The 144,179-nt window shown below is 37.6% G+C and overlaps 8 protein-coding genes, 3 long non-coding RNA genes and 2 other non-coding genes across 19 annotated transcripts; 9 read left to right on the forward strand and 4 right to left on the reverse strand.

Annotated features, from left to right (window-relative positions):
• The first annotated feature begins 7,344 nt into the window (after positions 1–7,344).
• Positions 7,345–10,896, forward strand: LOC147486406 (uncharacterized). Its single transcript, XR_015201363.1, has 3 exons — positions 7,345–7,428; positions 8,581–8,667; positions 10,763–10,896. It is a non-coding gene; the product is annotated as an uncharacterized LOC147486406 (long non-coding RNA).
• A 10,952-nt stretch (positions 10,897–21,848) lies between these two features.
• Positions 21,849–22,974, forward strand: LOC147486407 (uncharacterized). The gene is made up of 5 exons (XM_086573725.1): positions 21,849–21,909; positions 22,019–22,501; positions 22,575–22,639; positions 22,750–22,824; positions 22,936–22,974. The coding sequence occupies exons 1-5, from the start codon at positions 21,849–21,851 to the stop codon at positions 22,972–22,974; spliced, it is 723 nt and encodes a 240-aa protein (XP_086429851.1).
• Positions 22,975–25,663: 2,689 nt separating this feature from the next.
• Positions 25,664–40,779, forward strand: LOC147486408 (uncharacterized). 7 transcript variants are annotated; one of them, XR_015200664.1, is made up of 9 exons: positions 25,664–25,784; positions 25,933–25,963; positions 26,039–26,249; positions 26,322–26,537; positions 26,626–30,348; positions 30,840–31,027; positions 31,151–31,294; positions 36,767–36,951; positions 37,476–40,779. XR_015200664.1 is itself a non-coding variant. In XM_086569693.1 (7 exons), exons 3-7 carry the CDS (start codon positions 26,043–26,045, stop codon positions 31,227–31,229), a joined length of 4,413 nt encoding a protein of 1,470 aa, XP_086425819.1. In that variant the 5' UTR covers positions 25,664–25,784; positions 25,933–25,963; positions 26,039–26,042; the 3' UTR covers positions 31,230–31,405. The 7 variants fall into 7 exon arrangements, 3 of the variants coding, with proteins under 3 accessions (XP_086425819.1, XP_086425820.1, XP_086425821.1); XR_015200665.1 differs by having other exon boundaries at positions 38,154–40,779; XR_015200663.1 differs by having other exon boundaries at positions 36,767–40,779.
• LOC147486409 (small nucleolar RNA snoR26) lies at positions 38,101–38,191 on the forward strand. Its single transcript, XR_015203434.1, has one exon. It is a non-coding gene; the product is annotated as a small nucleolar RNA snoR26 (small nucleolar RNA).
• On the forward strand, positions 38,305–38,396 carry LOC147486410 (small nucleolar RNA snoR26). The gene has a single exon (XR_015203435.1). It is a non-coding gene; the product is annotated as a small nucleolar RNA snoR26 (small nucleolar RNA).
• A 23,317-nt stretch (positions 40,780–64,096) lies between the features above and the next one.
• LOC147486411 (tubulin beta-2 chain-like) lies at positions 64,097–65,961 on the forward strand. Its single transcript, XM_086571063.1, has 3 exons — positions 64,097–64,685; positions 64,776–65,045; positions 65,131–65,961. Exons 1-3 carry the CDS (start codon positions 64,292–64,294, stop codon positions 65,805–65,807), a joined length of 1,341 nt encoding a protein of 446 aa, XP_086427189.1. The 5' UTR covers positions 64,097–64,291; the 3' UTR covers positions 65,808–65,961.
• Positions 65,962–68,453: 2,492 nt separating this feature from the next.
• LOC147486412 (lectin-like) lies at positions 68,454–70,009 on the reverse strand. Its single transcript, XM_086572406.1, has one exon. The coding sequence runs from the start codon at positions 69,764–69,766 to the stop codon at positions 68,684–68,686; it is 1,083 nt and encodes a 360-aa protein (XP_086428532.1). The 5' UTR covers positions 69,767–70,009; the 3' UTR covers positions 68,454–68,683.
• A 6,642-nt stretch (positions 70,010–76,651) lies between these two features.
• LOC147486413 (uncharacterized) lies at positions 76,652–89,804 on the forward strand. Its single transcript, XM_086571861.1, has 3 exons — positions 76,652–76,991; positions 77,078–77,120; positions 89,307–89,804. The coding sequence occupies exons 1-3, from the start codon at positions 76,731–76,733 to the stop codon at positions 89,423–89,425; spliced, it is 423 nt and encodes a 140-aa protein (XP_086427987.1). The 5' UTR covers positions 76,652–76,730; the 3' UTR covers positions 89,426–89,804.
• LOC147486414 (uncharacterized) lies at positions 83,351–86,216 on the forward strand. The gene is made up of 2 exons (XR_015201653.1): positions 83,351–83,977; positions 84,188–86,216. It is a non-coding gene; the product is annotated as an uncharacterized LOC147486414 (long non-coding RNA).
• A 7,437-nt stretch (positions 89,805–97,241) lies between the features above and the next one.
• Positions 97,242–101,202, forward strand: LOC147486415 (uncharacterized). Its single transcript, XR_015201791.1, has 3 exons — positions 97,242–97,501; positions 98,471–98,489; positions 99,145–101,202. It is a non-coding gene; the product is annotated as an uncharacterized LOC147486415 (long non-coding RNA).
• Positions 101,203–101,637: 435 nt separating this feature from the next.
• Positions 101,638–102,363, reverse strand: LOC147486416 (uncharacterized). Its single transcript, XM_086573726.1, has one exon. The coding sequence runs from the start codon at positions 102,361–102,363 to the stop codon at positions 101,638–101,640; it is 726 nt and encodes a 241-aa protein (XP_086429852.1).
• Positions 102,364–122,331: 19,968 nt separating this feature from the next.
• Positions 122,332–131,538, reverse strand: PTAC13 (plastid transcriptionally active 13). Its single transcript, XM_086572967.1, has 5 exons — positions 131,015–131,538; positions 125,104–125,282; positions 124,070–124,424; positions 123,777–123,888; positions 122,332–122,648 (listed from the first exon to the last, which is right to left on the reverse strand). Exons 1-4 carry the CDS (start codon positions 131,465–131,467, stop codon positions 123,811–123,813), a joined length of 1,065 nt encoding a protein of 354 aa, XP_086429093.1. The 5' UTR covers positions 131,468–131,538; the 3' UTR covers positions 122,332–122,648; positions 123,777–123,810.
• A 4,470-nt stretch (positions 131,539–136,008) lies between these two features.
• LOC147486418 (uncharacterized) lies at positions 136,009–140,363 on the reverse strand. The gene is made up of 2 exons (XM_086573727.1): positions 139,372–140,363; positions 136,009–136,109 (listed from the first exon to the last, which is right to left on the reverse strand). Exons 1-2 carry the CDS (start codon positions 140,330–140,332, stop codon positions 136,009–136,011), a joined length of 1,062 nt encoding a protein of 353 aa, XP_086429853.1. The 5' UTR covers positions 140,333–140,363.
• Between the last annotated feature and the right edge of the window lie 3,816 nt (positions 140,364–144,179).

Here is a 144,179-nt window from a genome sequence, read left to right on the forward strand (position 1 = left end):
CCAGCACCTCCACTCATTTTCATTCCAGAAACAGGTGCTTTCTTTTGGCTCTTCCTCTCCATGGCAGATTTCGAGCTAGAATCAGATAGTTCAACTACTACCTTGCGAGCCCCTTTTGCTCCAGCCTATTACAGTTGATTTTTTCCTCCACGCCTCTTAAAGTAATGTGCAACCTCCCCCAACAAAGCATGCTTATCTTCTAAATTCAAACAAGCAAACCTTTCAATAACACCGTTCTTCGTACGAAAATTGTAATCTCTGCAAAAACAAACCAAATAAATCAGAACGTCCAAATTAGTATTTACCATACACATTACGACCTACAACCAACGACCTACCAGGAAATTGGACAACACGTTTATCAATCTCCAAACCAGGCGGGCAATATCAACCTACAGCCAACAACGGCTTACGCCCCCATTCCTCCTTACTCACCCCCACAATAATAAGAGACTTCTCCTTATAAACATGAAAACTAAAGTTCATAACACCCGACCTCCTCACAACAAAGTGCTCTATCACATCATTTAAGCAAATGTTGTATCCCTGTCATTCAACAAATCCAACACATGGAGAATCCTCCAACTGTTCCCCACGAGTTCACAGGGGATTTTCCCCAAAAATTCAAAACCTCCACAGTAAGACAAGAAAAGGGCAGCATCATCCCAACCTTCAACTGCCCATAATAAATAACTACTCCTCCACCCCAAGGAACGTAGTCGTTAGTATACAAATTCTTCTCCCCAGTCAGATCGTACACAGACAGATCGGATTTCACCCAACCAAACTCCTTCCTCAAAGTGGCATAACAATTCACCGACTTAGGCTTCCTCTCATCCACCGTCTCCAACGAGGAAGACGACGAAGCCTCGTCACCACTACGAACCCTCTCCTCAACTTCTTCGTCACTTACCGTTCTCTCTCTCCATTTACTAACTTCAACCTCACCACTTACACTATCACTAGTCATAGACATTGCACAATCAAAGAAAGAAGAAAAGCTCAAATTTTTAAGTTGAAAACACAAACCTGATGGCAAGGGATGAGAAGTTTTTTCCTTGTTTTCTTTCCTTTCTCTTTCACTCTAGATATTTTCCCTTTTTTTTTCCTTTGGTTGAAAAGTGAACAAACAAAAAGCTTCTACAAATAAAAAACCCCTCAACTGCCCAAACACCTCGAGACAATCAAAACGTTTTGTGTTCCCAAAACCTAAATCATTACACGCCCACAAATCGCCGTAACTTCGGGCCCACGAATCCAGCCCAACAGTTCTCGCACATTCCCCGAAACCTAAATTCAAAACAAAACAGCTGTCAGACACATGCTTTCAAGCTTTACTTTTTAACCGTTTTCCTTCCACGCAACAGCTGTCCAATGAACGAATAAAAAATAAAGGGGGCTGTGTAAGTACCCTCCATTCTACACTACATAGCACGTGTTCACATGGCAAGACGTCTTACTTCAGCTAGTCCCACAACATCAGATCGTACCAACGACCCAGCACCCAGGTCGTCACCAGCAGTAGTTACAACCATTTATGGAAAGATGCCAACTAGCACAATCTTGGAGCCCAATCAACGCCACAATCAAGAAAACATTAACTTTGTAACAACACATTAATGGCGAATCACCAAGATAGCACACAAGATGGATCTGCAATCCATAACGGTTCAAACACATATCTATAAATAGAGAGAGATGAACTACGTAAGGGTTGATTCAAGTTTACCCCGAGAAACTTGATACGTAGGCAACTCTTATCCCAAGAAGAGTGCAGCCATTTCCTATCTAACAAATAATCAGGTCGTAGTCCCAAAGTAACCAACATCTACAGCAGGTGTCGAAGTCGATAAAACCTTTAGGTGATAATATCAGAGGTCTATGGCTCGAACCCCACCAACATCAAAGAGTTACTGATCTCACTTAAAACATACTTACCAATAAAAAATATTAAAAATAAATAAAAATAATTATGATATAGCACTTTGCAATGACCTATTTTTGGAAACTTTCCAAAACTAAAAGATGTTTGTGTGTGTGTGTGTTGTTGTTGTATTAGCATATATTACACATGTTTCCACTGCCTCAGTCCAATGACGTTCTCAACTTTTTAAGTCACACCTACTATATCTTGTAAGTTTATTCCTAAATTTTTATTTTTTAAAAATGCGTCTCAGAGAGATGCAAAATGCTACATATACATGTAGGATATCAATGGGTTTCGATAACCCGATAATCGACCCGAACCAAACCGATAAAAAATGGTTTGGGTTTTGATAATTTAGTTTGTCTTCCACCGATCTGAAACCGAACCGAACCGAACCGAACCAATAAGATATTGGTTTGGTTTTGGGTTTGCCTTCCACCGAACCGAACCAATAAGATATTGGTTTGGTTTTGGGTTTGCCCTCCACCGAACCGATATGAACCCGAACTGATATTATGACGTTTTAGAAATATTTATGATTAATTTTGTATATGTTTATCAATTGTGTGGTTGAAATTAATTGATTTAATTTAGGATTTAATTGATTTTATAGTTTTCGGATTTGTTCGGTTTCAGGTTCCTAATTTTCTTATCAGTTCGGGTTTGAATTTTTCAGAACCCAGCCCAAACCGATCCATTGACAGCCCTACATACATATATTCAAAAGTTAATCGCTGAGTTGTAATATACATTTGATGCAATTTACTTTAAAAATAGGGTGAGGGTAGTAAAAAGATGGGTACCTCTAGGGAAGTTCGTATTTCACCTCTTGAAAAAAAAAATGTCTGTTACCAAAAAAAAAAAAAAAAAAAAACAACAACAACAACAACAACAAAGATAAATGGAATAATTTCTAAAGTTTTTTTTAGTTATACATAGTTCTTGTGTTGTGCCACTTTAGAGGTCATGCACATCGATGGTTGAGTGGGAATCTAAAATGTCGAGCATTTAGTTGGAAATGATTTAATTAAGACACCAATAATGAGATTGTTCGAAATTATAGATCTAAGACTTTATTTATTTAATACGGTTAAGGAATGTTGCCACTATCACAGAGATGAGATCATTGAAATGGAACCAGGCCATGATACTACATCGAGAAAAGAAGTAGCTAATGATGGTGCATATGTTCCCCTAATGTTATTTCAATATTTTGAGGCCCATCAGATGCTATTTTGAAAATGCGTGGAAAGATCTAGTAAGTGGAGAGACTACAATCAGCGATATAAATGTGTCACATAATTTTGTCTCATTTTGTGATTGATCGAATTTTTTTGTCCAGGTGGAACTTGGAAGTTAGAATTTATGACTTTGCAACAAAGCTGGAGTCCTTTAATAAGTTGGGATGTGCATACTGCGAGTCTTTGTTTGATTGCAAGAGAGATCTTAATGACCATGCCGACTCTCGTGGAAATTACAGGTTTGAGTGTTTGGTTTGGTCCAACTTATTCATTTCTAATAAAGTGCTTACTAATTGTAGATGTACATTTTAGTTATGACCTTACAATCTCGGATAATAGGGTTTGTATAAGATGTTTGATTGAACTTAGGTCGGTATTCTGAGCTGCCTATGCATCCAGTTATCTGATGAACTAGAATCAAGTCAAACGTAGTTCATCTTGAGTGATTGAGTTGGAGATGGAGAGAATGTCAGCCTCTCTTAAGAATGGAGAAGACACCTCCTTTTATAGGCGTAGATCCCCCTTTTGCGTTGTCATGATGATTGCTTTTACTCTTTCCATTATGAAGTAATTATTTGTCATTAATGATGTTGTTGACTAGCTTGCAACGGTTACGTTTCCTAGGTCGTTTGGACGACCTGACCTTAGGTCGTATGCACCTAGCGGTTACGTTTCCTAGGTCGTTTGGACGACCTGACTTTAGGTCGTATGCACGACCTGCTTGTAGTCTGGACACGTGGTCTGCCATGAGTGGTTGAGAGTGGAGGGTACTGACACTAATCACACTCCACCGACAACAGGGAAAATGCGTTCAAGTAGTTTCTAGCAGATGTGGAAGAGGGAGCATTAGATACAACAATTTTTTTTTCCTTTGATTAAACACATGATATGTGGTAGTTAGTGGTGATGAAAAAGGATAACGCACGACTGCTAATGTATTTCACCGACAAAGGGAAAAAGGAAAAGTAATGTTACATGTGATTAGAGATCCAAACTGAAAACTTGTGCAAGGGACATCCCCTCAGTCATGTGGCGCGCATGCACAACGACTCCCCTAACCGACCGCGACCTCTAGACATGCGAACATCCACCGCACTCGTACGCTCAGTAACACTCGCACGCTCAACAACACTCACGCACTCAACGACATTCGCATACTCAACAGATCGGTGACTCGTCACTCGATTTCATCACATGACATCATCACCTGTTACTGTCATAATTACCAGCAGCTTATCTCTAATCCCCCTTTCCACCGTAATACGTGCACCATTACAACCCCACACCATCATTACGGAGAACACTACTATCGTTATATCTTATGCTAGATCAGATAGACCTACAACTATTATCTATACACCTCTCACAAGCACATATCATCTATCTCGACCGCACATCTGTACTATTCAGTACACGTGTCGCACCCGATGCTCATCCTCGATCAATGACTATAAAAGCCACCATTTAGAGCTACGTGTGGCTTGATTCCATACTCACTAACACCCCCCATTTGGGTTATGAGTTAAAATAAATAGTACACGATGGAGCTCGAGCAGAAAGGATAAATTTATTTCTCAGAGGTAAGGATCTAGGGTTAATGTCAATCAATAAGTTGGAACAACTTCGTAAGCATATCTTCGATATAGAAATTGAAAAGATTCAATTCCAACAAGATCTCCTTTTGGGTTTGAAACTTTTGTTGGAATTGGGAAACCTATTTCGATCAAAAGTGTATCACACGGGAATCAATCGTTCATATGATTCTTCGATAGTAAAGAAATAACAAAGGGTATGTTGCTGCCATTTTGAAATGATTAAGGATCACCGAAGTAATGTCTAAACCCAATGATTCAAAACAAAGATAAACGATCCCGGAACAAGAAAACGCCATTTTCAATTGTCTTAACAACATAATTTGAGCATAAAAAGGAATGGAATAAAAAATATGGATTCTAATTCTAAATGAGACAAAAAATTGGTTAGAGACAATTCAATAAATGAAATGCCAAGGACTCATAATTTTCCTTTGAATTCTTTGAGAATTATCCAACTTGAGTTATAAATAAAGTATGAATCTAATTATTATTATTTTTTCAGGAAGAGGAAGGAAGAAGAAAAAAAATAATAGTTTAATTGAATTGATCGTTTTATGGATCTATTTGCCACTATATATACTATAACATAGACATAAATTAGAATCATTCTTTCTCGAGCCGTACGAGGAGAAAGCCTCCAATACATTTCGAAGGGGGGGATTTTTCATCTATTTCTATCATAATGAGCCATCTATTGAATCGTTGCAATTGATGTTCGATCCCGAAGAGAAGGAAGAGATCTTCGGAAGGTGGGTTTTTACGATCCGATAAAGAATCAAACTTATTTAAATGTTCCCGCTATTCTATATTTCCTTGAAAAAGGCGCTCAACCTACCGGAACCGTTCATGATATTTCAAAGAAGGCAGAGGTATTTCATGAACTTCACGTTAATCACACGAAATTAATGAAATAAAAAATAAAAAATTGATATGCAATACGAGAGGCAATGTGAGAGGGGTAGAAAAAAATCGAGTAGGATACGTAGGCATCTTCTCATTCAGGAAGAGCAGGCATTAATACCACTCAAACCCATCCCTACGCAATTATCTACATACAAAAGCTAAGAATCAACCCCTAATCCTTGATGTAAATTTTAGAATTCTCACAAATGAATTATATCATCTCTGTTGTTATGCTATCTTTTTCCACTTTATAAGCAAAATATCAAATTTATATTTAAAAAACATAACATTTGGATGGATAAATAAATAAATATATATTTGATTAGAGCAAACCACTTATTTTTGAAAAAAAAAAATCACATTTTAAGTACGAATTCCCTAGACAATGCTTTATACATAATTAAATTTTTTTTATCCAACTATATTCCACCTGAAAATCATATAGAAAATGGCAACCACAATCTATTATAATAAAACAAAATGGCAAGATAAAAGGTGGTCGGGATTTCGTAGGGATCTGTGTTTAATGAGGGCAGATGTGCGGTGGGGATCGCTTTAGATGTTGGCTTGAATTCCTCAATTAATTTCCCATGAGTTACTCTTCATGTAATTAAAACACTAATTATACTTAATTACTTTAGTCATGAATTCATTCATAAAAATAACCATAACTTTCAAAAAAAAAAAATGAATGCCAATTAATTTATTTAATTTCTCTCCTAAAAATGTTAAAAAGGTGGGCTTCGAGCATGGGCTTTAGTGTAAAGTAAATGATAAATGGTGTAACATTAGGCCTCCTTAAACATTTGTCATAACCTTCGCTTTTTCAATTTTAATGCCATTAACGCCTACCCCTTTCTTCCTCCCCCTTTCCCATCCGTTACTCCCTCATTCTCTCCTATATGAAGTTTCACGTTCCCAATTAAAAAAATTTAATGAAAGATACTCCTTTATTTATTAATGAAAACAGTTCCCTTCACCCATCACCTTGATTCCATCTCTCTATCTCTCTCTCTCTCTCGTTGTATTTCACTTGGTGGAACCATGCAGAAAAATTCTTCACAAGGTATGAACTAACATGCCTCCTCTGGCCATACCTACATTTTTGTAAGGAATAATATGCAAATGCCCGCTATTTTGCTTCTTTATCTTCTAGATATGAAAATTAGTTTGTTTGCTTAGACGTATTTTTTTGGCTTTTGTTCAAGATTTCTGGCAAATTGCGTTGGCCACTTCAATCAAACATATTTTCTCCATTTCAAATCCAACAAATCTAAGGTAAATTTCTCAAGGAAATGAAACTTTGCTATGTTTCTTAATGTTTTTCTTCATGTTGTTAGTCAACACCATATACATTTCTTTCGTTTATTTTAAGCAGTACATACAGTCTATTGTTTATTAGCTTCCATCAAGAATTTTAACAAATTGAGAAGTGTAATGAATATCCTGAAGCCTACTTATCACTCAAGTTGTACTGTAGACCATCCATCATAAGCGCCATCAAGAAAGTGAGTCATGTATACCCGCTTTACAAATATTATGGTTGTGAATATTTCAAAAGTGATCGATTGGCTATGTTGCTTTTTACACCTAATTGGGCATAAAGTGATGGAGGTGAAGATGTTTTGTGTGTTACCTTGGATATTTCAAAAGCATTAACCTCTAGTTATCTAAAGCAGGTGATTGGGGAGTCCTGAACTTAATTCCCTGAAACATTAACCTCTACGTATCTAAAGCAGGTGAAGATTTCAGGTTCATTCAGGTATGCATTGAGTTTTCAAACTTATTAATCCTCAAGTCATGATGGGACCATGTGATTTCTGATATTTTAGTTTCGCTAATTTATATTTGGTAGGCTTTATTTCGACCTATTAGAACAACTAAATTAATTATTAATTTGACTTGAGGGGAGTACTCTTTATATGGATGAAAAAGTCATACTCGAAGTTATGGAAATCCAAAAATAGTATATCGATATGGTTGTATTCCTCCAAAGTTGGACTAAACTAATGAATTGAATGTAGTCTGAAATGCATATAGATATTGATCGATAAAGTGATTACATCATATAATTTGCATTCTTCATGGCTTATGATTGTCTGGGATATTTAGGGTATTAAGATTCAAATCTTAATTCATGGGTAGCTTTGTGTTTTGATCACTAATCCCTCACCTATTGGCTTCAACCAGCAAGCTTGCGCCTCCTTAACGATGCCCTTCCACTACTTATTGATTGTACATGTTATAGACGTGTATCAAAACAGTTGCTCCAAACCGTTATGTGCTTAATGGCAATTCCCAGCACATGCATGATGGAACTTGGTTGGTACACTCGCCAATTCTTTTATAAGTTATATTTTGTATTCTTTTAATTCTAATTGGGTGTTATGCTGTAAAGGGATTGTCTCAATTCTATTATTATTTTTCTTAAGTTATCCGCTCAGGTATTTCTAAATGACTGAGTTCTATGAGATCGAATCTACATTCATTTTGACCATGAAAACAGTTGCAAATAACAATTAAATCAATGACTTGATACAAACTCTTGCATCTTTGTAAATTTGTTATGTTACGAATTACAATGAAGGTGAGCGAGCGGGAGACATCAATTAGATATGTATTGCTCTAGATAATGCAACCATGTGTAGAACTGTGACCATGTAGATATGGCGAATGGAGGACGTGGGTTTTCTATTCCACAGAATTCATTGCAGAGTCCTTAACAATAAGAACTTCGCCAAATTTTTGATGATTCAATACCAAAATTTACTATTTTCAGTAGTTCCTAAGCGAGCAAAGCCACTGTTTGTTTATTTTCAGTAGTTCCAAAACGAGCAAAGCCAATGTCTGTATATTATGAGTATGTTCATCTTAACCAAGTTTTGTTTTTTGATCTTGGCACTTTAACTTGCAGGTTAAGCACAATATCAATTATGGGTTTTGGGGAATCGAGGGTTCAAATGCGAAATCAATTCCTTAGATATGATCTCTCTCATTTAAGGTTAGTAAACTTTCATATTAAAACAATTTCTTCCATTCACTATATCCATTTTGCCTTTTGTGGCGCTCCCTTTAATGTTTTCCCCATTTTTTACTCATGGAGAGTGTCAATGTTGAGCATTATTACAAATATGCAAAATGCATTGGATGACATTGAAAGTAGCTTCGAGGTATAACCAAAGTAGGAAAATTTAAAAGTTGTACTTTATTTATTTCTTCTTCTACATTATTTTCCAACCTCGAAAATTGAAAAGCCAATAAAAAATTTAATTGTATTTTTTGGAAGTGGTTATTTCATAAGTTTCATTCAAAGTTAGGGCAATTTATATAATATTGTTTTGGTGTGTAGTAACATTTGGATTATTTTTTCATTATTTTTTAGGACACATCGCGTAATTAGGATTAGTGCTTCATAGTTTACTTTTGATAATGAGTGTTGGTCTCATTTTGCATAGTGTATGATTTCAAAGACCAAATATGTTATTTATGTAATTGTAAAAGTTATGTTGGCAAGACCCCAACCAATGAGCGAGTTAGAAGCTTTGTTGATGCTGAAATTGTCATTGCCATTGCCACTATACGTACCTATAGGGGTAGACTGCAACCCTATTGAGCTATACACCTTACCGTAGGTTACCTCCAAGGTTTAGAATACACATTGAGGCCTAAGAGTTATATTAGTTTAGCGCCTTGAGGCTTATATATTTGTATATATTTTCTTACTTTTTATTTAATTTTTTTTTTTGTTACTAATTAACCACATATAACTTTTTAAAAAGATTAAAAGCTCCTTATAATGTCATGTTTTGTGCATCAAAACACCTCATTCTCTTAGAAACCAAAATATTCCATCAACAATCCCATTTTTTTCTTTAAGCTAGCCTCAAGCACCTTTGAGGTTCGACTCAAGCTTCACAGAGGCAGATAGCCTTGAGGCTTTCATGCGCTCCTAATGAAATGTTTCGAACTTAGGCCTTTACATATGTAGATGGTATTGCTTACTGTATATTCAAGGTACATACCCAACACACCAAAAACCTTATCTTCTTTTACCGATTTTGCGCTATTTTGAGTATTGTTAGTATTGTTGTTAATATATTAATTAATTCTATCTTTAACGTTTTTCTTATAGAGATGCAGTATAATAGTGTTATGATATATAGATATCCAGCAGGCCATGTGTCTATTACACCAAAGATTTAATTGCCTCCCTCTCACTTTAGTTTAAATATGTTTTTTTCCTTCTTCAAACAAATTGCCCTTGCTCTATTTTGTCGTCTTTCTTTCCTTCGAAAGCTACGGGTAGGACATCTTGGTTGAATTCTTCGATAAGTATTATATTCATTTTAGGATTTGGTTTTCGGTTGGAGACGAGTATGCTAGGTGTGGCGACACCATATGGCACATGCTAACTTTTTCATTTTGAATGTCAACTGAGGTATGCCTTATAATTAATGCACATTTCCTATCAAAAAGATGTTACATAAGTGATGGCATAGCATGTTAGGATTTGGATTGTCATATGTATCTATTTAGGATTCTATTTCAAAATTGTCAATTGGAAGCCCATATCAAGTCTATAACTGAGTATCCAGCTATCACATTAGATAGTCCCATTACTTGATCTTCCACAAAAGGATGTGCATGCATGATTCAGCGAAAGCATATTATAAGGGGTGTCAATGTAGCCTAAACCCTATATATATATATATATATATTTTAAAGTTTTATTGTCCTTACATTTTCAGAGAAAGGAAAATAGAAATACAGTTTCACTCAAGTACTTATTATGTAAATTAAATAATTTTATTTTTTATATGTGCATAATGTACTGAGGTATTATTGGTTTTTAGGGTCTAAATTTAGTTTTCAAATTGATATATAGTCGGAGAAATGAAACTGAAAAATACATTAGGTAGTGTAGTTGTAGTTACGACCAAGAAATATGTCTAGGATATGGAGCTAATATTCATATCTCAAATTAGCCAAAATAGACATGACCGTTACAAAAGGAAATGGATGAGGTAGTGGTGGAATCTTAATCTCACAAGTTGATGCCCAACTCATTATGGTGTATTTTTCATGATGAATGTTAGGAACAAATTTTTGATTCCCATGGAAGAACAAGACTTCATTTCCCATGCAGAAGTATGAAGGAGCTGCTATTTGTATACATTGAAATGTGCACAACACTTCTGATATGATCCTTGAGATGTTTCTTAAGCCATCACCATGGTTGGTAAGTTTGGTTTTTAGGTGAACTTAGAATTTCAGTTTATAGGAATGTATTACTGATTGCTTATTCTTTTTATATTTGCATGAACAACTTTCTCTCTGGCTTATTATCTTTGGTAAATTATTGGTGTTTATATCTTTAATATATGTCTACAAGGTATTGACATTTGATATACACTATTTAAGTATATTGTACTTAAGTGCTAAAGTACTGGATGGGAGTTTTCTAGATTTGACTTATGAAAGAAAATGGTCAATTCTATGTGTACAATGAGCAGAACGATGTTTCTTTGTCTGATGGTTTTATAACCTATTGTGTTCACACAATATTCACCAGAAACTTACTTGCATAAATGGAGGATTTACCTTCCAATACTACCCTTCCTTGGTTGAATATCCAAATGTCTTTCTCTGTCGTGTTCAACCTAACAAGTACACATTTTTTGTTGTATATTATGTTTTCTTTTTTGCAGTTGGTAGGGCACTCTGTGTATTCTATTTTTAACTTTAATTTGTTTTTGCTATAGGTAAATGAGTATTAGTATTGCAAAACTTCAAGATTCATGGTTCTCTTTTCGTATGTGCACGTGTAACTATACTTATATTTGGTTAATGGAAGCTGCTATTGAAGAGTAGTACTTATAGACAAATGATAAGGATGCAGCAGACATCATGGATATAAAGCTTAAGGAGTGGCAAAGAACAAGGAAATGGTTAGTCATTGCAACAACAAACTTTCCTTGAGAAAGACACAATGGAGAATACAATTGAATTGCCAAATTAGGCTGCTAGCCTGCACAACAAGGTGTCTGATGTTTATTTTCTCTTTCTAATGAGCTGGGAAAGATGGTATGTGGGTGCCTGGTGTTTGCAGTCATTCTTGATTGAAGGCGGATATGAAATGAAAGCAGCCGGATTCAAACACTTATTATTTACACATGTACAAAGGTTTGTACGTACTTATCCAATCGTTTAAGCGAAGAGAGGACTTTCATTACTCCTTTTTATTTACTGTCATTATTTTTATTTTTAAAATATTATCTCTTTTTCTTCATTAATTTTTGAATAAATTCTGTGATACAATAATTTTCTTGAGTGGAGAGTTGAAGACAATTAACACAATTTCATAAAATGCATGATGAGACAAAATTGTGAACAACAATGACTTGCTTACTAGGCACAAATTGGGTTATAAAAAAATCGGTAAGTACAACCGTGCTTTCGGCACGGGTAATACCTAGTCTATATAATAAAACATCTTGGTTTTTAAGCTCTTTGTGTGAAGCCTACATCGGATGGCTAATAGTTAATACAATCAGTACATCTGACGGTAAACCATAACAAATTAAAGAGTAAGTTGATTCCAATTAGGAAACAATCTTTATGAAAACGTACTCAAAGAAATTACCGCTAACTAAACTCATCTAAATAACTTATCTAACTTATTTAAATTCTAACTTATCTAAAATTATCTAGAGTTATCTAAATTCTAACGTACTAATGATATTAATTATCATAGTCTTCTTATCGACAAACTCTTCGGAGAGTATTTCCCTGGTGTTGTGAATCCTTTATATAATAAAACACAATCTTTATGAAAACATACTCAAAGAAATTACTACTAACTTATCTAGAATTTATTAAACTTATCTAAAGAACTTATCTAACTTATTTAAATTCTAATTTATCTATATTTATCTAAAGTTATATAAATTCTAACGTACTGATGATATTAATTCTCATAATGATGACTAATAGTTAAAACAATCAGTACATCTGATGGTAGACTGACACGATTAAAGAATAAGTTGATTCCAATTAGGAAACAATCTTTATGAAAACGTATTCAAAAAAATTACTACTAACTTATCTAGAATTTATGAAACTTATCTAAATAACTTATCTAACTTATTTAAATTATAATTTATCTAAAACTCATTTAAATTATAATTTATCTAAATTTGTCTAAAGTTATCTAAATTATAACGTACTTATGATATTAATCTTCATAGTGATGGCTAATAGTTAATACAATCAATACATTTGATGGTAGACCAACACGATTAAAGAGTAAGTTGATTCCAATTATGAAACAATCTTTATGAAAACGTACTCAAAGAAATTACTACTAACTTATATAGAATTTATGAAACTTATCTAACTTATTTAAAATATAACTTATCTAAATTTATCTAAAGTTATATAAATTATAACGTACTGATGATATTAATTCTCGTAGCCTTCTTATTGACATACTCTTCAGAGAATATTTCTATAACAACCCTATTTTTTTAATTAAATAAATAAATATTTATAGCATGTATTTTATTTTATTTTATCAGTATTATTTGGATATGGGCTTAAGTGGGCTTTAATTAGAAAAAAGAAAAGAAAAAGAGGATAAATAGTGAAAGAGAAAAACGTGATCGAGTAGATAGAAGGATAGGGGGTTATAACCACCAAACCTCTTTCCTTGTATAGGGGGATTTTTGATTTTAAAAGAGAAAAAAAAAATACACGAGAAAGAAGGGAGGAGAGGAAAAGTTCTAGGTTTAAAAACAAATAGACGAAAAAAAAAAAAAAGGAGGAACCAACCAATGATGAATCACAAATCTCTCCCTCTATCTCTCTGGTTTCCAATCTCAAGAGCAGTTGTAAATGTCGACTTTCAAATCATTCTTGAACAGTCTTGTATGTCCCAAAACAACTTTTTTTTTTTGGGACCTATTGCCAATTGGGAATTTGTTGTTGCTGGGTTGATGGACATGCAAAAGCCTCCTGAAATAATCTCTGGCAATATGACTGCAGTCATGTGTGTTTACTCGGGTTGGTTATGAGATGTTCATGGATGGTTTCAGCCACGTAACTATCTGCTTCTTATGCGTCCGCCTCAAATGAGGCAAAGGCAACTTTATCAGCTCTCTCATTGGGCAAGGGCTAAGGGGTAAGGAATGAATTACCATTATTTCATTATCTCGTTTTGCGTATATAGTATTATATATATTACCCGCAGATTGATATGAATTTTCTTGAGCCCATCTTACTAATAGTGTTAATGAAATATACCGATAAGTGTGACAACAGTTGATGTCTTTGAGAATTGGGATGGTGGAGTTGGGTCAAGTCTTGTGGTATCAAGTGTTTTCTCTCCTTGGTTTAATTATTTTTACCCACAACAGTTTGAGAAAAAAAAAAGGCTGCCAAGTATGTTGCCTATTTGGCCTTGAGTTTACGGAAATTTGTGTTGCGTATAAAATTGAATTTGATTCAATAGTATGTTGTGTAAATTGGCAGGACAAATAGGCCGGTCATTGTGATAATTTGGTCTTGCAAGTTATAATGAAGATCTCTGAGTAGTACAAAAATCCAAACTTCATAAAATGACAAAAGTATACTTATATGGTTTCCTGATGATGTGATCTTAAATTTAGACGTTATACTTGCTTAAGCCCAAAGCTAGATAGTGTTTTCTTTTGCTATTTTATTTAGCTTCTATCACTCAAGGTCTATCTTAACCTTTGTTTTTACATGAACTTCTACTGAGAACAGTGGACATAGATAAGAATGGAAATGGACTTAGCACGACACAAAAAAATAAAGTTTCGTTTAAAACTGGAACATTTAAATGTTCATTGCTCTCTTATCCAAGCAATCTCTGCTTTTGTCAAATTCTTTTTTTCACAACAACTAACTAGGTTAGATGCAAAAACAAGTTGTAGTTGATATTCTGTCAATGGGGCATCCAACCCAATCAGCATCTGAGAATGTTGTGATTTGACTTGAGCTCTTTTTGGTATATAAGACCTTCACTAACTGATCCTTTCAAATATATAAGCGACAGTTGGAACATTGCCACTATGATGGAATATCCATTTATGAGTTTTTGTATTTAAAAGTTCATAGTGTATCTCTGGATATGAAATTTTATGTATATAATTGTGGGAGTATTTGAAACTTATTGTATGTGATTATATATAGTAGAAATTGTTGTTTTCCTTAAAGATACATACAAAGATGTTGATATTTATTGGTTAAGAGCTACGTAAGGCTTGATTCTAATCTGGAAGGATTGGATACGTAGGCAGCCTTATGTAAAGGTGCAGCCGCCATATTATATATTATATATTAGTTTCGTGATAACTATATGTGTACAATGTTAGTATTAAATTATGTACATGATAGTGGTTATTTAAAAAGGTATTCATTGAATGTGTCATGAATAACATGTTGGTGTTACGATGGGTATTCCTTGAATGTGGCGGGAATGACCTAAGGTATTCATTGAATGTGTCATGAATGACCTGTTAGTGTTATGATAAGTGGTATTTCCCGAATATGAGGGACAAACTGTATTTTATCAATTAGACTTCAATGTCTTAAATAAGGTTTGATTATGAACGAAAATTTGACTGGCTGAGATAAATCTTGTTATTGTGATGTATAACTCTGTTTTGCAGCAGGGTAGAATTTGTTAATCTTGTATGCAGGGGACATAAATATCCTACCCTAAAACGACGTACTGGCTTAAAGGTAAGGTGTATCAAACTCATATTTAATTAAATTATCATATGTGTATTTAATAAGTAGAATGTAAGTGGTATTTATATTGTAAGTTAATTTGGAAAATGGGAATGATGAGCACTGTTATATGAGTTTCTTGGAAATGTATTTTTGGGATTTAAATCTTACTTGGGAATAAACTACATGCCGTTTTGAGAAAACGGGACTAATTTGTCTTCCAAGTTGAAATGATTGTAATAGTTTTTATTCGTGAATGAAGAGTTGTTCTTTCGGTTTTAATTTGATATCATTTTTTTTATATCGCGTTTAGAAATGGGTTATTAGGGTTTCGTTTCATCCTGAATTTTCAGAAGATGGAATAGGGTGAGGATAATTCTTTATTTTAATTTTCTGGAAATTTGGGGTGTGACAATTTCCCTGGTGTTGTGAATCCTCTATATAATAAAACACAATATTTATGAAAACGTACTTAAAGAAATTACTACTAACTTAGCTAGAATTTATGAAACTTATCTAAATAACTTATCTAAATTTATCTAAAGTTATCTGAATTCTATCGTATTGATGATATTAATCCTCATAGCGATGACTAATAGTTAATACAATCAGTTCATCTGACGGTAGACCAACACAATTAAAGAATAAGTTTATTCCAATTAGGAAACAATCTTTATGAAAACGTCCTCAACAAATTACTACTAACTTATCTATAATTTATGAAACTTATCTAAATAACTTATTTAACTTATTTTAATTCTAACTTATCTAAATTTATCTAAAGTTATCTAAATTCTAACGTACTTATGATATTAATTCTTATAGCATTCTTATCGACAAACTCTGCGGAGAGTATTTCCCTGGTGTTGTGAATCCTCTATATAATAAAGCACAATTTTTATGAAAACGTACTCAAAGAAATTACCACTAACTTATCTATAATTTATAAAACTTATCTAAATAACTTATCTAAATTATATAAATTATAATTTATCTAAATTATAATATATTGATGATATTAATCTTCATAGCGATGGCTAATAGTTAATATAAACAGTACATCTGACGGTAGACCGACACGATTAAAGAGTAAGTTGATTCAAATTAGGAAACAATCTTTATGAAAACGTACTCAAATAAATTACTACTAACTTATCTAGAATTTATGAAACTTATCTAAATAACTTATCTAACTTATATAAATTTATCTAAATTCTAACATACTGATGATATTAATTCTCATAGCCTTCTTATCGACAAACTCTTCGGAGAGTATTTCTTTGGTGTTGTGAATCATCTATATAACAAAGCAGTTTGATTTTTTTATGGATTTATATAAAGTGGTCAGGGAGAAAACAGTTTTAGAATGATCTAACGGTAATTATAAGTTTATAACACTAACTAATACCCACAAAATTAGGAAATAAGAATAAAAATCCTTCATCAGGCTAATCTCTATTTTTCCTTCAAACCACATTTAGTTTTGGGATGATATGACGGTAATTATAACACTTACTAATACCCACGAAATTAGAAAATAAGAATCCTGGGCCAATCTCTCTGTTTTTTTCAAATCACTTTTAGTTACCAATAAACAAATCACTTTTAGTTGCCAAAAAAAAAATCCCAACGTCTTTCACTTTTTCCTCTTCCTCACGAATATAAGTTACAACATTTTCTTCTTCCTAACCAGTAAGGTAACACCCTTCTTCTCACCCTGTCACGTTTGAATGCAAGGATCTTCCGATGCAATCCTCAGTTTAAGGTAAAAAAATCTCATTACTTCGTTGTCAATGAGTTTTGTTGCTTTTTCTACACTGTTTTTTCAGTAACCTTCTTCAATATTATCTTTTTCTCTTCAGTAATAATTCTTAACATGATTTATCTATCTCGGTTCTCTCCACTGCGTCATGCTCTCTCCACTACTCGTAGTCCCTTCTTGAACAGGTAATATTAATTTGTATTTAGTTTACACAATGGTTGTCTTTAACACTCAATTTGGATTTTGGCAAAATCCATTGATACGTGAATACATCTTTTCTATTGAATAAGATTCATCGGGATCAAAGGACAGTTGTAAAGGCAAGTACATTTTAATGTCATTTCCTTATAATTGTTAAAGTTTATTTCTATGCACATAACAACAAAGAATATACATTCATTTCGGTATGTACAAAGTGCAGAGACTTCAATGCTTATTTTGCAAGATTGAACTAATCAATGGAAGGTTTACGTGTTGTTGAATGGGAACGTTTTCAGTCAACATGACTGAGAACGTGTCTGAGTTACAAGAAAATGTATGAGTGAAGAATTAGCTATAATGGAAGCAAGTAAGTTAGTGGAAAAGTTATTTTTCACTATTTATATTTGAAAAACTATGTCTTATTCGTCTGTAGATGTATGATTTATTTTGTGCATTTTGTAGTTGTAAAGACGTGTTGAATGGGAAATTAAATGCAGAATAATGTATCGTTTCCCAATCCCAAATGTTTGTGTTGGACTCATTTCACATGTTTATTGTGTTGTATAAGTGCATAGTCAATCTAGGATGCAACAACAACCAAAATAGTATAAGTTAAGGCACAAGTAGAACTTCTACTTCTTATGATATCATCACTCGAGTATCGAGGATCAGTATCCTCTCTTCTTACCAGATTTTTGAATCCTCATAATTTATAATATGATATTTTAGTTTCGATAAATTTTTATATTAAGGTTGTAGTTTCTTGGATGTTTTCGGCCTCTCTGTATTGTGACTATGTGTGCACTTATTAGGACTTCATAACCGTACCTCACAATATATGAATTTAGTTATCATTTGACAGTTATTAATTATGTTAAATCCAGTCACAAAAGATTGTGGGTTGAATTGAAACCAACATTTTGAGAATGTGACACATGAAGACTACCTCACACTAAGATCGAAACAAGTAGATAAATGTAGGCAAGAAAGCACCCTCTTCATAAGATACAATTGAGTTACATATTTGGGTCAGAAGTTTGGAAGCTAATGGTTTATATCCTTGGATTGTATAACGAACGTAGCCAGATTGACAAAATATTATATTTTTATCATTGCATTGTGAAAGATTGGTTATGACTTTGTGATTAAGATTTAGTTGCAATAAATGGCTACAAAAGTTCAAATTTCATTGTCAATTGGGCTTACGTTTTAATAGCTAGCTACTAAACTGCCCCATGTTGTCTTTAGCATTGGTTGTGGGCCGTCTTTAGCTTCTTACGCAGTAGTGTTGGTTGCATATATGCTGGATTTAGCAAGGATCTATTTTGTTTTTACTTATTAATGGATCTATGACTTTTACTATTATTATATTTATGCAGGAACTATCCAACGAAGGAAATAAAGACAACAATATTTTGGTAACTGACAGATTCCCCACCCATTGAAGTTTGCAAATTGGGTATTAGAGGCATTAAGAGCAAATTTTGGAAGTTCATTTGAGTAGCAAACCTATTCCCAGTGGTATATATCTTTGAGTGGCAGATCGAACTATTCCCAGTATAGTAGTATCTTTGAGTAGCAGACTTATAAATTTGTTTACAATAGACATATTTTAATTGGGCCTATTTGAATCTCCATGGGCTCTATATTGGTCATTTGAAATATCTTTGTTTGTTTAATGTAATGACATAATTTGTAGTGCATCTTACATATGATCTCATATGCATTTTTGTAGTAACTGTATAATGGACGTGATTAATTAAATACATTGAATTCATTTAGCTACTGTCTTCGAACTTTTGATGTTGACAAAATAAATAAAACTTGATAACTTTTTGTTACTTCAGTAGTTCATATTAATTACTGCTTTTGTTGTTGGCTGTTGACACTTCGTTTGGCAGTCCATTGGATTGCAGACTTGCAGCCATGTCCTTCAGCAGAAAACATTTGACATCAATTTGGGATCTTAGTTGTTTGGTCCAAGCATATTCTACTGCAAGACTATCTGCAGAACTATTGATGATAATATTATGTGCTCATGATCGAATAAGCTAATCTCGCTATGTATTTAGCAAGATTAAAAGCAAGTAAGCCAAAAGACCCACAAAATTTATCTCAAGAAGATTGTCATTGAGGAAAATTGCATTTGCTTGCTTAACGACGCGGATGGTAGTATGCTTCAATGTTCAGTCTAAGTATACACATGTGCGACAAGTTCTCACTAAGAGCCTAATAGTGCTCCAACAATGTTTGTATAACTCTTGAGCTTTATGTTCTTATTGATAGCAATATATACCTAGGATTATAGGAGTTTGCTATTTAATTTTTATTTAATTTTCTAATTCTTATAAAGGGACTTAACAACTATTCAGGTTTTCTTGGCATAAGGCATATTGCCGTGTAAAATTGAGTATGTACGATGCACAAAAGTTCAATTTAAATGTAAAATAATAGTGGAAACACTCTTGATTTTTTCCCAATAAAATTGGGGTTAAAATAATAAATTGGCACGATTTTATTTTGTTAAATTCACCCATAATGACTCGGGTAGGCGTATGCACGGGTTAAATTCTAGTATATGACTAAAACTATATAGTATGCGGTATAACTGAAAGAGTCCGAATTTGTTCACCAGCAGCTACTGCTGGTGAAATCTACCAACACTGATTGAAGCCCACGTGTATTACTAAAACTCCCATTTTTTCTTTTTTCTTTTTTACAAAAACAATATATCTAAAAAACAAAAAAGAAATTAAACTATTTTCTCCATGATTCTCTCCCATAACATGGTCGTACTCTGTCCCACTTCCCTCCAACTTCTTTCTCTCCCGCCCATCCTCCTTCTTCTCCATTCTTCCCCTCCTTCCGGCCTCACCTAAAAACAAAAATAACAAAATACTTATTTTTTTCTTGTACAAATTCGGACTCCCCTCGTTTTATCTTCTTTCTTGTCATTTTGTTCAATAAAGATAGAACCAGTACTTGGAATGACAATCGAAAGTGTTAAACATGCTCATGATTATTATAATAGTTATGCAAGAGCAGTTGGGTTTAGCGTGAGGGTTAAAAGATCAAACAGTAGTCGCTCTGATTCTAAAAAAATATTAAAATGTTGTATTTGTTGTTCTTGCGAAGGAGTATACAAAAAGATCAAAACGCCGGAGAAAAAGAGAGATGAAAGGCGATTTAAGTGTTTGGCTGAGTTTGAGATTAGGTTGAAGAATGAGAAGTATGTTTTGACTAAGTTCACTAGTGAACATAGTCACGATCTTGTTTCTCTATTAGATTCTAATTTATTAAGGTCTTACATGTCAACAGATGAATCCATGGAAAGAATGATGAAGAAAATATATTCGGCAGGACTAAAACCAAGTCAAATTCACTCTTATGCTTGCGCAAAAACGGGAGGAGCCAAATATCTTGACTACACTCGAATTTACTGTAATAACCGGTTACAGAAAGAGTGAATAGAGTATCTCAAGAAAGGAGACGCCCAATGTCTTCTTGATTATTTTAGGGGAAAAAAGAGAGATAATAAATTCTTTTTTTATTCTATTCGATACAATGAAGACAATGAAATAACTGGAGTTTTCTTCTGTGATGCAAAGTCAAGACGAGACTACGGATTATTTGGTGATGCAATTGGTTTCGACACAACCTTCAAAACAAATAATTATAATCTGGCGTGTGCTCCAATTGTTAGTATTAACAATCATGGACAAACAATGCTTTTTGGTTGTGGCTTATTGAGTGATGAAACCACACAATCATTCATTTGGTTATTTAACACGTTCTTGGAAGCCATGGGGGCCGGGGGAAACAGCTAAAAACTATTTTCACTGATCAAGCTATGGCCATTTCTAATGCAATTGATGATGTATTCTCAGATAATAGTCATCAACTTTGTCTTTGGCACCTACGTATGAATGCTCTAAAGAATCTGGCAAAAAAGTTTAATCAGTTCGAAAAATTTTATACGATGTTCAAGAAATGCATATATGAACCAGAGACTGTGAGTGAATTTGAAGAGAATTGGAAAGCCATGCTTAAAGAATTTGGATTGGAATAAAATAATTGGTTGAGTACTTTGTACAAGTCACGTGAAAAGTGGGCCCAAGTTTATGCACGCGTTTTTTTTTTGTGCTGGGATGACAAGAACTCAAAGAAGCGAGAGCATCAATTCATTGCTGAAGCAATACTTTGGGAGTACTATCATTCTTCGACAATTTGTTGACTAGTACTCAAAGGCTGTGGACCATTTGTGCGAGAATGAAAGAGTAGCAGAGACCAAGTCTAAGCAAATTGCACCCAACTTAATCTCCACTTGGCGTGTTGAGAGAGAAGCGTAAAAAAAAAATACAAAAAAGATATTTAGCCTTTTCCAGCAAGAGTATACAAAACTTCTTAATCTTCGTTTATTGCAAGAATCGGGAGACAAGAATATTATTATTTACAAAGTTAAAGAGATGGGAACGGACAAAAAGGATCGTACACTGACATATGTTCAAGCGGAACAAACAGTGCAATGTTTGTGTAGAAAATTTGAATTCCAATGTACTTCATTTTTCGCTAATATTTTTGTTTTGCTTATCATTTGGATTTATTTTGAAAAACATTTATTGGTTTAAATTGTAAGGTATCCTTTGCTCTCATGTGTTAAAATTGTTCCATGAATTGGAGTTTACAAGTCTGCTTTCACATTATTATTTGAAGAGGTGGTCGAAGGAGTGTATAAATGAAGTTGTCTACGACGCATATGGTGATGCAATTCGTATTGATTTGGATCCACTGTCAACGACCCGTTACAGTGAGTTGTCACATAATTCACAAAATGTTATTGCTATTGGTGCAAAGTCAAATTCATTATTTGCCTATGCAAACTCAAAATTACTAGAACTCCACAAGGAATTGATAGCATTAGATGTTTTGGAGAAAGAACGAGCTGTGGGAAATTTAGAAAAAATCACATTAGATACTAATGATAATTCACCACAAGACTCCTATGATAATATGCAATTGAGAGCCCCAAAAGTAAAACCAAGTCGAGGCTCGTCAAAAAGAAAGAAGGGTGTTCTGGAAAGGATTGCACAAAAGAAGACAGTTCAATCCAAGCAAAAAGGTTTGTACTTGTATTTTTTTCTTTTGAATACATTGTTTTGTCACACGTACACTTACAATTTATGTGTATGTAGGTGTTGGTGCAACCATGATAGACAAACTATCAAATAACCCAATTGATATGGGTGATACTTTAAAAGTGAGTGGATGAGCTTCTTCTAAGATTTACAAACAAATTTGTTTATTTTCTTTATTATTTTGAAATAAGCTCAAACCTATACATGATTGTGCCTCTTTACTTTGCAACAGTCAGGTCCTTCGGCAAGTGAAAAAAGGAACCCGAACAATTTGGATGCTCATCCTAATACCTACAATGCTACTCAGGTGTGATACCAAAAAATTATATAACCCAAATTAAATAGGGTCGGGATTTCTTCTTGTATTATCATATCACAGTAGTTACATTTAGTTTTATTTTCATTCATTGTTGTGTAGGAGTTTTTTACATACCAACCACCACAGAACTCAAATTAGGTGCCGCTTATGCAACAAAACATCTATCCACCAACTTATATGACGGGATACCCGATGATGTACGACACTGATGGTGCTCCACAAGTGAATCATCAACAACAAAGTGATGAACCATTCTTTTTAACCAGTGACCAGGATAGGAATCAATCATTCGTTTCAAGCGAATGCCATGTACCTATGTTTTACATGCCAAGTTATCCAGGAGGTCCGGTCCGAAGGCGAAGGCGGCTACATTTTGAAGACTCATCAAGGGCTTAGTAACCTATGTTGCTGTAAATAAGAAAAAATTTCAACTCTAGAGAAGAACCATTAATAATGTCAAGGCTAGCAGGTTATGTTTGGCCGGTTTGGGATATAATCAATTGTTTTGTCTCGAACAATAGATTATATCTATAACTAATGTCAAGGCTAGCAGGTTACGTTTTACCTTAGCAAAGGTGTCTTTTCCTATTGTTCTATCTAACTTGTATTTTTCTACAGTGGTGGGAATGTCAATCCATGCTAAATAACTTTGTTGAGCATCACTTCATCTGAGTGTTCTTTTCTTTTATGTGTCGTGTATTTTGTTGAAATGAGCTATGCAGTCTTGTTTGTGTGTGAACTGATTGATGCAATCTTCACCTTATCTGATATTGTCCTCAAGTTCGTTTGCATTGCCTTCTAGGACTGCCATATTATGGTTCTCCGGAGATGCGTGCTTGTTGTGTGGTGATTCCTGGATCTAAATTATATTTTAGCATAGAAGGATGACTGTTAGTTTTTTTTTTTGGTAATTAAGGATGACTGTTAGTTGAACCGGGAAGCAGACAAACATGTTTTGAATGGAAGGTGCTAACTTTCTCACATGCTATATTGTCAATTAAAAAAGTCAATCCGTTGGTGTGAGCTACTTTGGTTCTTCAATTCAATACTGACCATTTATATATTAAGTCCACATCTGTTAATATTTGTTTTTTGCCTCATTTACCTATCACAAATTATATGGTGTTTTGGATTTCACAATGAAATTATATGGCTCGGAGTCTCGGACTACGTCCTATTATAGCATGGACACAAGATGAGACATGCTTCTTTGGGTACAAGCATTGCTCATAGCTTGTGGACATCTAATACTTTCTACAATACACTTGAACTGCTTGTTTGATGAGTGAAGCCAACTTTCTGTACGAGATGATAGACATCATTGTCAGTGCAACATGAGGAATGATAACCACATAAACTATTCACACGCTGGGAGTGCCTTTTGATTATATGCTACATATTGAAAAGAATGTATGCAAGGATACTAGGGGAAGAAAACTGAGAGCATAGAGTCAAATTATTGTAAAACATGTGGCTGAAAAAAAGAGCTGCCAAGCTAGGGCTCCTGTCGTAGTTCAGTTCAGAGTACCAAACATAGTATGACTCTGGCTCAACTAGTGCTATCATAAGCTATTTGGAGATGGAGGTATTGGCTACAAATAGCTCTAAGCTTGAGCACTAAGAATATTTAAAATGGGGACAAATGCAAGAGAGTTAAACTGATTGTGAAGAGAACTAACATGACTTGGGGAACGTATAAGGCACAAGAAGCCAAATACATGGAATCAATACCAATTTGCATCTGTTTCAACTCTAACGATCTTAGTGGATTCGAACCACCATCTCTTGGGATATAAATGTGACGCATTTTGATCCCAAGCGCTTTGCCTTTTAAGCTAAAGATCCATTTAGAAATCACTGTTTAAATCACATAACCAATTCCAAGAATTTAATATCAGGATGAATTATTGAAACATATGCATACAGGCTGCCATGAACAAGCTTTTCAAAGAATTTTAGAAGACCAAGCAACAACATTTTCCACTCATTTCTTGAAAGTTTAAAACAAACAAGCTTTTAAAATTATTCACTGTTAATAAAAAGGAAATTCAAAATAGCAGTAGCTTCACCAAAAACTATATGAGCAGTATTGTTAATAAATATAACAGTAAGAAATCAAACAGCCGCATCATTAAACTACACCAAGTTATAAACAGATAACTTAAAATCACTCATTGATAAGCATATTTTCCTTTTGAATATGAAACCGTCTAATTGGTGTCGCATTATTCCCGGAAACAAGCATTAGAAAAATTTATATCATAAATTCATTACAGGTATACCAAAACCCATCAATTATTAACAATTCCTAAATTCATAGACACTAACTTACAAATTCAAATTAATTCATACATTTACAAACTAGTTGTACTGAACTACTAACCAAAGATCAATGAGCAACAACAAGGGAGTAGGAAGTAGCACCATAGCATCAGCTATGTTGGTGACGGAGAGAGATCGAGAGCACAAAATTACTTAATAAAGAGATTTCTCTTTTCCGTAGCAAAATTGAGTTCTCTTTGTTGGAGAGAGGAGACGAATCGGAGAGAGAAAGAAGTTGGAGGGAAGGAGTAGGGAAGTGGAAGAGAGACCATGTTATGGGGAGAGAATCGTGGATAAAATAGTTTAATTTATTTTTTGTTTTTTAGATATATTATTTTTGTAAAAAAGAAAAAAGACAAAAGAAAAAACAGGAGTTTTAGTAATACACGTGGGCTTGAATCAGCGTTGGTAGATTTCACCAGCCGCTTGTGAACAAATTCGGACTATAACTGAAATCACACGTGTCAGTAAAAAAATAAAAATGTACTAAGAATAAATATTTACCATCATAGATGAATGGCCTAAATTAGTGAAGCACCAATTTTGTAGACATTAAAAATAATAAATCACTAACACCGCCCAATTAGGGCGAATCTCATAACGCCGTTTGAAGTATCATCAAACAGGTAAACCCATTCATTATAAAACTTATTTTTATTTGTTTCCTTCCAATCTCACTCACTCTCTTTTCCAGTCTCCACCAAAAAAAACTCATTATATTTATATTTCGAACAACCGATATTTAACTATTTTATCGATATGCGTTTTCTCTAGGGTTTATCATTTAGCAGCTACTTTATTTCAGGTATAAACCCTAATTTTGTTAATTTAATTTGTTATTATTTGTGTAGATCAATCGATAATTGGTTTATTGTTTCAGAAGAATGGGGTTTGACAATGAGTGCATATTAAACATACAATCTCTAGCTGGAGAATATTTTTGTCCTGTTTGTCGTCTGCTTGTATATCCAAATGAAGCATTACAATCACAATGTACTCATCTCTATTGCAAGCCTTGTTTAACTTACGTTGTCAGTACTACTCACGCTTGTCCTTATGATGGTTATCTCGTCACTGAGGCGGATTCCAAGGTTCGTTTTGTTTGTTTGTTTTTTTTTTTTTGGTCGAGATTTTGTAATTAATATGTATGTAACTTTTTGCAGCCTCTTGTCGAATTGAATAAAGCACTTGCTGAAACCATAGGGAAGATTGCTGTTCACTGTCTTTATCACAGGAGTGGGTGTACATGGCAGGGTGAATTGTCGGAGTGTATAACTCATTGCACTGGGTGTGCTTTTGGCAATTCACCAGTTGTATGCAACAGGTGCGGGACACAAATTGTGCATCGTCAAGTGCAGGAACACGCACAAAACTGCCCAGTGAGTGTTGAAGAGCAGTTAGATTGAATTTTATTGTTCTTTGTGTACTTTTTTTTGTTCTTGGACTTAACATATATTGGTTCTACAGGGTGTGCAGCCACAAGCACAGCAGGCAGAAGGTGGTCAGGATGCAACAACAGCTACTGGTGCAGCCACAACTTCTGAACAGAACCAAGCGTCTACTCAAGCTGGTGCATCAAATTCACAGGCCCAGGCTGCTCAGGGTGTGGTTGCGCCAACCTCAGGCCAAGGTCAGAGTCAAGTAAACACTAATATCCAGCCTCAAGCTGCAGTTCAGGCCGTTCCTACACCTGAACAGTGGTATCAGCAACAACAACAGTACCAGCAGTACTACCAGCAGTATCCTGGGTACAATCCTTACCAACAGCATTATCAGCAACAAGCCTATCAGCAGCAACAACTTACTGCACATGTGAGCCAAGGGCAGCAGCCTCAGATGTATATGCAGCCTCAGCCTCAGCCTCAACTGCAGGGCCAACCATTAGTTCATCCCCAGGCACAGCCCCAACCCCAAACCCAAACTCAACCACAAACCCAGCCCCAAGCTAATGCACATCCACAGGCTCAGGTTGGTGTACTATCTCAGGTGCAAGCACAGACAAGCGCCCCTCATCAACTTCAAACTGCTCAACCTCAAATGCCGTCACAAACTTTCCCACCAGTCCACGGCCAGCAACAGCCACAGTTGTATTTACAAACTCAACCCCATCAGCAGTTGCAAGTTCAGCCCCAATTTCAACAGCGTCCCCAGGTTCCCCAGCACCAACAGCCCCGTCCCCAGCATCCTCAAACTCAACAGCCGACCCATCCTTATCCTCAGCAGCAACACCACACTCTTACACAGATGCAGTCACAGTCACAAGTACGACCTCAGACACAGCCCCAGCCTCCATTATCTAATTCTGTAACAGGCCACCAATCCTATCCCCAACCTCAGCCTAGCCAACAAGTGCCATCAGGCCCTCCGCAACAGCATCCAATTAATATGCATCTGCAGCAGCAAGGTGCAACACACCCACTACCTCAACTTCCTGGTCAAATGCAGGCTCAGTTCCCTCAGCAGCAGGTGGTTCAGATGCGTCCGCCACATTCTCATGTGCCTCCTCAGGGACAACGCCCTAACATGCCTCCTGCACAACAGCTTGTGCATCCACAAGCTCAGCAATTAAATCAACCTGTCCTTCAGTACCCTGGTACGCAACCACCTCATCTAAATGTGGCTCAACAGGCTTACGGGCATTCACACCATCCTCAAGTGTTTGTGGGGCAAACAACAGGTTTGGTACAAAATACTCCCCAACAGCCGATTTCATTGATCCATCAGCAAGCAATGCAGTCTCAGCTACGTCCTCAGGTGCCTTCGTCTACCTTGCCTCAAGCCTCACAAGCTCAGAATGTTCCCTTATCCCGTGGATTACAGTCACATCAATCTCAGAATTATGCAGGACGCCCTTTGCTGGCAAATCATGGAGTGCCACATCAACCTTTTCAACCCTCTCAGGTTGGACACACTGGTGGAGTCCAACAGTACCCTGTGAGGCCAAACATCCGACCACAATCATCTGCTCCAGTGCATGGGGCAAAGACGCCTGTATCGTCTGTGGAACCTACCATGCAACCTGAACTACAAGCTGAAGTGTCTTTGAAGAAAAATGATGTGAAGGATGAAAATGTGTTGCCTACCCCATCTTCTCAAGGAGCTGGTCTGATTGAATCCCGGCTTGGAAAATCTGAAAATGAATTGAAAGCTATGGATGGTAATGACAAGTCTGTCAATGAAAGTGAAGCTAAGATTAGCCATCCGAATTCAGATGTGAAGGAGATCTCAGAATCTTCTCAGGCATTGGAAAAAGATCGAGTTTCATCTTCTCAAGATGGCTCTGATGAGCCCATTGTTAAGAATATGGTTAAGGAAGAGCCAACAGTAAAGTCGGAGTCTTCAGCTGGTGGAATGTCAGCCGAGACTGCAGTTAAGGATCAGAATAGCATTCCATATAATGCTCAAAACCGGGATGACAATTCTCAGCTGGAAGATAAGGAAATTCAGAATGATGTCCGGAAATCTATTTCATCAAATCAAGCGGAGATAGTTAATGAGAAGGGTGCAAAGTTACAAAATGATTCAGTGGAATCTCAAGTGAAGCTAGCCTCACAAGGTTATGAGAGGAACAACAAGCAAGCTCTTTCTTTAGATAGAGGTCCTTTGCAACAGCAGCCTCATCAACTTCATGGTCCAACTTATGAGAGAATAGCTCACTCCCGTCCTGGTCCTAGTCAGGTGCATGGCAGTAGCTTTTTACAACCTGGTCATGCGGTTTCAGTTTCTGATAAGCAACAATTGCCTATGATTCATGGTCCTCCACATATGCAAGATCGAGTACAATGGCCTCCGGTAGCTGACCAAATGTCACAACAAAACCTTCCTCCACATCAGATGCAATTGCCAGGGCCTCCACCTACACATATGAGGCCTCAAGGGCATAACATACTTGGAAATGTGCCTTTGCAAGGGCAGCCTTTAGGTCCTCCAGGGAGTTTTACGCACCCCCTTGCAAATCGACCTCTTAGTTCATTTCACCCTGAACTTCCACCTGGTGGCGGTATTGAACCAGGATCCTCATCTTCATTCATGCGAGGACCCGGGCCCTTTGGTCCTCAAGGGCATCTTAGCACAAATCTGCCTCCTCACCATGCTGGTGGCCTCCAAACTCAAGGTGATCCTATGGGAGGACCGGCTTTTCGTGGGGCTCCTCCTGGAGCATTTGATTCTCAAGGTAGCATAACGAGAATGGTACCTCCGCATGGTCAGCAGTTACCTGGTAATCCTATGGACTCCGAATTATTTGCTCAGAAGAGGAGTGGTTATTTTGACAGTAGACAACCAGATATGCATTTGCCTGGAGCTGCAGATCGTGTGTCATTTGGGCAGCCATCTAGTATGCAATCAGACATAATGAAAATGAACGGGGACTCAGCCAGGGTGTTGTCTGGCGGTGTATTTGGTTTGCAGGAGGACAGATTTAAGCGTTTCCCAGAGGAGAGATATAAGCAACTACCTGAAGACGGATTCATCCGCAGAGAGTTTTTTGATGACCTCAAACGCTTACCTAGGCCTGCTCATTTGGATCCTGAACATGTCTCTAGGGAAAGTTATTTTTCCTCTTCAAGGCCTCTTGATAGGGCACCCCATGGTTTCACTGGTGATGCTAGACTTATAATGGATGGCACTGTTAATGCTTCTGCTTCAAGATTGCTGCCTCCCCATCCAGATATCCATAGATCAGCATCTGAATCAGGTCGACTTCGTATAAATGGTTTGCTTCCTTCAAGAAGTCCAGGTAGAGAATACCCTGACATCCCTCCTAGTAGATTTGGTCGTATTGAAGATATCGATGGCAGGGAAACACGAGCATATGGTGAAAGATCTAGATTGTTTGATCTCCCTCCTGATGGAAATCCCTTTCTCGAAAGTAGATTTCCCATTCTACCAAGCCACTTGCGCAGAGGTGAACCTGATATTCCTGGAAATTTACGAGTTGGAGAGCGTTTCCATTTGAGGGGTGGGGACTTGGTTGGTCCTGATATGTTACCTAGTCATTTGAGGAATGGTGGTTATGGCAACTATCCAAACCCTTTAAGGTTAGGTGATGTGGGTGGACAGGGAAATTTACCTTCCCATTTACGCATTGGTGATTCAGTTGGGGGCCACTTACCCAATCATTCACGGCCTGGATTCAGCAGTAACATCCCCAATCGTGGAAATTCAAATGATGCAGGATTTTTCAATGCAGTGAGTATAAATTTAGCATGTGTACTTGCACGCAACTTATTATTGGGTTAACGAACATTACCCCCCCACTAGATGAGCCAATTAGGATCCCCACTAGATGGGAAATTAGGGTCTCCCCCCCCCAAATACACACAAAAAAAACCTGATCAACCCAAGTTGACTTTTTTTTTGTGTACTTAGGGGGGAGACCCTAATTTCCCCATCTAGTAAGGGGGAAATCCTAATTGGCTCATCTAGTGGGGGGGTAATACTAGTTAACCCCTTATTATTTACTTCTTGTATGTAATATAGATCACACTTTATGTGCAACTCATGGATGTAAGTGGTATATATACTCAGGAGCTACACTTTCATATAATTTATGTGTGCAAAGATATTTACTTCTTAATTATTTTATTTTATTTTGTTAGAAAGTCTAAATTTACTGGAAGTTGTCTTCTGAACTTATGGAGTTATCAAATTTTATTTGTGTTACGTAATGGTCATTTCAGGGTGAGGGAGAGTCTCTGGACCACTCAAGAAAGAGGAAACAGGGGAGCATGGGGTGGTGCCGCATTTGCAAAGTTGACTGTGAAACCGTGGAGGGTCTTGAGATGCATTCACAAACAAGAGAACACCAAAAGATGGCTATGGATATGGTCCTAAACATTAAGAAGGACAATGCTAAGAAACAGAAATTGTTAGTAATTTCTCTTTATTACTATATTACTATATTGTTATTTCCATTTTGAAATGCTCTTTTCTTCCCGAGTATTTTAGTCTATATCTGCATAGATCTCAGTGTTATTTTCTTTTTGTGCAGATCTTCGGAGGATCATATCTCACATGATGGTGACACAAACAAGGCCAGGAAGACCAATATTGAGAATCATGAAAATTGACATCAGGGAGTCATCGTTACTATTGGGTCTTGTTTTTTGTCTTCAATTATGTGCGGTGGAGACATGTAGGTGATCACTCTTCTATATATTATGCCTTTTTCGTATGGGATGGTTTATGCTACTTTAATTGTTTCAGCTTACTGGTTTGTTTAATGGAGATGGTTTTTGGAACTAAAGTTTCTGTTGCAAGTTTAGCGTATCTCATTTGCAGTAGTGATTTCTTTTCCTAAGCTTACAACTTGATATGTTTAGTCCAAAATTTGTTTTTATTTGCTTTAAGTTATTGAGCTGTTGGACCTCTTTGATCCCTTTATATGTTGTTATTCTAGAATGTTTGAATATCTGATCTTAAAAGTTACTTTTCTGAACATGAATGTGTAAAGTTACTTTTCTGAACATGGATGCCAACCTGAGTCTTGTGAGTAGCCAGATTCTTATTATGATATGTAGTTATTGACCGAAGAAACTATGCTGGGCCTTTTGTTTCCCTGTATTCTTCATCTTCTCTGTCTTAGGTTCATATTAGTACACTACCCTTAGTCTACGGCCTAATTTTGGTTTTGCCAGAGTTTATGTAGTTGTATGACCTCCAATTCCATTAGAATTTATCCATTCTTAAAAAAAATGAAAAAAGAAAATGGGATAAAAAAGTTCATTTAGGATGTCATTTTAAAGACACTAGTCATTAGAGCTTTCTTATTACCGATTATTTAGCAAGTAGAAATTATAAAATCTTGTAAGAACATTAACAAAACATATCTGGTAAGATTAGGAATTGTAGCTTTGAAGTGGAAAATGTAATTAGTACAACAAGATTTGGAATTTTGTCACTTCGGCACACCATAATTTAAAAATAATCCGTGTTGGATACATATGCGCGTGTCCTTGTTGGACATATATTGTATGTGATATACCTCAATTTTTTATATTTGCTGTGTTAGACACTTTGTATCTGTGTTGAATACGGGACACATGTTTCCGTATCATTGTAACTTAGGAATTTAGAGATAAATTATCAATTTGGTTGCCCGTATGCTATATGCATGTGCTTTGTGCCTCTTCTGCACATCCACATATCTCCAACATTTCTTATGTTTCATGGTGAAAAACTATAGTCTGGGAAAATTGGCTGTGATTGTGGGTGTCATTTAAAATATAAAACACATGCTTTATAAAAACTGAAATGCCATTGTGGATCGAAACTTGAAAGTATCGAAACTCATGCAGTTGAAAAGGTACATTAATTTCCGTACAGTGGTGTTACTTCATTTTTTTTACTATTGTTTTTCTATGTGATTCACATGCTTTTTATTTCCATTCATTGCTATTACCTGTAAATTTGATACTAGTTAGTCACAATACCCCTTTCTTTCTTCATCGATAAAAGATAGCTGATATAACATGAAAATATGAAATATTACATCACCACGCATAGGAAGTGCCAAAGCTATTAATAAAGGACCACCCTAAACCCAGTACACCCTACTACCCCCACAGAATACCCACATGTCGGTAATCTCTAGAAAAGCTCAAAACTGTGCCGTCTTCTATCAGAATAATGTGTCGAATGTAGTTATGGTTCAATGTTGATTTGACATGCCACAGAGCCTTTGATGTGAACTGGGAAGTGATGCCCATACAGGTAGCACCCAATCTTGGTTCTGTGGTACCATATATCGTCAAACAGTAACTTGGCTTCATTTAGATAAGCCCTAGGTTTTTCTTCATCAGATCTTTTAAGGTCTAACTTGCTTATCTATAATCAATTCATTTCTATGCATGTTGTAGGAGCATATCATAGGTCTCTTGACTTTTTGTTTTTTAAATTAGCGAAGTAATTTCGGTGAAGATGCATAAATGTAACCCTATCGTTTTTCTTTGTCTCCCTCTTTTAGTGGAGTCTATTATTATTTTGCAGAATCTAGCTGTCAATCCCATATGGATTATACGATGTGTTTTTGAACCATCACTTCATTCATTTTTAAATAAAAACTTCTTCAAAGGAATACCTAGGTTGATGTACTTCATACGTACGTGGTAGTGCAGACACATATATTAAGCATGTATCTGAAGTCCGACTGTCCGATTTAGATGTTTAAATTTGGCTTGGTGACCATTTGATCACACACCAAGGACTCTGGAAACGAAGAGCACTATTTATTAACAAGAAAAGTTTACTTAGACTAACAATGTAGGCCAATACATTTTAATAATTAATACTTGTATGGAAATTGAAAAGCTGATAAATATATTTTAGTGATGTTAGGGGCGCTGTGTTCCACGAAAATTGAGAAATCCATTAGCCTTAAGCTGTAAGGTGATAGTCCAGTAGCAAATAATAAATAATGAGAATTGGAAAGGCAAGTTACTGTGCACATTTGCCTGTCAGCTCATCACTAAATTCTTTAAAATGAGCGAAAAGTACAGCAGAGTCGTAGTTTATAGCAAGATCTTATGTTTCTAGGTGCCAGAACATTTGCAAGTACTGCAACATTCTTTAAATGATTTGTTGGTATTCCGTTTGTGAGCTGGGCAGAGGTTTTTTGTGGTTAAGGTGGATATTCTATCTAATCTTATGGGGCTCCATCCAGATAACGTTGTAAGTCCACTTTGTTTCAGAATCTTGGAGATGGATTTGATTCAACATCTCTGCAGGGAAGACTAAAGTACCTTATTTTAGAGTAATGTACTTATTATCCTCCACTCGCGCTGCCCATGACCATAAATCCCATTAGTGAAGCAGCATCTTGTGGGTCAGATAAAGCTTGCGTTCAGAGAAATGAAGTGTTGGAAATAGAAAATGACTTGAGTACTCTTCCTTGATGGTTGTAGAGGTTTGGGGTTGTTTTGCTAATATCACTTTTTTCCTTTTGGTGTTTATGGCTGTTTAGGGGCTTTAGTGCGGAATCTAGAGATGGTTCTGAAGTCCTAGGAGACTGATACCATTAGTATGTACAGAGTCTGGGAGATGAAATTGTTCATTTTGTTAAGTAGAATGTGTTTCATCTTGTTTTAGTTGTGTAAGAGTATGATATTTACTCTTCTTTGAAACTTGATGTGATGGGGGAGGTGGACTTTTACTTTAAATTTTGTGTTTATACTCTAGAGATACTTGAACGATTGGGAGTGGCCAACTGTTGGGACATGATAGCTTCTTGACGGCCTCTCGCCCTCTCTAATAGTGTGGACGACTGTGTTTGAATCATGTGAAAGAAATGCATCTTTTCTGTGAAATTCTGTCAACACATATTTTTAATGTATTTGAGGAACTCTTTGCTAGTTCACGACTTTTTCTTATATGACTCTAGGAGAATTGGACTTTCTTTTCCAACTTGGTAGTCCTACCACTTCCTCGCTATGATAATACATGGTACAAACTTCTTGTGAGTTACTGTCCTTTGTTCTTGGGTGTCGGTCAAATATATTCTTGGAATTGGCTATCCTCGTGTGTTGTTGGAGTACTTGTTGTGTTATAGTTATATTACAGATATTGTGTTATTGAGGTTATGTGGTATATGGATGGAGTCAAATTGGAGACATGTTGCTATTCTCGTGTGTGGTTGGAGTACTTTGGTGTTATGGTTTCAACTTATTTTTTCGTGGTATTGGGGATATGGATGGAGTGAAATTGGAGAAAATTTGACAAAGTCAAGACGGGTTCTGTGCTATTGACAACAAAGATTCTTGTAATGATAATTGGGAAGCTCCTCTTGAGTCAAGTTTTTTAATTTTAGATGGGGGCATTTTGTTTGAGGGGCAGTTGTTAGAGCTTCTTTTTTATTCTCTGTGAGGCGGTCAGCTGAACCCATTGAGTGTCGCTGTTTATCACTAGCGTACTTTGTCAATATTATATGGGGTAAAGAAAATTGGAGGGACCACATTTAAAATTATCGGGGGAGTGGTGTCCCAACATATGACTATTTGATCGAGCACTCAGTATTGTTGTAGATTTGGACGAGCATAGTCATAAAGTAGAGGTTTGTGGGTACAATTTTCATGTATAAATTATGTTATCTGAAAAAGAAATAGAAAGATATAGGTAAAAAGCGAGAAGAAACTGCATTGGAAAAGACAAGTTATAATTTTGGAATAAACTGAAGTATATATATATATATATATATATATATATATATATATATATATATATACTATTCTTAAGTTAATTTTAAAATTTTAAAATAAATACGTAAGTAAAATTTCACCTACAAAATGAATTCAAACCTATTTTTTTGTGGATATGATATACTCAATATTAAGATCATCTCTACAAAATTTCAGCTCATTTGGAAACATCTAACATTGGCAAAAAACGATTACAAAAACTTAACATTTCTGGATCGATAGATTTTTTTTTAAAGATGCAAACAATTTTTATCTATGTTAGAGGTTTCCAAATGAGCTGAAATTTTGGGAAGATAATCATTATGGTGAGTGCTTCATAACCACAAAAAATTAGATTTGAATTCATTTTGTAGGTGAAGTTTTACGTACATACTTATTTTACGTTAACTTAAGTAGCTACTCTTTAGAGAATTACTATATATATATTATATATATATATATTTATATATATAGTTTTTTTTTTGTTCGGTAAAGTTGAAATCTCATTAAAAATACATAAACCTAAATACCTAATACAAACAGGCAGCATATAGAATACTATTGGTAATTGTACACGGTCCATCTAAGCATGACCATGTGGTTGACTGGACGTCAAAACACATTACCTATTAATCCCATTAGTAAGGTTAAGACACTCTTTAGCCTAATTAGCGATTTAGCGATCTGTTTATATCTCATCTTTATTGATCACTGGTGGATACATCCCAGATAGATTTCATCTTAGTTTTTGAACTTACATAATGAAGTTAAATTTGTAACAAATCAGTTCACCAAAATTAATATACTCATCTAGATATTATTGCAATCATAAACCAACAAGGATAAAAGTTGGTCAATCTATTATATAGTTTCAGTAAAAACAACTGTTGAGATGTTTAGTCCCACATGGGATATGCTAATTGGATTTAAGGTGGATGCCCATCTTTAATATGGTATCAGAGTGGGCTATTGTGTTTGGCCCAAAGGGCCTGTTGTTTACTCAACGTAACCCAAGTATGTTTGTCTACGTGTTAGGCTCAAATAATGCCCACACGTGAGGGGGCATGTTGAGATGTTTAGAGCCACATGGGATATGTTAAGCCACACAAAAATATATGTCTTGGGGCCTCTTAACTTATCACCAATTGGTTTTAAGTTAGATGCCCATCTTCAATAACAACCTTTAAAACGAACTTCACAGACAGGTCATCGTGCCTGAGCACTAGCAAGCTGTTGAATTAGATAATAAATTTACATTCCGTGGCAACGAGTTTCCGCTAGACATTCTTGCATACTCTCTAATACTCGAAAAATTATTCTCTAAATTGAGTTGTTATTCTTTGTTCTTTCGTTGATTTTCAATTGGCTTCAGTATTTGGATGCTTTTTTTTAGTGGACAATTCATTTTTCCTCCCTTCATTGCTTTTTGTTCCCAGTATGAGGAAGCTTTCCATTGTAGGGGGTCTCAATGTGCTTGGAAAGAATCAGGTGCAAACTTTGTTAATTCAGGCTACCTTTCGAGGCATGTTTGGGCACCTCTCTGTCACTTAAGATCTAACCACTTTTCTTGGGGGCAACATTACTTTTTCCAGGCGGGTCTATTTTGTAGTATGCAGCAATTGTGAGTAGCTCTCTACATTAGTTGCACTTTTTGGGCCGTGATTTTTTATGAATGATATTCTTTTCCGTGTATGCGTGATTTTAAATTCTTTGTGCGTTCTTTATTTTGTTTCTTTACTTGAGAATGACAATTCATTCAATCAAGTTTGACTTCTTATGTTAGTCATCTAAACATACATTTATTACCATGAAGGTTTTTAGATCAGGTAAAGTTCATTTATTAAGATTATGACCCGTTTACCCATCGAATTGTTGCGAGAATTCATTGTTGTTGAACCTTTACATCCTCTAAGGACATGCCCCCCTTCCCTCTGATAGGAAAACACTTGTGCAAATATGTGCAATAGAAACTTAGTAGAGAAACATGCTTTAACATTACACACCCTTCTACTTACATCTTGCGAGTTTATTTTTTGGTTCCTGATGCTACTGATAGAGCTTTCATTTTGTACTAGAAATCAATATAGATACCAGATATGAACAAGTAATACCCAACCGTTAAAAAAAACACTATTTTCTTGTCAGGATCTGGAACTATGAAGATAAACATCTATGAAGACATGTGTCCTGACTAGTAACCATAGACGATTTTGCTTGTCCAAGTCCCATTGAGGTGTAAAATCTTTAATTATGACATTTGAGAGACAGTTATCTCCTTTTTCTCGTGAGGTAGCAAACTACTTGTAAACATCTATTGTGGATTTCATGTCCCGACGAGTGACCGTAGAGGATTTTCCTTGTCAAGTTCCACTGTCCAATCTATAATTAGTACATTTGAGAGACAAAGTTATCACCTTCTTCTCCTGAGGTAGCAAACTACCTGTGCGGTCAAAATAATTTGCTTGCAAACAATACTGCTATGAGAACAGCCACTTATACGACACATTTTTCGATAACTTTCTTCTATACTCATGGGTAACATGACAGCTTGTTGCAGCCAACTTAATCTTTCTATTAGGATCTACTGATAAGCTTAGATAGAATCACATAATATCAATTTGTATGTTTTCTATTTTGGAGCACTGAGGAAGAATTTATAATTCAAATTTTGATGACAACATGGTAATACCGTACTACTGTACTAGTATCATTTTAACTTTCTGGTTCCTTTGTGCTGTATTGATTATTGAAAAGTCATTTATATTGTATGGCTGCATCAATGATGTTTAAATCCTTATGTTATCCTTGCACTTTGATTGCCAGTGAAGAAACTTATGGGGAAAGTTAATTCTGAGATGCTGCTGCTGCTGCTTTTAGTTTATCATTTCTTTTATGTCTTAGTGTCTCCTCCTTAATTTTTCAACCTTTCTCTTGTGCCTTTGTGCTGTATTTAAATGTCATTTATATTTTTATGGCAGCATCAATGATGTTTTTAATCCTTCTGTTATCCTTGCACTTTGATTGCCAGTGAAGAAACTTATGGGGAAAGTTAAGCCTGAGATGCCGCTGTTTTAGTTTTACTGTCTCCTCACTTTTCCAACTGTAGTTTTTAAAAAAATTCCGTTGACTATTGAAGACGAATCTCATACTGTGACCTGACAACAATATCTTACTTTTTATTGACTTTTACTTCGATTTTATCTCTTTTCCCTAAATTTCTCTTGGAGGATTTTTTTTCTCTCCTTACTTTCCTCTGGTGTTTTCTTCAATATTGTTTCTTATGTAAATGAGCTATTTTTTTGCATTTACCCTCTCTTTTTATTGTTTACTTTGTTTTGATTTTATATCCTATTCATTCTTCATTTTTATTTTTTCGTGGGTAATGAGATATTCAGATCTCTTCTGGTTTCTATCAACACATTTTTTTGCTGAATTACTTAGGATCATGCACATTTCTGTGATTGATGAACTGAGTTTTTGTTGTGATATGGATTATTGTGTATACTGATAGTTTGATCAAGAAACTAGAACTTAACATCCAGTAACTTTATTGTGGTTGTTTATTTATTAGGTTGCTGTCATCCTCTTGTAATTATTTCGTAGTCTTCTCTGTCGGTAGGCTTAGCGCCCAGGCGGGAAAAGGGACACTCCCAGTGTAGATCTATCCTTTATGACTGAGCAAATTTTCTAACTTAGGCGACACTTTCAGTATCTTGTTCTTAGGCAGTATGCAATTATGCATAGTTTCTTGGTCAAGTTTTATGATCAACTTTGTAGCCAAATGTTTTTGACTAAACAGACCATTAAATGTAGACACAAACCTTACATGCTTGAGATCTAGGGGCACTTCGGTAGAATATTTACCTTTTAGGATAAACACCTTGAGCATAGACTAGTCTGTAGAGTTTTAGCGGCCCCTATAACTGTGGTCTTCTTCAAATTTTAGTGAAACTATTTTTTGGTAAAATGAAATGAGAATTGTTTTTTTTTCCTGATATTACTTGATTTGTGTATCTTTCTATGGAGATTTTATATATATACAAAAAGATTTATAGAGATCGTTTCTTTCTCAAAAGTCTTATATCCTTGAGGTAGACTTTATATTTAAATTTTCGTTATTTGAAATACTGGCCTTTCTGTCAAGTGTATGGGTTTCACTGTTGTTGAAGGCATCACCTTCATTCTAGGTCATTATTTTGGCGTTTGGATTTCTTGTCTGTATGATTTTTGGGTATATTTGTTTCGTTTACTCATAATAAATATTTTTTGGATCATGACTTACCATGTGAAGATGATAGTAACTCAATATGTAACACCTCTGGAGATGCTATGCTACAGCAAATAGCAATTAACATCTCAATTCTACTCATGGGTAACAGTCCTACTTCTATGTCCGTGCCTGGGATTGTGCCCCATTTCATGACCTTTCCTTCAGTGGAAAGATTTATCAGTAGTGTTGTTGTTTATTAGTATTACTTATTTTTTAAGGTAACACAATTTAACTTGCAATACTGGGTTGGGACACATTAATTCCCTGTGCTAGAAACATGTGTTAGTGGCTATGTTAGTTAATATAGGTGAAAATAAATTGCCCCGGAATGGTGTCTTTCAAGGAGACAATAATTTCTGATGGTCGACAATTCAGTGTTAAAAAACAGATCTTACCTAGAATTACATTTCATTAGGTCAGTTATGGTCAAATCTTCCAAAATTGACATTGTTTCCTTTAAACTAGATTTACATTCATAGAGGTCTATTTTCCAGTTACATGATGAGGCATTGTCGCAATCATGGTGTGTTTTTCATCTTTTTCATGCTTTGATTCTCATCATTTTGTTTATTTTTATCAATATATCAGCGTGAATGAAAGGTTTGGGTAGTGCATGGGTTTACTAATAATGAAGCTTCTCATGTATAATAAGTTCTTTTATTGTTTGTTGTTATGGACGTAACCTTTGCTTCTCTTTTGTCCCTTGTTCATCAACCAAAGGAGAAAAGGTCAAAAGCTTCTATATACCCATGAACCTTTTACCGTTTCTTTTCTCCATTTATTCATCTGTTTCTTATCCATTATTATTCTCCCTTCCGTTGCAATTCCTTATCAGTTGCTACGTTTATCTCATGCTCTTTGCAAGTGTTTTTAGTTATCTTATGCATTTGTGGCGAGTGGTCTGCGCACATTTTTCAAAAAGAAGGGATGTGAAAGACGGAGTTGTCCAAGACCTCAAGCATGACTTGGTTTCCAAAGCGGGCCATGTGAAGGTGGACAGTGGTGGACACCAGAGTTTTTTTTATCTGCATGGGTACCCAGATTCTTTTGTTTGTATTTAAGGAAGTGAGGAAGACTATGCATTAACTCTATGCATCTGCCTGTAATATTTTGATTTGTTTATGTGAGAAAATGAATCCTTTTGGTCTATCTGAAATGATACAGAACTCGCAAGTTCAATGGTTCTTGTCATCCAAATATAGCTAGCAACCGTATGAGTTTTACTCGTGACAAACATAACATCTCAAATACCATATGGTAAGGTACTTGACTACCATGGCCAACACTGAAATGAATCTGCAAAGAACGGTTTCACGGCAATAATTATTTTTTAAGTAGCTACAATAGCAAGCAATCCTCTCAACTCTTCAGCGGTGTCCATTGGAGCATTATTACGTTCTTGGAGAGTTGCAGCAGTGGGAGTATATAGGGGGATGTTTGGTACTATATATAACCCTAATAATATCTTCTAAGCTAGCTGCTGGAAGCCTAACCATCGAAAATCATGTTTGCGAGGTCATCAGCTTGCAAACATATGGTTCAATCATGTTTACGAGGTCATCAGCTCGTCGAACATTCTGTTTACATATTTTTCCTCCTGGTTTTACCTAGTTGATCCGTCGAAAGGACTACATAAATGATGGTGGACTACATGCTTATTTGAAGAAACAATAGGGAAGCGTCAAAATGTGAGGAAGAAAGCAGTGGACGCCCAAAATACAACTCGAGAAAACATTAGCAGCAAGAGCAGCAGCAGAAGCAGAAGCAGCACGAGCAAAAGCAGGGGAAAAAGATCAGAACAAGGAATACAGCATCCGTCCAAGGGGAGGATGTTTGGTGAATTATTAGTATTATCACTTAGCATCGTGCTTGCTTGCTTGTTTGCCTGCTTACTAGAATGGGTCTATCTGGTTGTTTAAGTTTTGAGTTAGTTTATGTTTACTTAGTGTCACAAGGTAACTAGCTTCCGAACCCGTCCTACGAACGGGTATCGTTATATTAAATTATTCTAAAAAATATTAGCAACTATACAGAGTTATGAGATAGGAAGTAGCTTTTGAACCCGTCCTACAAACGGGTGTCGTTATATTAAATTATTCAAAAATATATTAACATTGTGCAAAGTAATGAGAATGCCCACATAAAGCCAAAAAGATATTGAAGCTACTTGAATAGAAAGACATTCCCATTATACTAAAAGAGAGATGATAAACACCACTTTAATTGCAAAACTATATTTGTCGAGTTATTCTCACTACATATAATACAATTATGTTTTTGAGGCTAGTTCGACGCATTTGCATATAGTTTCAAATTTACTGTTAATTAATATTTGAGTTTAGTTCAATGCAGTTGCATCTAGCTTTCGATTTTCCGTTAATTATTCTTTGAGATTAGTTCAATGCATTTGCATTCAGTTTCCAATTTGCCATTAAATATTCTTTAATGAATTCCCGTGAAATATTATTTGAGGTTAGTTCAATGTATTTGCATACAGTTAGTTTCTGATTTCATATTAATTATCCAAAGTGATGTGTAATACCAACTTTTATTGATTATCATGTAATGTCCTTACAAACATGACATAAAAGTAATTATATATTATACATTATATAGGGTCATCAAATATTATCAAGTTTTTTATTTCCCGTTAGTTAATTATTCTTTAAGGATAGTTATTCAATATATTTACATTCAGTTTCTGATTTTCCGTTAATTATTCTTTGAAGTTAGTTCGATGCATTTGCATCTAGTTTCTGATTTCCCTGTTAATTATTCTTTGAGATTAGTTATAGTTTCCGATTTCCTGTTAATTATTCTTTGAGGTTAGTTCAATGCATTTTCATCCAGTTTCTAATTTTTAATTAATTATTTTATGAGGTTAGTTCAATGCAGTTGTATCCGGTTTCCGATTTCTCCCGTTAATTATTTTTTTAGGCTAGTTCAATGCAGTTGCATCCAGTTTCCCATTTATCGTTAATTATTCTTTGAGGCTTACGATTTCTCGTTAATTATTTTTTAAAGTTAGTTTGATGCAATTGCATTAAGTTTCCAATTTCATGTTAACTATTCGATGAGGTTATTTTTATACAGTTGCGTCCAGTTACCGATTTTCTGTTAACTATTTTTTAAGGTTACTTCAATGCATTTGCATCTAGTTTCAGATTTCCCATTAATTAGTCTTTGAGTTTAGTTCAATGCATTTGCATCCAGTTTTTGATTTCCCGATAATTAGTCTTTGAGGATAGCTTAATGTTGTTGCATCCAGTTTCCAATTTCTCGTTAATTATTCTTTGAGGTTAGTTTCATGCATTTGCATCTAGTGTCCTATTTTTCATTAATTATTTTTTTGAGCTTAGTTCAATGTAGTTGCATCTAGTTTCCGATTTTCCGATAATTATTCTCTGAGGCTAGTTCAACATTTTTGCATCCCGGTGCCGATTTCATTTTAATTATTCTTTTACATTAATTAATTTTCGATTTCCGTTAGTTCTTCTTTGAGGTCAGTTCAATGTAGTTGCATTTAGTTTTCAATTTCCCATTAATTATTCTTTGAGATTAGATCAATGCATGTATTTGCATCTAATTTCAAACTTCTCGTTAATTATTCTTTGAGGTTAGTTTAATGCATTTGTATAAAGTTCCGATTTTCCATTCATTATTCTTTGAGGTTAGTTCAATGCATTTGCATTTGCATCCCGTTTTCGATTTTCTGTTAATTATTATTTGAGATTAGTTAAATGCATTTGCCTCCAATTGCTAATTTTCTGTTAATTATTTTTTTAGGTTAGCTCGATGCATTTGCATCAAGTTTTCGATTCTTTGAGGTTAGTTCAACGCATTTGCATCTAATTTCTGATTTTTCATTAATTATTCTATGGGGTTACTTCAATGCAGTTGCATCCAATTTCCCGATAGTTTTTTTTTTTTTTTTTTTTTTTTTTTTTTTTTTTTTTAAGGTTTTAATTTTCCAATTAATAATTCTTTGAGGTTAGTTTGATACATTTGTATTTAGTTTTTTTTTATTTCTCGTTAATTATTCTTTGAGGTTAAGTTTCAGATTTCCCGATAATCATTTTTTGAAGTTAAATGCATCTAGTTTCCAATTTCTTGTTAATTATTCTTTGAGGTTACTTCCATGCAGTTGCGTCCATTTTTTTTTTTAAATTAATGTTAATTATTTTTTTAGGTTAGTTCAAAGCATTTGCATTCAATTTCGATTTTCCATTAAATATTTTTTTTAGGTTAGTTTAATGCATTAGCATCTAGTTTCCGATTTTTCGTTAATTATTCTTTGTGGTTGGTTCAATGTAGGGGTGCAAGTGGATATCCAAATATTCGAATTCGTATTTGAAAATTTTGATACTATCCAAAAATTTCGGATATCGGATTCAGATTAGGATAATTTTTTATGTCCGAACCGATTTCGGATACAGATTCGAATACTGCCATATCTGCATCTGAAAATATCTGATCCGATTTAAAAAATTAATAGTTATTATATATAACTTATTTATTTATTTATTATTGTATACAATATTATATAAAATCATAAACTAATAATATAAAACTATAATAACAAAATAATAATAATAAATGACAAATATATATATTTATAATAGTTTTTATAGTGGTAAATAAATGAATTATTCAAAGCAAATAAAATTTTAATTAATATTAATTTTTGGATCGGATATTATCCGATATCCGAAATCGGATTCGGATAATTTTTTTAATATCCGTCGGATTCGGATTCGGATTCGGATATCGATATAAATTTTCGGATTCGAATTCGGATACAGGCATATCCGAATCCGAACCTATTCGTTTGCACCCCTAGTTCAATGCATTTGCGTCCAAATTCTGATTTCCTGTTAATTATTCTTTAAGGTTAGTTCTATGTAGTTTCTGATTTCTCGTTAATTATTCTTTGAGGTTGGTTCAATGCATTTGCATCATGTTTTCGGTTTTCCATTAATTATTCTTTGAGGTTGGTTAATTACATTTGCATCCTATTTCCGATTTCTAGTTAATTATTCTTTGAGGTTAGTTCGATGCAGTTGCATCTGTCTAGTTTTCGATTTTCCATTAATTATTCTTTGAGGTTAGTTCATTGCAGTTTATTCAAGTTTCCGATTTTTTGCTAATTACTTTTTAGGTTAGTTTGATGTTACATCCAGTTTCTGATTTCCTGTTAATTATAATTTGAGGTTAGTTCAATGCAGCTGCATACAACTTCCGATTTCCTGTTAATTATTATTTCGGAATAGTTCAATAATGCAGTTGCAAACTGTTTTCGATTTCATGTTAATTATTCTTTAAAAGAATTGAGGCTAGTTCAATGCATTTGCATGTAATTGCATCTAGTTTCCGATTTTCTATTTATTATTCTTTTAGGCTAGTTTAATACATTTGCATCCAGTTTCTGATTTTTCGTTAATTATTCTTTGAGGTTAGTTCAATGTTGTTGTATCGAGTTTCTGATTTTCCATTAATTATTCTTTGAGGTTAGTTCAATGCTGTTGTATCGAGTTTCTGATTTTCCATTAATTATTCTTTGAAGTTAGTTTGATTCATTTGCATCCAGTTTTCAATTTCCAATTTTCTATTAATTATTATTTGTGGTTAGTTCAATGCAGTTGCATCCAGTTTTCGATTTCCCGTTAATTATTCTTTGAGGTTAGTTCAATTCATTTGCATCCAGTTTTTAATTTTCAATTTCCAGTTAATTATTCATTGTGGTTAGTTCGATGCATTTGCATCCAGTTTCTAATTTTCCGCTAATTATTCTTTTAGGTTAGTTTGATGCATTTGCATTCAGTTTTCGATTTTACGTTAATTATTCTTTGAGGTTTGCTATATATACATGATTCACTGTGTGGGATCATCAGAAAATTCTAACTACATTTGTTTTTAAAAAAAAATTGTAATTGATTCCTATGAATATAACTAAGAATTGATTGCATTATTAGATATTTTTTATTTAATGGTTAAAAGGGATAATTCTTACAATTTACATAGTTGAATCTTTTCCTCAAAGTAGATAATAAATCCATCAAATAGCAATGGTGAATTTTGAATGCTCTTGGTAAAATCTAGACCAATTGAGACAGAGTACATGGATTATGAGTTTACGTTAGAATGCAACTCAAATATTGGTACGGTAAAATAGTGGAGTCAACTCTAAAGTAAGGGAAATCCCAATTTCATTTTGGGTTTTGAATGCACAATAGTAACACAGTGCACGTTAGATAAAAATTGCTTCGTGTCCCTCCTTCTTAAGCAACTTTGCATTGAGATTTACTCTGTTGCCAGTCTTAGTAACCGTGACATCTTTCTTAATGAATCCCTTGTGAACGAAATAAGTAGTAATAACTTCTTCTTTGTGTTATCTTGATTTTGCTGGATTTTTCATTCACTTACATCATGTTTAAAAGTTTAATATAAGTATACAACATACATCTTACCCCATACTTAAAACTCGCCTCAAGTCAATTGATTTCCTTTTTCTTTTGCCTCCTTCCATTTCCTATTAAATTGAACTATATGGACTATACTCTAGATATAGTAGTGCATATGAAAATAGAAATTGAGAATTAGTCACCTGTTAGCGTCTAACAAACCTTACCTATACACTTATCCATAGCCTATATTTCTTTTGGTCTTACATCTCATTTGTGGTCTGCGTGTCCCTTGTAGACCAATTTCCTAAAACATAAACCTACATATATGTTTTGAGAGTATTTACTACCACAATGTTTTTTTCTCTAGTGATTATTTACTGTTACGTACTTTACAGATTCTACATAATTACCTAACTGGTCTATAATGCATCCAACTATCCATTTAATAAAAGAATTCAAGAATATGTAACGATCCAAATTGTGATTAAGCGTCAACTCTCTAAGCAAGTTGATTAAAAGTTGCTGGCAAAAAATGACATTGGATAAAAATTGAGCTTGATGTATAAACTATCAGCCAAAATCATCAAAACATGTTAAGAGTTAGCAACACATTTACAATTTCAGGTTCCACTACCTCTTTTAATAACTTATAACTTTAAAGCACGTAAGAAGCGGAAGTCACTCTACTGCATAAGCATAGTTTGATTTGAAGTGTCGCAACGTCGGAGAAGAAGGTAACCATCCAAAATTTGCAATTACAAACAATAATCATAGTCTCATAGACAATTTGATAATGGAAAGCTTCACCATCTATCAAGTTCTCCAAAGACACAAACACATGAAGAAGCTCGAGCTGTATACGATCTGATTTGATATCTGAACCAAACTTGCTAAATTTTGTTTATTTATTTTTTTTACTTTTTCGGTATTGAATAATGATGGAAGTATATTGACTCCTCTTGGTGAGGTTTAAGAGAACTTGGTAATAGGGAGAATAATGATGGAAGTATATTGACTTTTCTTGGTGAGGTTAAAGAGAACTTGGTAATAATGAGAAGCTTTCCTTTCTAGTTTGAGACAACGCAAGGTTTTTCCTAAATTTTGTAATTAATTTAAGTGTTGTGAAAATATTAGAGTCTCTATGAAGGCTCTAAAAAATAGAGCCAAGAGGGTATGGCTATAATATATATCTAAGGATTAAGTATTAAGTATAACCATCCACTAAGTGGTTGAATCCCCTCAAAGCTTGCATAATTTACATACATAGGTTTTATCACTTGGTTGTTTTGGGCTGACGGATTTTGTTATTGATTTCTCTCGATCTATATCAAGTTACCAACCAGTGTTTAAGTGTTATATTCATGTGCTTCATACTATGTTAGATGAAATCAAGCTTTATTTTGGTTTTTAGGCTTTTATCTCAAATTACATCCAAAACTGAAACTCAGGTGGATGGTTAAAACTTCTGTGTGATGGGTTGGATTTGGAGTCAACTCAATAGCAACCCATATATACATCTAGCTTGGGCCTAATATGAGCCTATAAAAGTTGTAAGGTAAATCTAACACAAAATACAAATTTCTTATACAACCCATATTGTAGCATTCATGGACATGTAATAAATTTAGTTGTTCTATCAATGTCTTGGTCATTCTGTTCTACACCAAGACCAAACAATGAGTCATAAACCTAAAAGTTAAATTGATCCAAGAAAAAGATAATAAATGTCCAACAAATAAGCTGTCAATCCCTTATTTGTCTGATTTTTTTTAATGTTAATTCCTTATTTGTCAGATTTTTTCTTAAATGTCATATATTTTTTTTCTTAAATGTCATTATATATACCTGTTTTTTTAGAATTAATTTAAGTTTTTAGAAACTTGAGAAATATTGGATTTTAACTACTTAAAATTGAAGTTTTGGAATTATAAAAATTAAAGGAAAACTTCCAAACACACCCTAAGTGTTTAGCAAATAGGGTGTGAAGTCTCAAAACTATAAATATATAACTATAATATATATCTAAAGAAATTATATTAATCACTCATTCAAATTTCTTGCTCCACTATCTATAAAAAGAAAGCACCAAATCTTAATAAAACTCATCGACTTATTTTTGTTGTTAGATTTAATAATAGAAGATTAATTGAAATTTTGTGAGAATGCCCAATGTGGCGAATATGATATTGAAGCTACTTGAATAGCAAGACATTCTCAATCATAATAAAAAAAAATTATAATAAACACTACTTAAAATGCAAAATTATATTTGTCAAGACATTATATTCTCCCTACATATAATACAACAATGGTTCGGGGTTAGTTCAATGCATTTGCATCAAGTTTTCGATTTTACGTTAATTATTATTTGAGGTTAGTTCAATATTTGTATCTAGTTTCCGATTTCCCATTAATTATTCTTTGAGGTTAATTCAATGTAGTTGTATCAAGTTTATGATTTCCCATTAATTATTCATTAAGGTTAATTCAGTGCAGTTGCATATAGTTTTCAATGTTTCGTTAATTACTCTTTGAGATTAGTTCATTGCATTTACATCTAGATTATAATTTCTTGTTAATTACTCTTTGAGGTTAGTTCAATAGATCTGTATCCAGTTTCTGATTTCCTGTTAATTATTTTTTGAGATTAGTTCGCATCTAGCTTCCAATTTCCGGTTATTTATGCTTTGAGGGTAGTTCGATGCAATTACATCTGGTTTCCGATTTTCAGTTAACTATTCTTTGAGGTTATTTCAATGCATTTGTATCCAATTTCCGATTTTCTGTTAAATATTCATCAAGGATATTGCATCCAATTTCTGGTTTCCCAGCCTATTAGTTAATCTATGATTTTAGTTTAATGCAGTTGCATCAAGTTTCCGATTTTTCGTTAATTATTATTTGAGGTTAGTTCAATGCAGTTGCATCCAATTTCTGATTTTCCGTTAATTGGTTAGTTCAATACATTTGCAGCAAGTTTTCGATTTCTCATTAATTATTTTTTGAGGTTTGTTCAATGCAGTTGTATCAAATTTATGATTTCTAGTTAATTATTCATTCATTGAGGTTATATTAGTTCAGTGCAATTGCATCCATTTTTCGATGTTTCGTTAATTAGTCTTTAGATTAGTTAATTGCATTTGCATCCAGTTTTCGATTTTTCATTAATAACTATTTGAGGTTAGTTAAATATATCTGCATCTAGTTTATGATTTATGATTATTTATGCTTTGAGGTTAGTTCGATGCAATTTCATTCGGTTTCTGATTTCTCGTTAACTATTCTTTGAAGTTATTTCAATGCATTTGCATCTAGTTTCTTATTTTCCGCCAATTATGCTATGAGGTTAGTTCAATAAAATTGCATTTGGTTTTTGATTTCCTGTTAATTATTTTTTTAGGTTAGTTCAATGCATTTGCATCCAATTTCCGATTCCCCATTAATTATTATGTAAGGTTTGTTTGATGCATTTTTGCATACCATTTCCGATTTCCCTTTAAATATTTTTCAAGGATTTGCATCATATCCAATTTCTAATTTTCTATTAGTTATTATCTGACATTAGTTTAATGCAGTTGTAGCAGTTTTCGATTTCTACTTAATTACTTTTTGAGTTTAGTTTATCGTATATGCATAAAGTTTCCGATTTCCCGTTAATTACTCTTTGAGCTCAGTTAAATGTATTTGAATCCAGTTTTTGATTTTCTTTTAATTACCCAATATGGTGTGTAATACCAACTTTCTACTAATCCATCTGTAGCGTCCTTAATTGCAAACATGACATAAAAATAAATTATGTTTGATTTACTTTATGAGATCATCAAAGATTATTCAGTTCCCGATTTCATGTTAATTATTATTTAAATTATACCTGACTCACTATGTGGGATCTTTGAAGATTATCTATGAACGGGTCCTGTCATATTAATTATTCTAAAAAATATATGCAACTATATATGCATAACTATTATATACAAATTGTTTCGACCCCCACCTACGTGGCAAACGTCCATTAGTAGGAGTCTCCACTTTATTCGTTTAATCGACAGGACTGAAGCCCAATTTGCAATACTATGAATCAATGTACATGCCCATTAACTCATGTGTCTAAGGCTGAACATTAGCCACATGGCTTGCTACTTACGTACATTAGTTTATGTCCAGATTCGTTTCTTATCAAAGAGATAATTATTAGTTGAGAGTTATATTCAATTACAATTACTTGAGCTACAAGAAATCTCTACTCTTATATAAATACCAAACTATTTCTCATAAAGAACTACGTTCTTGAGACTTGATCCCATTGATAATTTGGGTATGTAGGTAACTGCAAGGTACAGTCTCATCATTCTCCCAATCACCATCATTCTGATTTCCCGACAATTATTTTTTGGTGTTAGTTCGATGTATTTGCATCCAAGTTTTGATTTCCCGTTAATTATTCTTTGATGTTAGTTTAATGTAGTTGTATCCATATTCTGATTGTCCATTAATTACTTTTTAAGATTAGTTTAATGCTTGCATGTGCATCCAATTTCCGATTTCCCGTTAAATATTATTTGAAATTAGTTCAATGCATTTGAATCTAGTTTTCTGTTTCTCGTTAATTATTTTTTGACGTTAGTTTCTGTTGCAACCCATTTCACAATTTTTTTTATTTTTATAATTCTCGACTACTTGGTTAGATGCTGAAGGCGAACAATACACCTAATCGACTTCATCGGTGAACCCATTTGGGTTGCCCTCACGTACCCCTTATCGAGGGATCAAAGCGACCGTAGTTCTCTCCCTCTCTCCACTCTTTTCTATCTCACTCTTGGATTCTCCTCATCTCTAGATGTCATCTCCTCTAGTTGTCTCCCTATTCTCCTCTCGTTGTCTCCTCATTCTGGCTCCTCTTATCTAGGTTTCTCCTCCTCTTTCTCCTCCTCCCTGGATGTCGTCCCCCTACTCTTCTTCTCAAGATCTCTCCTCCTATTCCTCCTCCTCTCCGGCTGTCGTCTCATTTGGCGGCGTCTCTCCTCTCTAACCGTCGTCTCCTTTGGCGCCGTTCCTATGGCGTCGTCTCCTCCCTTCTCTCTCTAGATATCTCCTCCTCTCTTCCTCCTCATCTCGGGACATCATCTCCCTACTCCTCCTCTCGGCCGTCGTATCCTCCGCCGCGTCTTCTAGATTCTCCGCTATAGATATCTCCTCCTCTTCTCCTCATCTCGGGACATCATCTCACTACTCCCACTCCACTATGGCCGTCTTATCCTCTGGCCGTCGTCTCCTCTGACCTTCGTCTTTTTCCTTCTCGCTATAGATATCTCCTCCCTCTTCTTCTTCTTTCTCGGGACATCATCATCTTCTCCTCCTCCCCTCTCTGGTTTCCGTCTCCTTCTCCTCTTCTAGATCTCCCCTCCTATTCCTCATCCTCTCGTCGTGTCGTCTCATCTAGCGTCGTCTCCTTTGGCCGCCGTCTCCCGACCGTCGTCTCCTTTGGCCGCCATTCCTATGGCCGTCGTTTCCTCCCTTCTCTGCTCTAGATACCTCCTCCTCTCTTCCTCCTTATCTCGAGACATCATCTCCCTACTCCTCCTCTCTGGTCGTCGTATCCTCTGGCCGTCGTCTCCTCGGCCGTCGTCTTCTCCCTTCTCGCTATAGATATCTCCTCCTCTCTTCCTCCTTATCTCGGAGACATCATCTCCCTACTCCTCCTCTCTCTCCGCCGTTATCCTCGGGCCGCCGTCTCCTTTGGCCGTCGTCTCCTCTGGCTGTCGTCTTCTCCCTTCTCTGCTATAGATATCTCCTCATCTCTTCTTCCTTATCTCGAGACATCATCTCCCTACTCCTCCTCTGCGGTAGTGGTCTCCTTTGGCCGTCGTCTCTTTTTGCCGTCGTCTCCTCGGCCGTCGTCTTCTCCCCTTCTCTGCTATAGATATCTCCTCCTCTCTTCCTCCTTATCTCGAGACATCATCTCCTACTCCTCCTCTCCGGCCGTAGTATTCTTGGGCCGTCGTCTCCTTTGGCCGCCTCCTCCGGCCGTCGTCTTCTCCCCTTCTCTGCTAGAGATATCTCCTCTCTCTTCCTCCTTATCTCGACATCATCTCTCCCTCTCCTCCTCCTCGGCCATCCATCCCTTGGCCGTCGTCTCCCTCGGGCTATCGTCTCCTCGGCGTCGTCTTCTCCCTTCTCTGCTATAGATATCTCCTCCTCTTTTCCTCCTTATCTCGAGACATCATCTCCCCTCCTCCTCTCGGCCGTTGTATCTCGGGCCGTCGTCTCCTTTGGTTCGTCGTCTCCTCGGCCGTCGTCTTTCTCCCTTCTCTACTATAGATATCTCTTCCTCTCTTCTTCCTCATCTCGGGACATCATCTCACTACTCCTCTCCTCCTCTCGGCCGTCGTCTCCTCTCCTCTTCTCTAGATCTTCCCTCCTCTTCCTCCTCCTATCGGGCCGACGTCTCCATACTCCCTTCTCTAGATATCCCTCATCTTCCTCCTCTCTCTTGGCGTCTCTCTTCTCTTCTCTAGATCTCCCCTCTCTTTTTCCTCCTCTCCGGGTCGTCTCCATACTCCCCTTCTCTAGATTTCCCCTCATCTTCCTCCTCCTCTCTGGCCGACGTCTCCATACTCCCCTTCTCTAGATTTCCCCTCCTTTTCCTCCTCCTCTCTGGCCGACGTCTCCATACTCCCCCTTCTCTAGATTTTCCTCCTCTCCTCCTCCTCTCGACGTCTCTCCTCCGGGCCGTCGTCTCCACCTACTCTGGTTGTCTCCTCCCTCCTCCTCCCCTCAACCTTTCTCTTTTTCTCTCTCTGGTGCCTCTTTCCTCCATTTCTTCTTTTCTCCTTCCCTTCCTTTTTCCCCTCTTCTCAAGTCCTCCTCTCCTCACTTTTATATCTCCTCTTTAGGTTTACCTCATGGGGCCTAGTAGGGTCTTGGGCCTATTCTCTGGGCCCAATACCTACAAAGGCCCATCTTATGAAAATGGCTATTACAGTTTCATGCAGTATTATATATATTTTAAAATATTTGTCATTATTGTTTTTTTTTTTAATATCTTTTGTGATGTTGTTTTTTGTATAATTTAATTTTCCACATGTAATTTGTTTTGGTTTGGTATATAATTTATTTAAGCCCAACGTCCACTTTAACTAAATCAATAGTTATCTAATGGATTATTTAGGCTTTAGTCCTATTTTTTATGGGGTATTTAGGCTTTAGTCTTAAAATTATCGATAATTAGGTTTTAGTCCTACTTCCATCTTCAATTTTCTTAAATGACTAAAATACCCTTAGAGCATGTTTATCACGTGACTTGAAATTGCATAAAAGTAAGACCAAAACCTAATTTACCCAATTACAGGAGGGGTAAATCCTAAAAATGATATTCGGATATGCACTAAATTCTAACATTTTCTTAACTAACATTAAAAAAAAATGTATTTTGGGAAAAATCATTGCATTGTGTTTTTTGTGCATTTTCTCTCTCTATAAGTCTTAATTTTAAATTGTTCAACTACGCAACACAATATTGTGTTCATTGAGTCATTTGAATTGGAGTGCTACCTTCATAGGATAAAAATACAAATAGAAATATAAATATTGATGAGTCGCATGTTTAATACAAATATATAGTGAAGAATTTACCGCTCGAATTGAGGTTCTTCTCTAAAGAGAGTGTCACGTAGACAGAGAGACCTTCCAGCTCAGAAAAGCCCAAGCCCATAAATGGTTTTAGTGAGCCTAGAATCTACTACACAGAGTTGGTTTTACAAATATAGCCCCACTTTTAAAATGTTTATGATTAAAACTAAATGGACATTATTGTATTAAACTAATGTTCCAGTAAAGCTAAACAAATGGGAAAAAAAAAATCTCCGCCCACTCGTCTTCTCTCACGCACTCGTAATCTGAACGAAATGGGGGGGGGGGGAGTGAGAAGAATTTTTTCTCATTATCTCACCTAATTCATCAAGATGAAAACTATCAATGATCGAATGGCAGATGTAATTTATGTAAGAAACTTATTATAAAATTATATTTAATGTTAAGTAAACAAGAAAATCAAATTGATACCAGAGGTCTGGGGATCGAACCCCGCCAGCATCAAAGAGTTACTGATCTCATTTAAAACAGGCTTGCCAATCAAAAAAAAAAAAAAAGTCTATTTCTCTTTCATCAGTTATTTCATTACATTATTTTTTCGCACTTTCGTCTTACACGGCGGACAGCTTGCGCTTCTGAGCTTTGTAAGTGCCTTCTAGCTTAGTTGGTAAAACCTTTGGGTGATGATACCAGAGGTCTGGGTTCGAACCCCGCTACACACTATTGAGTTACTGTTCTCTTTAAAAACATGCTTGCCCACACATTTGTAAGTGCCTTCTAGCTTAGCTGGTAAAACCTTTGGGTGATGATACCAGAGGTCTGGGTTCGAACCCTGCTACACACTATTGAGTTACTAATATCTTTAAAAACAGGCTTGCCCACACATTTTGTAAGTGCCTTCTAGCTTAGTTGGTAAAACCTTTGGGTGATGATACCAGGAGGTGCGGGTTGAACCCCGCTACACACTATTGAGTTCTCGATCTCTTTAAAAACAGGCTTGCCCACACATTTAGTAAGTGCCTTCTAGCTTAGTTGGTAAAACTTTTGGGTGATGATACCAGAGGTTTGGGTTCGTACACACTATTGAGTTACTGGTCTCTTTAAAAACAGGCTTGCCCACACATTTTGTAAGTGCCTTCTAGCTTAGTTGGTAAAACCTTTGGGTGATGATACCAGAGGTCTGGGTTTGAACCCCGCTACACACTATTGAGTTACTGATCTCTTTAAAAACAGGCTTGCCCACACATTTGCAGGTGCCGACTAGCAAAGTCGGTAAAATCTTTGGGTGATGATACCAGAGGTCTGGGGCTCGAATCCGCCAGCAAGAGTTACTGATCTCATTTAAAACAGGCTTACCAAACAAAAAAAAAATCAAATTGATACAACAAATATGTCATGAACAAACCTTTAGTTCAACAAACTAACTTACCAATGATTAAATTCGATCCTAATTATAATCACTATGTTGTTATTAAGACAAATTTGCTCCCTCTCGGTGTCCAAGGTTGATGAACAATTCTCTCCCAAGACAGAATGGATTTCAATCTCATGAATGTAGCACTCTAATTCAAAGGACTCAATGAACGCAACATTGTGTTGCGTAGTCAAATCTCATTTTTAGGATTTACTCCTCCTGTAATTGGGTAAATTAGGTTTTGGTCCTACTTTTATGCAATTTCAAGTCACGTAATAAACATGCTCTAAAGGTATTTTGGTCATTTAAGAAAATCAAAGATGGACTTAGGACTAAAACCTAATAATCGATAATTTTAGAACTAAAGTCTAAATCCCCCATAAAAAATAGGACTAAAGCCTAAATAACCCTTATCTAATTTATTTAAGCCAACGTCCGCTTTAATTGAATCTCGTTATTCCGCTAAAATTGGAAATTATAAAATTCAGAATTATTGTGCTCGGAATTGTAGTTTTTGAAATCCTTAACTATGACTAAATATCTAAATCCCATAGTGGATGACACATCAAATTGATCCAACTTTATTTGTTAAGCCCATATATATAGTGCATACAATACAATTTTATTTGTTTTGGGTGTACACCCGTACTGTTACTTATTTTATGATTAGTTTTTTTTCTTTTTTCTTTTTTCCTAGTCACATGTGTGGTTAACAAATGCATAAAGTAAATGTTCAAGCAACTAAATTTATTTTTTTCCTTTGTTCTTTCATAGTTTCATTGTCAATTTCTAGAAAGAAACTTTGTTATGTTAAACTTCACCTGAGATTAGTGTAGAAACTATTTTTTGTCGCATAAGGGTTTTAGAAAAATCGTTTTTGGTTGAAACTATTGTTTTTAACAATTTAGTTTGTTGTATTTTTTTTTCCCATAATTAGCTATATTTTTTAGGAAAAGTTGGAGACTTTGTGAAACTCTAAATGAGATTGGTTTTTTTATTTATATCTTACTTTTTCGTAATTAGTAATAGAGTTTAGAAAAAACTAGAGTCTCGGTGAGTGTTAAAAAAAATAGATTGGTGGGGGTATAACTATAATATATATATCTAAGAATTTGGAATTCTTTTTTTTTCCTTAATTATAGAGTTTATGAAAAATTAGAAACTATGTAAAACCTTGAAAAATAGAACCAAGAGAGTAAAACTATAAATCTAAGGATACATTCAGGTGTCTCTGTTCCATAACAACTCTCTTTTCTCTTTTGTGGTACTCTTGAAGTCGTTTGCTGCTACTATTCTATGTATTGCTCTTCCTATCTTTTGGGATTTTTCATTTGTGATTGAATGTCGTCATTTAATGTAGTCGCTTTTATTACTATTTTAGAGTACTGTTCTTATTATTATCCAACATGACAATTAGATTTAGATTTTAATGGAGGCATTTCAAAGAGGGTAACAAAGGAACAAATCAAGAAAACACGTACAAAGGCAATAAAAAAAAACAGTCCCAACTTCCAAGTACAACAACTAGAAGGCCAGTTGGGTATAGAGCAGTCCAAACCCAAAGAATATACACTGAAATATCATCCTAAAGCTCGGACACACCTCTTGATAGTATATTTTTGTTTTGTCCAAAATATAACTTTCGCTACCATCAAAAGTCATTACACATTCTCCCCAAGGCCACCCCAAGCTATCACATCTCTTAGCTATCATTTTTTTTTTCTTTCCCCATGCACTAGATATGCAAAATATGGATAACATGACTGATGAAGTCTTTGAACATTTTAGCTCCACATTTTCCATTTCCAAAACTCCAACTATGAGATTCACCGATGATGAAAACCAAGAAGATGAAGCTCATTGGAAATATACACCGATTGGCCGTACTTTGGTCCCCATTTGGAAAACATCAACGTAACTCATCAACGCAGTAAGGAATCGATGGAGGTTGTTCAACACACCGATGATAGTCACCATCATCGAAGAAATTTTTCTCTTCAACTTCATCAGGAGAGAGGAATATGAAAGGATTTTACTAGAGGTCCCATGGGCTGTTTTTGGTCAGATTCTCCTTTTGAAACCTTTCCACCATGACTACCCACCTGAGCAAGCTCACTTTGGCTATTTTGATATCTGGTTTACACTCATCGATATGCCATACATTCAGAATCGGAAGGATCGCATCATTCACATACCGCATGACATTGTTCGGTGTGATTACCATCCTCCGAATCAACAGCTACCAACAACAACCGAAGGATTCCGCGATACGAGCAAGGTTGGGACTCAACTCAATACTACCACCAAGGGGTTAATGTAGCGGTGACGGTCGTGGGAGTCGAACAGTTTGTTCGTTTTGATTATCTAAGGATGCCGGCTATGTTTTGCAACGCCTGCATGGTTATGGGACATGATTTCTTTGGGATGTCCTATCGCATTCAAGAGCAAAATGACAATGTCAACCGACAACAAGCAAACAACGAGGGCACACATGATGGCTCGATATTGAAGGGGGACCTTCCACGGACAAGGGCAAATAGAGCAACAACCCGGGGAGGACAGGTGGCGTTGGTCGGAATCAGGCAAGAATCACAAGTGCTTCCAGAAAATGTGAGGGCCACATAAAATATTACACGTGGAGTTAGAGAGACTCATACCTCAACAACAGTTCTAGGGAGACGTGGAGGCTATTTCAACCGAGGGGCTGGTGCATATAGAGGACGTGGTCTCTCCCGCACCTCTTGGGCTATGCAACAAAGTCAGCAATAATTACAACATGGGCTTCACAGTGCACCCAACGCCCCACAAACTGGAGGTAGGACTCGGCCCAACTCAACAGCCCTTTTTGGGCCCACTGGACCTCCACATCTTGAGGGTTTCAATTCACACGCCTCTATTTGGCTCCCACCATCCGAAACTCCCTATCAACAGCAACAGCAACAGTTTTCGCTCCTCCAGGTTCATGCTGAGCAGGGAATACCAACCTTGAGTCAGAATTCACATCTAGAAGCTATCAGAAGAGGAAAAAGGGCAATAACCACACAACCAGACTATGGAGGAAGCTCAAAGCGCCCATGTGGTATACAAATCAGAGAAGTCGAAGAAAATTCTACACAAGTTATAGAAGTCGCAGAGGAAGTGAATGAAACTCTCATGGCTTGTCCCTTAGGACCGATTATAAATGATAATGGGGGCAGCACTCGGAGGAGGTATTCTGAAGATATCATGCTGAATGCAAATGATGGAAACAACGTCACTGGCTCTCAAATACCACTCTCTCGGGAATGGCGTGGAGGTCGAACCCGAAGTTCCGGCACTCGCAGTAGGGAGTTCCTCAGCCGCACATCCACCGGCCATGCAAGTTCGAACTCTAAATGATCTATTTGCCCAGGAGAACTTGCAAGGACCAATAGCCGAAATTCAGGTTCGAGAAGGTGCCACAGACGAATTCATAACCAATGAAGTGGAGTATGCCCACACTATGCCGGAACAAGAAATTGTCAATCACTCACCTGCTACTTCATCAACTGACCATGTGGTTCCTAGTCTAAGCCATCAATTAATGGGGGTCATGTCTACTGGGGTATCTCAAAGCAGAAATTATGGAGCCCATTTCGTAAGGAGGACTCTCCCCCAATCACAGTCTGGACCAATGGCAACAGTTGGAGCAACCCACTCGGTACAAGCTCTCAACCATCTCTTTCATATTTTGCACAACTCACAGCATACTAGTGTTTATTATGAAAGTAGATCGTAAATGTTAGATATGTTTATATACATGGACAAAGGGTGGAGGTGGTGGAGGCATAGCTGTAAACCCAAAATCAGCCCCTAAGGTCAAATTTTCAATAATAGTCCAATAAAACGCTTAATCGATATAATGTTTTAAACGGGTATAATCTTAATATATTTCTTTAAAATTCGCTATATATTTTACATTTAAAATTTTGATATATAAGTATATAACGTTTTTATTTTTATTTTTACAATTTTATTCATGAAAAATAATACCCGAATAATTCGCAATTATAAGCCATCCAACCAATTCGCTAATTAAACCAGATCATTCAAAAAATTACGAATTATTAGTTTTATTGCCAAACCTTATAATTCGGAAAAGAAAATGCCCCAAGGTCATCATCCTTTTTCAGTTAAGCCATCTACCATGCTCTCGATTGGAAAAGAAAATCCGACATCCTTTTTCTCTCGAGACAAAACTTTTCGCGCCAAGTATGGCTAGTATTAATCTACAATTAGGATTTCCAAATATTTTTCTGTTTCATCTTGTAATAAAGCGGGAGGTCTAGCCCTCCCGTGGAAAGACAACATAGACTTAAATATTTTTTACTCTTGTAAGCATATTATAAATGCTAGGATAAACACTTTGGACACGGAAATAAATCATGGGTGGTGTCGTTCTTTTATGGGAGCCCCTACGCCCCATTAAAAAAGCCGGTTGGAACAACATTGAGAATACCGGAAAGGACGGGAGGAGACCCCGGCTTATAATCGGAGACCTGAATATCATTTTTATCGAGCGAGAAGCAAGGTGGTGAGCTCTTCGAGCTTCTGGTGATCGAGAAGTTCTTTGCGGATTTTATTCAACAAGAAGGTCGATTGATCTCGGTTACTCGGGTAACTCGTTCACTTGGACTAATGGAAGGGAAGGTAGAGCAAACGTCAAGCAACGGCTTGATCGTGGGCTAGCCAATACCGACCGGGTTTATTTTATTTTCGAATTTAAGCTCTTCCACCTTCCCCGCATTGAATCGACCCACGACCCCATTATGCTTCATCTGAACCCCAACACCAATAAGGCCCCCAAACCTTTCCGTTTTCAGGCTATGTGGATTAACCATGAATCCTATCTCCCCCCGATTAATCAGGCATGGGTTAACTCAGAGTCTAGAAACAAAATCTTTGAGGTTAAAGATAAGTTACATAACACTAAGACTGTCTTAAAAGAGTGGAATAAAAATGTGTTTGGTGGCGTTAGAAAAAACATCGCTGATACTACCAAAGCCATTGATAACATCCAAGTTAAGAGCCCCAATGCCCAAAATGGTAGGGAGGAATCTTTTTTAAAAGAAAGATTGGATAATCTTTTAAAACATGAAGAGATGTTTTGGAAACAAAAGTCCAGGGACAAGTGGATCCCTGCCGGTACGGGGGATTTTAACACAAAGTTTTTTCATGCGACCACCATTTGCAGGAGAAAAAGAAATAGGATCGATTGGTTAAAACATGAGGGTCGTTGGTTATCCCACATGAGGGATATAAGTAGGTGTCTTGTCAACCACTTCTCATCCCTCATGGCTGATGACATTCCTGACAAGGTGGGTATCCCTCCGGATCTCATCAACACTATTATCAGTGGTTCAGATAACACTGGCTTGACTGCTATCCCTTCTCAAGACGAGATAAAAAATGCCCTCTTCGCTATTGGTCCGCTTAAAGCCCCTGGCCCTGACGGATTCCCGAGTCTTTTTTATCATAATGCCTGGAATACGGTTAGCTCGTCAGTCGTTAGGATGGTTTCTCTTTTCTTCGCTGAGGTTCATAGTCTCGAGCATATTAACCACACTAATATTGTGCTCATCCCTAAAGTCCCGAACCCCATCACCCCTCAAGATTTCCGCCCTATTAGCCTTTGCAATGTGTCGTACAAGATCATATCCAAGATTCTGGCCAATAGATTGAAACCTATGCTGGAAAAAATCATCTCGCCTATGCAGAGTGCCTTTGTTCAACAAAGACAAATCACCGACAACATTGTCATAGCTCATGAGATTCTCCACTCTATTCAGACCAAAAAACATAAGCATGGCTTAATGGCTATCAAGCTTGACATGTCTAAAGCTTTTGATAGAGTGAACTGGGGTACGGTCATTTCCATGCTTGGCCTTCTTGGGTTTAATGACCATTGGTGCACCATGATATACCAGTGTATCTCGTCTGTTAACTTTTCCATCCTCCTAAATGGTTCGCCTGAAGGATTCTTCAAATCCAAACGTGGTCTAAGGCAGGGAGATCCTTTATCACCCATGTTATTTATCATTTGTATGGAGATTTTATCTCGGCTTCTACAACATAAAGAAACAAATGGTAAAATACATGGGGTGAAGATCTCGAGGCAGGGCCCGATCATCAGCCACCTGCTTTTTGCGGATGATGTTTTCTTATTCTGTAGAGCCACGATTTCGGATGCTCTAGAGATTGTGGACACTCTAAAGCTTTTTTCTTCCATCACTGGACAGACTATCAACTATGATAAATCTGGAGTTCTGTTCAGTAAACATCTCCCTTACAAGTTCAAAAAGATCATTCGCAAAATTCTGAAGATCAAGGGCATTGGGATTAAAGACTCGTACCTAGGAGCACCCCTTTTTCTTGGCCAACCTAAAACTCAGCTATTTGATCATCTCATTAACCGTTTGACCTCGCGGGTTAACGGTTGGAAGAATAAACTCCTTAGCCAAGCAGGGCGCACTGTCCTCATTAAAATCGCGTCGCCGGCGATCCCAGTTTACCAGATGTCTTGTTTCAAACTGCCTAAAAAGATTACCAACAAGATGAATGAAATCCAACGCGATTTCTGGTGGGGGAAAAAAGATAATGGAAAGAAGATCCTTTATCTCAAATCTTGGGATTCTATCTGTTTACCTAAAAGAATGGGAGGACTAGGCATAAGAGATTTTAGTACTGCTAATGAGGCCTGCTTGGGTAAACTAGCTTGGAGACTGTTGAGTAATCCCCCTGAGCTGTGGGGACAAGTTCTTAAAAATAAGTATTTTCCTCACTCTAAAGGCTCACAACCACCACTCTTGAAAAAAGGCTCATCCTGGCTTTGGAAAAGTTGCCATGCTAGTATCTCTTCTATCATGAATAATGCCGTTTGGGATATCGGTGATGGGTCGAACATTAACATTTGGACGGAACCTTGGGTTCCTAAAGATGGGGGGGTAGTACACATTTTTGGCCCTAGGCCTAGGATGGCGCCTGAGAGTGTCTCTGAACTCTTTTTGCCGAACACAAAATCCTGGAACATCCATATGCTTGAAACTCTTTTTCCTGCCTTTATCGTCCAGTATATCATGAATGTCTATGTCAAAGACGATGCTACTAATGCATCTTTGTTTTGGGGGGGTACAAAAAATGGGTCTTTTAGTATTAAATCCTTCTACGAGCACCTCAGTCATGCCAAGCTGAGCAAACCCATTGTGGATATGCCAAGTTTTTTTCTCCAAATTTGGAAATCAAATGGGAATCGAGGACTGAGCTTTTCGCTTGGAAAAGCATCCATGATATTGTCCCGACTAGAGAGCGTCTCAATCGTATCTTTCCGATCAAAGATCAGCGATGTGTGTTCTGTAGAACTACGGTCGAAACCTTACACCATCTGCTCATGGATTGCCCATTCACTAGGGCGGTCTGGTTTGCGACTAGATGGCGTTTCAGGCTAGATTCTTACAAACGTTTAGCTGTTAAAGATTTTGTTGGCCTCTGGTTTAAACCACCCCCTGGTTGGCCTGTGGAGGTAGAGGAGTGGAAATTAACATGCCTGTATACCTACTGGACCATTTGGAAAGAAAGATGTGCCCACATTTTCACGGGAAAAACTATTTCTTTACCTATTGATATAGCCAAGACAGCAAACCACCTCACTTCTCAACACCTAGGGAAACATCATAAAAAGCTAACACAACCACCACAACCGTCCACCCATTTACCTATAACCAAAACTTGGCTTGCTCCACCATCATCCTTTGTCAAGATTAATATGGATATAGCTTTTTATTCGGAAATTAAACCTGTTGGTATTGGTTATGTTATGCGAGATGACAATGGAATTTTCTTAGCAGCAGGTACCAGCAGAGCATATGGAAGAAACGCCGAGGAGGGAGAGAGCCGAGGGCTCAAATGCGCCATCCAATGGGCGTATGTTTTAGGCTACAACAAGATTATCATTGAAACGGATTACAAAAAAAGCGATGTTCGACTTTTGGAATCACCCGGGCTACTAACATCGGGAGGATAGCCGCTAATATAATTATAGATGCACAGTACTACATCTCCTCTTTTGATTCCCTAAGTGTAACACATGTAGATAGATCATGTAATAAGGTCGCCCATCTGTTAGCGACTAGTGCTCATCATCTCAGAGACTGTTTTTGGGAGATGGAAGCACCCACTTGGTTACTAGGACTATTGCAGGAGGAACTTATAACATGTAATATTCAGGTGCTTGACGCACTTTAGTGCATATTTATATATATATATATAATGTGGTTTAACCAAAAAAAAAAATTAGATCAAGCACTTCGTATTGTTGCATTTCTCTTGTTTCAATTACATTTCAATATTTAATTGCCTTGTAGTCTTCGATATATGGAAATCGTTTTCTGTTACACTTCATATTCGTTTATCTAACCCCTTTTACAACAAAAATACATCATGTTTGAATTTGAAACAGTTACTATGCATAACATCCTATTTAGCTGTGGATCCACTCTCTGAAGACGAGGGATATGCTTGAAACAATGAAACATGATAATAATATATCGAGTGCTATACTGCTATTACTTGTATCGCATGCCGCGCGTTTGTTGCGTAGACTCTTATGGCTTTGTGGGCAAACCGTGAAAGTGCAACAATTTGAGGACTCACAGAAATGCTAACTTGCAATCCCAAATTTATTCATCTAGAGAAGAAAGTATGAAACGACCAATGATGATACGTACAGTACACTACACACCATTCGTCCACTCATATATAGTAGAACCTACTTGATTAGTCTGGGGGGAACCCGTGAACAGGAAGTCTGGGATTGAATGGGCTAAGCATAAAAGCCCGTAACAATATTGAATGGGCTAACCAACTCACATTCGGTTAACTCAAAATAAACTCACAGCTCATGTTACCCCATACATCCACGAGTCCAACTAAGCAAGAGAATTTTCCATCTATTTCAAATCGTTAATTTGGAATCTTTTGTTATCAATACAGCTAATACCTAAAAATTTCAAAATTCAAACATTCAAAAATCTGTAGTCCATCAATTTCAACCGTTCAAAATAATTCACAGCTCATTTTCATTTAACTAAATAAAATAATCCCGCTCTTCATTCAAGAAAGTTGCCGTTATAACGTAACTTCCTATATATATCCCCTTCTCTCCTCATCTCTTTCTCAACCTTTTTTCTTTTCCACCCCTCTCAAATCTCAAAACATTTTTTTTTCTCTCCAAATTTCTCAAACCGTCCAAAAAAAAAAAAAAAAAAAAATGCGAGAGATTCTTCATATTCAAGGAGGCCAATGTGGTAACCAAATAGGAGCAAAATTCTGGGAAGTGATATGTGCTGAACATGGTATAGATGCAACTGGAAGTTACCATGGTGAAACTGATATACAACTAGAGAGGTTAAATGTATATTATAATGAAGCTAGTTGTGGTAGATTTGTACCAAGGGCTGTTTTAATGGATCTTGAACCTGGTACTATGGATAGTCTTAGATCTGGTCCGTATGGTCAGATATTCAGACCTGATAACTTTGTTTTTGGTCAATCTGGTGCTGGTAATAACTGGGCTAAAGGTCATTATACTGAAGGTGCTGAATTAATTGACTCTGTTCTTGATGTTGTTAGAAAAGAAGCTGAAAACTGTGACTGCTTACAAGGTTTGAAATTTATTTATTTATTTATTTATTTATTTATGATATGGCTTGTTGATTCTGAATGTTGTTGTTTTGAATTGAATGGTGTTGTAGGATTTCAAGTTTGTCATTCATTGGGTGGAGGGACTGGATCTGGAATGGGGACATTATTGATATCGAAAATTCGAGAAGAGTATCCTGATAGAATGATGCTTACTTTTTCGGTGTTTCCTTCTCCGAAAGTGTCTGATACTGTCGTTGAACCTTATAACGCCACGTTGTCTGTTCATCAGTTGGTTGAGAATGCTGATGAGTGTATGGTTCTTGATAATGAGGCTCTTTATGATATCTGTTTCAGGACTTTGAAACTCACTACTCCTAGCTGTAAGCATTTTTTGTTTTGTTTTGTTTATTTAGTAGTGTTTTAAAGGTTGGAAATTTATTCTTGTTTTGATTTGTTTATTTACAGTTGGAGATTTGAATCATTTGATATCTGCTACTATGTCTGGTGTGACGTGTTGTTTGAGGTTCCCTGGGCAGTTGAACTCTGATTTAAGGAAGCTTGCTGTTAATCTGATCCCGTTTCCGCGTCTTCACTTTTTTATGGTTGGGTTTGCGCCGCTTACTTCTCGTGGTTCGCAGCAGTATAGGGCTTTGACTGTGCCGGAGCTTACTCAACAAATGTGGGATGCCAAGAACATGATGTGTGCTGCTGATCCACGACATGGGAGGTACTTGACCGCCTCTGCGATGTTCCGTGGAAAGATGAGTACTAAGGAAGTTGATGAACAGATGATTAATGTGCAGAACAAGAACTCATCTTACTTTGTTGAATGGATTCCGAATAATGTGAAGTCTACTGTTTGTGATATCCCACCAACTGGTCTGAAGATGGCGTCAACCTTTATTGGGAACTCAACATCAATTCAGGAGATGTTTAGGCGTGTGAGTGAGCAGTTTACTGCTATGTTCCGAAGAAAGGCTTTCTTGCATTGGTATACTGGTGAAGGCATGGATGAAATGGAGTTCACTGAGGCTGAGAGTAATATGAATGATCTGGTTTCTGAGTACCAACAGTACCAAGATGCTACAGCTGATGAAGAAGGCGAATATGAGGATGAAGAGATCCAGGAGTATGATCAATAGTAGTTGTATGGGGTTGTGTTTGGCTGTAAAATGCCGCAACTTCCAGTTGCTTTTAACTAATGCAGTATTAGGATGTTTTTCTTGCTTCATTCCTGTTATTTTTAGTTGCAGATAGTGTGATCAAACCAGTGAAAGTTATTAGTAGTTTTGATTATATCCTACTTGCTTTTTAATTTGAATGGTTTTTTTATTTCTTTATTGAAGCAACAATGGTTAAACTGGCGTCCAATACTGGATTGTGAACTATGATTTTGTGAAATGTGATAATTACGAGATGCGAAGACAGAAATGTGAACTTGTTTAGCAAAACTTGACTGTATGAAATCTTGCTTGTGATTTTGTGATATGTGAAAATTCTGTAGCAAAACTGGACTCTTAAGAATTCTTGTTTAGCCTGAAAAGTTTGGATTTGTCGTGGTTATTACACTTGGACAGAAAGAGGGGTTCCAACGTTTTGAAGTCTTTAATAATGCCATCATATTGTCGAGGACTTTGACGTAGTAAACGTTTGTGACTTCAGATTGTGTTAAAAATTGTGCCTCACTTGCCTCCCTTTGAAATGGGAGTCATAAAGGCTATCTTGGGGTTAACGTGTTTGGATTCTTTGAACTTCCGGCAAAGCTTGAAATGTTAACTGTTGAAAGTGTTTGCCACTGTTCCTGAAATGACATTGCAATTACAGAACGGATCTACTGAGTGACCTACTTGGTTTTCTATTTCAAATTGCTCACATCCTGATTTAGGGTTGTTTATCTCCTGGCCAGTGGCGAGGATGCAATGCAAGGGGCCCAAGGAAAGCCATGTTCATGTATGCATTGCAGATTACGCTAAAGATAGCCTTGTTTCTGCACCTGGACAGTAAGGAATAGCCCCTGCTACATCCAAATTGCGTTTGTCTGTTTAATTGGGGATATCTTGAGGGATAGTGTTGGCGACAGAGTGACCGACGAGCTTATCCAGATAGGTCATTAATTCATTATCATCACCATCTCAGACGAGAATAAAATTGCGTTTGTCTGTTTAATTGGGGATATCTTGAGGGATAGTGTTGGCGACAGAGTGACCGACGAGCTTATCCAGATAGGTCATTAATTCATTATCATCACCATCTCAGACGAGAATAAAATGAAGAGTTTAGGAGTGTATCTCACCAAGTCTTCTCACTAAGCTCCCGAAAGACTTATGAGTTACTTGGCTATAGCTCTTTATTTTTCACCGCAATTGATTCTTTGGATTCTTATTGTTGGTTGATTGGTTACTATACTCCCCCTAACCTTCCTTCTCCCAGTTACTGCGTGCTACTTCATGCTCTCTGTTTTGTCACCACACATTAAGCCTTGGAAGCACCATATGGAATACTGGTTTTAGGGAACATAGAATAGTGAGACTCAATCTAACTGAAACGTTGTACTACGAGATGTCCTCACTGTAAGAATCCAAATGTTGTTTATGCAACTCTGACCAAGAGAACTCACATTTTTTTTTTTATTGGCAAACCTGTTTTAAATGAGATCAGTAACTCTTTGATGCTAGCTGGGTTCGAGCCCCAGACCTATGGTATCATCACCCCAGACCCATGGCTTACTCAACACAGGTGTAGAGGTTAGCGAAAACTGAAAACACAACTGGGACTGGGTACATCCATACATATGAGCAACTCTCTACACCCGAACGGTTGTTGTCTTTAGAATCTGCAGTGGCGTTGGTCTGTGCAACAGTCTCAGCCATCTTGGTTGAGAAAAATAGAAGAAAAATGAGCAAGGAACAAACACCACAGCAGGTTGCTATGAGTATGACTAAAGATGTTAAGACTAATTTACAAGCTTGGTGGAGATTTCTGACAGCATCAGTCTCAGACTCAGAGTGTTGCTTGACAGACTGGGAGTAGAAGCAAAATCAAGCATGTTGAGTGTAAGCACATGGATAAGGTCAGGAGAGGGAGTAATTATACTAAAAACTGATGGAACAGTGACATGAAATGGTAGTGAATTTGGAATCATTTCTAGAACAAGCTCAGCTGAAGACCTGCAGTAATCAAGGTTTATGCATGGAGCTCCACACAAAAATCAGTCCTCAGGACATAGTAGAGCCGTACAAGAAGGATTCAGCCATGAACATCAAGAACATAAGAGTCTCTTCAGACTCTTCTAGAGCAGTAAATTTTCTGCTTGACAAAGAGGCAGCTCATTGGAAGTGCTTGAACCTTGTAGCCTCCATCAAACACCTAAACTGCTAAAGAGTGCCTATGAGGTTGGTGAGTTCAGTCACACTTGCAGGGAAGGAAATAAAAGAGCAGATTACCTATCAAAGCTATGGAGACTTCCTTTTGACTATGTAATGCACTTTGCACCTCTAGATAACTGTCTACTATAGTAGAAGAGGATGCAAGTGGGAAAACAGGTTAGGGTCAGCCTAAGTGCCTAACAACCTAACCCCTAAGACTTAAAAAAAAAAAACAGAAAAAGAAAAGTTTCCATGCAAAACATATACTGTTTAATACAGGTTGTTCACGGCTCTAAACAATCTGAGTTTTATCGCAGACAATTGTCACAAAGGTTGAGTCAAACTTGATTGTAATGGAAAGCAACTATTGCCCTACACTATTATATTGAAGATAGTGAAATAAAGGTAATATGAACACACAACTGGTGGCTCAAACAGCATTTGGAGATCTATTACTTAAAATATTAGAATTTGTAAGCAGCATTCATTCTCCTTAAACAAAAGCTTCATACAAATTCCCTCCCTTTGATAGAAACAAGCAAAAGAAACTACATTGCTTGTCAAAATACATCACAGAGCAGTACATCACAGACAAATTTACAACACAAGAACTCCTTCCGTCTTACACCACTGCAGTCCCTCATTTCCCTATTTTAAGTTTCAACTTTTTTGACATCATTGGAGCCTTTCTCCACGACTATTTTGATCTTTTCGTAACCATATTCCATAGGGTGAACAGGATACTCTGCCGGCACCACCACCACTGCATGTCTGTTGGCAAAAATAGCCCTCATGAACAGCACAATAAACGTTGTCAGCGCTCCACAAGCAATGCCAACCATTAAAGAAGTGAGGATTCTCGAAAGACAAGTACTTCTCTCCTGTACCAACACAACAGGCTGACTATGATGGGTGTACTTGGGATTCAAGGGTTCCGAATGCATCCAAGTTGGAACATGCCGTAACCTGAAACTCCATGAAAATATACTAGTAGTCTTGGTCGAATTTCCATTCGAAGAACTTAACCCCACGAAAATCTCCTCTTCCTTCCACATTTCAGCCAAATTAATCGGATACGATAACAACGGATCGTATGGCCTATCACCCGATTCACTCAACCTAACCTCCAACCTCTTGGAACTCGCATCATAATCAATCCAACAACGCAATTTCTTCCCACTATTAAGAACCAAATTAGTGGAAGATACATTACTGGCTTTCGACACAACTCCACCAACATCAATACCAACACGGTTCGCATTCGAATCACTTACCTTACTATCCAAATAAGTACCAAATCCAACTACCAAAACACCATCTCTTTTCTTCTCCAATCCAAGCCCGAACGAAGAATGCCCATCCAACATTTCCACTGGAAAACCACTAGGTAAAAACACAAAAGCAAGGCCATCTCCATCTCCACTAGAAATCGAGAACTCGAAAAACGTCGAAAATGACAATGGCTTTCTACCTTTCCCTTCAACAAATTTAAAGGGGTGCTTATAAACAACTCTCCCAACACTCCCAAGTTCAGATTGAGTAACATTAACAGCAGTACCAGCATTAACAACTTGTGCATCACCATATAAAGTAATCTCAGGATCAAAGTTAACATCTTTAGCAAACCTCTTTAACGAAAATGAAGAGATTGGTTTTGCAGCTAGATGAGTAACTAAGCAGAAAACAAATAACAACAGAACTGAAAATGAGTACCTGGGTACAGAAAATGCCGCCATCTTTTTTCCCCTAGGGTTATTGAAAGCTCATTTGAGTACTAGACTTTGGTTTATAAATCTGTGATGAGTTGGTGTGAAGGTTGAGAAGATGTGGTTTTTTTTTGTGTAGTAGTGGGGTTTGCTGACAAAGGGAATGGACTAAAAGAGATGCTAAAGCAGAAACCTTTTTTTTTTTTTTCACTTTATCCAAAGTAGCCACCCAGCTAGCCATATGCGCATTGGGGCTGTGTTTCAAAATCAGCAGCCTTGGTTTTTGTTACCACTACCCACTTGACTATGAAATGGACTTCACATTCAGCAGCCAGCAAGCCATATGGGATGTGCCTTGCCTGGGGGGTTACCCTATAAATTCCATTTGGTTTCTCATTTTTGTCGCACTACTGAGTACTGAGTTACTGACTACCTACCTACCTACCTACTGCCCATGAAATAGACTTCACTTCAGCAGTTCAGCTTCGCAGTTAAGGAGTTGAAGTGGTGCAAGTGTGCAACACAGGGCCAACGAGTCTGGTATGGTGGTGTATAACGTGAGTCAGAGAGAAATCAGACATTCTTTTGTAAATGGGAGCACCAATGGGAAGTATGGAGCAATGCATGGGACGCCATTAGTCATTAGAGACTGGACTCACTGGAGCATTCCAATTTCCAAGCATACTAAAGGCCCACCTTGGAGTATTGGTAATTGCTAATTCAATTTGGATAATCTAGGTAGTAGGTACCGATTCTAAACAAGAAAGAAAACCACATTACTAATTTACTACTATTGTAACATCTTTTTCTAATCTATCCCCTTGGTACTTAATGTCTTTATCCATTAAAATGTAAAACAATAAAAATAATTAGTCCTTACTCCTTACATGTATATTATATATTATATCTATACTCTCTTGGTTCTATTTTTCAAGGCTTCACAGAGTCTTTAACTTTTTCTAAATTTTAATACTAATTAAAAAAAAAAAAAATCCAAATCTTAATATCTATATCTTAATATTAAAACTCCTACAAGGGTATTTTTTCTTAAAATTCTTAAAATTAATCAACTCCTATTAAAAAACCATCTCTCCTCTTTATTGAAGTTAAAATTTTAAGACTTCTAAAGCTCCCACAAGGGTATTTTTCTAGCTCTCTACAAATTTCACCTCATCAACTCCTATTAAAACGGAAATTTCTCTTCTATTGAAAAGAGAAATTTTAGCACTTCTAATTAAAACGAGAATCTTTCTTCTATTATAATGGAAATTCCTCCTCTATAGAAAAAAAAAATCTAACACTTCTAATTAAAACGGAAATTATTCTCATATTAAAAACAGGAATCACACTTTTAAATTAAAACAAGATCCTTCCCCCAATTAAAAAAAGGGTTTTTAAAACTTAATTAAACCAATTTGTTAGGAAATTAAAATGGTTAGCAAAAAAACATGAATCACGATTTGGTAGAAAATTTATATATGTATAGTTATGATTATTGAGCAAAATTTTAAAAGAGCCGGTGCGTATGCGGTCTACTTTCTAGTATATATTATAGTTATATCCTCACCTATCTATTTTTTTTGGACCACTCCAGAGACTTCAATTTTTTCTAAACTCTATTACTAATTATGAAAAAGTATGATATAAATAAATAAACAATCTCATCTAGAGTTTCACATAATGTCCAACTTTTTCTAACTAATATAGCTAATTACGGAAAAAAAATTGCAAAAAACTAATATTTTCAACCAAAAACGATTTTTCTAAAACCCTTACGCTACAAAAAATAGTTTCCACACTAATCTCAGACGAAGATTAACATAACAAAGTTTTTCTCTAGAAAATGATAATGAAACTATGAAAGAACAAAGAAAAAAATAAATTGAGTTGTTTAAACATTTACTTTATGCATTTGTTAACCACACATGTGACTGGGAAAAAGGAAAAATAAAAAATAAACTAATCATAAAATAAATACTAGTGTATACCAAAAACAAATAAAATTGTATTGTATGCACTATATATATGGGCATAACAAATAAAGTTGAATCAATTTGAGGTGTAAAATTTAGTCATAGTTAAGAATTTTAAAAACCACATGCCACAATAATTACGATATATTCTAATTAAATTTATGAATTTTATAATTTCCAATTTTAGTGGAATAACGAGATCCAGTTAAAACGGACGTTGGCTTAAATAAATTATATAACTATTGATTTAGTTAAAATAGACGTTGGGCTTAAATAAATTATATACCAAACCAAACCAAAACAAATTACATGTGGTAAATTAAATTATACAAAAAATAACATCACAAAATATATAATAGCAAAAAAAAAAAAAACCAATAATAACAAATATTTTCAAATATATATAGTACTGTATGAAACCAACGTCAAAGAACAATTAACAAGAAACAGAAAACTAGATGCAAATGCATCGAACTAACCTCAAATAATATTTAACAGGAAATCGAAAATTGGATGTACATGCAAGCATTAAACTAATAAACTAATCTTAAAATTTAATTAATGGACAATAAGAATATTGATACAACTGCATTAAACTAACCTCAAAAAATAATTAACGGAAAATTAAAACTTGGATGCAAATACATCAAACTAACACCAACAAATAATTGTCGAGAAATCGGAAATCGAAAACTGGATGCAAATGCATTAAACTAACCCTCATAGATTAAATTACCGGAAAATCGGAAACATGATGCAACTGTATTGAACTAACCTAAAAAAAAATAACTAAATTACAAAAAACAATATTTTCAACCAAAAATGATTTTCCTAAACCCTTACGCCACAAATAATAGTTTCCACACTAATCTCAGGTGAAGTTTAACATAACAAAGTTTCTTTTTAGAAAATGATAATGAAACTACAAAACAACAAATGAAAAAATGAATTGAGTTACTTGAACATTTACTTTATGCATTTGTTAACCACACATGTGACCGAAAAAATAGGAAAAAAAAAGTAAATTAATCATAAAATAAGTAATAGTGTACACCAAAAACAAATAAAATTGTATTGTATGCTTATATATGGGCCTAACAAATAAAGTTGAATCAATTTGAGGTGTAAAATTTAGTCATAGTTAAGGATTTCAAAAACTACAGGCCACAATAATTACGACATATTCTAATTAAATTTATGAATTTTATAATTTCCAATTTTAGCAGAATAATAAGATTCAGTTAAAACGGACGTTGGCTTAAATAAATTATATAACTATTGATTTAGTTAAAGTAGATGTTGGGCTTAAATAAATTATATATCAAACCAAAACAAATTACATATGGAAAATTAAATTATACAAAAAATAACATCACAAAATATATAATAGCAACTAAAAAAAAAAAAACCCCCAATAATAACAAATATTTTCAAATATATATAATATTGCATGAAATTAACGTCAAATAACAATTAACAAGAAACAAAAAACTATATACAAATGCATCGAACTAACCTCAAATAATATTTAACGGGAAATCGGAAATTGGATGTACATGCAAGCATTAAACTAGTCTTAAAAATTAATTAATGGACAATTAGAATATTTATACAACTATATTAAACTAACCTCAAAGAATAATTAACGGAAAATCAAAACTTGAATGCAAATACATCAAACTAACACCAACAAATAATTGTCGGGAAATCGAAAACTGGATGCAAATGTATTGAACTAACCCTCAGAGATTAAATTACCTGAAAATCGGAAACTGGATGCAACTGTATTGAACTAACCTAAAAAAAATAACTATAAATTAGAAACAGGATGCAAATGCGTGAAACTAATCTTTACAAATAATTAACGGAAAATCGGAAACCGGATACAACTACACTTAACTAATTTCAAAAAATAAATTTGATGCAAATGCATTAAACTAACCTCAATAAATAATTAACGAAAAATCAGAAATTGGATGCAAATTCATTGAACTAACCTCAAACAATAATTAACGGGAAATCAGAAACTAGATGCAAATACAACCTCATCGAATAATAAACGACAAATCATAAACTGGCCGGATGCAAATGTATTAAACTAATCTCAAAAAATGATTAATGGAAAATCGGAACCGGATGCAAATACATTGAACTGAGCTCGAATAATGATTAGCATGAAATTGGAAATTGGATACAAATGTATTAAACTACAACAAATAATAATTAACAATAAATCGGAAACTGGATGCAACATTGAACTAACCTCAAAAAATAAATAACAGAAAATCAGAAACTGGATGCAAATGCATTGAACTAATCTCAAAATATAGTTGTGTTATATTTTGTGGGAATGTCTCGATAAGTATAATTTTGCATTTAAAACGGTGTTTATCTTATCTTTTTTCGTATAATTGGGAACACCTTGCTATTCAAGTAGCTTCAATATGAACTTCATCTTATTAGACAATTTCACAAAACTTCAATCAAACTTCTATTATTAAACAACAAATGAAGTTGAAGGGTTTTATCAATGGTGAGTTATTTTTTTTTAATAGAAAGTACGTGAGGTTTTCATGTTATAAGAAATTTGGATGAGTGAGCAATATAATATATGTATATAATAGTTATGCATATATAGTTGCATATATTTTTTTGAATAATTAATATGACAGGACCCGTTCGTAGATAATCTTTGAAGATCCCACATAGTGAGTCAGGTATATAATTTAAATAATAATTAATGGAAAATCGGGAACTGGATAATCTTTGATGATCCAATATAATAATTAAATCAAACATAATTTATTTTTATGTCATGTTTGCAAGGACACTACAAATGGATAAGTAGAAAGTTGGTATTACACACCACATTGGATAATTAAAAGGAAATCGAAAACTGAATTCAAATACATTCAAATGAGCTCAAAGAGTAATTAACGGGAAATCGAAAACTTTATGCAAATGCAATAAACTACACTAAAAAAGTAATTAACTATAAATCGGAAACTGGATACAACTATATTAAACTAACATCAGAGAATAACTAATGGGAAATTAGAAATTGGATGCAAATTCTTGAAAAATATTTAACGGTAAATCGAAAATGGTATGCAAAAATGCATCAAACAAACCTCAAATAATAATTAACTATGAATCAGAAACTAGATGCAAATGCATTGAACTAACCTCAAAATATAATTAACAAGAAATCAAAAACCAAATGCAACTGCATTGAATTAACCTCATATAATAATTGACGGAAAATCAGAAACTACATGCAAATGCATTAAAATAACCTTAAAGAATAGTTAATGGAAAATCAGAAACCGGATGAAATTGCATCGAACTAATTAAAACCTCAAAGCATAAATAATCATAAAAATCATAAACTAGATGCAGATGTATTGAACTAACCTCAAAGAGTTATTAATGAAAAATCGGAAACTGGATGCAAATGTAATGAACTAATCTAAAGACTAATTAATGAATATAGAAACATAAAAAATTAGATGCAAATGCACTGAACTAACCTTAATGAATAATTAACAGAAAATCATAAATTTGATGCAACTGCATTGAACAAACCTCGAAAAATAATTAACGGAAAATCGAAAACTTGCTGCAAATGCATTAAACTAACCTAAAAAATAATTAATGAAAAATCATAAATTGGATGCAACTATATTGAACTAACCTCAAATAATAATTAACGGAAAATCGAAAACTAGATGTAACTGTATTAAACTAAAATCATATATTAACTAACAAGCCGGGAAAAATTAGATGCAATATCCTTGATGAATATTTAACGGAAAATCATAAACTGGATGCAAATGCATTGAAATAACCTTAAAGAATAGTTAACTAGAAATCGAAAATCGGATGTAACTACATTGAACTACCCTCAAAGCATAAATAACCGGAAATTGATTGGAAGCTAGATGCGAACTAACTTCAAAAAATAATTAACGGAAAATCAGAAACTGGATGCAGATGTATTAAACTAACCTCAAAGAGTAATTAACGAAAAATTGGAACCTTGATGCAAATGCAATTAACTAATCTTAACGAAACATTGAAAACTATATGAAACTGTACTGAATTAACTTTAATGAATAACTAACGGAAAATCATAAACTTGGTGCAACTGCACTAAACTAACCTCAAATAATAATTAACGGAAATCAAAAACTTTATACAACTACATTGAATTAATCTCAAAGAATAATTAATGAGAAATCGGAAACTATATCCAACTACATACATTGAACTAGCCTCAAAGAATAATTAACGTAAAATTGGAAACTTAATGTAAATGCATTGAACTAACCTCGAAATATAGTTGTATTATATATAGGGAGAATATAATATCTCAACAAGTATAGTTTTGCATTTTAAGTAGTGTTTATTATAATTACTTTATTATAATTGGGAATGCCTTGCTATTTAAGTAGCTTCAATATCATCTTCGCCACATTGAACATTCTCACAAAATTTCAATCAAATTTATATTATTAAACATAACAACAAAAATAAATCGATGAGTTTTACCAAGATTTGGTGCTTTCTTTTAATAGAGAATGGTGCAATAAATTTAAACAAGTGATTAATATAATTTTTATATTTCATAGCTATGAATAGTTGCTAATATTTTTTAAAATAATTTAATATAACGACACCCGTTTGTAGGACGGGTTCGAAAGCTAGTCTACTATTAATAGTTTAATACTCTTTTAATTGGCAAAATTACTCCTTCCTCTTTAATCCGGATTTGTTGGCCAATACAGTAAATCAGACCTTAAGACCTAGGCCCAAAAAGCCTTGTTCAAAATAAGGCCCTCTCACTATCACGGGCCGGGCTCTTTTGTACTAAATGGGCCGCCTACTTGGGCTCTAACGAACTAAAACCCTTCTTTTCTCTCCCCACTGACCCTTCTTCAAAACAACCAGGGTTTAACCAATTTTTCATATGAAAAAAATAGACCCACCTCACATTCTCACTTAAACATTTCAACTTGGCCATGACAATTTTAGTCAATAGAAATGCAATGGAAAGAGCATTTGGTGTATTCAAACAATCATTTAGTCTCATTAGAAGAAATTTTAGTGCTTCTACAACAACAACTGAAGCGTCAACACCGTCGAAAAAGCCCAAGAGGAAGAAGAAGAAGAATTTATTTGAAGTTGCTCAGTTTCTTCCGAACTGGGGAGTTGGTTATCAAATGGCTAAGACTCATTGGATTGGTGTTTCTTATCAGATCACCAAAATCAATCTCTACAAGGTCTCTCTTTTTTTTTTTTTGTTCAAGTCTTGTACCCATTTTTGTAAATGTTATTGTTTTATGATTTATTTGGTGGTTTTTTGCAGGATGGGAAGCATGGGAAAGCGTGGGGCATTGTCCATAAAGAGGGTTTTTTTTTTTTTTTAATTATAAGATTACCATTTTATGTATGAAGATTTGTTGATAGTAGAAATAGTGATAGAGTTAGGGGTTTGAGTTGTCGAAAATTAACATCTAGTGTGTAGGGGGTTATTGGGGAAAGAAATTATATTGAGTGCCTCGTTTAGAAGAACAATGGTTTAAGAGCTTGGAAGGTCACTGCTTTTTCAGCCTTTCTTGTTTCTAGATTGTGTTCGAGATTTCATAATCTGTTCAAGGCTTCAAGCTTGAAATGCCACCTTGAGTAGGGACTTCAACGAATGAAGTAGGATGTTAATAAAATTGTTTATCAGTATCTTTGTCATCGTTAACTAAATGATAAATGATAAATGTAGTTTAATTCTTTTGTGGTCCTCATCGACTGTGGTTAAATGATAAATGTAGTTTCTGAAAAGTTACTCTTTCAAGTCAAATGGCTGTGTTTTTTGAATGGGATGTTTTTGTCGTGTGGTGTATGTTTCCATGGACACAAACATATAGTGGTTATAGCCAAGAGTTCACGGAGCCAGGTTACCGCATGTCTATGGGCCACACTCCAATCAATGCCTTCTTGTCCTTGAGTCCAGAAGTTCGCGTCATGCCCTGGGAATACCAGTCCTCCTAGGCAAGCTACTGTTTTAGATCAGGAGCTCATTATGCAGCTATCTTTGAGACAGACATGCTTGTCTCAGCATACATTGCTTAGCCTGAAATGAACACAAGGGTTCATTGATCACTCTACGCAATAAGCAATATGTGTTTACTTCCTGAAGAATTCTGGGTTTAAGATGAGCTTACAGTCTGCTTTAAGTTTCCTAATGCCTTTTCCTATCTTAATATCTTGTATGCACAGACATGAATTTTCCTATTCTGGAACTATGCATTAGCTCACATGCATTCTTTTACTTGCTCACTTGCTCACTTACTCAATGTCTTCCTCCCTTCACCTTTTTGGGGCTATGGGAGGAATACTTGGAGTCTGTTCACTCATTAGCGAGAATCGATGTGTCAATGCTCCCCGTTCGGTACCCTTTTTGAAGGGCACCTCTTTCGATAAGATGTCATGTCATTAGGGCAATCCGGAGAGAACTAGCTTATTTCCGGACAGGCAACTGAGTCTTGAGTTAAGAATTAAGATCTATGATTGAAAACTGTAAGGCTTTCTTCATCTTTCTTAATTATCCATACAAGTCTAGGGGGAGGGGAAACAGAGCAGGGATAGCCCTTGCCCTCGGGGTGGCTGTTTAAGGCCTATGAAATAAGAGTCCAAGTGTGTTAACCCTAGGAGTGTCCTTGAAATGAGTTTTCTAGGACTTCAAAAAGCCAATGTGTTAGTCTCACTAGTAAAACTAAAGATAAAGTACCCCATATTCATGCATTTACGATCCATGTGACGGTATTGATAGACTTGAGGATATGAAACCTGCGCCTCAGATAAAGATGACAACTGGAACAACCGGCCATGGCAAGCAGTGGTTCAAACTTCAAAGAAAAGAGGGCTATCAGGAAAGGAATATGGGCTTTGCTCTAACCGAAGTTATTGCATCGTTTGCCCCAATGATGGCCTTTCTGATGTCATCCGTATTCCGATCGAAGAAAGAAGGTTTTAGTCTCCTTTTTTCAACTATATTTTTGAAGCAGATAGTGAACAGTGCTCATTCTATAGATACTGGAAAGATAAACCGCCATCATGCCCATGTTTATTTATAAGAAGATAGGTAAGTGGTTCAAAAAAGAACCGCCCCGGCTACAAGCGAATCCAATGGATTCCGCGGATACATTGCGCGTAAAAGTTGCGACCCTTCTGGGGGCACGGCTCACAGACTGGGGTTCCCGTCCTCATGATCGATACGACTTGCTGGATGTAGCGCAAAAACTTGCTCAAAAGATGAGCCCCGGGGAGATTGTGACCTGAGATGATCTCCGCATGTTGGTAGACCAGTTGCAAGACTCGTCCAGTGAATTGTATCTTCAGGCCCTAAAGCTCTTAATGGAGAATTTTTTAAGGGGTGAAAGTGCTTAACTCAAAAGAGAAAGAGCACGGGCTAATCGATGAAATGATAGAGAATTACGCGCGACTTGATCCCTTAACAAAGGAAAGGGTACGTAGGTAGCTTGGAAAAAGACGCCAAGTCCAGCCATGTACTACTATCGGCCATACAATGATGGCATTGTGGATCTCATTAGTATTCCAGTTTTTGGACAGAGTTAGATGTGGCCTTTCATTTCTTAGGGAGTGAGAAAGCTAAGGGTAAAGGGTGGGTGGCCCCTTACGCTTTTAGGAGGTGTTCAGTGTAGCTGGATGGAACGGAAGCGCATATCGGAAACGAATCGGGCATTTATGGAAAGAAGAAACCTTCTGCTCTTTTGAAGTTTCTTTTTTGTGTTCAATCGGTTCCGAATCTTAGGAAGCATTTTGTTAATTTCATGGTAACGCCCTGGACCTTCGAGACTATCCTCTAAGTAGAATGAAGGCTGGGATAAGCTTACAGCCCTAGCAGAAAGAAAACCAGGAAGTTTTCCCTTCACTTGCTCGGTGGACCAGACTTCCCATTTTGTAGATAAAAGGGTAAAAGTCACCGACATTAGCCTACTTTCTATTTGAACCACCCCTTCATTGACATAGGAGACCTTTCGACCTCAGCATATTCAAATCCAGGGTCATAGGAGAGGGTGGTGTCTCATTGGTCCCATGTTGAGCACCCACACACAGATACTCTAAGGTTGGTTGAATTAGCTTGGAGCGTGGCCTGCTAAGCATCCGCCATGAGCTCAGTAGTGTAAGGATTCGTCCAAGACTCGGTCGTCTTCCTTTCCTCCTACTTATATGTATGCGAAGACGCAAGAGTGGAAGTCTTTCAAGACAGATCAGATCGACCAAAGAAAGAAAAAGATGGAATTCGTTCTAACGGCTACTTTTAGCTTTGTAACTCCGCCTTTAGACGCATAGGAGAATTTCATATAATGACTACTTTTAGCCTAGTAATAAACTCATTGTTTCTCTACGAAGAGCAGGCAATATTCTTTTCGGACTAAGTCCGCTAGTAAAGATATGCACAGGCCTGAAGCTGCTAAAGCAACTTCCAATTCCCAGAAGAAAGAAGCACCCAACATCTTTAGAAGGAGATTTTCGGACATGAAACTTCTTTCAACAGAATCTGATTATCGACCAGTAAAGGAAGTGACATATCTCAAAATCTGACTTTCAACCCTGAGAATAGTAGTTAGTATTCGGGAACCAATCCCGCAGAGAAGATGAGATCCCATCAAGGGGCATTACAAGAATGGCTTTTGTGCCAGAACGGATTGCCATAATAAGGCAAGGTTTAGAATCCTAATGAAGCGTACTCCCAGCACAGGCTGGTGAGAACAGGATTGAATGCACCTGTCTCCTATGCTATACCCACCGCCCTTACTCGCTTCATTTTTCTTTCTCTCGACAAGCTGATTTGAAGAAGAAATCCTTTTCAGTATCTAAGGCCCATACCACCCTGTCAGGCAAAGGTACTGGGGGAATTCCCAATGCCCTAATCGCTTGCCATATGTCCCCCAGAAAATAAATTTATGGCTGTAGGAAGAATGCACCGCTGATTACCAATAAGGTCCGAAAGGCGAGCAGCTTCTGAAATACGAAAGATAACCCAAAAACTGTAGTCGACTGGCCGGGATAAGGGGCCATTCGTAAGCCAAGGATGATGCCAAAAACTAACCGAGGGTTTGATAGCGAATTGCATCCATTACATCATCTCTTATTAGGATAATATACCAAGACCGAATCAGAGTCTTTAGGCCTGTCCACCTGCCAAAGAGAATTCCGGCGAAGAAATTTCCTCTTAACCCAAGACGATCAGAGAGGCTTATTCCGGGTATAAGATCGAGACTATGAAACTCTCTTTGTAGCAGTAGGAGAATGGAATCTTTGAGGAAAGCTTTAAGTTATCTTTCGATTTCCCCTGCCTTGTCTTTCTCTTTTGGGGAAAGTCCCCCAGGGCAGCTATAGCTCCTGTTAAAGAATAGCTAGCGGAATGTATAGAATCGGCTTCTTGAGGAGATAAGTCTTGTACTAAGCCAAGGAAGAGATTTAGCAATCTAGCAGTCATTGAGACAAAGACTTAGTGCAGGAGTAGGATCAGGAGGCTTAGGCACCTAAGGGGTGTAGCGTTCGTGGATAGAGGAAGCCTGTGTCTAATATCTAGTAAGGGAAGGAACTTCTTATGTAAGAACTGAGCGAGATTCATTTCTAACGGAAGTTGGAAAGTGGGTAAAGAATGCATAATTTCGTACTAGAAGCTCTTTGATTACCGAAGGTGGGGAGCCTTCCACTCTCAGGCCTTATCCAAACTAATCAAAGAGTGTAGGTGGCACCCTCGGTCGCCTTTACTTTGGAACTTCCTCACCTTTTCCATACAAAGGAGGCCGATCTTAACTCGCTCGGGGACTGATTCACTAAGTCGTTAGAATGAGGGTCTTAGTGCATAGGAAAGCAGGAGGATCGGGAGCTGGGAAACCCGGTATCGAGCAAAGGTGGCTGCCTCCTTTCGGAAGCGAAGGAGGGGCTAGGAGGTCTATCCAATCGAACTGGGAACTTGATTCTTTGAAATAGAAATAAGAACAAGTATCCGATCAAGTCAAGTACTAACCCACGCACAGAGAAGGAAAAAGGAGCTGCTATCGACAGAAAGAAGGCCATGGGACTAGTGAAATAGACTGTTTGAAAGAAGGACATTAAGCTGCTAGTGATAGAGATTGAATATCTACTGAAGAAGCGCTCTTAGGAAGAAAAACAGGGGCTGGTGCTATATAGAATATACATTGGATGACAGAGTGAAGGAGGAAAGGCAAAGGAAGGATTTGCCTCCTTCTTAGTTATATGGCCAGAACTTTCTTCCTCAGAACCCGATGCTAGGCTAAGTGCCTCAGCCTTCAGTTCCCGTTAGGAAGACTTGGCCAATCTAATTTTAAAAATGTATGGCCCTTGCAGGCTTAATAAAGCATTTCTTTCTCTCATCCAGCAAATAAGAAAGAAGACTAGTGACTAGTTTGATAGCGGAATTAAGCTTACCTTTTGAAGAGACTTCCTGCAACCAAGGCTTGAAGGTTTGAAAGGACCGGGAAAAAAGCTTTCTATTCATAGATCAAATCTTGCCGGCCCACTATGTCTATCAATTCCTTTTGAATAACTTGCTACGCACTTTGAAACTACCCAAGACACCCCTGACACTCGTGTTTTTTATCCTAAAGATACGCCTTCTGGAGCCCTTTTTGGGACAGAAAAAACTTTTGTAATTTCCTTTTCCGAGGAATAGCCCTAGTCTGATGGTGAGGGGACTCAGGCTTCTCGGACTTTGACTCCTACATCTGCTTTGTTATCTTAAGTTAGCTCTACTATAATAGAGAAAGTTCTGCTACACGCCTCTCGCCAAGACTAGTTTAGTTGCCTTTCAATCAAAGGCCGTATTCTCTGCATTCCTACTCTTGATTCAATTCCTTCGACACCTTCCACCAGCATTGGCTTCACGCTTCGCCCTATCCCAACAAACCCATCTAAGAGCCTATTGGTCTTACCAGCAGCCTATCCCTATCCTATTCCTATTCTCTGCTCCTGAAGAGCCTAGATCGCTAATGCCGTTGAATGAACGAAGACTTCATTTCGGAAATGCTGTTGAAAGATGAAGGGTTAACAAGTATTACCCACACACTAGATGATCCAATTAGGATTCCCCCCCACTAGATGGGAAATTAGGGTCTCCCCCCAAATACACACAAAAAAAACACGGTCACCCCAAGTTGAATTTTTTTGTGTGTACTTGGGGGGGAGACCCTAATTTCCCCATCTAGTGTTTTGGGGGGGTTAATACTAGTTAACCCAAAGATGAATCCTCTGTGCACATCCTGTTCTTCCTGAAAACAGAGCATTTTTTGCTTCTGATCTTTCTTGTCTTATCTTTTCTGCGCCTTGCTTGCATTTATATATTTTTTCTCTCTCCTTCGTCTCACTGAGCTAGCAATCATTCCCAATCTCCAGCCCACAAAAAGAGCCAAGACAGCTTTACCTAGCATAGTGAGATCAAAAGAAATATGAGCGAACTCAGTCCCCGGATTGAAGCAAAAAGAGAAGGAAGGCAGGGCATAATAGGTGAGTGCAATTTCTAGTAATAAATAAGACGTAAGGTATCGATTTAGAGGAGGGAGATTCAATCTGGTCCCGTGGCAGTTAGCCTCAGCGGTAGTTCAACGAAGAATATAGTGAGTGGTGTAATTTCCTTGAATCATAGGTCGTTGGCGGCTTGGTGCGCAGCCTTCTTTGAGCTATGGTCTATGAGGGGCGTTCAAAACTTGAATTAGTTATCTATAGATAGAAGGGTTTAAAGGGATAAATAAAAGATAGATGAATGGCCTTGTCAAGTCCTGTGAGAAAAGAGATATGTTCAAATAGGAGATCGATAGAGAAGTCCCCAGTGATATTGAATGTTGAGAAATCGACAAAAGAAGACGATATTGTCGCCAAATACAAAGGCAAAAACCATCAAGAACTAAGGGGCGACAAACTTTCCTCCTCCAGGCATGAATCTTAATGTCAGCGAATTTACTTCTTTCCGGAAAAAAATAAAAAAGGCATTTGGATCGGTGTGAATTCAACGAAAAAATAGTAGGAAAGCAGATGAGGAGATAACGGGCAAAAGATATTTTTATATTTTGTTTTTGTTTCTTTTTGACTGTGAAGTGCCATGCCGGTAGTGATTTCCTAATTCGGCTACGTCCCCCACTCACCAAGGCAAAACTAAAGAAACGAAACTATTGCCAAGGGAAACCGGGGCAGGCTAACCACCAGCAATCGGGGGGTGACAGTTCAAGTCGTACTACACTAGGCAGGCTTGCTTTACTTGCAATGGTTACCCCTTCCATTCTTGACTCCCCTACTGACTAAGAGGGTTCGTGCTCCTTCCTTGATGACTGAACGGAGTTCGGGGCAAAAGAGCTTTCACACCCTGTCAGGAACAGATGCCACTCAACAATCTCTATTCTCAAAGAAGGTACGGGGCTTAGCTCCGAATCAGTTCAAGTCGAGGCAAAAGCAGCCTTTGCTTGTTCAGTTCGCATCCGTGGTTAGCTAGGAGTCAGTCAGAGCGGGAAAGCCAGAGCTGGCTGGGGGTAAGTGGGCCACTGTTATCATTGCTAGCATAGGCTTCACCCATACAAATAGAGGCGTGTTAGCCCGGATAAGCTGTACCAGTTCCAGCATATCTGGACCCGGACAGGGAGCTACTTTCAGCCACTGTTGGAACAACCAGCCTAGTGGAATAGTGTAATGCTTAATAGAACATAACTGCTCAAGCATCTCAATGGTCAGCCCTTTCTTCTATAGCCTACCTAGGGTTGGTGTGGCCGAACTATTGAATTAAGTCAGCGAGCAGGCATGCAAATCCCCTTAGTCAATTAATCAGCCAGTAGACGAGGAATCTAATTCGATAGGGATTGAATACGGAGCTTGGCCGGAGATTTCTTGTTTCTTTTCTTCTGTCTGTTAGCCGTAGCTTGCAAGGGGCTTCCTGTGGGTTCAGTGGAGGCAACATCCGTACGGCCACTTGGTTCAGCCTAACTTCCTTCCGTGGTTAGGGCAGGGGAAGAGGAATATGTCGAGAGTGCAACCGCTCGTTCTGAGCGAAAGAAGGCATCAGCCGCTTAGGTACAGAAGGGCAAAAGCTTCTCTGTTAGCGCGGAGTCAAGGTTCAAACTTATGGTAGTAATCGTTGATTGCCTCTTTTCTCTCCAGTACCTGTTCCGCCTTAAGTATGATTCGATAGGTGGCTTTCTTTTAAAGTGAGAGATGGGATTGGTGAACCGGGCTAGGAGTTGTCCGCCCTTTACTCAATATTACTTGATCCGGCATTGAGGGCTGTTGACGCACTCCGCGAAAGGCTGGCCTGGCCTACTTATCTTATTCTTATTAAGCCTACTGCGCAAGGTTGGTCTTAGATCAGCGCAGGTAACACTAATTAGGCCGATTTCTCCGGTGCACTACGATTGGAGTGGAGGCAAGCCCTAAATAAAGATTCAGAGAGGCAATCGCTATAAGGCACTAAGTCCTATCAGCTCTTCCTTAATACAAACCTTCGGGCACTGCACCTTGCTTTCAAAGAGGAGATTCTGAATTGCATTCACCACTCTTGTACACAGACTACGACTGGAACTATAAGCGCTGAACTTTTTGCCCTCTCACTGTAAGCTACTTCAAACGACTACGACTTGTAGCTATCAATGCTTGATCTACGGCTGCTGTATCGGGTAAGGTCGGCTACTTTTATCTGGAATTATGGCATTGACTACCTGAGCTGGGCAGGTTCGGCCTGCTTGGCTGCATGATCCGGCGAATAAACCCCGCCTACTATAATCTCTACCACCCACTCACCTTCATCTAGTCCCAAAAGCGATCGGGAAGGAATGGAAGAAGGGCTTGCTGCTACCTCAGCGGGTTCGGGAATGACTGTTGTTGGCTGATCTTGACTTGGATCAGGAATTCAGCTTTTCGTTTTTTCCTGGGTTTGAAGAAAAAGTGACAGTTTCCAACCTGCGCTACAAGCGGAAATCACCAGGTGTCAAATTTCCCAGGGTGGAAGGAAATGGTGGCTGTTTGCCTGAAAAGAAGGTCCTTTCGGGAAAACCTGTTGCTAGCCATTTTGTGGTCAGCTCTCGAGGGAGCAAACAAAACGTAGGCTTGAAAGCCTTAGTGAGATAGTGACTGTACGTAATGGCAGGCTTAATAGGCAGGGTCCGGGGATAAACCAAGAACTAGTGGATTGGGAAAGACAAGAAGATTTCCCTTTAGGGTTGTGAATCCTAAGCGGTTAGTAAAATAACGCACGGGCTTCGGTCTCAAATGTCAGTTTAGGCGATGGTCCACCCCCGATCCTCCTTCTAAGGGGGCTAGCCTGGGTCCGTACCGACTTTCTATCAACAACAATTCGTAGACAGGGATGCCAATCCAAAGTCCATGACTACGTAGACAGCTCAGCGAAAGAAGCGAAGCGAAGTGAGCAGCAAGAGAAGCAAGGGATTTGCTTACTGGATCCTCAAATTGTGTATCATATGAGTCAATTGGGCCAGAAATGGATCCTGATTGAGTGGGCGGGTTCGCTCGTTGCTTCTATGTATGCCGTTCATTACTTCACCCCCTTGTGGGCCACTTCTTGGTTTTTCGGATTTGGCACTCGCCTTCGCATTGTTTTCTTTCCCCATGGGTTTGTCACTCCCCTCTATCCCTTTTTCTATCCTGTCGTGCGGTACCATTGGTCAACAGCACCCGACCTTTCTTCAAATTCTCCAGAAGGCGGCTAAGCGTTGTCAACACCAGCAGTGGATGGGGCAGAGTCTGCAACAGAGAAGAAACATCGTCTGCAAGATCTTATGATCGGGTACTTCTGTTTGTGATCTGAGATGACCAAACAAAAGCCTTAGTCGAGGAAGGATCCTGCCCTATTTCGCGTGTAAGGATTCGACCAATGTGATGAGCGAGCCTTTCCACTTATAGTTGTTACAAAGTATATGAATCTGTGTATTGGGTCATTGGTGATACCTGCATTGGACCATGATTCAGTACTTCTTCCTCTATGATGCTAAATTACTTGTAGTTGTTACGTTATATATACTGTTTTCTAGAGTAGATCTTTTTGGTTGTCTTATCAATGCCTTTCTCCAAAAAACTTGGTGAGTAAACCATCGCATTAGAGTGCAAATGGTTGTTTTATTTGCGTTAGCATGGCCTGGGGAAATGGTAGAGCAAGGTCTCATTAGAGGCAATGTCTCATCCAGGATGTTCACGAATGTGGTTTATGTTTCGGTTTCTCGGGATTCCATTTTGGATTGGATCATTCCAATAGGAGTTAGATTAGAAATACAACCGCTGAAAAAGCGATAGCTATTACAAGGTAACTAAGAGCGTACTACTTATTTAGTCTAGAAAGCACATCCACATTTCTTTCTGTCCAATTAACCTCAGATAGCTCACACACACTCACATTGTGGAAGTCATGATTCTTTGAAGAAATCCTAATCAGATATTAGAGAGAGAGAGGAGATGCATAAACTCATCCTCAAAGCTGTAATAGACTAATAGTTATTCCCTTTCTATAGGACGTCACAACGGAAATGAAGGCATGCTCATATCCGATTGCAGATACACCTTAAATATGTGACAGGCACATGGTAATATGGTATCACATAAGGTGCTCGTGCTGGTTGACATGGAAAAATATTGTTATGGTTTAGTCAGATGACTCCATAGTTCATTAGTTTTTTCACCCGGAAAACAATTTCTGCTTTATATTTCGTATAGAAATGTTTCATTGTGATTACAAATTTACAAGTTAGCAGCGAAGTGCTATGTGACCTGGTGTTGCACAAATCGTCTAATCAATGCAGGTTATAAGAGAGAAATGCTATCATAACAGAGAGCTGTTCCATAGTAGGATCTTGTTTCAACCATAAGTGATTCAACTGCTCAAAGACATGTTAGCAGATCTGACAATCATTTGTCACAAGAAACCTTTTACCTATTTGCACTTTCATCATTATTGTTGTTGAAGCTAAGGATTCATCACCTATTTGAAGCAGAGATTTGCCTCATCTTGGTTGACTGGTATAGTGGCTGCCATGCCATCTTACCCATTAGCATAAGTAGTCACTTTTGGCTACTGAGATCTCTTGAGGTGGGCATATAGTGCTACTTGCTTGAGTACCTACTACCTAGTTAGGCTGTAATGCTACAACATTTGGTCAGAGAATACTCCTCTTCGGAGATGTAGACTGTGATGAGATACTGATTTCTATAGTCGCCCCGTTGAGGGAACTGAAACTTGATGATGAAGAGAACTGAAACTTGATGATGAAGAGAATTAACTGTAAACATGTTTAAAAGTCTGCCGGTCAAAGTAAAAGAAACATTAAGGTGTTTTGAGGCTTTTAGTTGTCTTGGTATGGACAATGTGTGGTGGACCTACTGCCAAACCTATGTCAAAGTTGATGCAAAAACAATCGAAGCATTGCTTACATTTTAAAATTACAAAAGCTTTGCTCGAAGTGGAGCCAAAATCACATCCTTGTCAAATGAAGCATGGAAGACTTGATATGTGGGAGGGGTGGGGAATTGTTGAATCATGTACTTTTAGGGTGTTCTTTTTCGTGGAGAGTTTGGCTAGCTATCCTTCTAGAGTCTAGATTGTCTTGGGTGTTTCCCAGCCAGGTGGTGTGAGCTTGTTTAGTACTTGGTTTTTTGGCCCTTTCATTTCGTCTGGAAGTTTGATATGTACTCTTCACCTTTCGCGATTGTTTGGGGTATATGGCATGAGCAAAATAGGAGACATTCTGAAGGTATTGTAGCTACTATGAGAAAGATCATTATATCTATCAAAGGCCTCTTATGGTGGGCTAAGGTTTTCAAGGACTTCGGTAGTTATCCTCTTTAGCATTTTGTGGTTAGATGGAGACATTTGCTATGTGCGGATATGGTCTGATTGGTTTTTTTGCTGTTCAATTGTAATGCTTTTCTATTCTAATATAGGCTTTCTGACCCTTCTTTTTATTTACCAATGATAATAGTTATTTTTACCGAGCAAAATAAAATACCAAAAAAAAATGTTGGAAGACTTGATCTAGTCAAGCGTGGAAGACTGATGCGTGTAAAAGTGTAACATACTAACATGCTATCTTTGATATAAAGTTAATACAGAATAAAGCTTGGGAAGATGAAATACCTCCTATTTTGACCATATATATCTTTTCATTTAGAGTATACATTTTTGCTTCATCTGAAAAGAGAGACAGTTAATATACTCAGTTACTTGCTATTTGCAATGTATAAACTGCTCCGCTAGCTAGGTGGACAGTAATTCTGTACTCTGTTAAAAGATTATATGAAAATCTGATGTTGAATTAAAATCGTCGCCAGTTTGTTCAGTAGGTCTTAACTCTTAAGGAACCAAAGAATCATGGAACTTTTTAACACAATGGATGCCATTTCCATATATGTCATGTATTCTGCTGTTTGCAGAGGATGCAAAAATGGTCTTCTGTGCCATTAGCCCCAGCTTTAATGTATCATTTGGCTTACTTGATTGTTTTAGGTTGTGATTATTTTCTCTCCATTAGCTCCAATTTGACAGTTTATAAATTGTATTGCAGGCTTACCTGCTGCAGATGCTCCAAAGAAGATCAGTGGTGTTCACAAGCGAGGTTGGAAGTACATTCCAACGAAGAAAACAATAGAAGCGGCACCCAAACCCGAAATTCAAGCAGCTTGATTCTTTCCTTTTGGCTATAATGGTTGCACCTCTCAGCCTGCCGTTTTACAGTCTATCATATTTGGGCTGGAACACTTTTCTTGTTTGTCATTTTTGTGTTGAACCATGTTCTGTTTTAGACCGGTATAGAAACAATGCATACCGTTCTGTAACAAAGTAGGGGATAAAAGCCTAACCAGATATAAGCAGAGGAAGAAATGCTGCGAGGCTTTAGTAGAGAACACGAATTTAGGCAATTCCATCTCTCGTGCATGCTCTTTTAGATACTGGCTGTCAATGTTCCTCCGTTTATTTGCTTTTACTCGGGTTAATCTTAAAAGCTTTGTAATGACCTAATGGACGTGGAGGTTTTCTGAATGTATAGATGGAGAAAATTACCTATCGCCCTGAGAGGGGTTTAGTCTAAATAGTTCAAAAATACTTATCTTTGTTGTAGCGAAGTCACAGAAACTGAGATGCTAAATCAAAAAGCAATGAAAATTCATCTGCATAGATATTAAGTTGAAATGGCCTGAAGCACCACGAAACAAGGGTCCAAAAAGGCATGCCGCAACACTAGTCTCTCGACACTTGGTTTCAGAGATGTGAAACTTTGGAAAGATGTGGCCAACGAAAACAAAGTTGAAGAGCTTCAGCACAAAGCTTGTTTCTGATACATGTTCAATTGTGAAAGAAACAGTAGGTTTACTATCCCTAAAGTTTACTTAGTATTCAGTCTTCTAGGGAAAACAATAGCTACCTAAAGTTTACTTAGTATTCAGTCTTCTAGGGAAAACAATAGCTAGGTTAAAAGAGAACTCTTTTTGTTTGATATTTTCCATCCGCTTTCCAGAATTCTCATTTGAAGATACACCTCATTTTTTTCAAATTTAACAGGGAGATTCTTTGGAAGCTTGTTCAAGAGTGCAACACGAAAATTGCTTTCTTGGGTTCTCTAATGATTTCTAGTAACTGTTGCCATTTAATGGATTTATAGCAGTTTACAACGAAGTAGCTTTTACCAACAAAAGACATTCTAGATTACTTGTATCAAAAGTTCATTTAAAGACGTGTAATCTAAATTAATCTACATAAAAAATATTGAAAAATTCCATTTACAAGTTTCTTACCCTACATGCATGCTAGCTAAATTCTGAATATTAAGCCCTTCTTAACCTTCGGCATTCAGCAGCTAGCTGAAAAGAACAAAGAACACCAGTTTGAATTTAAGACGTGTTGCTTGAAATTTTGAATCACTCAGCGAACTGTGAACAAGCAAGTCAGGCGAAACTCTTGAAACAATCAAACTACATTCCTTCAAAACTTGAATGAAACTTTTCAATCCTTTCTGTTCTTTAAACATACCCTTGATTGGAAACCTGAAAGTTGAGTATCTTCCTAAAGGGAGTAATCTTCCCGGCAAAGTTTCCAATCTGTAGCCTCAGTGATATGAGGGAAATATGGAATTTTCCCAAGAAGGCAAAGCCCCAGAGCGTAAAGAAAGCAAGCCAAAATAACTACAAACAATGCGCTATGAGCAGTCTTCAGAAATTCAAGTCCTAATCCATCTCGTTGAGAAAAAATAAGATGAAGCAAAGATGGTATTAAGTTCATTAGTAATTCCAGTAAGAATGCTTGAAGGGCATTAAACCTTGCGAAGCGACCAAACTTCCGATCCCTCACAACACCAGCATATAAACCGAACAACGTTAAGAGTGCAACGCCAGGAATTGATTTATAGAAAGTCAACAATGGAACAAAGGGATCTAATATTAGTTCTAAAGTTGGAAACGTTCTTAATAAATGACGCCCATGAGCTACGCCACTTAAGAACGGAATGAAGTAAGCGATGATAGAGATTAACCTATCCGTAACTGGAACTATTTGATGTGATGATGCCATCCTAATGGGTTTTCTTGATGCTTGTGTATGAACCTTGATCTTACATTGAACTCGTTGTGATGTACGCGTAGTCCATAGCAAGGAGGTGTTAGGGTTAGCGGTGAAGAAGTGAGCTTATTTGTGATGGAAAGAGCCTTTGCATGCGGGCTTGTTCTGTAACTGAAACTAAGATTGTTTCGTTTGGAGGGAGGAAGCAGGAAGGGTGATGTACTTGTTGTGGAGATTGATGGAGTTAGCTTGAGGATAATAGATTGGGGGACGAATAAGAATGTAGGTTGCCATTGTGAAGCTGGGTTTTCGGTCAAGACTTTGTGATTATATATTACCAGCTCTAGGTACATTTCCTAAACTTCGAGGTTATATACATAGAACATTTCCTAATACGTTTTTGGTGTGTTTGATTTGTGCAAGTAGAGACTAGACTCACTAGAGTGTTGTCATTCTTGTTCACATGGGCCTAAAGTTATTTTTCAGTTGTTTTTTGTCCTACCTAATGGGCTTACCCTTGCAGGGACTCCGGGTCAATTTCACAGCTCTGAAATTGGATAGCAAAACATAGCAAATTAACCAGGTTTTGGGAAAAATATCTCTGATCCAATTTTCGGTCTATGAAACCTCCCTCTCAACGGACCAACCCACTAAAACTCCCTATTTTTGAAAACCCTACAATATGGACGAAAATGCCTCCGAAACTACTTTAATGGCAGAAAATAAACTCTTATTCTTCTCATCTTTCTCCACTACCCTCTTTCTTATTCCTTTCTCACTTTCTCTCATTCTTTCATTTTTTTTAAATACGAAATTCTTCTTTTCTTTCTCTCAATTAATTTCTCTTGAAATTTGTTGTTCTCCAACCAAACAAATTATATTTGAGAAACAATATCAAGACTTGGAAATTTTGTTTCTTCCACTCAAAACTGGATCTGAGAATTGTCTACTTTTTCAATTCAAAGATGAAATCTTTTTGAATATTTTGAATATGAAAGTCAAGTTTTTTTCAATTCAAAGATGAAATCTTTTTGGGCCGTTGTTCATTTCAAATAATTTTGCATAAATTATGATCGACCTGTTTTCTCTATGAAAATTTAATTTTTCATAGGTCAAGTTATTGTGTAAATTTAAATTTACATAGATCAAGTTACTATGTAAATATAAGTTTTCATAGCTCCAGTGACTATTGTAAATATAGTTTTACATAAATATGACTATGTAAAAATACATTTACATATATTTTGTCAGGTATTGGAAATTAAAATTTTCAATTCCAAAAGTTACTATGTAAATTTAAGTTTTCATAGCTCTAATGACTATATAAATATAGTTTTACATATATATGACTATGTAAAAATATATTTATATATATTATGTCAGGTGTCGGGAGAAATTTTCAATCCCAAAAATTACTATGTAAATTTAAGTTTTTATCTCTCAAATGACTATGCAAATATAGTTTTACATATATATATATATATATAACTATGTAAAAATACATTTATATATAATCCCAAAAGAGTAAAAAAGGAAATAAAATAAAATGGGAAATAAAAACAGACAAGATTTTATCTCTTTTTTGGAAAACAGGGAGATTATTTAACAAGACCTAAATAATAGGGAGGTTATGTGATATGGGTCGATGGGAGGGAGTTTATACTCAACCGAGTTAGAACCAAGGGGATGAGCATCATTTCTTGGCAAATTAACCACCTTAGAGCATCTTTAGGAGAGAAACCAAGAAAACACCAAATTTTTTAACCAAACCAAACACCAAACTAAAAAAACACCAACCAACTTCAGGAGAAACATTAAATGACGTGGTTTTGGATAAACCGCGCCATATAGCCTACACGGCTTTCTCAAAATCGTGCACTGAAACCCATCTTAAAAGTCCAAACCCATGCGGTTTTCCAGAAACCGCACGGTGTTTGCAACACCGCGTGCTATGTATATATAAACATGACCAAAACCGCGCGGTTCATTCATTTTTAACTTTTCTCTCAATTCATAAACCCTCTTCTTAAAAAAAAAAAAAAAAAAAAACTACCTAAACTCTTGAAATTTTATATGGATCCTTTTCAACCTTTCGACGATGAGTATTGGCAGTACACAAACGACATTGGCGATGATGTAGAGGTAGAAGAACTCGAGGAAGTATAAGACGGTGGGGGAGAAGAAGCCGAGGATGTCGCGCCGACTGATAGACATCCCTATGTACTTGAGTATCAATTGAACGACTTCGATTGACAATTTAATCCCAATGAAACACTTGTCGGTGTAGTGGCTAATTCTCAGGTAATTTAATTAGTTTTGATTAAATATTTTGAATATTATTATGCATTAATTAGTTGAGTTGGACCAATTAATTATTTATCTTATATGTATTATTTTTTTTCCATAATATCAGCAAGTTATTGACTATCGAGTTAGATCAACTTTACTTGGTGTTAGAGAGTGGTGGAAGGTTCTTAAGAGTTTGTACATATTATGTAGGAACCGTTATGGTTACACCGAATGATTACAAACCGTGAAAACCCACGCACAGCGGAATAAGGGGCTCTCACGATTTTGGATAGAAAATCATACCTTTAGATCGACTTTTTATCTCTGAGAATCCAAGCTCTTTACGAATCTGAATCAACCTCTTGATCTTCTGTTGTATTCCTATCAATGGAATGGACGTTGTGTGGGCAATGATCTACCACCCTCTTCTTTCTCTCTTAGCCTCTATCACTCTCAAGGTCAGAACCGAATTTGAACTAATCTTTCTTGAGTAAAACCATGAATAAATCGGCTAGAGAAAAAAGGTTTCCTTTATATAGGCTACAACAGGGACCATGAGGAGAAATTAGGGTTGGGCCTCCTGACTGGCTTGGGCTTCCCATGTTCGCCTATAACACACGACCCAAGTCCGTCAACAAATGGATTATTCCACTAAAGCCCATTGTTGCACTACCGCCCTAATCCTAAATTACGTGTTACATTTATGGACACCATATTATATGCTTGTTGATATCTCCGTATTTAAGATATCGAATGCCCGTTGATTAAGTCAAGTTACTGACAACTACATTAATCAACTTCTTATGTTCTTGAGTAGTACCACTCAACCTCATTGTCATGTCGGATTAAATCCACCTACAGGGTTTACATGACAATCCTTATGAGCTCTTCAAGGGGACATCATCAGCCCGACTTTCTGCGGGTCACAGATTCCTTCTATAATCAACAACACACCTTACATACAATATCATTACCCAATCAATCGAGTTTGTTGATTCACAAATGAATCTCACTCATTGATGAGTTAAAGCAATGTACAATGCACGTAAGTGCCCGTTATTATATCCGGATTAAGAGGACAAACATCCATAATAACAAAGGTGTTTGTTCTCTTATATAGTCAGTATAAAGAGAAACAATCTCACTTGGTCCTGTTTAATATACACAAAGTGTACTAGTGTAATCCTGTAGTCAAGATAGATTAATACCATATTATACTACAACCGTACCAATGGTTTGTCCAAATCCATCTAGGTTGTGAACGTTTACTTATACTTTATAAGATACTGCTGATATGATCTTCTGTGTGTCACCACACACCATATCATCTATAACATAAAGTATTAGACGCATGCATATAACTAATAACATATATAATATGCATAACATTTGCCTATATAATTCTCATTCAAAATATAAAGAATTAGAGTTAATACAAAACGCATGCATATAACTAATAACATATATAATATGCATAACATTTGCCCATATGATTCTCATTCAAAATATAAAGAATTAGAGTTAATACAAAAGTAATGTTTTTAGTATATAACCCTATCATATTAGAGATATTATTTTGTGTATACCTTTGGGTCTTTTGGTTGATGTAGATTATGAGAAGGCTGATTGGGCAGTGGTCATAGCTTTAGTAGAAAGATGGTGGAATACAACTCATACATTTTATTTTCCTTATGCAGAGTTAGGGTTCACACCACTATACTTCACCATGATATCTGGGTTGAGTATTGGTATAGGCCAACCGATACCGTTTAATACAAATTATGAGAACATTGGTAGTATGCTTATGATTTTTCCTCGCTTGGATGTGGATGCTTATGATTCTTCTGGTATTAAGCTATCTCATATTAAGATTGAATACATGGAACCTCTCTTGGATCCTAATACACGAGCGGAGTTAGCTTTGACTGTTCTACCTGGTAGTGAGGGTGCTGATGTGTATATTAGGGATTTTTTGATGTTTTTTATTGGGTATGTTTTGTTTCCAAATGGTCATTCTACGGTATGACTTGGATATTATGCTTATGTTTATGATTTGCCTAATATGAGAGATTATGACCTTGGTAGCTCAGTATATGCCACATTGATAGCGGCGTTAGACAAATTTTCATAGACATTTGGAAGTAAAAGTCCTCAAATTGCAGGATTCATAAGACTTTTGGAGATTTGGTTTTATGAGTACTTCCGTTGTCTTTGTCCTAATATAGACATGATTGCTGATAGTCGCCCTAGATTTGCAAGTTGGTTAGGGCCTCACTTGACTCATAACAGAGGGCAGATTAGAAATAATGTGTGTATGGCTCGTGCTTAGATTGATATTAGATCATTATCATCTATTGAGTGGAGACCTTGGCGTTTGTCTACTGCCTTTGACTATCCTGTTGTGCGGCATACTTGTGTTTTATCACGTCACATAGTTGTTTTTGCCGCACGTGACTGTAAGATTTGGTACTGTGGCGATAGATGTTGAAGACAGTTGACTGGACGTTATGGAGTTCCATGTGCTCCCATACCAGATGTTAGTGATGCTAAGTCGTGGAGTAGAACTCAAGTTCATGAAGTTCATGGTAGTGGTGGTCTTTGGCTAGATGCGTCTTCATTTGTTATTGAACAGACTGCTGATTAGTATTATAGATGGTGAAACTGTGTCTCTATGGGTCCGTTGTTGCCCCCTGTTGGTCGGGCTAGCAACTTCGAGTTTGTGGGCCTAGAAGGGATGAGACGTGAGCTACGTATTCCTCATCTGCCACAGCCTATTTACAACCCACAACCTGTGAATGCATATCATCCAGCTCCTGTGTCTCCCACTAATCCTCAGATGTTTGCCGTGTGTGGACTTGATGGGGAGGTTACTTACATTTCCATTCTTGAGGTGCCTCATGTTCGTTTCTATGAGTTAGAGCCGCAGATTGATCAGTATACCACGGTGAGTTTAGTTGTTTTTATTTATCTTCTTCATTATATATATAATATATACTTACATTGTATTTTCTTGGATTTTCAGGCTGAGGTTCGGGAAAGATATGAGAACCAGATTCTTATGTTTGATGGGATGAGGATTGTCGTATATCATTATAGCCAAGAAAGAGATGAGGCATATTCTCAAACATATCAGCAATCCCAACGTGCGTATGACGAGACTCGAAAATCGTATGAGGATATTTAGCAGGTGTACACGCAACAACATCGGGGATATGATGAACTTCAGGCAGAGGTAGTTAACCTTCGTGTAGACAGAGAAAATCTTGGTTCTCAGGTTAGGAACTTAGAGGAGCAGCTTCGGAACATCCAAATAGAAAAAGGAGAGTCATCGAGTGGTAAAGGGCGTAAGAAGAGAGCTAAATAAATTTTATGTAATATGATAAGTTTTGAATAATTTTGGATATATAATCATAATCATAGATTTTGGATCATTTTTATCATTTTGGATACATAATCATAATCATAGGTTATGGATCATTTTGGATCATTCTTATCATTTTGGATCATAGGTTTTGGATCATTTTTATCATTTTTAGATACAATTGCACAGTTTCTAATTTCTTCAATTGTACAATTCTTAATTTCTTCAATTGCACAGTTCCTAATTTTTAGATAAAATTTACGCGGTTTTGGATAAACCGCGCCATAAAAGCCCAAGCCTATGCGGTGTTAGAAAAACCGCGAGAGAGATTTGATACAACACCAAAAAATTTGGCCGATTTGGTGTTTGGTTTGATGTTTTCATCAACATATGTCTCTCCTGAAGATAAAAAAAACCAAATTGTTGGAAATTTGGTGTTTGATGCTAGGATAGTATCTCACCTAAAGATGCTCTTAGACAAACCACTACGAAGTTGTTGATGCAGAATTGCTTAGAGAGTGTCAGGATTCTTTCGAAGACACATCAGAGCATGCCAGGTAAGAAAATCTTACCAATTTCTTTTAGATTTCACCAATTTAGGCGATAGGTGATTAATGGATTCTTAATTTGCCTCAATCAATCAAGAAGACTTTTGATATGATGAATAAAAAATGAGAATCAAGAACAAAGATTTCTTACTTAACAATTACTATTAAATCGATTTAAACTAACTTAAAAAAGGCTATGAATTCAATCTAAATAAATTCAATTGAAAGTGATGAACAAGTACAATAAACTAACTTTCAATGGCTTCAACAACACTCTTGAAGTATTTTATTCTAACTCTTAAGTTTTACTTCTAAATTACAGAGAGCATGAATGAAAAACAATAGTTTGAAGAATGGTTGTAAGTGTGAATGGTGTCCTCCGCATTCTCCTGCATGTCTTCTTTTTATACTTGAAGGCTTGTAACTTCTTGTTGTATATAACTGCTTGTAACTTCCTGTATTTAGATATTAACTATTGTCTTCTCTTCCATGTGTCAGTAGTTCAAATGAGCACTTTTCTAGTCACATTTTATGAGTGTACATGCTACACATGTAGGATATGTATTTTCTGGAGTAAACATACCCCCTGCGCCAGCTGAATTTTTAGAAAAATTTGAGTTGTGAGAAAAATTTGAATTGGTGATAAAAGTTTATTCGATGCAATTTTCATGCACTTGGCGATTTTTCTCTACCTTCCACCATTTTTTTTTTCTGAGCTATTATACTATTTAAAACTCTTAACTCTTTCTTCATTTATATCTTCTAGTTCCATGGCCATTACTTTCAATAAAGCCAATCTAATGGCTTCATTCATTTTATTTTCTTGTGTATCAGCACTATTCATAATCCACTTTGTCTTCCTCACTTGGTCCAAGAAGACCAAAAGCTAATTCACTCCAATCATCGTCCTGAGTATCTTTTATTGCATCTGCATTCACAGGTCCAACATTGTCCTGATATAGTTGCGCTTCTATGCAGTTTGAACTAACGTGGAAAGGTTGAGGATCCGCCATCGCTTCTTCGATTTCTCCATCTCCCTTCATCATAAGTTCTTTTTGATGCATAGATGATGGAATACATTTGTTAGCATGAATCTAATCTCTACCTAATAAGGCATTAAAATTTGGATTCCCTTCTATTACAAAGAAAGCTGTCTTTGTTTCTATGGAACCTACAACAACATTTATTTGTATAATGCCCTTAGTATGTTTTTTTTATCACCTGTGAAACCTGATATAGTGATATGAGTGTGTACTAACTTGGAGTTGTGCATGTTTAACTTTTTCAAAGTAGAAAAAGGTAAGACATTGTCTAATAGGACATTTTTTTAGTAAAATACCATTTAAATATGCTTTAATGAATAAAGGTTTAATGCGTTTTATCATATCTTTAGTAGGTTCTTCAGACGAATATAAATAATCACAATAACTATAGATTAGCTCAGGGAAACTAACCTCGCTCTCATCTTCTTGGCTGAAATTATATTCATCCAATTCTTCTTCTTATTGATTTTCTTTTGCTTTGAAAGCTTTAGGTAGCATGTATGCTACATTCACTTTCATCTCCTCAGGCAATGAACCAAATTGGATATAAGTAGGTTCTATTTTCTTATGCTCCTGCTGATTTTGTTATGTTATCATTTCATCTAACAGCTCACCTTCCTCAACATATGGACCAAATGGCTTGACGACACTTTCAACAACCATTGATGGTTGGTTTTGGGTACATGATTCCTGTTCCATCGAGGTGACCCCGTTGCCTGAGTGATCATCTTCACCTCTTTCTCTGCAGAATCCGGGATTAGGCTTGGACTGGACTGGTTCGACTGTGATAAAGCTTGTGTCCTGTACTTGGAGGTGAGAAGCTTCTTGCCATGCTCAATATTTTCTCTGTATCCTCCCTCCTCTGTTGTGTCCTAGTAATAGATGGAATAATCTTTTGGTATCGTGACTTTGGGTCCTTTAAATTAATCCAACTTCCTTGTTCAACCAATGGTGGTCGTATCATCTTTGGTTTAATGTTACGTTGAGCATACTCATGCTGCTCAATGACCTTTGGATCTTGCATGACGTTTGGTTATGGACCAAAGTCATCGGTTCTCTAATAACTTGTTTATTCACGTTAGTCATCAAGTTAGACCCATAATGGTGAAAGTTTTTAGGATGTGGGACCAAAGTATTGGTTAGGCCTAGCATGATATCCTTGAAATTTCTTGTAGCTTGGTGCAGCCTTAAAACCTTTACCATGGTCTTTAGCCAAATTTGGCCTAGTCGCCAGATGTGATTGAGCCAAATTTGGCGTAGGTGGCGCATAAGTTTGTATAGGTGTGGCTGCAGTACTTTCATTTGTACGTCCAGCAGATAGAATTTCACACATTTTAGTGTACTCATCCCCGCACCTTAGGCAAAGATATTTCATTATATTTGGATCTGGGAGTACCTTAGAATTAGATGTATCATCTACTATAGCTTTACCCTTTGCACAAGCAATTTCCATCCTACCAGTAGTATATGGTAGTCCAACATTATTCATATTGATATTTGTTTGGGTAGAAACTCGCCCAAACACACCAATGATTTTGTTAGAGAGGTTGTTGTAATGAATTGTTGAGACTATACCACAAAGGCTGTCTACTTATCCAAATCGTTCTCCGGAATCAAGTCTCTTCAAATGAACGTAGTTTTTTGTCTAAATGGAATGGGGTATTTATAGGATATCAAGAAGAAATATCATTTCCTTAATTGCTAGAATATTTTCCTTAATTATGTAAAATCTTAATATGGAAACATATCTTGACAAATATGTTTTTTAAATATGAACCTGCTATATCTAGCTTATTGTGCCATAATAGTGGGCAGCGTTGGCATGCCATAATAGTGGGCAGCGCTGACTGCCATACTAGTGGGCAGTGCACGCATGCCATAATAGTGGGCAGTGTTGGCATGGCATAAAAGTGGGCAGTGTTGGCATGCCATGATAGTGGGTGGCGCTATAATGGCAGTGTAGTCAAGGCGCGCTTAAAGCGCAAGGCGCACTTTTAGTGCCTCGTCTTGACCAAGGTGCGAGAGGTAATATAAGGCGTGCTTTTTTGCCTTTTTGTCGAGGCGCGAGGCGCACAAGGCGCGCGCCTTATCAACTTTTACAGTTTTTTCATTTTTTTTTTACAATTTTTGCTATACGTGACACATTTACACTCGATCCAATTGTTGTATGATATAAGAAATTGTACAAATTTAGTAAGTTTCATTGTGGAGTACACTTTAAACTTAATTTTGACTAGTTTTTGTTAAGTTGTATGGATTGAGAGAAAACACAAAGATGGATTAAATTTTAAATGAAGTTTTACGGGATTCTAAAATTGAATCACGTGTTCTATTTTATGAAAAACTCATTTGACTCAATTCTATTGGTTCATTATTTTAGTTTATTGAAGTTGAGCTAAATTGTATTGAGAGATACGAGTTTTATTTTGCTCTTTACTTATTGCTTAAGATTTTTCTTTTAAATGACTACAATGGTTTTATGTTTACAATCACATAAAATTAATTTTAAAGTTTGGCTAAGCAAATCAGTAATAATTCATGTCATATTTAATATTTATTTTATTTTTTATTTGATATATCTATTTTTTTATTACTACACGCCTCACTTCGATCAGGCGCGCGCCACGCCTCGCGCCTTGCGCCTAAGGCACAAGAGGGTGTTACGCCTTAGGTGCGCTTTAACGCCTTTACTACACTGCATTGAAGTATGCCATCCAACCACCACCGTTCCTAAACTAGCTAGTAGAAAGATTTAGAAAAAAAACATTCCCTTCTTAATTGTTTGCAGAGTTTGGTTAAATCACAAAGGGATCCATTTAGAATTGAAAGGGGTGGTGTCAATAAGTACAATCTGGGCCATTAGGGTTATTCTTCATTTTGCCTAATACAGAATAATTTAAGGCTCCCTCATTAATTTTCCATGGAATAAAGAAGCCATAGTTTTGATGCGAAGATGGATATTTTGGTTCAAATTCCGTAAGAGATAATAATAGTTTCCGCAGCAACGTAAAAAAGAGGAGTTTATAGTTTATAGGTCCCTTTCTCCTACTACCCGTACTCATCTCATTTATAAAAAAAACTGCTTGTGATAAAACCAAGTAGTTAATTCGGATTAACAAATGACTTAGATAGCTTGTGTACGCAATTATAATGTTCAAGTACATTAAAATTTAGCAACACATAAAGGAGAAAACTCACATTATGAAAGAGCGGATAGTGATCACAAAAGAAATTGATCCTTTTAATATCTAAAGACATAGCAGCATTTAGACCTTCCATCAAAGCCGCAACTTCGACTTTCAACTGCAAGTCGTTTGGATCCCAGTCACCATTCCACTCATCAACTAGTGGTTTCTGTATGTCCAATATCAAGTTACCAGTAGGATCACAAACTGCAGCTCCAATCGCAGCGACGTATACAACCTGACCACCCTCGCCAACTTTCTCACTGCTAAATAAACCTTTGAAGTACAACTGGAAAGGCTCCCCATCATCATTAGCCGCCACTTCTTGGGAAGTGGAAGAAGAGCTACCGTCGCCAAAAGGCTTCTGCACATAAGCTCCGTCGTTTTGCCACTGTTTTTCAGGAATCTGTAGAAGTTCTTGAGCAAACTTGCGGTCATGAAGTCGAAGTTTGAGATCGTCGCGGACTTTACGCGTCTCAGTCTCCCAGATTTCTCTGTCTTTGAGTTCTTGTTCAAACATCAACAACAGCTCTGTTGTTTGAGGATCAAATTCTCCAGTTTGTGGTTCAAGGAGAGAATCTGTCATGGCATCTTGCATCTGCAGTTCAAATGCCATGTTAAAATCAGCCTCCGAGCTCTCCATGTTGCAGGCACTTCTCTCTGAAACCAAGCAGTTTTAGTCTTAGGCAATTTTCTTTGGCGCTCTGACTCGCTTGACTACGAAGTATTAAGTATTAACTAAGGAGTGATGTAACCATATGTAAAGGGGTGTTTTGGATTTTCTGTTGGGACCGAGTTCGCTTCTGAGCGAACTGCCTACGTATCCTCTTGTTGGTTTTTCTTTTTTCCTTTTTTGGGGGAGAGGAATCAGGCCCGACGTAGTTCAATCAGGTGGTATTTATAGGCTTAGGGAAATGTCAATCTAAAAGGCACGTGTGTCTATGGTACACGTGTAAGGTGGAGATCGCGAATGAGTGTTGAAGTTGGTTATATTATAAGTCGTGTGTTGATTGGGTGTTGGCGAGGTTACCCCTATTTCCCGGTGGTGGGAAATACAATCAAGATTTTGGTAATGATTACCCTTGGTGGTGATCATTACCCGAGGCGTTCTGCCTTTAGCCAAGTGCTTTCGATCGAGATATCTTCGTTCGTACCACCTACCGAAAGGAGCTATTAAGTAGGTCGTTCTTGGAGGTCGATGCATTGAAGTCGCGTATGCAATGTTTCTTAGAGAGCTGCTTCATAGATCGGTCCTGGAGGTCGTTGTATTGAGATCGTTTACGTTTCGTATGCAATGTTCCATAATGGGGATATTGCTCCCTACCATGACCCTCTCGATTGGATTGGTTGTGTTCGTGCAAAGCGATCCTGAGAGAAGAATCAACACTGGGTGAAGTATGAGCGAGCTATGGTGATCGTTCGACCGAGATGGCTGAAGTTCGAATCTTGTAGCATGATGGTTTTGGCGGAAAGAAAGATTAGGGCGTGGGTGGCACGTGTGAGAATCCTAGTAGTTGGAAAAAAGTCGTGTCGCCCGCGTTATTCGGAATCCGAGGAAAAAGCGAGGTCCTTAGATACGTGTGTGGGCTATATGATAGGCGTAATCATAACTTCTTGGGGAACTGAGCGGCGGTTGTGTAAAATCAAATTTGGGATAACCAAAAGGCATTTTCGGGCTTTTTAAAAAACGCATAAGCTAGGGCTCTGCAGTGTGAGTGCTTACATTCTTTGTTTGCTTTTCATTTACACTTTCTTTGTCTTCTCGTTCGGTAGGGTTTGTTAAGTGGGTAGGTCGGTGTTAGGTTGTAGGGTTTAAGGTTGGGTAATTTGAGAAAAAGGAAATACTACAATGTCGGATTCGGCGACACTTTCATTTCGTAAGAGGTTCGAGAGATTTCACCGAGTGCGCGGAGAATATGAAGAGGAGAATGAAGACTTCGTTGAGTGGTGGTGGTGGTGGTGGACCGAGGTGGATGAAGAAGTTAGGGTAGAGGAGGTTAATAGTCGATCCGGGTCGGGCGATGGCGTGGCTAGTATGTCGGGTCGAGGGAGATGAGCGCCCGGCCGGGTGAGTTACCCCTAAGAGGCGGTAGAGCATCGTCTTTGCTAGCTTCGTTTCCGAGCTGCGGCGGCTTATGGGATCAATGTGCTCGACACGGAAATATATCTGAACCGGCTGAAAGTGAAGATGTTAAGTAGTGAGAGGTACAATCCTCGAATGGTGGAATAATCATCTATGAAGGTCAGTTGAGAGCGTACATGCAGATACCGTTCTCGAAATTGGTTTGTGACTTCTTGAGTCACTGTGGGAAATCTCCATGCCAGTTCGTTGGTAACACCTGGCGATTATTTAACGTGTTCGACTTGTTGAATGCCAGTGGTGAATACCACATAGGGGTGTCTGATATAATAGAGCACTACGTAATGAGGCGGTCTGGTAATCTGAATTTTAGCTTGCAAACCATGACGACGCGTTCTGTTGTGCTCGATGGTGTAAGCAATGAGGCCTGGACGAAGAGGCGTTCTTTGCTAGTTGGCAACTTCGTGCTAGTGGATGTAGGTTCGCGAACTAGGATGTGTAGCCTAGCGATTGGGTAGGCTTGTCTTGCTTTTGACACTTTAATGGGTGAAATTTGTTGTTCTAACCTGGTTCATCTCTTTGTTTTGTTTGCAGAATTTCTGTGCGGACACGAACCCGTCGCGGGAGATAGAAAGGTTTGGCGCGGTTGAGTCGAGAAGAAAAGCGTCGCGAAGCTTCGAAATTTGCTCATTTCTTTGAGGAAAAAGGAGGTCTTTGTGATCGGGAGAAAAGAAAGGCTCAAAAAAAAGCAAGCAAGCTCTAGGTCGAGCGAAGCCGGGTGGTGATGGAGAAGCGTACAAGTGATCGATAACACGGGAAGACCGAGAGATCGGGCGCTGGTGCCCCGTCGAAGGCGTCCTCTGGCGGTGGTGCCGAGGGGCTGGTAGTTCGAGCTTTTCGTTACGGAAGGGTTAACAATTGGCGCTCTGTGGTGGAGATCTAGCCTTCATTGCTTTCGTCGAGGCGGATCGGAGAAGAGAAGAGTCAAGCGGCGGGAGCGCGAGGGGCTCGAATGGCTAAGGTTGTGCGACCGACATACAGGGGAGAGCTCTAGTGGGGGTCTTTGGCGGTGGGCCGGAGTCGGGCGAGGCTGGCGAGTCATGGACTTGGCGACCTTCGGTGTGGGATCTAGTCCGTCTCGACAAGGACGGGAACCCAGTCCGCTAGCAAAAGCGAAGGCTCCCCGCAAGGCGAGTGGGAAGGCTGTTGTGGGTGCTGATGACCTAGAGGCCCAGTTCGTGTATTTAGATGAACACGGAGGGCAACGAACGATAAAGCGTACTGACTGCAGTTTCAGGTTGAGTAAGGTAGCGGCCTACTTGCTGGAACATATCGCGTTAGATGGTAATCGCAAGGAACTGGATGAGAAGGGACTGGCGGATAACATACGTCGGATGGAAATCGCGCAATGTCTGGTATGTGGTTTTGTTGTCCTTTGAGATAGCGTGTTTTGTTATGTTCGTTGCTTTGATTTGTTTATATACATGGACTATGGCAGCTTGTCAGTGGTTTCCAAAAGTTGAAAGAGATTGCTTGATTCAATAAAGCGGATAGAGAGTCCGTGTTGAAAATTTGTCGAGGAGAAGAAGAATGCGCGGACGCTGCGAAGATGGAGCGTGAGGAGCTTGAGGACCTGCGGAAGGCTCATGAAAATCTGAATCTGGCGAAGATCTTTGAAAGAAGATCTTGAAAAATTTGAAGATCCGAGGCAAAAAGCTAGAAGGGTTTTGAAGGAACGTTCGTGCGCCACTTGTGGAAATTGGAAAATTTGAACAATTATGCCCTTCATCGCGCAAAAGGTTGCTTTCGGGGACGCTACTAAGGCCTATGATGATGACGGATGCGCGGACTTCGGAGATCCGGAAGCGGATTACAAGGCTTTGAAGGAGGAGGAACACGCCTTATTTGCTCGTTCGTCGTACCTTAGTGGAGCAGTGCGAGGAGGCGGTGGTAGGGCGATTGCCTCCTCCTTGATCATGCCGGAGGCCGTGGTGTCGAAATTCGAGCCATTGCGACACGATCTTGTTGATGAGTTTGGAACCGGGATGGCGTATCGATCGTAGTGGGCGGGGAGGGAGGCCGAGGTCGATGAAGCTTTTGAGGCTCTGAGAACTACTGTGGTGCCGGGGGGGCGAGTTGTAATTTGTTGATTGTCTCTTATCGGCTTATATCTTTGCGATACAATAGAACGGGTTTGGGGGTAAACTGGGCGATTCGCCTTTCTTGCATTTTTGTATTCTGTTTTGTTGAATGAGTTGGTATCCGTACTAGTTCGGGGTAACCATATGAAGTTAACTTTGCGTAGCGGGGTTGGATTTTACGAGTAGTCTCAAAGACTTCGGCTAAAGAACGAAACCGTATGAAAGTCTTTGTGTAAAGAAGGTCGTTATTTGCTTTCTGCGATGTTGCGCGACTTGTTTCTCTTTGTGCGTTTTACTGTATCGATGATAGCAGATCGCTTTGATGGGAATGCCCGCGTGTAAGGCAATGGCGGCTCGGGGCAATGATGGCGGACGGCTTAGGCGGCGTTTGGCGTCTCAAAGGTAATTATGGCGTGGTTTGGAAAAAGCGTTTACTTGATAAAAAACCGTTCGCGAGAATACCAAAGGTGTTTGAGCGTTTGTTCGGCTTCTCTTCTTCTTCGATTTGTGCATTTCACTACATTTGCGTTGAAAGGTAACGTTGTTCTCCTCTTTTGAATATGTGTTGCTGAGCATAATCCTGCCCTAGTCTTTAACTCCGACTGTGTGTTCTTTGTTTGTAGGTGCAATTATGGCAGAATGCAGCAAATGGAGTAAGGGAAAAGGGCGTTTGAGAGAAACTTCTCCACTGGTCATGGAGGAGATAGAGTTCTCCCCTCATGTGCATGGAGACCGTGGAAAGCGGAAGGCTGCTTTGGTGGGGGCCAGAAGCAACAAACGACCTAGGAGGGCTAGTCATCCGGCTGGTGGCGTTGGGATCAGTCGCCATTAGCGTCTTTGGTGAGAACTTCGTTCCCGACACGGGGATGTGGGGGCGCGAGTTCTACTATGGGGAAAAAGGGGGGAAGAAACGCGCGGTGAAACGTTCAGATTTGTAGTTTCCCTCCGCCCCCCGAAAGTAGTAACTTCTTTGAAGGGGCCGTCTTTGGATGGTGATAAAGGCGGAGGTGAAGGATGAAAGCATGGAAACGCTTCTAGGGCGATGGATATGGCGGCTTGTCCGGTAAACTTCGTGATGCGAAAGAGGTGCTTATGTTAGTTTGAATGTCTTTTTCGGTCGGTTGACTTTGGTTGTGCAGTTTCTTGCGAGGGGTATGATAGGATCAAGAATTGTTCAAAGGCGGTGAGGTTGATGATAACTCATGTCATGTGGGTTGTATGCGGGTTGCGTGGAAATTTGAGAAAAGGAAAATTTGGAAGTAATGACGACGAGATATCGAAGCATTGCGAGAGAACATTTGTCGGCCGATTCGCGGACTGACTGAGCTAGATAAGGAGGTGGCTGAAGTGACTGCTTATGCCAATCTTGCTTTCTTTGATTGTTTGCATCGATTCTCCTGCTTACTATGCGCGTGGTTTGTAGTTCAATGCTCAGCGCGCAGAAATGTTTTTCATGTAACTGTTACTATGCTTCGTTTGTCACCTTGTTTGTAAGAGAGAAGTGCTAGGAGCCTGCTTAGAGGATATGACTCGAGGTTGAAGAGTTCTTTGTTAGGTGTATTCTCTCTGAATTTATAAGTAATGCTGCCGGGAATGTCTTGCTTAGGCAGGGCGTGTTAGCGTATAGAAGCGTAATGCCCATTGGTATTGTACTCATGTGGTCGACCCTATAGCATAGGTGTTCGACGAGTGATAAGTGAAGAGACTGTGGAACCTATAAGCTCCAGAGAGCTGTATGGGAGCCGGAGAGGCGTTCGTGTGGTCGAAGTCTAGGAATATAGGTACTTTCGATGTAACAAGAGTTGAAGAGGTCGCAGAGCACTGTAAGCTCAGAGTCAGTATGCTTTCCTTGAGGCGCGTTCGTGTGGTCGATCCTAGAAATATAGGTCCTCGACGTAACAAGACTTGGAAAGGCTGTAGAGCCTGAAAGCTCCAGAGAGCTGTATGCTCACGGAGAGCATGCTCGTGTGGTCGATCCTAGAAATATAGGTCCTCGGCGTAACAAGACTTGGAAAGGCTGTAGAGCACTGTGAAGCTCCGAAGATTTGTATGCTTTCGCGGAGAGCGTTTCTCGTGTGGTCGATCCTAGAAATATAAGTCCTCGACTTAACAAGACTTGGAAAATTTGTAGAGCACAATAAGCTCGAGAAGTATGCTTTCATGCGGAGAGCGTTCTCGTGTGGTCGATCCTAGAAATATAGGTCCTCAACGTAACAAGACTTGGAAAGGCTGTAGAGCACTGTAAGCTCGGAAGAGATTTGTATGCTCGGAGAGCGTTCTCGTGTAGTCGATCCTAGAAATATAGGTCCTCGGCGTAACAAGACTTGGAAAGGCTGTAGAGCACTGTAAGCTCGAGATTTGTATGCTTCGCGGAGGCGTTCTCGTGTGGTCGATCCTAGAAAATATAGGTCCTCGGCGTAACAAGACTTGGAAAGGCTGTAGAGCACTGTAAGCTCCGAGAGAATGTATGCTTTCGCGAGAAGCGTTTCGTTAAATGGCGCGTCTTTCTTTGGCCGAGGATGGCGGACCCGAAGAAAGCGTGTTGATTATCTATCTTTGTGTAAAATTTGTTTAACTTGTCAATACAAGTAAATAAATTATATTGTATTAGTTAACACAAGAAACTTAAGTTTCATTAATGTGAACAAAAGGATATACAACATGAATAACGTTACTGGTAAATTTTTTTCAGTAGATAGGTATTCCAAGGTCGAGGCAACATCTTCCCCTCTTGGGTTTTTAGCCAGTATGCTCCATTGCCGACGACGCGTTCCACGATGTAGGGGCCTTCCCATGTGGGTGCTAACTTGGAATCGTCTTGTGTCTTTTTCAGCACTAGGTCGCCAGGTTGAAAAGACCTAGGATGCACTCGCTTATTGTAGGAGTTCTTCAGAGTTTGCTGATAAGATGCAACTCTGATGGCAGCTAAGTCCGTCTTTTTTCTTCAACAGTCGACTTCTTCGTGCTAACACGGAGTCGTTGTGTCTGACTTCGACAAGTTACGATCGAGTCATAGTAGTATTGTCATTTCGGTGGGAATTAAGACTTACGTGCCATAACATAAGGAAAATGGTGATTCGCCCGTCTTGGATCGAAACGTAGTGCGGTGAGCCCATAGAATATTCTCAATTGATTTGGCCATTGGCTCTTATTCTTTTAATCTTTTTTTCTTCAAGTTTTCCAAGATTGCTTTTTGTTTCGGCTTTCGCGACCATTACTCGGCGTCATTGTGGGTAGAAAATGTGTGAACGATCTTCCACTTGGCTAGAAACTCTTTAACCGTTACGCCTTTGAACGAGGCCCATTATCCATTACTAATGTATGTGGCAAACCAAATCTGGTGATGATGTGAGTCGGATGAAGTTTCGACATGTGACTCTTTGATGTGTGCTAAAGGAATAGCCTCGACCCACTTGGTGAAGTAGTCGGTTGCAGCTAAGACAAAGCGGAAGCCGTACTTTTACGTGGGATGAGCGGTCCCATGATGTCCATGCCCCACATGTGGAATGGCCATGGGCTTGCTATCTTGATCGGTTAGCGGCGAGGTTGGATGATATTGTGGCCAAATGTTTGACACTTGACACATTTGAGGACGTATGCTTTAGCATCGATCTGCATACGGGGGCCAAAAATATCCTTGTGAAATGGCCTTATGGGCTAAAAGCGACCACCGGCATGATTTCCACATTCTCCTTCATGGATCTCTGCGAAAACTAACTGACCCTGCTCTGGAGTGATGCAACGCAAGTGTGGGCCACCAGCGGATTTCTTGAACAATTTGTTATGGAACAAACAATAACGTCGTGCTTGATAGGGGATCTGCTTAGCCTTGGTACGCTCCTCAGGGAGCGCGCCGTGCTGGATATAGTCGATGATAGGTGCATCCATGTTTGACTCAACCGACCGGGCCGAGAGAGGAATAGGTCGCTTATTGTCGGGGTGTGCTTTCGACTTGGTGCACGCAGGGTCGATCGACTACTTCTATGAGTAGTTGTCTTGGGGTGCATTTCGAGTGCGGGTTGCTAGGTAAGCTAAAACCATCCGCATGACGGTTTTAGATCACATAAGAAATGATGTATGTGTACCTGCTTAAAAGAAGGCAATAATTTATGAACGACCTGAAGATATTTTGAAAGATGACCTTCATGGGTAATGTACTATTTTGCAACCTGGCGAACAACCAGCTGCGAGTCACTAAAGACTTGGAACTCTTTGATGCCGAGCTGCAGCGCCATACGAAGTCCCCTGATCAGCGCCTCGTACTCCGCCTCGTTATTAGAAGTTGCGAAGTCGATGCGAACTGACTTCTCCATCACCGTTCCATCGGGTGAAACTAATACAACCCCTATGCCGCTGCCGCCAGGGTTGCTAGAACCATCTACAAAGAGAGACCAGGTGGACTTGATGTGCTCTTTCGAATCTGGGAGGTCGGTTTCTTGTTCCCAATTGGGATCATCAACAGGGAAATCCGCTAGAAAATCGGCGACGACCTGTCCTTTCTGAGAAATCCGTGGTACGAACTCCAGGTGGTGTTCGCCTAGTTCTTCGCCCAAACAGCCATTCGCGAGTAGTCTTGTTTTCTTTGTGGAGGATTTTCTTCAATGGGAGGTCGGTAAGAACTTTGATTTGATCGCTGAAAGTAAAGGCTGAACTTTCGTGCGAATACAACAAAACAAGTACGGCTTTTTCGGGGAAGGAGTAATTCTTTTCATTTGTCGTGGCGTCTTGCTTGTGAAGTAGATCGGTTTTTGAATTGTTTTTTCTTTTTGAAGAGAACCCGAGCTGATGGCAAAATCGGACACTGCCGGATAGAGCCCCGAGTCTCTCCATCTACGGGCTTAGCTAAGGCGGGGTGGTGGTGAGGTACTCTTTGAGTGTGGCGAATCGCGATGATGGCTCGTCGCCTTTTAAGGAGTTGCGAGGAGCGGTTTACACTTATCGGATGCCCTTGATATGAATCGGTTGAGTGCGGCGACCATGCGACAATTTCTATATTTGTTTCTTCGTGCATGGATCGGGCATGTCTAAGAATTTCGGATCTGGTGCGGATTCGCCGATCCCTATTTGAGACACTTGATACCTTAAAAACTTGGGAGGATGCTCAAAAGGCATTTCTTTGGATTTAGCTTCATGCCCGTTCTGCGTAATCTAGAGAACGCTTGTTCAAGGTGGGCGAGGTGATCACCGGCTTTTTTGCTTTTGACGACCATATCGTCGGTGTAGACCTCCATGGTGTCGCCTAACATGTCTTGGAACATGTCGGTGACCGGCGTTGATACGTTGCCGGCGTTTTCGGGCGAATGGGAGAACGTTTATGAGCAATAGATCCCTTTGCTCTGTAATGAAAGAGGTCTTCTCTTGATCCTCCTCTGCGAGTGGGATTTGGTTGTACCCACTGTACGTGTCCATGAAGGAGAGAAGCTCATGACCACAGGTCTGGTCGACAAGTCGGTCGATGCGAGGTAGGGGAAAACTGTCTTTTGAGTGGCACGATTTACGTTAAGTAAAATCGACGATAAAAGGCTGTTCGTTCTTTTGGATGCGCCACAATGTTAGCGATCCATTCGGATAGTTTACTTTTACGATAAAACCGACTTGCTTTAGTTTGTCGACCTAAATGGATTGATGGCTTTTGAAAACGAGGCAGGGCGGGCGGGGTCGTTGTCGGACCGTCTCCAGCATTGGGATTAACATTTAATTTATGGCATGCATTGCGGGATCTATTAGGGCACATCGATATCACGACCAAGCAAAAACATCTTTATTCATAGATAAGAAATTTACAAGGTGGGGTCGATTATGGGGTCGAGGTTAGCCCCTACATATACAAACTTGGGGTCGTCTTGATTGCCTAGGTTCACTTTTTTCTCTTTATTGCATTTGGAGGTGATGCGATTGATGGCGTTGGCGCTTGGCGATTCGCTATCGGGGGAGGTCTGAACACTTTGTGGGACGACATGATGGTTGGTCATTTGGGGTAGAGCGACATGTCGCGGCAACGCACCGACAGGGTACCCGACACAGGAAGTGGGACCTGGCTGCATGCACATTGATGGTGTGGCTGCTGTTGTCATCTGTGGCGGCCTAACACGAGGTGAGACGACCTCTGATACTTTAACTGATGAAGTTACTGTCGGTGGATCAATCTTTGGAGATCTTTCTTTGGCGAAATAAGGACTTCGGGGCGAGTCGCGGGTATCTGCGTGGAGAGAAAATCTGCTTGCTAGAGCTCAGCGTTCTTCTTGGCGATTCGGGCTGAACCCGGCAACCAAGTCATGTGCCATTGTGTAATTGGTGGGTTCATGTGTGGCGGGGGTCGGTTCACGGGCAGTTTCACTTGTTGACATGATCTGGTGACAATGGTACGCTTCAAGTTGATTGCTTCTAAGTTCCATCATTCCTCGAGGTCACGGGAAGCGGAGAACTTGATGCAAAGTTGACGATACCGCATCGATCGATGGATCCGGCGTCGTCCGAGTATGGCATTGTATGGCGACTTCTTTGTCTAGAAGCAGGAAGAAGCGTGTGTATTGCGGGTGATCTTGTGCTCTCTAGATCCCATGATTAACCGGAAGTATAATATCACTAATGGGATCGGCCCGGGAACCATTAAACCCATAAAGGGGGGCGATCGGGTCTACGAGGACGGACTTGGGAAGATTCATCTCTTGCATGGTGTGGTAGAACAAGATGTCACAGGAACTGCCGGGGTCGATCAGGACGCGCTGTCCAGTCGCTAATTTTGACATGGACTACCAATGCATCATTATGAGGAAGGCAAACTTTGCTTAAGTCGGCCTCCGTGAAAGTGATATCGCCTGCGCTGCGACCTGAACCACGCGGGGCGTGAGCTACCTGTGAAGTGAAATGATAGACTTCCTGAAGAGCGCCGACATGAGGTCTTTTCTCTCTGGATGAGGTGACGGAGTCGTCCGGGAAAGTAAATCACGTGAATAGTTCTATCATTGTCATGATCGGATGAGTGCTGCCTTCGCTCGTGGCGCGAACGATCTCGTGGGCGTCCTCTGCTGCGAGGACGAGCTTGAACCTCTTGGTAGCGACGGGGAGGTGGAGATCGACTACGGACTCGGCGAGCCATCAGTTTGTGACGAAGTCGCCGTCGGGAATACTAGTGTCTTGTTTTATATGGCGGCTTCCACTAGATCCTGGAGATAATGTTTAAGCCCCCAGCATGCATCAGTTTCATGGCATTTTGCGTTGTGAAATCGCCAAAATGGCTTGTCAGTCGATTCTCTTGGTTGCCTCACATCGGTCGGAAGAATGGGGCTCGCTTAATCTTACGAGAATGTGGCGGGGGCGTGTCGGGATAGCGAACTCTCTCGCTGTTGTCCGACCGATGCGGCTTTTTGGTACAAAGCGACCTATGGAAACTTCTTGGCCCGATGGATGCGATCAAAACTACCGCCACCTCCCCGGTTCTCGTCTAAGCCGTGGAGTTTCAAAGATTCACGCAACTTGATGTACTTGTCTACGCGTAGAGTTAGAGAACGATGTGTCTGGCGTTCCTTCATCAACGACACGGAGAGGTCGATTATACGCTTTTCGGCAAGCATTGGAAAAAGGCGATTAATGGCGAAAGATTCTTTCAAGCCGCTTTCCATGCATAATGATTCGGCCTTGAACCGTCCTAGGAACTCACGAATAGTTTTCGTCTTCCTTGAATGATAATTGAAACAAAGAATCAAGATCGCCTTCTTCCGCTTTTGTGGGCATCTTGTTTGGCGAACAAATCGATAAAATTTGTTCGAAGGTTTTGATAGAATCGGATTCGATGAAAAGAACCAATCAAAGCGCCATCCTGAGAGGCGGGCGGGAAATAATCTGCAGTGGAGATGATCAAACTCGGGTGAGCTGTAAAGTGCCAAGCTCTGAATGTAGCGAGCCACATGCTGACCAGGGCACGTGCTGCCATCATACATGGGAAAGCGTGGTTGGATAAAGTCTTGTGGAGAGGGTTTATTGAGGGACCTGCTTACCGAAGCGGAGACGCGCGATATGTCTTAAGCATCTTGTGCACAATCTGTGTCGAATCCTTCTTTATGGCGTTCTGACCAATCCTTTGTGATAATTCATTAATCTGTTGATTAACGTCGTTGACGTCGTTCTCTGCTCCATTACCGACTTGTTGTTGCTGGTAACTATCCACTTGAGCTCGTAAAGTAGCATTTTCCTTCCTGAGCAAGGAAATGCTCTCGGTCGTTATTCCCAACTGGTGGGCAAGGTGCTGGACTTGAGCTTCGAGGCTGACCATGCTTCGTGGGCTTGAGAATTGGTGATGTATGAACTGATTTAAGGTGGTTCTCAAGTAATCGAAACCACAGATGGCGCCAATGTAAAGGGGTGTTTTGGATTTTCTGTTGGGACCGAGTTCGCTTCTGAGCGAACTGCCTACGTATCCTCTTGTTGGTTTTTCTTTTTTTCTTTTTTGGGGGAGATGAATCAGGCCCGATGTAGTTCAATCAGGTGGTATTTATAGGCTTAGGGAAATGTCAATCTAGAAGGCACGTGTGTCTATGGTACACGTGTAAGGTGGAGATCGCGAATGAGTGTTTTTGGTTATATTATAAGTCGTGTGTTGATTGGGTGTTGGCGAGGTTACCCCTATTTCCCGGTGGTGGGAAATACAATCAAGATTTTGGTAATGATTACCCTTGGTGGTGATCATTACCCGAGGCGTTCTGCCTTTAGCCAAGTGCTCGTACCGAGATATCTTCGTTCGTACCACCTACCAGAAATGAGCTATTCGTAGGTCGTTCTTGGAGGTCGATGCATTGAAGTCGCATATGCAATGTTTCTTAGAGAGCTGCTTCATAGATCGGTCCTGGAGGTCGTTGTATTGAGATCGTTTATGTTTCGTATGCAATGTTCCTTAATGGGGATATTGCTCCCCTACACCATACATGTAGGACTCATAATGAAAATCTAAGGGTAAATCTTCACTGTGTGATTGATGTGAATAGGTGATGCGCTTAAATGACTATCACCGCTAAGGAGAGATATAGCCAAACAGCCGTTAGATAGGAAACTACCATATCCCTAAAAGAGTATGTCTCACTAAGTTGGCAACTGTTTCGTGGTCCACATACAAGACAAAAAGCAAAATAAACTCGTCTTCTTTCTCATTCTTTCTTTTAACATTTTCTTTAGTAAAAATCTAATGCTGAATTGGTTATTATTCATCTAGCAATCAAAACCTAAAACATAAATTAATGGGGAGTTCGCAAAAAACTCGAATTGAAAAGCTTATTTATTTCTATGAGAATTTGTGGGGGTGGGGGGGATTGCTTATTTATTTCTATCTACTTAATTTTTTTGGACGGATAGTTGAAGCATTCTTAAAAGCTTCACACGAAAGAACTTGAGAAGTGCAAATTTCAAAAGTAATTAGTAAGGTGGAGTTAATTAAACATTTTTATTATGGTATATATGTAACAAGAAACATAGAGGGAAGTGGGAATGAAAAATGAAATATAGAGGGAAGAGTGGAGTAAGACTGTAAGACAGTGAAAAAAGAGAGAAAAAAATGACCAAATTTTTTGTTGATTTTTTTTTTTGGTGTGTGTGTTTTATTTTCCTGCTTTTGCTGACTCAGCATTCTTGAGATGTGTACACTCTATCTCACGACCCTTACTAAAGTGCGCTCCATTCGGAAGAGAGATTGATCTCTCCTTGTCACTTGCCTTTTAACTTATCAAGTCTGTGCTATATTTTAGGTTCTATACTCTACTTAGTAGGTACTACTTAGGGGCCATTTGTTTTTGCCTCTTATAAGACCTTGAGGTCTTATAACCTCTTATAAGATGTGGCCCAGTGATTTTGGACATTTTTTTTGTTTGTTTTTTGCCTCTTATAAGAGGCATTCTACTAGAAATGTCTTATAAGAGGCTCCAATTTTATAAGTACCAAAATTAGATCTACTTCAATTCTATAAGTCTTATAACTTGAAAAATGACTCAAAACACCCGATCCATATATACCCTAGCCTCATTTATCTCTTCTTCCATTTTCATTATTTTATTTTCCAAATAACTCCATTACCCTAACCACCACCGACTACCACCACCACCACCACCACTGCCGCCACTGCCACCACCACCATCACCATCACCACCATCACCACCACCATTGTGTTATTAAAACCACCACCACCATTGATAAGCACCCAAAACTGTAATATTAAACCCCGAGAGACATAACATTTTGGTCGATTATGTGTTTAATAATCATGTAATAACTATATTTTCGTACTTTTGCAGGTTTCCGCAATTAAAATGAATATAGGGATAAAACATGCATCAAAGTACAGGAATACGGGAATATTTGGAGTTTCCCACTCGACCCCGTGAAGCCGAAGTTTCCAAAAGAACAAGAACCCGTTGCGGAACGGGCCCACATATGAAGAAGCAGCAAATTTCCGATGCTCAAATCGGATAAATCTAGGTGCCGACGTTGGCTAGTGAAGCTGCCAAGTACAAGAATACGGGAATATTTGGAATTCACACTCAATCCCCGTGAAGCTCAACAAAGCCTGACTAGAGCCGAAGTTCCCAAAAGAATAGAACCAGTGCAGAACGGGCCCACATATAAAGAAACAGGAAATTTCTGATGCTCAAATCGGATAAATCTAGCTGCCGACGTTGGCTAGTGAAGGCGCCAAGTACAAGAATCTGAGGAATATTGGAATTCCCGCTCAATCCCCGTAAAGCCCAAACAAAGCCTGACTAGAGCCGAAGTTTCCAAAAAACGAAACCGGTCGCGAAGCGGGCCTACATATAAAGAGGCGAGGAAACTTCCGAAGCTCAAATCGGATAAATCTAGGTGCCGGCGTTGGCTAGTGAAGCTGCCATAGCGACGAGGCGACGAACTTCTGCGTAAGGACAAAAGTAATTAAAAGCGCCAATTTTGGCGCCGCCATGGACACACTAAGTGGACACACTATCGCGGGCCCGAAGACATGATGAGTCGGCATAGGCGGTGGCGAAGAATGGTTTCAAATTGATGCCACCTTGCAATGAGAGAAGACACGTGCTGTTCAAGATGGAAATGAAATTAAGCAAAGGGACAAATATAAGGCCTGCGGACGAAACTTTAAATAAGTTTTGTTTCATAAACAAAACTTAGTCACGTGAAAACAAAACCTCGATATTCAAAGTTTTGAATGTCTCAAATGGAGTAAAATGACCCAAAACCGAATTAAATGATCCTCCGGACATCCGCCTATATATATGAGGGGTTAAGCGCTTCATTATAAGGTCTTCAACATATTAATGCTTTAGCTACGTTTAGTTTTCTTTCTTGATACTTACCTTCCGCCATTTTTATTTCAGCTTTTAATCTGATAAGTTATTTTACCCTTAATAACGGTCATTTCTTTTCTTGTTTAATTTACGTTCCTGCATTTATTTACTTAATGTATCTGACAAGTTTTATTATTCCTACTATGATGATGAGCTAACCCCTCGAGGGAGGGTTATCTTTGCTTCGATGTGAAAATCGGATTGACTCGTTAATATTCTAGAATCACTACTTAGGAATTAGGCATAGAATTAACATCCGGTCCCAAAAATGAGACCGCATACAAAGTTAGATGCGATGCTCGAGAGCAGTCTACGTAGCGACAAAATGTCTGTAGCGACTCTCTGGTGTCGGCGACTCTCCAATTCGTCCGGTGATGTGAACTTGTGCAGAGCTGAAATAATATACCAGAGATGAGGTATTATCGAAACTCCTTATGCTAGTGAAATACGACCTAGAGATGTGGGCATGCACTAGGGATTAATACTCGACGTCGTCTCCGAAACGAGACGAATTGAATTAGAGATGTAGTGATTTAGTAATAAAAACTGTTGAAAAATGATTCTTGCATGAGCATGATTAACTCTCTCCCTGTTTCTCTAATTTTGTTTACCTATATATAATCACCGTAGTAATTTATTTTATTTGCATTACCGTTATTTTGATTAAAAACCAACTAAAAAAGAAACCTAAAAATCCTACTCACTTAAAGTTGTAATTTCCAGTTGTGAACCTATCCGAGCCCTAAGGTTTGGACGATCCCTTACTCGACCTATCCTACCAAACCCACGTGAGTAAGGTAACTTGACTAAAACGCGTCACGACTATCACGGACGTTGGAATTTGGACTTTGGACTGTGGACTTCGGACTTTGGACTGTGGACCTCGGACTTAAGGAAATAAGTAACTGAAAACCAATAAACGTGTGTAAATATGTGTTTTTATCAACCATCACTACCACCGTACTATTAAGACCAATATCATCACCTCCACTACCACCACTACCGTACTATTAAAACTATCACCACCACTACCACCACCACCGTGCTATTAAGACATCCACCACTTCTACTACCACCACCGTCACCATACTATTAAAACCAATATCATCACCTCCACTACTACCACCACCGTGCTATTAAGACCACTACCACTACCACCGCCAATTAAGGTAGTTTCCTAAAATTGATATTCTAATTATCAAAATTGATTTGAAACCGAAAATCAAACTATCGTTTATTTCAAATTAATATATTCAAGTTAAATGTGATGTAAAGTAGGGTTATATTTGTCAAATAACCATCTATAAGATGTCATGTATTTGTTTTTTCTATTTTTAAAAGTGCTTATAAGAGGAACTTAAAATTAAAAACAAACCACTTTATAACACATGGTCTTATAAGACCCTCTTATAACACATGGTCTTATAAGACCCTCTTATAACTTAACTTAAAAAAACAAATAGCCCCTTAGTAGGCTTCTTACTTAATAGGAGTCCATCCGTGCCACAGTATTGCAACTTCACTTACTATTTACACTATTGCTTTTGTAGGCTATCCGCTGCTCGGTGCTTCGGTAAATTTATGTTGTATATTGCATCGGGATTGGTCCTTCTTAGAAAACTAAGTCAGATATACGCCAGTATTACAAATTACTAGTCTCTTTGTGTGTCTCCGCCACGTTAACAATTTCTGATTTTATTTTATTTTTCATTAATTTTTGGACGTGAAACTACTATTTTACCCCTGCAAAAGACAAAATAAAAAAATAAAACAAACAAATGGCATGAACTGTAATATTCGTGTTTGGAAAAAGGCAAAATTGGAAAAAAAATTAATGGCGTGATGAATTCACTGTTGATGCCCTCGTTTTCTTTAAAGAAAAAGATTATATCAAATTATCAACAAACTAAATGCCTCAATTTCAGCTTCCTGCACAGTTTATCAATTACGTTAGAAAATGTAAAAATGATGACAACAAACAAGTTTATTACCCAGATCTGCATTCGAGATCCAATAGAGAATTCTATAGTTCATAGCAAGGACCAAAATATCGCCGATATATCCGATATATCACCGATATATATGGGTATTTTGGTATACCGATATCGATATTTTCGATATATATCTACCGAATATAGAATCATTTTTTTTTCGATATATATTGGAATTTTCGATATAAAATTTTATATCGCCGATATCGGTTGACTTTTTGGGCCTTGGTTCATAGTAGGGCAGGGAATCGGGTCGGGTTTGATCCGAATCCGAGTAGTTCGGGTTTGGGTTGATTTTTATATCTGTTTATTTATTCGGGTTGGGTTCGGATATATTTTTTTGATTTTTTTTGAATTTTTAGTATTATCCGATCGGGTTAGTCGGGTTTGAGTTGGATTCGGATAATTAAATTTCGGATATAATCGAGGTTAGATATTATGAAACTATTCGGATTCAGATTTGGATATAGCCATATCCGACCCAATCCCTGCCCTAGTTCATAGGCATCAGCAGCTTAAATGGGCTGTTGGCTTTAATTTTCTTGGTTCTACGCTATAAGAACGGTTGCACACAAAAGACAATGCTTCCTATGATTTACATCTCACCCACACTAATTAAAATCTAATTATGAGGAACCATCCTATCAAATATCAATACACAACTTGGACGGGTTTTGAGCTTGTGATTTGGAGTTAAAACTTGTGGATGATGATTGAAGGAGTAGGGTTATTTAGACTTGGGTACCACTTTTTACACCAATATTAGGAAATAGTACCAGATTTCAAAAAAATTAGGAAATAGTACCACTTCTGTCAGTTGACCAAAGTCAAACTGTTTCCATCTGTTCAGATTTTCATAATGTCCACAATACCCTCAGGGTTTTTTAAACTTTAGTACCACTTTTTTGACCGATATTAGGAAATATTATCAAATTTCAAAAAAATTAGGAAATAGTACCACTTCTGTCAGTTGACCGAAGTCGCACTGTTCACAAAACATGCATGCCCGAATTAAATAATTTCACCTTCGGTATTTCGTCCTTTATACTTTCGATATTTACCATGCTAACACTGCCAAATGTTCATTCCGAATCTACTGTTGCCATCTTCACAAAAAGATTTAGGCCAGAACATCGAGAGATAAGGTAGTCATGTAAATGTATAATTGACATGCCATATTATCGTTTTGGGCCGGGCCTAAACCTTGATGCAACCGGAACACGGGCTTTTTGAACTATTTATTTATTTTTCCCAAAAGAATTGAATTTTTAAATCAAGAAGAAACCTTTTAGTTACAAAAGGAGACGAGATGTTTAGATTAGGAACAAAACTTGGGATGTTGAGAATAGGATCAAAGTTTATGAAGCAGAGAAAATTGAATATAAATAGTGAAACCAAGAAACGTCGTCCTCGCGTAGTTAACTGCTCAACTGGCAACGTAGCGGAGGAGGAGATGACCGTGTGCTTTGTTGTGTTTATGAAAGGTAATTACCGCTTGTACGAGTTAAATTTGACCTTTGATACTGGTAGTAATAAAAGTAAAATTAAATATGTCCCTTGTTTATTATGGGAGCTTCCTTCTTTATGGATTTAGATGTGTTTCAGTAGACTCTAAAATTTATATTATTGGAGGTCTTGACTGTGATTCTCAGCTGCCTGAATATCATCATATTCCTTCATCGACTGTCCAGGTCATTGACACTCCCTCTTTTGGCAAGATTGCTAGTATGAGTGTGGGTACTGCAATGTACGGTGGCAAGTCTTCGGCTTTAACGACTGTTTTGGATGGGAAAATTTATGTATTCGGTTCTACCGGGGAGCTGTGGGCAGAGGTTTTGATCCGTCTACAAATAGGTGGGAAGGTTTACCTTATCCTTCTGAAAAGGTTATTAACCTTTTAAAGAGTAGGGTTGGTATGCCCGTAGTTTATGAAAAACAGAAGAAGATTCTTGTGTTCTACAATGGCGTTTGTGAGTATTATTTTGATGTATCTACTCATTTATGGAAATATGATCTAACCTAGCTTGCCTATAAGAAAGGACTGCTATATGAACCGAGGTGGAAGTGTTATTGTAGATGACCGTCTATACATGTTCTGTTTGCCTAAAAAGGAATTGTATGCCTATGATCTAGTCCAAGGAGGGCAAGACTTCATTCCGGTGCATGGTATAGAAAAGGCCGTCGAGTCAATAAATCTTCACGATCGTCGAGCAGGATACACACGTATGTTTCATTTGGGAAACGGAGTGATATGCATGGTCTGGCTTGTATGGATTTTCTCTTCGTATGATGTGAATTATGTTGTATGATGTGAATTGTGTTGAATATTATCATATTCACTGTTTGAAGTTTCATGTCAACGACAGAGATGGTTGCTTGCATGCTGTTGTTGACCACTACGATTACTATTTCCTCAAAGGTTTTGTCGATATCTTTGATTGCTTTGCAATGTAAGTATTCATGTCTTTGTCTTTCAATTTTAATTTTTCAAATTTTTCCTGGCGAGTCATAGTTGGTGGTCTTGAGGGAGCTGGAAACACCTTCAGAGGATTTGCATGCTTCAATGATGCAGGAGAACTTCCATAGTCCATCAGTACCGCTTGATGTTGATCTCTCTCGGAATGAACATTTGGCAGTGTTGGCATGGTAAATATCGAAAGTATAAAGGACAAAATACTAGAGGAGAAATTATTTAACTCGGCCATGCATGTTTTGTGAACAGTGCGACTTCGGTCAACTGACAGAAGTGGTACTATTTTCTAATTTTTTTGAAATTTGGTATTATTCCCTAATATCGGTCTAAAAAGTGGTACCAAAGTCTAAAAAACCTTGAGGGTATTGTGCACATTATGTAAATCAAAACAGATTGAAACAGTTTGACTTTGGTCAACTCGATCAACTGACAGAAGCGTTACTATTTCCTAATTTTTTTGAAATCTAGTACTATTTCCTAATATCGGTGTAAAAAGTACTACCAAAGTCTAAATAACCCGAAGAAGTATGTGTAAGGCTATTGGGAAAAGGCGTGCCACATCGAAATAAGCTTTTAGACAAGACTAATCAAGTGGTGGGCAGCAGATGTTACTATGAAATGACGATTTGTGTGTACAGCACATATCATCACAGTTTTATGAAAATCTGTTGAAGGATCAAGAGTTTCTCTTTTTCTAAGCAGATGCTGAATCTTTACAGGAGCATGTGAGGAAAAAATAATACATGAATGACGTGTGCAGCATCGCCTCATTAGATTGTTAGAAACTCAAGCTCAAGCTCAAGCAGGCATTCCACAAACAGCCTTGCACTAGTCAAGGAAGTGAAAACTTGCAACAAGTTGCAAGGGATGTCTCGCACTTTACGCACATTTGCTCCTATATCCAGTTCGTATACCTTCCCTTCACCTGTCCAAAAGTACCAAAATATAGTCAAAAGTACAAACTGGCAATTGCCTACTGGCGACGAGCATAACAAAATAGTTATTGAACAAAGAAAGAGCTGTTCTAAATCCAACTACTTGAGCACCATTGACTCCAAAAGGTACTTGAAATGTGTGTTTTTGATGGTTTGACATGTGGGTTCATGATATAGCTCCAATATTGACGCCTTGTCGGTTATCAAAATCAAATGCAGACTACAAACTACAAACTACGCTGCAGAAACAAGGCAAAGGCCATGACAAAAACCTCTTACTATGATTCTTTAGATGAATACATCCAAGATTGCATCACAGTATTTGTTGACTCCCGCTGTTTTACAGCTCAAAATACTATGAAATCGAACTAATTTCCAACTCCTAAGTATTGATTAAATGCACTTTCGTCAGGAATCTATTTTGCTGTTTATTTTTTATGTGACTTATCATAAGAACCTATGCAACAAAGACATTGGATACAACTATCAGCATTCAATATGAGTATCAAGTGTCTGGCATACTAAAGCCCTACCAATTACAAACATACATGAAGTCAACATTCGACTCATTGCATTTTAAAAAGGGTAAATTTCTGATTCAGCAGTGATAATGTCAATGTGTTTCCAATTCGGCCACAAATTGCAACTCAGCGCACTTTGTCAGTAACTAGTGGAGTAATGTCAGCAACTTTTTGCACTGAGTTGCTGACAATGGCCGGATTAAGAACAAAATGATATTATCATGGCCGAATCAGGAATTTACCCTTTTAAAAATGGAATGTTCTTGAACTTTCAAGCTTCTCCCTCATATTTAGAGCACCAAGTGGCTCCAAATTTGGAGTAGGATTTTATGATCCATAATATCATTTCCCAAGGTAAATCACCTAACACCTAACAACCTATGTGGCTGTGAAATCATATTTTGGACGGATGATAGATGAAACAACCATAACAAATTTCCATGTTGAGTCTGTCTAAGATGTGGGAATCCCCCTCCCCCCAACACACACACACACCAGTTCTCTTTATTATAATTATTAATTACACGTGTGCCTAATTCTATGACAAATATTGAAGAAAAGAGTATGAATGGGAATTTCCTGGAATGGGGAACATACCGTCATATATTGGATTTGCTGAAATTTGTTTCCCTCACGTCTCTGCAACAATTTGATTCATATCTAGGTCTACAAAGCTCTCTTTCCCAAATAACGTAAACCCCACCGTTGCCTGTAAAAGACGGTCTTTCAGATTACTCAATAATTTCATATTTCAGAAAATATATCTTGGAGGCAATTAACAGAATATCTGACATCCGTATGCAGACAATGTCACTATAATTTTTACAAATTTCAAGCACTACTACAGAAGTACTGTTTAACATGACATTAGCATGCAACAAAAGATATACCTTTCCACTCGCGGGATCAAGCTTCTTAAGGCTGCCTTTGAACTCTGAAAAAGACCCAGACACAACTCTAACACTGGAACCTTGGACGAGGAGCTTGTCATCTGCCCCTGTCAATAAGCTACTTGCAAGCTTCTTTGAAGCTTTTCTCGTCTTCCTTTTCGGCTTAGGATTGCCAACAGCATTTACAACAGTTTCGATAGCATCACTATTTATTTCTTCGTTTTTTAATATTCCCTCGCTTCTTTGCTCTTCATCAAATGCTTGGTCTGCTTTCTCTTGTTCTTCTTTTGCTTGGTGGAAAATTGCTTCTATGTCCTCTGTGGAAACAGGCTTGGGTCTGTTAATTTGCTTTTTTCTGGAAATTTGCAGGAAATAAATTCATATAAGTGACAGATACTGGAGAACCTAATAAGATATTTAGACTGTGCCATACTTCGTCATGATTTTATGATATATAACTTCACTAAGCTCCCTTGGATAGATCAAAATTCAGGCTGCTTCAAGAATTCCATTTTGAGGGGGTGTGTTTGAATAGATAGAAAAATAAGTACAAGAAAGGAGAATATTATTCCTTTAAAATGTTATAGTGAAGCTATTCAATAAGAGAAGAAGAATAAAGACTGAAGAAGAATAGAAAAAAGACAATAATCTATTCGGCCTTAATTAGATTCTGCCTTCTCTCGCACATCTATAATTAAGAAAAATGGGATTACATAATGGAAGCATTCCTTAGCGAGACCCATAGATGCCCTTGGCAAATGTCCCTTAGAACTCTAGCATTCATTATCTAGAAAACTTACTTTCCAGCAGTATCACCGATTATAAGACCAACAGATTTAGTTGGTATATAAGTAAAGGGATCAGATACTTTAATTGTATAAGTTAAGAAGGGGCAAACTGGATCTCTTTATCAAGATTCCAGTATCTTTGTTCTTTAGTCTTTACAGACTGTATACGGCGTCGGATTAAAAAATTTCAGAGCATAAAAATTTCTAACAAAAGTGTCAAGTAGTAAAATAATAATTCCCACTTACGTATTTCCAACTTTGGATCCAATAAAGCCGCCTATCCCATCACACTCTCTTATGATGTCATGTAACTCCTTGTTCAGTACACAGCTCAAAAAGATACATCCAGGAAAGACAGGTTTGGGCTTAACTGAGATTGTGCCATTCTTCAACTTCCTCTTTACATGGACAGCAGGAGCATAGACCTATATACAAGCAAGAAGGACTGTTATAACAACTTTTTTGTGCATATAGAATAGAGATTAGCTTAGTAATTCATCCAGTTATTGTATTCAGACCATTAAAATAGAAAAGCACACTCTTTGGACAATCGACTCGACAAATGGCTACAACTTTCAGTCCCACCCTTAAGTGAGAGTAAGAAAAACTCAGCAACATGATCCAAAGTTTATTACCAAGCAAACTTTAAAAGTTGAGACAAATGTATTGTAATAAAACTTTAAGGAATCTACAAAGCATAAACATTGTCGGGACAGAGAAGAAACAAGATGCAAATAGTCTTCAATATTTAATAAATACCAAAACAACAACAACATATTCTTAGCATTTGTCATCATGAACTTTATATGGGGGTCCTTTGCCAATACATAAAAGACCTATAAACATGGTTCTCAGGCAGTTCTTATTGGAATGAGTCAATAGAAGATCATATCTCAGCCAAGTGAAGATACTCCAGCCAAACAGACTCCTGGAAATCCTGATTGTAATCTGTAGTATGTACTTATCTAGAGCCTATCAGTAACAAACTAGTTGAAATTATAAATAGAGATGGACTCATGCAAGTGAGTCATTGAGAATTCAAAACCAAATAACAAATCTGTACATGGTATCAGGCCAACCTCGATCCTACACCAATTCTATTCCTTTGTGTCTCTAACAAACTTAAATGGCACCTTCCACTGAAAATAACACTCCCATTATCCCACCCACTCCATCGCCTACTCTCCAAACTACTTCAATCCATCATCTTGTCTCTGTTAAACTGGACATAAACAACTACCTATTATGGCTTACACAATTCAAACCATTATTAAATGGATATGACCTTAAAGGCTATGTTGATGGAACAAATGCATGTCCACCAATTTTTTTTTCTCCCACTGATTCAACTATTAACCCAGCCTATTTACAATGGCAGAATCAAGACCAAATTCTTCTAGGACGGCTGTTATCATCTCTCTCCAAAAATGCTCTTGCTCAAGTTGTGGGATTGTACACCTGTTGGTATACAACTTTGATCAACCCGCTACACTTACTTCCACACTGGAGAATAATATTCAGATGATTTTCAGGCTCTTCTTCATTTGAACAAAGGATTGAAGCCAACAAGCATATGTTGCTGCACCAGGCTCTCTTGTTGACAATAACTGAATACCGGATAGTGGAGCTACACATCACCTCACATCTGACTTGAACAATCTTCGTCTCCGAAGTGAATATGAGGCCCTGATCAAATCCGAGTTGGTAACAGTACTAACCTTCCAATTGCAAATATTGGTACTGCCTCCTTTACTCATAACTCAAGAAAATTTCATTTACAAAACCTATATCATGTGCCTAATATATCTGCAAACTTGCTTTCAGTTTCTCAATTTTCAAAAGATAACGTCTTCTTTGAATTCCATCCAAATGTTTTTAAGAAAGACTGCCACATGGGGAAAATACTTCTACAAGGCAAGAATAAGGGAGGTCTCTACAGTTTCAACAGTGTCCATGAGCTGCAAAACCCGGTTCCATGTTCTTCAGCACTTCTTTCACCATCTACTGCAATATGGCATCAAGGTTTGGGTCATCCAATGATTCGAACAGTCAATAAAGTTATCGAGTCTCATTTATTACCAGTGTTGAACAAGTCGTTTTCATTTTGTCATTCATGTCATGGTAGTAAGAATTGCAAACTTCCTTTTCCTTCAAGTGTCACGTCCTATGCACCTCTAGGTTTAATTGTTTCTGATTTATGGGGTCCCTCACCAGTATTATCAAGAGATGGATTTCAATATTATTTGTTGCAAATGGATGTTTACACTCATTACACTTGGGTTTTTCTACTTTCTCAAAAATCTGGTGCTCTTTCCGTGTTTATAATGTTCAAAAATAAAATTGAAAATCTCCTTGATCACAAAATAATTCAATCTAATCATGGTGGGGAGTACAAGAAATTTACTCCATACATTGATAGCCAAGGAATTTTTCACCGTTTTTCCTGTCCTCACACGTCTGAACAAAACAGACTTGCTGAACGTCGCCATAGACACATTGTCGAGTCTGGTCTCTCGCTCTTAAACCATGCATCTATTCCTTTGAGTTTCAGGGTTCACTACTGCATGCTATCTTATCAATCAATTACCATCCAAACACAATGCACAAAAATCTCCTATTGAACTTTTATTTGGTACAAAACCAGATTACAAAAGTCTGCGTGTGTTTGGATGCCTTTGTTACCCGTACTTATGTCCATATAGTCCTCACAAATTGGCATACCGTTCTCTTTCATGTGTGTTCATTGGTTATTGTACATCCCACAAAGGCTACTTATGTTACCATCATCCCACGAACCAGGTTTGCACCTCAAGACACGTTCATTTTGAAGAAATTGTCTTCCGTTTTTCAGCAGAAGCACAAAACCCGTGTGTGCAGCATATAGGTCAGCCACAGTCACCATTCCTGAGACCTATTCCACCCCAACCAAACCATTACATATTCACACAAACTCCTTTATATCACCACCAGTTCAACTCAGGCACCTAACCCAACAATTGCTAACATTCCACCGGATTCTCATTCACATCCTTCACAACACACTAATATACCAACTGAAGCACCTTCTGTCCTTATACCAAACACTGAAACACTACCCGAGCCATCACCCAATTTGGCCTCCACAACAGTTCCTCAACCTGTCCAACAACATACCAATACCAACTCGGTGCTGCAGCATCATATGACGACTCGAGGTAAAGATGGAATCCATCAACCTATTCAAAAGTTATGTCTAACAGCAACAAAGTATCCCTTGCAGGTTGATGATGTAACTGAGCCTACTTGCTTCACACAAGCTTCCACCAATCCTAAATGGAGAAGTGCAATGGATGATGAATTCAATGCTCTCCTTAGAAATAGAACCTGGACTCTAGTACCACTCCAAGAAGGAATGAATGTGATAAGAAACAAATGGGTTTTCAGACTTATACGCAAAGCTGATGGTTCCATCGACAAACACAAAGCCCGTTTAGTTGCCAAAGGATTCAATCAAAAAGGGCTTAACTACGATGAAACATTCAGTCCGGTAATTAAGCCTTGTACTATTCGTATAATTTTATCAATTGCACTTATGCATCACTGGCCTATTCGGCAATTGGATGTTCAAAATGCATTCCTACATGGCATACTAAATGAGGAAGTGTACATGTAGCAGCCTCCTGGATACATTGATCAGTGTTATCCTACTCATGTGTGCCGCCTTAACAAATCATTATATGTGCCTAAAACAGGCCCCTCACACATGGTATTCTCATCTGAGTTCCTTTCTTATTGGCTTGGGATTTAAAGTATCAAAATCAGACTCATCACTTCTATTTCGACAAGAGAACAATGTGGTTATTTATATTCTCATCTATGTAGATGATATTATTGTCACAGGGTCCGGCTCGATTGTCATTGATACTTTAATCACTCAACTCCATTTGGCATTTGCTATTAAAGATCTGGGCACCATTCATTACTTCTTGGGCATTTGTTATTCCCCACAGTGAAGGACTTTTCCTCTCCCAACGCAAGTACATTATAGATGTCTTATGTCGTACAATATTTGATGGTGTGAAACCAATTCACACTCCTTTAGCTGCTAACACCTATGCTATCAATATCGGTTATATCGGCCGATTAATCGCGTATCAATTGTAACCCGATTAGTTTTTACCGATTTTTAAAATTTTCTCACTGAACCAATTTAATCACCGAATTGACAGATTAATTGGCCGAGATGACCGATTTCTCACTAAACAGAGAAAAAACTTTATTGAAAATATTTTCTCACTATACAGAGAAAAAACTTTATTGAAAATATCGGTTCCCCACCCAAAAAAATACGTAAACTCTCTCTCTCTCTCTCTCTTCTTTTAAATATTTAACATAATTGTTGTGCTTGGCATCTCTGTAGTACTCTAAAATTGAGTTGGTCAGATATGATTATGAGAATTTGATATTTTTTGTTGGATCTCGAATAACTATTTAGAAATATCTTGTATAATTATATTATTTTGAAAGTGTCAAATATATACATCCGATATAACCGATTAAATCGCCGATTAATCGCATATCGCTCCTCGACCGATTAGTTCCAAAAACCGATTTTAACTGCTTAGGCTAACACCCAGCTAACAAAAGAAGGCAGCCACAAATTTTCAGATCTCACACAATACTGAAGTGTGGTTGGAGCTCGCCAGTGTCTCACATTTACAAGGCTAGATATCTTGGTGGCTGTCAACAAGGTTTGTCAATTTATGCATGACCCCACAGAGGAACATTGGGTTGTCATTAAATGGATTCTACGATATCTCAAGCACACAGTTGATTATGGTTTACTTCTTCGTAGACTATCTACTCTCCAAATTCATGCATACTCGGATGCCAATTGTGCTGGCTGCCCCGATTATCGGCGATCAACAAGTGGATACCGTATGTTTCTAGGTGGTAACCTGATCTCATGGAGTGCACACAAGCAAAAAACAGTTTCTCGTTCAAATACTGAAGCCGAATATCGTGGTGTAGCTATTGCAACAGTGGAGGCGATATGGATTCAATCACTCTTGCGTGAACTATGCATTCCTTCTTCCCCTCCAACTCTATGGTGCAACAACTTAGGCGCCACATATCTCACTGTCAATCCCATTTTTCATGGGCGTACCAAGCACATTGAGATTGACTATCACTTTGTCAAAGAGAGAGTTGCTCAGAAACAACTTGATGTTCGGTTTATCTCAACAAAGGATCAACTTGCCAATATCTTTACCAAGGGGCTTTGTTCTCACACCTTTACATATTTTTGTCTGGTCTACCAAGCAAGCCCTTACTGCCCTACTTCCGAACTGAAGTTGAGCATGAGCAGGACTGTCTAGCAATTTTAGTGCGAAACTTAGGTAAATTCATGGACTCAGTACTGACATTTGATGTGATTGATAAATCAGAATAATGAGGCCACAAGGAACTCCTATCACATATAGACATAAGTATAATTTCTTCTAAGCCCCACTACGGGGAGATCCTTACGCCACTCATTTATATATTCCAAATGCACCACGTTCTCAAAATCATACAACTTCCTTGCTGTTCCCTTTGTCCAATTGTGAACTCTTTATTTATCAGAAGTCTTCATCCCCAGGCGGAGCCACATGGGGCACGTGCCCCAGGTGAACTTGAGAGAAAATGTCAAGTATACTTACCTGGTTACCAATATTTACTATGTAGGACCATGAACAACTCCCATATATGAAGGTGACCACCACTAAATAATTAACATTCAGTTCATACCACAGTTACTAAAGGACCAAAGTTAAATGGTCAGTTATCTTGTATTCTCATCAGCCAATCAGCCAATGTGTTGAAACTATTATTTATTGATAGTTAATATTACTTATTTACATAACTGACTATGCACATATATTGATTATGGAAAAAAAAGACTGCACATTTATAGACTTACAAAGTGATATGGAGTATTTCGACAAACATATAAAGATAGTTTTGATAATTTAAGTCTCACAAGTCAAGTCTAAATTCGTATGAAAACTTGATATGGAAATTTCGGGCCGGGGATTATGTGATGTGTAGTTGTATACCATGTTGAATTTCTGAACGTTGGAAAAAATTTCATCGAACTAAAGCAACAATCAAAATCACAAAATTAACAAACCATTACCTTGAACTCGACAATGGGGTGGTTTCTGGCAAGAAAACGAGCAAGTCTATCAGCAGTTTCATGACCATTAACTCTAGAAACACGAACACACCACCACTGAGTACCTAAGTCAGCAAGATTATCAAGATTAAGCTCGTCTTTCCAATTGGCAAATCTCTTTGTTGGTTTCTTTAAAAGCTTTTCTTCAACTTCTTCTTTCCAGTTATAAGCTTTACTCTCTCTTCTTTCATTCCTTAACTGTCTTCTCTCTCTTGCAGTTAACTCTCCTCCTACAGTAACTTTAGTACTGGAAGATGTTTCTAGAGTTGCTGAGGTGGTGAGTTTGTTGGGGTTTTGGGTTTTAGTTGTAGTTGTGAAGAGAAGAAATGAAGAGAAGGGGAGAGGAAGAAGCGAAGGTGGTGAGGGTGTGGAAGAAGGGAGTGTAGATGTTGTTAGTAGAAGTTTTTGGTTCATCTTCAAAATTTTGTGATAATGTTTTGGGAGGAAAGAAAGAGTGGACGTTATTGTCACTTAACAGACTCATTGTTGGTGTACTGAATTAGAATATGGTCATCCAAAAATAAAATTGTACCTAATTGTGATTATTTAGGGGTGATCTTGAACACACCCATAAAAGTACCGTTACAAGTCACCGTTGATTTAGATCCGAGATCCGTAACCGAGACAATCCAACGACAACTTGTAATGGTTGCTGGGATTTGATCCCAGTAACCGGTTACTGTGTAGCCGGACTCCCCATAAAAACACTCCCGTACCCTATACTAATTTAAGTTTTTGTCATACCCTGATAACCCCTCAATCCAATAATATCTCCCAAATTAATTTGGGGTATTTTCAATAAGAGCAAAATGATTATAAAAAAAATAACAACACATTTTTTGGTTGCTCGTTCTTTTGATCGAAAGAATAAATCAATAACACTTTTTTCTTTTGATTAACACGAAGAAGAATATGATGAACATGTTCTTTTCAGTTATAAGTGAAGAACGTAGAGTATCTAGGGTTTAGTACATATGGAGCCCCACGACGTATATTAAATAAATAACTTGTTTTGTCTTGGGTACACCTAATAAAAAAAATGGTAATTTAGGAACATAAATGTATATAAAATTATTTTATTTATTTATTTTAAAGTTGGGGTATGAGATTGTTTTTATGAGTGTGTCTAAGATCACCCTTATTTAGAGATCAGTATAATTTTAGGCTTAGCCTATGTTGCTGTTAGGAATATACAACTTAATTGTATTTACTCTTTACCAATTACCAAACTATATAAATCTTTTGTCTTGTACGTGTCTTGTACTTCTTAGTTAAATCCGAGCCTAGTGTAGATACACTATGTCCTTAAGACAGATTTCCCCCCTCACGATGCTTAAAGGTTGATGAGAAACTGTCTCCCAAGATAGAACGGATCTCCTTCTATAGAAAACTAGTACTTCAATTCTATAGAATCAGCGAACACAACATAGTATTTGACTAAGAATAGGGGGAGAAGAGAAAGATCAGAACTCTGTGTAATCTGGTGTGTCTTTCTCTCCAAATTCATCCACTATTTATAGGTGAGTGGTGCCTCTTCAAAACAACACAATGACTCTTGGGAAAAAGTAAGCAACTCTTTGAAAAGTCACATGTTTCGAATAGACACACTATTTCGGCATAAAACACTGTTTCGAACCAGTGCATATTTCAAAAGGTCACACTTTTTCGACATGATGCACTGTTTCGAACCAGTGCACATTTCAAAAGGTCGCACCTTTTCTGCATAATGCACTGTTTCGAACTAGTGCATCATTTTGAAAAGATTTTTCTCATTTTACGTACTGTTTCAAAAGAAACCCATTTTCATCTCAATGTGGGATAACTTGGGAGACAAATTACTTATTCATATCTCAATGGATTTGTGCAAATCCATTTTTCTAACAATCTCCCACATGAATGAAAATTTGGCTTCTTCTATCATAAACACCGGATTTATGTTCTTTTACAAATGAAAAGATACCGCATCAGGTCAAGTAGCATGGGAGGCCTTGAACTTGCCTTAGTGAAAGACGATCGGATTTAATTGGACGATCAGTAGACTCAATTAATGTCCCTGAACTGTCAGCCGTTTGTATAAACCTAGACAATCATTTTCACGCAGTATCTTCTCGAATACTGTTGGTTTTCACGTTTGTGTTCATTTTGGCCTTGAACACTTCTTGGTTTCAGATAGTGCTTTTAAGACATTGGTCTTTAAAATTCTCATAGAAGTGGCCCCACTTCGCACTAACATAGGTGATTTCTATAAAGAGTATCCTGCAATACTCCACTTGGATAACATAACTTTCCAAGATATAGTAAATCATTAAAAGCTTGACTTATTCTGGTTCTCGCGGTAGATATGCACTATTTTATATAGGAATGGGTTAGAGTATAATATTACTCTCCAGTGCTAACTGAGTCACAAACATAATTCAGTTGGCCCATTGAACCTAGATCTTGGGATATTCAGTCAACTAGGTTGGTTTTTCCATTATGAGGACTCTTAGTTGATTATTTCAAAAGCTTTAAGCCCATTCCCCTTGATAATCTTTCCACTTGCTCTCTTGTTAAACCTTTTGTAGGCAGATTCGCAATGTTATCTTTTGACCTTACATAGTCGATTGAGATAACTCCATTTGAGAGCAATTGTCTAACGGTGTTATGTCTACGACGTATGTGTCGAGACTTCCCATTATACATGCTACTCTGTGCTCTACCAATAGCAGATTAGGTCATCACGGTTGTATATTTGTTAGTATGTGTTTAGCCCAATTTGGAATATCCTCTAAGAAATTTCGAAGCCACTCTGCTTCTTATCCAGCCTTGTCTAATGCAATGAATTCTGATTCCATAGTGGACCTCGCTATGCATGTTTGTTTTGAGGATTTCCAAGAAACAGCTGCACCTCCAAGTGTAAAGACATATCCTGTCACAACCCGAATTTCTAAACAATTACAAAGTGAATATTTGAAATATAAATATCTCAAACATCACTATGTTCAATTGTCTAAAAACCCAGGCTATGACGGGGTGGATACAACACATGCCAAAAACCGAAAACCCATATCATAAAAGAATCAACTTAAATTAAATAAACTCAAGAATTTTCCACCATCACTTTATTAAGCTATCTTCCGTCCAAACAAAGCATCAAACAAACTCTAAGAATAAAAGTCCTCACTACCATGTTCTCATGTTATACTGAAAATGTAAACTACGTTATTACATCCTTCCAATAAGAATCGGACCTAATAAAAGAATTAACAGACTGCTTCAGGCAAGAATCCAAATCACACGCTATGGTTCCACTGCCTTTCACCTTTGTTCCCAAGAACACACCCACGTTGCCAAAACAAAGCAAATATGGGTCAACAAAATGGAATTTGCTGGTATGAGTAGACTAACAACATAAATCATTTCCAAACTTTAATCATCCAACAAACACTTTATATGTACCCATATCTTAATCATTCTCAGCTTGGAAGACAGGTAGTTCCGTCATTTCAACCGGCATAGTTTCTTCCCAAGCAAAACTTCCATTCTATTAACTCATTATAATAACTCAATTTAATAACTAAGTAATTAAATTAAAACTTACAGATATCTACTTCTGTATAAGGGTAGAACCGCGTCCCTGCACAAAATATTATTAAGTCCTACCCTCCTGCAAACGAAAGTTAGAAATTTTATATATCATATGTAGATATCCTATAGGTATTCAAATATAAGCCCAAACACACTTGCATAATCAAATCAATTTCTCTTATCAATTAATCAATTACTTTTTTTATACACCCACCCTTTAGTACCTACTCCACGATTTGCACTCCACACATTTGCCAAATCACACATTCCTGTGTGCCTCTCTTCCACTGAATACCATAATATCATAGCCATCTCTGGGCTTTCATACACATATTTCACAGCCTCTTTGGGCATAAAACTCAGGTCATTCATGGCACATTCAATGAATACCTTAGGTCATTCCCGCCACATTCAAGGAATACCCAACCCTACATCCTCGTACACTCAAGGAATACAACTAACCCGCAAGGCGAATACCTTAGTTCCTCTCTAGGGTAGTCCAAATAATCTGGTCATTCATGGCACAGTCAATGAATCCCCCTTTATAACGCTAACGGGCTATTTATGGCACATTCAATAAATGCCCACCTAGCATATGACATCATCAGTCATAAAAACTCATTTCCAAAACTTGGGGCGTGTAGAGTTCTAAAAGGGTGTAATAAATTTGTTTACACATTATTGACCTTTATTGCATTGCATATCTCATTTCAGAAAACGGATGAGTATCTTGTTTCTTGTATTATTGTTTACGCGTTATTAATTATATCGATGTCTAAGTGTCATAGCATCGTATATCATAACAGAATTATAATAAGAATGAAATTTCACATAGTAGTTAATACACGTACACACGTATAAACATAAAGTCTTAGCCTAACGCCAAGCACGCTAATAACCCTAACCTATCATAATAGACCTAATCTTTAGCCAAATCAAAGGTCAAATTGGGTCAATTGGTCAAAGTCAACCCTGGTCAACAGTCAAAGTCAACTTGCCACTGGTCAACAGTAGTCAACCAGCCAAGGGTCAATTTAACCAAAAACCTAAAGACTAAGGCCCAAAGGGTTTAGCCTTTTCCAGGCCCAATCTAAAATAACTTAAGCCCACAATTTAAATAGAAAAAGAAAACACTCAAGCTCACATAACTAATATTGGCCCAAGCCCAACAGCAAAAAAAAGAATTTCGCTGTCATCTTCTTCCTCACTTCACCAACGCCTCCACTACCACAGCACCCAAGTTCCGACCACCACTCCTCATCTCCTAAACCCCACGGTTTCATTCCTAGTCAAAACCCTACCTTTCTATACAATAAAATTCCAATTCCCTCGCCCTTCAAAAATCGCAATATTGACGCCATTAATGGTTGTTCAAAGCTTCACAACGCTCATACAACAATTCCACCACTCCCAATCATTCCCCAGCAACCCACACAACCCATATAGATCATCTCCTTAACACAAAACACTTCCAACCACCAACAAAATCCTAAAGACCAACAGTAGCAGTAAAACAAAACCCTAGAAATAGAATTTCTATTCGAATCAAATCAAACACTGATTTGGTATTTACTAATACCACATGCTCATTATCAACACAGCATAACAATCACAAAAAATATAAGATTTGGCGTACTTGCAGTACTTCAAAATTTCTGTGGAAGCCGGCCACCATTTACAGAGTTACAATATATCAAATAAGGAAATCACTATAACAGACATGATTAGCAGTCAACAAAATTTTAAAAGAACATCTTTAGACTACTCATTGTTTGTAAACCAAACAGCTAGATTTCTGAAAGCGGAAAAACCTTGAAAGACCGAAGTTGACTGTCGCACGAAAAAGATGATCTTCCTCATTCGAAACCTTTTCGTTTTACTCTCAAACAGCAACCACTCACTGTTGTTACTCTCCCTTCCATCTCTTATTTTTTTCTGTGTATAACTCTCTCTGTTTTCCAAAAACTCTACATGAGAATCTCACTTTTTATTTTTAAAAACCCCCACCGAAAAACAAGGATGAAAGTTATCTATTTACTTACGGGGCTTTTATCCTTAACTAATAGTTATCATATATTTTGTTTACCTATTATTATTATTATTATTATTATTATTATTATTATTATTATTATTATTATTATTATTATTATTATTATTATTATACTAGGAAAATAAAAGAAAAAGACGGGGTGTTATATATCCACTTGTGGACTTTGAGTTTTTAGTGTCAGATATCCAATTACCATCGCAGTACCCTTATGGAACGGCTGGATATCTTGTATAGTACATACCAAAATTTTGAGTATACTTTAAGTATCCCAAAACTCACAGTATGGCAGTCCAATGATCTATGCCAGGATTACTCGTATATCGACTTAGCTTGCTCACAGAGTATGCTATGTCAGGCTTTGTACAGTTCATGACATACATTAAACTACCAAGTATATGAGAGTACTCTAGTTGAGATATGCTATCTCTAGTATTTTTGGCTAAATGAAGATTTACGTCAACTGGTGACCTTTTTGGTGTGATGTTATATTTCTTGAACTTTTCAAGAATCGTCTCAATGTAATGAGATTGTGATTAAACAAGTCCATCATCTGTTCTAGAAATCTTAATTCCTAGGATAACATCAGCGACACCTAAATCTTTCATGTCCAACTTACTAGACAACATTTGTTTGGTAGATTTTATGACATCCATATTACTACCCAAAATTAGTATATCGTCTACATATAGACAAACAATGACACATCCCTTTTGAATGCTTTTGAAATAGACACACTTGTCACACTCGTTTATTTTGAAACCGTTTGACAACATTGCATTGTCAAATTTCTCATGCCATTGCTTAGGTGCTTGCTTTAATCCATATAAAGATTTAACAAGCTTGCAAACTTTCCTTTCTTGTCCAGGAGCAATAAACCTTTCGGGTTGTTCCATCTATATTTCTTCATCTAACTCACCATTCAAGAATGCCGTCTTTACATCCATTTGATGTATCTCAAATCTATGTATTGATGCTATTGTTATTAGCATCCTTATGGAAGTTATTCTTGTAACTGGAGAATAAGTGTCAAAATAATCCATACCTTCCTTTTGTCTAAAGCCTTTGACCACAAGTCTAGCTTTTATACTTGTCGATTGATCCATCAGTTTTAAATTTCTTTGTGAAAATCCACTTATATCCCAAAGTCTTGGAACCTGGTGGTAAATCCACCAATTCCCATGTATGATTTTACATTATAGATTCAATCTCGCTATTTATTGCGTCTTTCCAATAAGTAGCTTCTAGAGATATCATTGCCTCCTTGAACGTTTGAGGATTATTTTCCAACAAGTATGTTAGAAAATCAGGTCCAAAAGATGTTGACGTCTTTGACCTTTTGCTACGTCTAGGTTCCTCCTCAATTTTGCTTTGTGTAGGATGGTTACTAGTTGTAGCGTTTAAAGTTCTCTTTGTTGAACTTGGCTCTATACACATGTTATTCGAAAACATATTTTCAAAGAATGAAGCATTCCTTGACTTAATAATCGTATTAACATGTATATCTTGAATCTCTGATTTATGAACCAGAAAACGATATGCACTACTATCGTTTGCATATCCAATGAACACATAATCAATAGTCTTGGGGTCCTATCTTCACCTTCTGAGGTTTAGGGACTTCCACTTTAGCAAGACACCCCCATACTTTTAAGAATTTATAGGAAGTCTGATGACCTTTCCACAATTCGTATGGTGTTTTAAGCATCTTCTTGTTAGGAATCTTGTTGAGAATGTAATTGGCGGAAAGCAAAGCTTCCCCCCCATAAATTCTGGGTGGAACTTAACAACATAGCATTCATCATCTCTTTTAGAGTTCGGTTTTTGCGTTCCGCAATACCGTTTGATTGAGGTGAATAAGGAGCCGTAGTTTGATGAATGATTCCATATTCAGAATAGAAACCTTCAAAAGGTGATTCATATTCATCTCCTCTATCACTCCTTATAGCCTTAATCTTTTTGCTTAGTTGATTTTTAACTTCATTTTTCTAGTGTCTGAACACTTCAATTGCCTCATCTTTACTTCTCAACAAGTAAACATAACTATATCTAGTGCTATCGTCAATAAAAGTAATGAAATACTTTTTACCACCTCTAGATTGCATGTACTTAAGATCACATATATTTGTGTGTATTAAGTCTAGAGGTTCAGTACTTCTTTCAATGGAATGAAAATATGATTTGGTCAACTTGGATTCTACACAGGATTCACATTTATGGTGTGGGTCTATTTTTATCTTTGGTATATAGTCCAAATTAATTAATCTACGCAAAGTATCATAATTAACATGTCCTAATCTACCATGCCATACATGTGAAGACTCAATCAAGTAAACAGAAGATTCAATTTTATTGGTGCTCTTTGGCGCAATAGTAAAACAAGACATCCTAAAGAGCCCATCCTGAAGATAGCCCTTATCCACAAATACATAATTCTTAGTTAGTACAAATTTATCAGAAACAAAGACTAACTTAAAGCCATTCTTGCTCAGCAGCGACCCATAAATCAAGTTCTTGCGAATGTTAGGCATATAGAGCACCTCATTCAGAGTTAGTTCCTTCCCAGAAGTCAACCTCATCACCACCTTTCCTTTACCTTCAACCTTGGATGTAGAAGAATTTCCCATAAAGAGTTGTTCTTCCTTTTCCACAGCACGATAAGTGGTGAACATCGACTTGTTGGAGCATATGTGGCGAGTATCACCAGTATACACCCACCATTCTCTTTCATTTCCAATCATGAGACATTTAGAAACCACAACAGATAGGTTCATGTCATTAACATTGTCAGAAAGCGTGTCCATTATCATATTTGCTTCAGTCTTTTGCTTCTTGTACTTCTTTGGCTTGCGACATTCACTTGCCTTATGTCTAGCCTTCCTACAGTTGTAGCACTTACCCTTGAACTTAGTAGACGCACTACTCACTTCGCTTTGAGTTTTGTCTTGGCGCTTCCTTTTTCCCTTAGCACTTGATCTTTCCATAACATTGGCCTTTGCCACCATGGGATCCTTGCATTTCTTCTCAGATAGACGGTTATCTTCCTCTATCCTTAGACGGACAATCAGTTCTTCAAGATTCATATCTTTGCGTTTATGCTTAAGATAGTTCTTAAAATCCTTCCAAGATGGTGGTAATTTCTCAATCATAGCAGCCACTTGGAAATATTCTCCTAGGGTCATTCCTTCAGCAATGACATCATGGAGGATTACTTGAAGTTCTTGAACTTGGCTTATGACGGTCTTACTATCCGTCATTTTGAAATCAAGAAATCTGCCAACTATGAATTTCTTCATGCCAGCATCTTCACTCTTGTATTTCTTGTCCAACGAATCCCAAAGTTCCTTAGCAGTCTTGAACATACTATACACATTGTATAATGAGTCAGCCAACCCGCTAAGGACATAATTTCTACACAAGAAATCAACATGAAACCAAGCATCCTTGGCTAAAACCTTCTTCTTGTCGGTTTCATCAGGGCTTACATCAGGAGTCTTATCCCACAGAAACCTTGCCAAGTTAAGGGTGGTCAGATAGAAGAGCATCTTCTGTTGCCAGCGCTTGAAATCAGTTTCATTGAACTTTTCTGGCTTCTCCCCATGAGGAACAGAATGGGGAACAGCAGTAGGAACAGTAACAGCAGGTGTAACTGGTGGTGTTGCCATATTCTGAAATACAATAACACTTTGTTATTTCTTTAAACCAAAAAAGAAAAGAAAACATAAACAAATTCTGTTCGGTAAAGAATAAGAAGAAAAAGAAATATGTCTTAAGTTGTTAGGAATATACAACTTAATTGTACTTACTCTTTACCAATTACCAAACTATACAAACCTTTTGTCTTGTACGTGTCTTGTACTTCTTAGTTAAATCCGAGCCTAGTGTAGATACACTATGTCCTTAAGACAAATTTTCCCCCCTCACAATGCTTGAAGGTTGATGGGAACCTGTCTCCCAAGATAGAACGGATTTACTTCTATAGAAAGCTAGCACTTCAATTCTATAGAATCAGCGAACACAACATAGTATTTGACTAAGAACAGGGGGATCGGAGAAGAGAAAGATCAGAACTCTGTGTGATCCGATGTGTCTTTCTCTCCAAATTCATCCACTATTTATAGGTGAGTGGTGCCTCTTCGAAACAACACAGTGACTCTTGGGAAAAAGTTAGCAACTCTTTGAAAAGTCACATGTTTCGAAAAGACACACCATTTCGGCATAAAGCACTGTTTCAAACCAGTGCCTATTTCGAAAGGTCACACCTTTTCGGCATGATGCACTGTTTCGAACCAGTGCACATTTCGAAAGGTCGCACCTTTTCGGCATAATGCACTATTTCAAACTAGTGCATCCTTTTGAAAAGGTTTTTTTTCACTTTACGTATTGTTTCAAGAGAAACCCATTTCATCTCAATGTGGGATAACTTGGGAGACAAATTACTCATTCATATCTCAATAGATTTGTGCAAATCCATTTTTCTAACAGTTGCTAAACTTGCTACTAAATACTAACCAACTGATTAACTAATCATTGTTGTTTTGTATACGGGATTCCGGATACACTCATACACATTGCGTACAAATCAACATTATTAAGTAGGGTCTGAATAGTCCCGAACAAAGTCTTGAGGTCTAGGCCTAGGGAAGTCAAAATCCACTTGTCTGTTTGTTTGCTTACATCACGGCTAGAGCACCCTTTCTCTCTCTCCAAACACCACCACTAATTATGTATTTCCCTTCCCTCTTTTTGTCGTTCATCTCCCACCATTTTTGCGGTAGACTAGTATACACATTGTAATATAAGTTTTTAAAAAACTTTTGAAACCAACAACTTTTACATCCAGGATCAGACGTTGCCTCCCCAAATTTCTACAACTCTTCCAACCTTGTCTCACTCTCAAAACCATATTAGGTTGATAATAGTATCCAAAATAAATGTATCTCTTTAGAGATATAATTGGGAATCATCTCAAGTGAAGAAATTGGATGCTATTATAGACCATTATTTATTTATTCTTACTTGATTTGAGTTTCAAATATTAGCCTCTGTTAAAAACTTAAAACCAAATTTTATGAGGCGGACATAGTGTATCTTGGGATTAAAAGTGCAATTTCGCATGCTTTCAAACTTGTGTGGGCAACTTTTACACTAAAACATTGTAGAATATTCAATACTTTATTTCTTATCAAACTAAAAATCATGGATTTTGTGAGGGAGTAATATTCACATCTAATGAATATCAAGCACGTGTCCAGCACAGACATGAAGACAGATCGACCTCGATCCTCGTCCTCTCAGCTCGCTTTATAGCGACTCAACTATGGCAATCGATCTGACTAATCAGTAGTCAACCGACCTGAAGTCTTCGTCACACGAGCTCGCTTCATAGTGACTAACTACACACAAATGACCTCACCCCAACAGCGATCTCCCAGATTCTTGCTCGCACCAACGGACAATAACATAAGTCTTAAATACCATCATCAAGACCGGAGCTTCAGGCACGCTTCACCATAAATGTTTTTAACTTGTCTTCATGGCCTGAAGACCTGGATCTGACCAGATGTGAGAGAGCCGGAGGCGCGAACCCCTTGCCTATATAAAGAGGATGAGGAACTACATCTGACCTGATTCAAGTCTCCCCCCAGCAGAGAGAACTTGATACGTAGGCAATTAGTCCATACGAACTCGATCAACCCTATCCAATCATCCCAATCTCCTCACCAAACCTGTATTTGTAAGGATTACCAAAAGCATCATTTACATTGGCGCCGTCTGTGGATTGAATTTCTTGGAAATTCATCTATTCTACTCTCAATCTTTCTAAATATTTCAATTTCCAAGCTCACGAAGCGTGTAATTGAAGTGGAAATCTACCGGAGCTCATAAGATTGCAGCGTCAATCAATCAAAAGCGGGAATTGGAGGAAAATAATCTGTCAAATCGATGAATGGCGACTAGGTCGTTGCTGACTAATCAGATAAGTCTATTTGCGTTTAGTACTTAAATAAGTCTATTTGAGTCCAATTAGATAAATCTGTTTGCGTTTACTATTGTGTGAAGCACTTTACGATTTCATACCTTGAATTCGATATACTTTGATCTATTTCAAGTCTATTTGAATTCAATACAACAACTCTACAAACCTTGATCGAACTGAGTAGGCCGGTCAAATTTTTTCTTGTGGCTTCCATTCTAAGAATGTTAAGAGTAAATATTACCCTCTTGTTTTCTGTTTTTGCCCGACTGTACCACGAAATTGTCTTTTCTACTACTGTCTAAGTTTAAAGGAACGACGTATCCAATGTGGGATCACTTTCCCTTGCAACAATCATTGAAAATTTCCAAGGTATGATATCCAATTTTTTCTGTCTGTTGGCTCTGATTGGTTTGACATCTATCACTACTCTAGAGCCTGACGTTCCTTGTCTTCCAGACTTTCCTCAGTCAGCCTCTGGTCTTGCCATTCACTCCCTAAATCTATTACAAGTCCTTACTTTGCTTCTTCCTTGGAACCTCCTACCAGAAAGGTGGTCCAGGCAGTGGAAAGGGCACACAGTATTCAACATTTACTGAAGACTCAATGGTTACGGCTTAACAGCTAAATATTGGGATATGATGGTAGTCACAAAAGTCATCTCAATTTATTGTTGCGACTTTTTACATTTTGAAACTCCAGTTATGAAGATAAGGACCAGGCTTAAATTCTTGTATTTATACCCTCTTAAAATGGAGACAAACATGTCTACCATTACCAATTTAGCATTCTCAATCGTATGGCATCAGCACTCACACCAGTTGGGAGTCTACCATCCAGCACGACCTTGCAATTCTAGTATGCTACTGCTGTTTCATGGTTTAGCTCAATCTATTACATGTTGGTTACACTCCAAATGCCAATTGTTGTATCCATACAATGATGGCTTACTACTGATCCTTTAATTTCAGCATAGATCGATATGTTGGAGGTCGTCGTCGGTCACATTATCAACCTATTGCAGGTCGCTCGAACCTTAAATTGGAGGCCAACAAAAGCGCCTGGATTGACCTCGCCAGCTCAGAGATGGCGTTGGTCAGAATCTGACAAGGGATGCCACTCATCCGAATTTGAGTCTCTTTTTGGAGCTTGAAGTTTTTGAAAAAGTTTGCTTGCAACACCTTTACCACATGAAGTTTCAATACAACAAATTTGTTTTTCAGCTCGCTCCTTGTCAGGTCGTCTTACAACAAGATCTAGAGGCTAGCTAAACGCCAAACTGTGGCTCACAACAGCCATATGTGCAATTCGATCTAGTGCAGATCAATCAAGCTCCAAAACTGGGGCTAGCTATAGTCACACCAATTCAAGGCTAGCTATCAACTGCGATCTCCAAATCCAGACGCTCACTAGAGCCACTAGTTCACTAGAGCAGGCAGACTCACTCGGGTCACGACGCCCACCTGGGTATAACGCTCACTCGAACTAAAATGCTCTCCAGAGCTTAAACGTTCTCCACATTAAAATGCTCACTC

This window comes from Coptis chinensis, chromosome 7, assembly GCF_015680905.1.
Source record: "Coptis chinensis isolate HL-2020 chromosome 7, ASM1568090v1, whole genome shotgun sequence".
Lineage (NCBI taxonomy): Eukaryota > Viridiplantae > Streptophyta > Magnoliopsida > Ranunculales > Ranunculaceae > Coptis > Coptis chinensis.

Coding starts and splice junctions, on each gene's coding strand:
- LOC147486407 (XM_086573725.1), top strand. CDS start 21,849: ATGGGAACGGACAAAAAGGATCGTACACTGACATATGTTCAAGCGGAA. Junction 22,502..22,574: donor AGTTCAATCCAAGCAAAAAG/GTTTGTACTTGT, acceptor ATGTGTATGTAG/GTGTTGGTGCAACCATGATA. Junction 22,640..22,749: donor ATATGGGTGATACTTTAAAA/GTGAGTGGATGA, acceptor ACTTTGCAACAG/TCAGGTCCTTCGGCAAGTGA.
- LOC147486408 (XM_086569693.1), top strand. CDS start 26,043: ATGGGGTTTGACAATGAGTGCATATTAAACATACAATCTCTAGCTGGA. Junction 26,250..26,321: donor TCACTGAGGCGGATTCCAAG/GTTCGTTTTGTT, acceptor AACTTTTTGCAG/CCTCTTGTCGAATTGAATAA. Junction 26,538..26,625: donor AACACGCACAAAACTGCCCA/GTGAGTGTTGAA, acceptor TTGGTTCTACAG/GGTGTGCAGCCACAAGCACA.
- LOC147486411 (XM_086571063.1), top strand. CDS start 64,292: ATGCGAGAGATTCTTCATATTCAAGGAGGCCAATGTGGTAACCAAATA. Junction 64,686..64,775: donor AAACTGTGACTGCTTACAAG/GTTTGAAATTTA, acceptor ATGGTGTTGTAG/GATTTCAAGTTTGTCATTCA. Junction 65,046..65,130: donor GAAACTCACTACTCCTAGCT/GTAAGCATTTTT, acceptor GTTTATTTACAG/TTGGAGATTTGAATCATTTG.
- LOC147486412 (XM_086572406.1), bottom strand. CDS start 69,766: ATGGCGGCATTTTCTGTACCCAGGTACTCATTTTCAGTTCTGTTGTTA.
- LOC147486413 (XM_086571861.1), top strand. CDS start 76,731: ATGACAATTTTAGTCAATAGAAATGCAATGGAAAGAGCATTTGGTGTA. Junction 76,992..77,077: donor CCAAAATCAATCTCTACAAG/GTCTCTCTTTTT, acceptor GGTTTTTTGCAG/GATGGGAAGCATGGGAAAGC. Junction 77,121..89,306: donor GGGCATTGTCCATAAAGAGG/GTTTTTTTTTTT, acceptor ATTGTATTGCAG/GCTTACCTGCTGCAGATGCT.
- LOC147486416 (XM_086573726.1), bottom strand. CDS start 102,363: ATGGAGAGCTCGGAGGCTGATTTTAACATGGCATTTGAACTGCAGATG.
- PTAC13 (XM_086572967.1), bottom strand. CDS start 131,467: ATGAACCAAAAACTTCTACTAACAACATCTACACTCCCTTCTTCCACA. Junction 124,425..125,103: donor GGATCCAAAGTTGGAAATAC/GTAAGTGGGAAT, acceptor GCAAATTTCCAG/AAAAAAGCAAATTAACAGAC. Junction 123,889..124,069: donor TTGATCCCGCGAGTGGAAAG/GTATATCTTTTG, acceptor CGTCTTTTACAG/GCAACGGTGGGGTTTACGTT.
- LOC147486418 (XM_086573727.1), bottom strand. CDS start 140,332: ATGGCAACACCACCAGTTACACCTGCTGTTACTGTTCCTACTGCTGTT. Junction 136,110..139,371: donor AGAATGGTGGGTGTATACTG/GTGATACTCGCC, acceptor GTTGGTCTTTAG/GATTTTGTTGGTGGTTGGAA.